The sequence below is a fragment of the Paroedura picta genome, chromosome 2, assembly GCF_049243985.1.
Source record: "Paroedura picta isolate Pp20150507F chromosome 2, Ppicta_v3.0, whole genome shotgun sequence".
NCBI classification, from domain to species: domain Eukaryota; kingdom Metazoa; phylum Chordata; class Lepidosauria; order Squamata; family Gekkonidae; genus Paroedura; species Paroedura picta.
Window position 1 is genome coordinate 133,454,032 of NC_135370.1, and position 134,488 is coordinate 133,588,519.

The 134,488-nt window shown below is 43.7% G+C and overlaps 3 protein-coding genes and 1 pseudogene across 6 annotated transcripts in view; 1 reads left to right on the forward strand and 3 right to left on the reverse strand.

Moving 5' to 3' along the window:
* Positions 1-7,978: 7,978 nt before the first annotated feature.
* On the forward strand, positions 7,979-49,554 carry RMDN3 (regulator of microtubule dynamics 3). Of its 3 annotated transcripts, none has more exons than XM_077322858.1 (13): positions 7,979-8,254; positions 9,486-9,694; positions 14,201-14,393; positions 17,188-17,334; positions 23,253-23,514; positions 24,611-24,713; positions 25,232-25,292; positions 33,463-33,538; positions 34,867-34,944; positions 37,166-37,264; positions 37,634-37,687; positions 41,475-41,555; positions 44,600-49,554. In XM_077322858.1, the coding sequence occupies exons 1-13, from the start codon at positions 8,154-8,156 to the stop codon at positions 44,651-44,653; spliced, it is 1,518 nt and encodes a 505-aa protein (XP_077178973.1). In that variant the 5' UTR covers positions 7,979-8,153; the 3' UTR covers positions 44,654-49,554. The 3 variants fall into 3 exon arrangements, with proteins under 3 accessions (XP_077178973.1, XP_077178974.1, XP_077178975.1); XM_077322859.1 differs by lacking the exon at positions 7,979-8,254 and adding an exon at positions 8,297-8,638; XM_077322860.1 differs by lacking the exon at positions 7,979-8,254 and adding an exon at positions 8,514-8,536.
* Positions 49,555-55,345: 5,791 nt separating this feature from the next.
* LOC143828799 (uromodulin-like) lies at positions 55,346-68,720 on the reverse strand. The gene is made up of 10 exons (XM_077319010.1): positions 68,639-68,720; positions 64,946-65,344; positions 64,741-64,848; positions 64,398-64,606; positions 63,881-64,029; positions 61,068-61,313; positions 60,032-60,194; positions 59,859-59,940; positions 58,626-58,661; positions 55,346-55,643 (listed from the first exon to the last, which is right to left on the reverse strand). Exons 1-10 carry the CDS (start codon positions 68,718-68,720, stop codon positions 55,573-55,575), a joined length of 1,545 nt encoding a protein of 514 aa, XP_077175125.1. The 3' UTR covers positions 55,346-55,572.
* Positions 68,721-84,518: 15,798 nt separating this feature from the next.
* LOC143830401 (cytochrome P450 1B1 pseudogene) lies at positions 84,519-86,622 on the reverse strand (annotated as a pseudogene).
* A 37,110-nt stretch (positions 86,623-123,732) lies between these two features.
* Positions 123,733-134,488, reverse strand: part of RAD51 (RAD51 recombinase) — a 16,559-nt gene continuing 5,803 nt past the window's right edge. For both annotated transcript variants that reach the window (XM_077322873.1, XM_077322872.1), the window contains exons 3-10: positions 133,759-133,896; positions 133,274-133,391; positions 131,894-131,985; positions 130,055-130,149; positions 128,126-128,239; positions 125,077-125,206; positions 124,777-124,898; positions 123,733-124,624 (exon numbers count right to left, since the gene is read on the reverse strand). In XM_077322873.1, coding sequence (XP_077178988.1) covers positions 124,501-124,624; positions 124,777-124,898; positions 125,077-125,206; positions 128,126-128,239; positions 130,055-130,149; positions 131,894-131,985; positions 133,274-133,391; positions 133,759-133,896 — 933 coding nt within the window. In that variant the 3' untranslated portion in view covers positions 123,733-124,500. The remainder of the gene's footprint in view (positions 124,625-124,776; positions 124,899-125,076; positions 125,207-128,125; positions 128,240-130,054; positions 130,150-131,893; positions 131,986-133,273; positions 133,392-133,758; positions 133,897-134,488) is intronic.

A 134,488-nucleotide genomic window follows, 5' to 3' on the forward strand; every position in this document is an offset into this window, starting at 1 on the left:
GCAATCTGCAAACATCTGGAGGACAATTTGGTGATCCAAGGAAGTCAGCATGGATTTGTCTCCAACAGGTCCTGCCAGACCAACCTGGTTTCCTTTTTTGACCAAGTAACAGGTTTGCTGGATCATGGAAATTCGGTTGATGTCATTTACTTGGATTTTAGTAAAGCTTTTGACAAGGTTCCCCATGATGTTCTGATGGATAAGTTGAAGGACTGCAATCTGGATTTTCAGATAGTTAAGTGGATAGGGAATTGGTTAGAGAACCGCACTCAAAGAGTTGTTGTCAATGGTGTTTCATCAGACTGGAGAGAGGTGAGTAGCGGGGTACCTCAGGGCTCGGTGCTCAGCCCGGTACTTTTTAACATATTTATTAATGACCTAGATGAGGGGGTGGAGGGACTACTCATCAAGTTTGCTGATGACACCAAATTGGGAGGACTGGCAAATACTCCAGAAAATAGAGACAGAGTTCAACGAGATCTGAACACAATGGAAAAATGGGCAAATGAGAACAAGATGCAGTTTAATAAAGATAAGTGTAAAGTTCTGCATCTGGGTCAGAAAAATGAAAACCATGCCTACTGGATTGGGGATACACTTCTAGGTAACACTGTGTGTGAACGAGACCTTGGGGTACTTGTGGATTGTAAACTAAACACGAGCAGGCAGTGTGATGCAGCGGTAAAAAAGGCGAATGCCATTTTGGGCTGTATCAACAGGGGCATCACATCAAAATCACAAGATGTCATAGTCCCATTGTATACGGCACTGGTCAGACCACACCTGGAGTACTGTGTACAGTTCTGGAGGCCTCACTTCAAGAAGGACGTAGATAACATTGAAAGGGTACAGAGGAGAGCGACGAAGATGATCTGGGGACAAGGGACCAAGCCCTATGAAGATAGGCTGAGGGACTTGGGAATGTTCAGCCTGGAGAAAAGGAGGTTGAGAGGGGACATGATAGCCCTCTTTAAGTATTTGAAAGGTTGTCACTTGGAGGAGGGCAGGATGATGTTTATGTTGGCTGCAGAGGAGAGGACATGCAGTAATGGGTTTAAACGTCAAGTACAACGATATAGGCTAGATATCAGGAAAAAAATTTCAGTCAGAGTAGTTCAGCAGTGGAATAGGCTGCCTAAGGAGGTGGTGAGCTCCCCCTCACTGGCAGTCTTCAAGCAAAGGTTGGATGCACACTTTTCTTGGATGCTTTAGGATGCTTAGGGCTGATCTTGCGTAGAGCAGGGGTTTGGACTAGATGGCCTGTATGGCCCCTTCCAATTCTATGATTCTATGATTTTCTTGAAGTAGCCCTTTGAAAATCTATCAAATCTACTTAAAACTTTATACTGAATAAAATGCTGCTGCATATTTATACCGTTATGCAAAGTCCCCCGCTTATACTGTAAGGTGGGAGAAAATGAATTTTTAAAATGTTTTATAATTGTAATCATATAAACTTTGAACTACTGTGTGCTTCTGCTTGGATAGGGGTTTGAAACAGGCCAACTGGGAGTTGCAGTTTTACTTCAGTCCAGTTAAAAGAGCAAGGAAGTTGAGTGTAAGAATGGCAAGGATGTTTATGCTAGGAATGACTGACCCATTGGCCAACTACAGATGATAGATTATATACCTTTCAGTTATTGTAATACAAGAGGAATGAAGGCTATCTAACTTCAACAGTGACCCACACAGAAAACCTGGAAACCTAATGTATATATTCTTCCCCACCTTGATGTTTATTTCACCATCATGATAGTGATAGGTATGCCTGACTTCAGTGTTCACATATCCTCTCACATCTACTTTGGTCCTTGCCAAGTTCTGTGAGCTATCTCACTCTGGCACATGGCAACAGCCATTCTTCCTAGTCCTGCTAACTTCTAATATCAGAGCTAAGGGTTATGTTCCTCCTATGATGAAGCACAGGGAGATAAGGTGAGGAAGTCACATATTTATTAAAATTAGAGAATGCATCCCCTGCTTTAGACACAGCTGATAAAGAACAAAAGAAACTGTTCCCTTCATATGTAGTTTGGTCCCAAGATCTTTTTCACCTAGTTTCACCTGGTAGATCTTGCCGGATGAAGAGGAATCTGGGGAAAGATCTCCTTGAGGAAGTATTTCATTTATATGTTCTCCATTTAAAAAATAAAATATGACAGAATGTGTCTTCTGAGCCTCTGAGAAGTGATTTAGCTCAGCTAGTACTAAGAACTCCAAAACTCTTGCTGTTCTTCTGTTTTATAGGGATGGCTGAATCTTAGTATACAAACTGACTCAAGATGAAAGTTTCCTAAAATGCCTCAAGTGATTAGCCACTCATAATTGTTGCTCAGAAATTTCAGCAAGCATTAGAACTAGATTTTTACATATTTGTTTTATACATATATAAAATACTTTGAATTGTGTGTCATTAAATAATATTTTGTATCTCTCTGAAATGTGTATGTCATGTACCTGCACTGATAAAACAATTATTTGTTTGTTATACTTTTGAAACTCTTTGTCCTTCATGGTTTACTCCCTCTGCATTTATTTGGGGTAAACTCTTTTGTATTTTGAGTCTTAGTAATTTTATTGTAGCTGAACATATTATCAAAAGGAAAAAAAACCCTCTGAGTGTATGAAAACCTCAATGAAGTGTACATCAGCCCCTGCCACATAAAAGGGACAGTAATTTCAAAACATAAAATTGTAGAAATATTTGGTGCACATTAAAAATAATTACATTTCCTTCCTAGTATTCTTCTTAATTACTTAAGATGACCAAATTAGTCCAGAGCATTAGGTTGTCACAGCTTATTTCTCTGATCCTGTTCCATGCAATGAAGTCATAGATTTGTTTGTATGAAGAGATACTGACTTCCCTTTTGATGCCATCAGTAAAGAATTAAAGACTTTTCCTGTGATCACGAACGAATAAAATCTAAAATAAGAAATGTCTGGATATAGATAGAGGATGGGGTGAGACCACTGAAAATCTTAATGTTTTATACTAACCCAATTACTAACATTAAATTAAGCGTTGGCAATTCTACACCAGCAGCAGTTAAGACCAGCTGACCAACCAAAACTTTCTCATCTCTAATATATCTCACTAAACAGCAGTAGAAGGCTGGTTTTCATTATAGAAGGGCATAAAAGAAAAACGGTACAATCATATTTAAGGAAGATGCAATAACTCAATTGGAGAGCATATGCTTTCCATCTGGAAGGAAAAACAGTATTGGCTAAACGGAGCATCATCCTGATTCAAAATAAGGAAGTTCCTTTTATCCAAAATCCTTATTCATAAATAGATACTGATGAACAGAAACTGATATAAAGAATATGGCCTCATTCTCTAATTTCTAAGTTGTGGGGGAGAAGAAAAATGTGGAGCTCTTGAATGGCATTAGGAAAGAAAATGTGTGCAACTCTTTTCTCATAGCCCTATCAACACATATCACTGATTACCCAACAGTAAGGAAAAACACTGTCAACTCAGACTGGCAGAGGCTCTCCAGGGCCACAAGCAGAGGTCTTTCACATCACCTACAGCCTGATCCTTTTTAACCAGAGATGCCAGGAACTGAAACCTGGGACCTTCTCTGTATGTCAAGCAGATGGTCTACCACTGAGCCACAGCTAAGCAGATGCTCTATCACTGAGTCACAGCCTCTCCCCTCTGGACAGAAAACCAGCCAGGGCCAAGTTTGGCCAGAAAACTGGGATGGGGAAAAAGATTTAAACAACCTTTCCCCTTCCTGTCATCCTTGTTTCAATCTGGTATGTAGTAGCCACTTGCATATGCATTTACGTGAAAAAATCTTTTCAAGAACCATCTTGTCTAGTTTGGCCCTTAATTGTACACAGGATGATCTTCGCGCAGCCTGTGACTCACAAATTAAGGAGAGCCACTGATGATATTTAGTGTGACAGACCCCCAAATCCTGGAGCCTGCACTGTTTAAGGCTACAATTGCATGCAAATTATGTAAGCAAATAGCTTTCTAAACATGCATTGAATTGGAAGCATATGCCTCATGTGAATACACTGAGTTGTTCATGAACATGGTAGTGTTACATCTGTAGGGTAACGCTAAAATAAACAGAATATTGTTGCCATGGCAGGTATAGTTAAAGGAGAACAGTTTAATATTGCTTTCACAAAAGCTGATATTCTATCACCCGCCAAGCATTAGACATCTGGTTCAAACTACCATCTACAGGACTGTCCAGATAGGATCTTTAATATCCGTAAAAAACAAACTTCAAGCTTCCACTGACCTCATGCTCTATTATTCCTTCCCTGATAACAAAAGGCCAACAACTAATAATTTGATGCCTTGCAGCCACGTATCTTCCTCTTTCTACTGAAGCATTGGGATTTATCACTAGACATCTGTTCCGTTCGCTTTCACATCAGCAGCATAGCCCGACAGGCCAAGAGGAGATTTCTAACAGCGCTAGAGAGCTGGAGCCCTCAGAACCTTAAGAACTGTCTTACCTCACAGTCTGATATTAGCCACATATTGTTTTCTGGAAAGAAAACACTGAGTACAAAAAGCAATGCCTGAAGTTTAAACATTGATCCAGAGGAATGGATGGGTTTAGAATTTTTCCTTTATGGGGTGTTGTCACCATTGATACAAATTAATGCCTATTTAGTGCTAATGAAATGCTAGATGGTGCATAGACCACAGAAGTGATTCACTGCAGCCTTTCCCTACCCAGAGGCACTCCAATCATTACTGGACAGGTGTGATGGGACTGGAAGAAGCAGCATGCATGGCTTCTGTAAAGAGAAGTCCAGCCTCCCTAATTGATTGTGGGGGGTTTGTTTGTTTGTTTATAAAGAGATTTATATTACCGCCACTCCCAAGAACTGGCTCATGGCGGTTTACAATATCATTATATAAACCATACAATAATAATATATCCCCATAAAATTCCATTAAACTCCATTAAAACAAGATACTAAAATTCCATACAAGTCACGGTGATATGAATATAAAATAATTTACATCCTACACAAGCCCCTTGGGTAGGACTCGGAGGGCCGATGGAAAGTTGGGACAATGTCAAGGGGGCCCATGGGATCAAGGCCAGTCTAATATCGGCCCCGGTCCTTATGGGACAGGGATGCCCGATCTATATATAACAATATGTGAGGCCAGTGGCACCCTTAAGACCAAATTTAATTTGGGGGATAAGCTTTCATGTGCACATTTCGGAAGAGATTTATGATTGCATTTCATCCTTCCTTTTGTTCCATACAATGAAACAGGTCTTCTAATTCAGGCCACTCCTAAAGGAGTAAGGCAAATTGCCACAGAGGCTATCCCTTAAGGCGTTCAAAGCCTGAATGTGAGACCGCCTACAAATTCTATATACACTGATATGTGCTCTTTGAATAGAGACAGAAAAGTACATAATAATAAACCATTGTGATCCAGATTGTTAGATGTTGGACCATGGAATTATTATTTATTATTCTTGTATGCTCTCAGGTCTAATCAAACAGAAGTCCAGTGAAACTTTGAAGACTAACAATTTTTAGTCCAGCACAAGATTTAATGAGTCAGAACTCACCTATTCAAAAGGAGGAAATTATATCCCATAATTTAATAGCGGAAATGACAGAAGGGGAGGGGGGAAGAGAAGAGTTGGAAGCAGAGAAAGGCTTGGTGTAAATCCTGTCATAAATATTTCAGGTGTGAGACTCTTTGATTTCAGGTGAGACTGGAACAGATTAGGATGGTGGATTCTCTGTGTAAGGAAATGGAACAGATGGGGATAATTCCTAAGTTTATATGTGATGCTGTTGTAAATTATTTGATTTTCTTTGGTTTTGCTTCTTTGATTCTTTTATCTTGCTGCCATATTATTTTAGGATAAAAAGTGAATGTGTGAGGAGAGACTGTTGCCTTATATTGGTCTCCCCCCACCCCCAATTCCTAGAACTATAAAGGAAGTTGCGTTCTAGGAGGAGGAAAGGAAGTGAGTGCCTGCCTGCCTGTTTCAACAAAGGGAAAGCTCTGCCTTTTGAAACAGTTTCTTAATAGAAAGTCATAACTGTGAAACTTGACCTCTGACATCTTTGTCTTGTGCGTTTTGTACACTGTAAGATGCTGAATCCATACTGAATGGTGGTTAAAAGCACACTGCAAGTTAAAAGAGCCCTAAAAGAGAATGAAAAATTGTTGTAAGCTGCCTGACAGATTTTACACGGTGCTTATAACTGTGGAAGTCCTTAGAAGAAGAAGAAGAAGAAGAAGAAGAAGAAGAAGAAGAAGAGTTGGTTCTTATATGCCGCTTTTCCCTACCCGAAGGAGGCTCAAAGCGGCTTACAGTCGCCTTCCCATTCCTCTCCCCATAACAGACACCCTGTGAGGTGGGTGAGGCTGAGAGAGCCCTGATATCACTGCCCAGTCAGAACAGTTTTATCAGTGCCGTGGCGAGCCCAAGGTCACCCAGCTGGTTGCATGTGGGGGAGCGCAGAATCGAACCCGGCATGCCAGATTAGAAGTCCGCACTCCTAACCACTACACCAAACTTAGCAGATGTCTGGAGATTGTAATTATATGGATGAATGTCAATAAAGTTAAGTTCAGTACAGACAAGAGACACTGTTGATCAGCGGCGAAGCTGCTAAATTACTGAGAAGTCACTCCTTCCTAGAGGGGGTTACACTTGTTCTGAAAAAGCAGATCCATAGTTTGGGGGTGCTGTTGGATCCTGACCTATGGCTGGAGACTCAGGTCTCCTCTGGCACACATAGTGCCTTTTATCGGCTCTGATGACTGGTTCCCCAGTTATAGTTGCTGTAATACACTGTAATGCAGTCTACATGATTCTGCCTTTGGAAACCGTTCAGAACTGTCAGTAGGTCCACAATATAGCACCCAGGCTACTGTCAGTGATTGGTTACAGGGTCTGTAACACTCAGGGGTATTGCAGGATCTCCACTGGATTCTCACTTGTTTCAAATGCTGGTTCTTATCTCTGAAGTCCTAAATGCTTGAGGCCACGGTAGTTGGCAAAGGAACTCCTCCCATACTATCCAGAGGCAGGTGGCAGCCAGAGATAAGACTTTTGCAGCAGTGTTGCCTCACTTGTGAACTTAGGCATATCCCCTCAAGGCTCACCTGCCAATCTACATTGCTGTCTTTGAGACACTAGGCCAAAATATTTCTGTCCATCCATACTTTTATTAGGAGATTTTTGAATTAATATATTTAATGAAATTCAAGATATAACAAAGGGAAAACTAATCCCCTTGGCTGCTTTTGCTCTTAATCTGTATGAAAAACAGAAGGAATGTTGTAATTACAAGACTTTGACGAATTTTATGTTGGTAGCAGCTAGAACGGTAATTGCATGTAATTGGAAAGATGCCAACAATTTCACAAATAGACAATTGACAATAGAAAATTGGTGGAACAAATTGAAACAATGTATAATATTAGAAAAAATAACTAGTTATATTAAAATTATTAGAGGGACTCAAAACAAGGAAGATTTTTTACTTTACTTAGCAGTATATGGAAAACAGTGATGTAATTATGCAATTCTATGATGGCTGTATTTTATTGTGTATGTTTTTGTTTTCCCCCTTCCTGGTGCTGGGTTTAGTGCTGCTGCTGCTTTTAATGTGTTTTATGTGACGGGTGCTTTTGTCTTGGCAAAAATTGTAATTCTTTTTTAAAGGAGGCTTTCTTTAACACCACCTTATAACATTATTTTCCCCTGAAAACTTTAAGCTGCTCAATATTCTTTACTTTTATACTCTTGCTTAGTTTTTTAAACCATGATTTTAATAAACTTTTCAACTTTTATTTTTTTATTATTATTACATTTTTTCCCTGTAAGGTGTCATGGGCAGGTTACCTTTTTTCAATAAATAAACATTTTAAGTAACTAAAACAGACTACAAGCTCTGGCCTAATTTTCTCTCAAGAAATAAACCCTAGTGAAACAGACGACGAGCCCTGCAGGGCGTTCCTGTATTCCTTCCCGAGCAAAACGGCGCGTGCTCGCTGGCTGGCCGCCCCGCTCTGACGTTTGTTGTTCTGCTTCTGATTGGCTCCTGACCACACGCCCTCAAAGGACCACACGAGGGCGAACGGCTCGCCCTTCAACCCTGACCCCGTCCGCCCGGAGTAGCGGTTTATGAACCAAGCGGGAGTTCGAAAGGGGCGGTGCCAAGCGGTACAGCAGCGCGGTTGCGTCACTATCCGTAGGCGCCGGGAGGAAGGTCATTCTCCAGCAGGGTAAGGCGAGGGCGGAAGGGAGGTGTGTGGATGGTGGTGGCCGCCGGAGGTCAGCTCCCGCGGGAAACATAACGGGGGCTCGATAGTGACGCGATAAACAGCTCTGTGGCCAGACTCGTTTCCGCGAAAGGGGCGCCCCAAGAGTTCCCCGAAACCGGCTCGCGCAGGGGCCCGCCACGTGCTGAGGGATGGCGTGAGCGAGCGACCCCCTTCCCCTCCTTTCCAGGGCCGCGTTGTCACCTGGCCGTTCATGGTCACTACTCACCTTTGGAGTGCTACCTGGTGAGGCGCGCGCATGCGCCCCGTGGAGCCCTGCCCATCTTCGGCGGAGAAGGGGAGGGCTGGGCGACCTCCGCCCGTGCAAACCCGCGGTCTCTGAGCATGGTGCGTTTGGGGCCGCTCTCCCCGAGTCTTTCCTCTTGGCCTCTGCCCGCCACCCGTAGCTGAGGTCGTTGTGCGCCAGTCTCTGCCGCTGCCTCGGCCCAAGCCCCAAGCGCTGAGTCTTTCAGCTGCCTTCCAAACTTGCCTTGGAGTTGGACGGGATTCCGTTTCTCTGAGGTTGGGTAGCCTTCTTCCTTAGTCCCTATTAAAGCAATCGGAATAATAGGGCACCGCCTCAACGCGTTGCTTTGAGGGCAGCTGGCACGCTAAGGTCCAAGTGGGCTGCTTCCTGGTATGTCAGGTTGTTTGCCCTGAGAAGAGTACAGTGCTTTGAATGTGCTCCCAAGGTTGATGATGGCATGCTATGAAACAGAAGAGTCAGTGAAGTTTCCTCACTTGTGATTACTGCCACTTTGTCCTACCTTAACCTTCGTGTTAAGTTTGGGTTGTATGGAACTCTTGAATAAATGCCATCTAGGCACTGGCTGGGCCATACTTGTCTAGCTTCGATAATGGAACTGCATCTTGTATCTCCAGGCTGCTCTATGAACCATCTATGATAGCAGCAAGTGGTGTTTCAGAATGAAATCCTGATGCTAACTGAAATAAAAAAGGGCAGGACTATCTTATTGAGTCAGTAAAACTGGAATCCCTTCCTATACATATTCCCACATCTGTTGTGCCCAACTTGAGTCTATCAGTCAAGTTACAAAATTGAAAATGTCTTCTTGGGCACTGTTTTCAGCACTAGTTTTGAATATAGCTAAAACTATTTTCAATTAGTGTTGGTTCTCTATAAGCCATGAGCTGTTTCATCAGTGTAACTGATGGCCTACTGGTTTTCTTTCAGATGTATCATGTCCAAAATGGGGCCCTCCCGTGTGGGACTTGGTGTGGTATTAGGCGCAGCAGCAGCAGGAATAGGTCTCTTCTACTTCTTTTACAAGCAAAAGAGGAAAAAGTCTTGGTGGATAAGGAGCTCCAAAGGCCCTAATGCATGGAGTCTGCAGAATTCTTCAGGCTCTCAGGAATATACAAATATACGGCCGCATAATCAAGGTAAAGTTATCATTACTATCAAGATAGTGGCTTTTTAGTTTTGCTCATTGACATCAGAATTTCAAATTAAAACTTCTTTTGTTTAATGATGGTGAAGTTATGGTCTATAGCAGTTGTGCATTCTGTTTTCGGAAACCAAATGAAGAGTTTCATTTGATCAATTGTTTTCTTTAAGTAATGCAGCTTTTAAAAATATCTACTGTGGAAGAGAATTCTTTCAATCTTACCAAGCTTAGGTATATTAAAACATTCCAGTTTCATGTACATAAATCAATAATAATGAACAACCATCTCTACCTTGCATGTTAATTGTTTCTTAGAGCTTTTACAACTACATGGAATTATGAGCTGTCTGGAGCTTCTCATAGAATCATAGAGTTGGAAGGGGTCAGACAGGCCATCTAGTCCTACCCTCTGCTCAATGCAGGATCAGTTAAAGCATCCATGATAATTATCTGTCCAGCTGCTGGTTAAAGACTGCCAGTAAGGGGAGTTCACCACCTCCTTAGGTAGTTGATTCCACGGCTAAACTACTCTGACTGTATAAAACTTTTTCCTGATATCTAACTGATACTGTTCTATTATTACCATTTATTTGATTTATCTTGGGGGTAAAATCAGTAATGCAATAAAATCTTATAACTAAAAACTGTTACAGGGCACATCCTTTTAATTTCCTGTACTGGTCCCATTTATCAGGGTGTTGTAAGGAGGTGGCCTCTAGATATTTCATACTGCCTGGCCTCAACCAAATGCTTGGCGGAAGAGCTCTGTGTCGCAGGTCCTGTGGAACTCAGTGAGCTGTGACAGAACCCGTGTCTCTTCTGGGAGCTCATTCCACCTATAGGGGCCTGGACTGTGAAGACCCTGGCCCTGGTAGAGGCCAGGCAAACTTCTCTTGGACCAGGGACCACTAGCCTGTTAGAAACAGCAGAAAGGTATATTCGGGGGTATATTCAGAGAGGCGATTCCTCCAGTATGGTCCAGACTGTGAATGACCATAAATGTCAAAAACAGCACCCTGAAGCTAATTTGGAACTTCACTGGAAGCCATTGAAGCTACCTGAGCACAGGACATATATGAGCCCTCCATGGTATTTTGGCGAGGACTCTTATCTGCTGCATTTTTTACTAGCTGTGACTTCCAGAGTAGGGGCAATGGAAGGCCTGTGTAGAACGAGTTACAGAAGTCTAGTCTAAAGGTGATAGTTGCATGGATCAATGTGGCTAAGTGATCTAGGGTCACATAGGGCACTAATAGCTCAGCCTACACAGATGGAGAAACACCTGCTGTGCTACCAGAGTGACTTGAGCCTCTCTGGAAAGGGAGGCATCAAATATCACTCCTGGATTCCTGGCTGCATGCGAACTAGGCTGAGTAGACATGCTTCCTCCACTGGTCCTTCCTACCCAGCCACAGGACCTCCGTCTTTGAGGGGTTCAGCTTCAGGCAGCTCTGCTTTAACCATTCAGTCACAGCCTCCAAACATCTGGTGAGTTTTTCGGGGAAAACGGATGGGGAGCTCAGCCAGCTGCTCATCAGGAGATAGAGCTGGGTGTCATTGGCATATTGCTGACACCAAAGCCATTTGGCTCTGTCTTTTGGGGTGTTCAGTATTCCTCCCAATTTGGTGTCAAATTTAATGAGGAGTCCCTCCACCCCCCCCCACCAGATCATTGATAAAAACATTGAAAAGTACTGGACTGCTCACCTACCTCCAATCTTATGAAATATCATTGACAGCTACGCTCATTATGATAGGTAGTTTACCAAGAAGCTTGGGGTTATGGAGTACTCTGGGATAACCAGAGTAATTGGAGTGAGTGACTAGAGATGAATTGGAGTATTGTGATGTTTTTGTGATGCCCCACAGACGTATTTTTTGTGGGGTAAAATGTTTCATCCGTTCAGACGTGGAGGTAGAGCAGAGAGAGAGCCAGTTTGGTGTAGTGGTTAGGAGTGCGGACTTGTAATCTGGCATGCCAGGTTCGATTCTGCGCTCCCCCACATGCAACCAGCTGGGTGACCTTGGGCTCGCCACGGCACTGATAAAACTGTTCTGACCGGGCAGTGATATCAGGGCTCTCTCAGCCTCACCCACCCCACAGGGTGTCTGTTGTGGGGAGAGGAATGGGAAGGCGACTGTAAGCCGCTTTGAGCCTCCTTCGGGTAGGGAAAAGCGGCATATAAGAACCAACTCTTCTTCTTCTTCTTCTTCAAGTTAAGAGTAGGCTGGCATCCAAAGTGTTAAAAGCACCTGCTTGTCTTTTTTTTGTTTAGATTCAATTCAGCTTAATCTTAGATGGTTGGGGGCATGAGAGCCACCATGTGCAGCTATTGAAGTTCCCTCCAGGCCTTTGAAGGAAGCAGCTATTAAATCTTTAAAAGCTTTCATTGTCTAAGGATGAAGCGGCCTAGCTGAAAAGAGAAGCCAGGTTGGTGTAGAGCAGTGATTTTCAACCTTCCTAATGCCACGACCCTTTAATGCAGTTCCTCATGTTGTGGTGACCCCCAACCATAAAATTATGCAAGTGTTCTTTCACAGAAATTAAACCGAAACAGACCAATGGCATGAAGATCCATTGTTCGTGATTGTATATATATTAGTTTTTTCTGGGGTTTGTCAGTTCAGTTCTGCCTCTTGTCCTACCACGTCGATCTCGCTCTTTTCTGCTGCTCCAGGCAGATGAATGATCTATCTCGATCTACCCTGCAAGGTTGCTGTGTGGAAGGCCCTCCCCCAGCCAAGCTACTTGCCCTGCTGTGACCCCTGTGAAAGGGTCGTTCAACCCCCAAAGGGGTCCCAACCCTCCGGTTGAGAACCACTGGTGTAGAGGTTAAGAGCAGTAGCCTCTAATCTGGAGAACTGGATTTAATTCTCCATTCCTCCACATGCAGCTAGCTGGAGCACCTTGTACCAGTCACAGTTCTCAGAACACTTTCAGCCCCACCTACCTCGCATGATGAATTTGCCACTGACCCATTTCATTCTGGTACAGGCTTGGGTTCAGAATTATGACCAGTTTGGTTGCTCTGGTATTTTTAAAAAACTGGACAGGAGATGGTAATTCCTATGTCCTCAATTCAAAATGTCCTCTCAATACGACCACTCCATCCTTAGCCATTACTTAGCATTGGAGGAGTAGCTTTTTAGTAGTTTTGTCTTTCTCCTCTGATTGGCCACAAAGAAGTTTCACTTGAGGAGCAGAATCAGCAGGTTAGGATTTGACCCTGTGGAGTGTTTCAGAATTCCATTCTGTCATTCACAATATTCCCTATTTTCATGAGGCCATTGAATGTGATTGTCTGGCATTTTAGAACTTGGTGTCATCACTATGCTGATGAAATATAGATCTGGATGTCATTATCGAAGTCTCCAGATGTGCTGCTCTCAACACTGAACTGGTACTTTTAAATTGTGCAGAAGTGCCTAAGTGGAAAAAAGTGGAAGCGGAATCCAGTCAGGATGGAGGTAATGCAGTTTGGGAATGATAATGCTTTGGAGAGTTCAGTTCCACTTGTGGTGGATGGAGTGGCGTTGGCTTTTGTAGAGAAGGTTCCAGCCTTGTTGTTTGAAAAGCAGCTTGGTGTTCTGGCCAAGAGTGTCTTCTGTCGGCTATACAAATTTTGAGTCCAGGAGCGCCTTTAAAACCAATTAACATTTATTCGAGGTATGAGCTCATACCTTGAATAAAACTATGTTGGTCTTAAAGGTGCTACTGGACTCAAAATTTATTCTCCTTCATACCAATATGGCTACCCCTTAATTGTTTGGTTTGTGACTGTTTAATTCAAGGTGCTAATTAATTCTCTTCATGGCTGATTGAAGCTTTCCATGGCCCAGTACTGGTTCTCCTCATATGCCCCTCTACAATCTTCAGGCTGCCACCTAGTGATTGTTCCCCTACTTAAGGTAGCTTATCTGGCACTAAAACAAAATTGTGCTTTTTCGATCGCAGTTCACTCACCCTATAGAGTGGCTTCCCTGAGGAGGTCTTGGGGGTGGCCTCTACAGAAGATTCTAGGAGATGCTGCAAACCATTTTAGGTGCTAAAAGCTTTTAATGGCATATAGGCAGATCGCAAGCGTGGGTTATTGAGTTTTACTGTAATTTGCATGCTTTAAATTTGGATTGCAAGCTATATTGAAGTAAAAGGGAAAGGAAACTTAATTATCTGGTGTTCATATGATGGGTTAATATAATACATATGACAAATAGAAGTGGAGCTATTTGTTCAAGGACTATTTAGTCAACTTCATTTATACACTTTGAAGCACCTACTTGTAAGACCTTTATTCTTCCAAGGAACACAGATTAGCACACATTGTTCCACTGTCCTGTATTTTGTTTCCTGTTTGTAACATCTAAAAGTAACACTCGAAAGCTCACTCCTTGAATAAATCTTTGTTGGTCTTAAATGTGCTATTGGACTCTGATCTAAAAGTAACGTTGCTCAAGGAAGTTGAACTGGTGTTTCTGTAATAAATTGGTTTTTTCTCTCTAGTTCCACTGAAACACGGACCCATAGAGGGTGGTGATAGCAGCCCTCACCCATCTTTTCTAACATGTGAAGAACAAGCAGAAGTGCTGAACCGACTGGACTTTGTGCTGAAAAGCCTTATAGACCTGCGAAATGAAGTTGAAGAGTTGCGGAATAGCTTGCAAAGCTTAGCTGGAGAAATTGTTGGAGAAGTGAGGTTGGTAGAAAACTATTCTTTAGCATCTGGGTGTTGCTGGAAACCTTCCTACTCAGGCATCTTTTCTTTTTGTTTTTCCTTTTGTAAGAAAACCCAGACCAAGTTTGGGTAAAGTTGATGTTTGCTTGATCTTCCAGATTAATTTCATTGAAATATGCCCATCTTCAGGCTGCAACTTTTCATGTCTAAACTCTTGAGTGCAGAAGCAATAAAAAATTTTTTTAGCCATCTGTGACATGGTAAGTAACATGCAATTCAACAAAAATTGAAGGGTTAGTTTTTATACCCCAGTTTTCACTACCTGAAGGAGTCTCAAAGCAGCTTACAATTCCCTTCCTTTCTCCACAACAGACACCCTGTTTGGTCCACAACCCCCGGTCCGGGGACTGGTACCGGTCCGCAGATCAGTCAGTACCGGGCCATGGCTCCTCCTTGTCCCCCTCCCTGGCTACTGCCTCTCTGTCGCCAGCTCACATTTGGTGCTCTCCAGTGGCCCGCATGGCGTGGCACTGAACAGCTGCTGCTGGCAGCGCCCCCCAGCGGGCGGCGGGACCATCAGAGACGCCGGCAGGAAAGCAAGTGGAGCAGAGGCTCAGGCGGCAACGTCCCTCAGCAAAAGACTATCTCCCCCCCCCCCCCCGGGCCTCAGTAAAATTGTCAAGCGTTGACCGGGCCCCGGTGATAAAAAGTTTGGGGACACCAAGCTGGCTCTCAAGAAGTAATTTGGCTTAAAGTTATATAAAACTCATTGAGCATAGACCATATTCTCCCAAACACTTGGGCTTAATAAGTGTTTAATTTGTTGCCTCTCCTTGCCTCTTCATTATGGGACAGGCATTAAAGTGCACAAATATATATATATGATTGTATTTTTTCAAAAGTATAATTCCATCAAGCGGGATCCCCAGCAGTGAAAACCCAAGTTTGGGTTGCTGAAAATATTATCCACATAGAGAGTAGAGAAATAAGCTATCCAAGTGACACTGTCATGGCATAGCATAGTGGGAGAGGCAGCCCTGTGTATACCAGTATCTGAGGACATAATGTTTAATTAGACAGAAACATAAGATCTACTCGTGTTCTGTGCATGTATTGATTCTACCTCAGAATTATCTATATTAAGTTACCTCAGAAATTTTACTCCTAATTTCGTCTGACGTTTCCCTTCTGAGTTGAATAAAATATTTTGTTAATTTGGAATATTAAAATTTCTCAAGTGCCATTTAAGTCAAATAAGTTAAAGGGGGCTACTATTCCTTCCCTCAGGTTCCTGGGCCGACCTAAAACATTATCTGGTGACAGGGTGGGGACAGACAGAATTCATCAGGAAAGAAGAAAAGAGGCAACTAAAGTAGCTCAGTCACAAAAGGGAAAGAAAACTGGAGGGGAAATCTTGCCTCTGCTGGAGGGCTGTCATAATTCTTTTTTTTAAAGCATGTTTAAATCAAATACTACTAACTAGTGTAGAAGATATTTCATGTCAGTTTCTCCTGCTGAGTTTAGAGATAAGAAATTAGAGTTGGATTTTTTGTGTTCTTGTTGAAAGAGCAAGTTACTGGAATGTTACTGTTTTTGAATGCTTGGAAAACAACACTGGTAGCTGTAACAGAAACAACCATGTGACATAATCTGATTGTCACTTCTTTGTTTCAAGAAATACTTCTGGATACTGAATGTATGTAAACCCCCCCGCCCCAAGCCAGAGCTCCAGCATTACTGGATGTACTCAACTTTGAATGCATTTTAGTCTAGATTGGTAATAGTGAAATTACTATCTTAAAGTCTCTAAAAAGCTATTGATATTTTTTATCCTGTGCATCAGTGTCTGATTATAGCCTGCTAAAAACAACTTAGTCAGTTGATTGATTCTGAAGGCAAACTCATTTGAACCAGCAACTGGTCCTTCCATCTTTCTGCCCCAGTCCTTCACATCCAAAAGAAAAAGATGTGGCAGAAGCTGGACATGTGCAGGGTCCTGCATATATATACATAAATATATTTGTAACTATTAGATGCACTTTTTGTATCACACAGTACAATAAACCTGGGCAGAAAGCTCTTTAAGTCTGTAGGTGACAGTCACATGGATGACCATTGCCAGGTGTTCAGGTGACAGATACGGTGCTAGTAGCCTTGCCTAGCGAAGGTGGTAAAACGCCTAATGGGCTACCATCATGACCATGGTCAGTGAGGCATCCAGGATCACTCAAGAAAGAAAGAAAGAAAGAAAGAAAGAAAGAAAGAAAGAAAGAAAGAAAGAAAGAAAGAAAGAAAGAAAGAAAGAAAGAAAGAAAGAAAGAAAGAAAGAAAGAAAGAAAGAAAGAAAGAGGGCAGCATTTTCTTGATCGGAGGAGGTGGTCTGTAGGATAAGGCAGGGGCTTATGGGAATTGTGGTCCATGGACATCTAGAGGGCCGCAGTGTAACTACCCCTGGGATAAGGTTAGCTATTGTGCTTGATCCATCCCAGCTGCTGCAAGGTTAATAGACAAGCAGCCCTCCTTTCTCTGCTAATAAATGGGCAGGGGTAGGGGAGGTAGGCTGCCACATTTCTGTTTTCGTGGAATACTTCCAAATAGGTAGTGAGTTGACTAGCCAGTTGATTGGTGAAAGAACTCGGATTCTTCTGTATTACACTCACGTGAATGGAATGACCATTTTGGTACACAATTAAGGCACACAATTAAAGGTACACAATTTTAGCATTTTAAGGTACACAATTAAAGCCTTTGGCAAGAAACTGTACAAAGGAATGAAATGGGGCATGCCTCTTAACCTGCCCATTTTACCTTGCAGGTCCCATCTAGAAGACAGCCAGAAGGCTGCTCGGAGGAAGCGCTTTGCGTTTCCCAGAGAAAGGAGTGATTCTGCAGGATCCAGCTCCATATATTTCACAGCCAGTTCTGGCACAGTGAATACAGATGATGGTGAAAGTGAAGGAGGGTAAGCAGTCACTAGCTTGAAGTACTAGCTTTTCAAGGTTACCCCTGTTCAAAATATATTGGGAATTTTTGCACGTGCAAAATGTAGCTGGAAAGCCTACAAATGTTGGTAACATATTCAGGCTCCTCCACATGATGTCGCTTACAGCCAGAGGCTGCCCAGTAGCTGCTCGCAATTTCACCATTTTTAACTCACGATGTGGTAAATCCAGAAAAGTGGATTTATCACCCTAAAACGTGTGAGCCACTGGACAAAGAACATATGGAGGGGGCAAGGCACGATAGACTCAGCAGCTTTGTCACACTCTTGCTCCTGCCCTCCCCCCTCCTGCCCAGCGACAGAGGCTCAACCTCCATTAAGTCTCAGTGTAGTGGTTTTTTTGTTAAGTGCCTCCTTTCTTTCCTCTCAATTGTCAGACCCCTGTCCCTTCTTCTCCTCTACCCCCCTCCCCCCGCTGGACTGCCTGCCTGCCACTCAGCCATTTCCTTCCACAGTTGCCTAGGACTCCTGCCCTCCCTTCCCGAGCACTTCTTAAGCAGGGAACTGCCTCCGTGCTGCCTCCAGACCACCAGAGTTCCTGCCTTAGGCGGTGGCAGCAGTTTGGAGGTGATAAGGAATCTACCTCCCTCACCGTGCCCTCCGCTGATTGGCCATGTTTGGGTTTTCTTTGGGTGGGGGGCTTTACCTTACATGGCAATGCATGTATAGCAATAAATACACAATACCATGAGCAAATTTCAATTTTTAAAAAAAGCTAGACCCACAAACTTCCAATTGGTTGCCACATTGATTGACGGGCCGAGGAGAGGTGAGTGAAAGAGCACGTTGCTTTCTCTTTTGCTTATTGTGCAGCATGTGAGGAGGGGAAAAGGCGATACGCCACAACAGGAAGGCTTTAAAGTGTGTGGTGGAGAAATAACAGGATTTAATATCCCGCCATTGCGGGTAGGAGGCAGCGCACGATTTGACCCTCTGTGCGGAAGTGGCCATTGTTTAGAGTAGCGATCCCCAACCTGTGGGCCGTGGATCACATGTGGTCCTTCGACTAATTGGAGGTGGGGCCCGAAGGACACCTCCCCCCCCCCCGACCCTTTACTTCATCCCCCCCCAGCCCTTTACACTTCATTGTTGTGGCGTGTCTGTATCTTATTTTTATGGGATGTTTAAACATTACCATAGCGATCAGAGAGCATTAGGGCAGTGGTTGAGAATAGAGGAGTAAACTACCCCCCCCACCGGGCCTCAGTAAAAGGCGTTGAGTGGTCCCCAGTGAGTGGTCCCTGGTGATAAAAAGGTTGGGGACCACTGGTTTAGAGTGCTTGTGTAGGATTCATTAGGAGGTCCTTTAGACACTGACACCAACTGCCTGCACAAGAAAATAGTAAAACTTGTATTCTTTGCCAGACTTTCTAGGAGGAAAATGTAGGAGAAAACACCAGCCTCTGTTTCTCAAGACAGTAGCATAGCCATCAATTTTTGCAAGTTCTGATATTTCTGTTACCTTTTTTTAAGATTATCAAATACAATTTGGAGCTGTAAAATGAACTAGAGGATAATAGTTCTGGAGGTATATATACAAATATGACAATTATTCCTTGCAACTGTGGGTGGGGAAAAGTCTAGATAAAGGCTTTTGGAAAAACAGAAACCACTTGATGGTGATCTGTGGGTTATGCATAAAATTTTTCAGTCAGCTGCGCTCTCATCTGGCTTGGTTTTGCATGCTTTGGTGCCTGTTATGTAGGTGTTTAATAGAGGATTGTCTGGGGTTGTGCATTTTTTCACATGGCCTCTGCTGGTCCCAAACTGTTGGTGGTTTCTGGCCCCAAATAAGTGCATTTGGCCTCTGCCAGAGCCAGGCCTTTTGGGCCCTGGCTCCAGCCTGGTGAAACAAGCTGCCAGCAGAGACTCAGGCCCTATCAGAACTGGCAAAGTTCCAAAAGGCTTGCCACGCTATGCTCTTCCACCAGGCATATGGCTGAGGCCAAAACAAGCAACAAAACATTGAAATGGACTACCCCCCTCTCCTCCCCCCTTCTTTCCTTCCTTCCCAGGAGAAATTGACTTAATCCCACCAATTTAATCATTGGAGCTGTAACTCCTACCTGTATTAACAGCTACTAATGTTTCATGTACTGTTCTTATGATTATGTTTTATGATTTCCTTTGTATGAATTTTATGTTGCAAGCCACGCTGAGCCTGCTCTGCAAGGAGAGCAACCTAGAAATTGTTAAATGAATAAATAAATAGAAAACCCTCCAACCCCAGGATTAAAGTAGCTGTTTTTACAAAAGCTCGATTGAAGCTGACTTGTGATGGATAGATTGCATCGTCATGTGAGAACCCTTATTATTACTTCCCAAGTAAATTGGTAGAACTGTTTTTAAGAATCAGGATAGCAAATTATGTAGTCAGCAGACACGTGCATGTGTGGTTCTCTTTTCTGCTAATGGAAGCCTGCTTCCATGAATATGAGGCCCCAGCCAAATTTGGATGTGCATGAGATTTTGCACTGGTTATCTTTTATTTTACTGAGTTCATTTGTTTTTCACTTTTAAGGGGATACTGTGCCCAAATTATTGTAGTTTTCATCTGTCTAATACTTTTAAGATGTCGTTGATAAAATAGTTCTGCGACTTTTAACATGGGGCCTTGAAAATGGTGCCTTAACATTGGTGCTTGAAAATGTCACTTGAAAGACTGGATTTTAACACCATTAAGAAGCAAGTTCATGGATGTGATGGAAGATTGGAAAAGTGTTTCATAAGTGAACATACATCATTACTTTTTTGGCAAGTTAGCAGGGGGCTGTACTTGGAAAAAATAAAGGGAGAAAATGAATTGGACCAGTTGAGACTGCACATACCAGAATCACAATTTGGAAGCATCAAGACATTTTCTGCCTAGTGCATTTATATCTCACCATCTCTCCCTCACTTAATCATCACAGCAAGTATTGTCAGGTAGGTTAGATTTGGAGAGGGACTGACTTCAAGTCACCCATTGAGCTTCCAGGACTGAGTAAGGAAATTTTAACCTTGATCTAGAATCATATAGTTGGAAGGGGCCATACAGGCCATCTAGTCCAACCTCCTGCTCAATGCAGGATAAACCTAAAGCATCCAGGATTAGTATCTGTCCAGCTGCTGCTTAAAAACTGCCAGTGAGGGGGAACTCACCACCTCCTTAGACAATCGATTCCACTGCTGAACTACTCTGACTGTGTACTCTGTGAATTCCCCCCTCCCCAATATCGTTCTTGATGTAGTTTAAACCCATTACTGTGGATCCTATCCTCTGCTGCCAACATGAATCTTTTCCTGCCCTCCTCTATGTGATAACCTTTCAAATACTTAAAGACAGCAATCATGTCCCCTCTCAACATCCTCTTCTCCAGGCTGAACATTCCCAAGTTCCTCAGCTTTTCCTCATAGGACTTGGTCTTCAGGCCCCAAATCATTCTCTTCGCTCTCCTCTGCACCCTCTCAATTTTGTCCACATCCTTCTTGAAGTGAGGTCTCCAGAACTGCGAACAGTACTCCAGAAGGGGTCTGGCCAATGTGGTATACAGTGGGACTATGGCATCTTATGATTTTGATGTGATGCTTCTGTTGATACAGCCCAAGACTGCATTCGTCTTCTTTACCACCGCATTACTCTGTCTGCTCATATTTAGCTTACAGTTCACAAGGACTCCGAGTGCATGTTCACACACACTGCTACTGTCAAATGTATCTCCCATCCAGTATGCATGCTTCTCATTTTTGTGACCCACATGTAGAACTCTACACTTCTTATTGAATTGCATCTTGTTCTCATTTGCCCACTTTTCCAGCATGTTCAGATCATGTTGAACTTTATCTCTATTTTCTGGGGTGTTTGCTACTCCTCCCAATTTGGTGTCATCCCCAAATTTAATGAGAAATCCCCCCAATCCCCTCATCCAGATCATTGATAAAAATGTTGAAAAGTACCAGATCCAGTACCAAGCCCTGTGGAACTCCTCTGCTCACCTCCCTCCATTCTGATGAAATACCGTTGACAACTACTCTTTGGGTGTGATTTTCTAGCCAGTTCCCTATCCACCTAACCATCCAAAAATCCAGTCTGCAGTCCTCCAGTTTACCCATCAGAACATCATGGGGAACCTTGTCAAAACCCTTAACTGAAATCCAGGTCAACAACATCCACTGAGTTTCCATGATCTAATAAGCCCGTCATTCAGTCGAAGAAGGAAACCAGATTGGTCTGAAAGGACCTGTTGGAGACAAATCCATGCTGGCTTCTGCAGATCAACAAATTGTCCTTCAGGTGATTGCAGATAGCCCCATTTAAAATCTGTTCCATTATCTTCCCTGCAATTGGGGAAGAATGGATGGGCATGTTAAACATTTATTGGGTGATATGACCATAAATGGCCATGTTGACCCCCCCCCCCCAATGGCTAGTGATGGGCCTGGAGGGGAGGCACCCCAGGTGGGTGTGTACACAACTATGCTTCCTAACCATATTCTGCACAATCGCTCCACTTCTGGGGTTTCTCAAAGCCTGTAGAATGTTTCAAGGGTTTATCAATGGTAAAAAAGTTGAGTGTTGGGAATGCAGCACAAGTCGTGCCTATGCCGTTGTGCTTGTTTGTCTCCCTCCTTCTATTTTGACCTAGTGAGAAGTCAGCCAGCAGGGAAGGTAACTGGAGGTCAGTAGTCAGACTTCCCTCCTTCGTGTCAGAATCAGTGTGATTAGCTGGCTGCCAATTTGGTGGTAAACATACTTTTCCTCTTGGTCTCTCTTCTTCCAGGTTCTCTGTTCTCAGTATCTCAAGGGATTGCTTAGTCTAGATTTTATCTTCTCTTGATTTATTGGGCCATAATTGCAGTCTCTCAGGATAGGTCGGTCTTTTAAAAGTACAGATAGGCTAGTGTTTTACAACTTGCCTTTTTACATGTATATTTTTTAAACAAGCAGAATGGCTATAATCACTTATCTGCTGTCTTTTATCCCTTTTTCCAGTCTTGGCATATACACAGATGTTTAATATTTATTGTCTAGACACTCCTCTGGGAGCACCAAGCAGCTTATGCTAAGGAAATTATTGAGTGTATGTCTGGAATAGACTTACATTTTTAATACGTATCTCTACAAATGGATCTTTTAAACTCAGTGGTGATGTGTCTGCGATAAAATAGCCAGACTATTCTCTGCTCTTTCTGTTCCACTTACCTTAAAGTTCAACTAAATTCTTTGACATCTGAGTCTGTTAAATTTACCCAGAGCGTGGAGACTTTTGGTTTTGACTTGGCAACTGTCAGATTCCATTACCAGAACCAGCAAAACACCTATTCCAAATTGGAATGTGGATATGTTCCTGTCTGAGAGGGACAAGCACCATGTTTGCTTGTCAGTTTGCTTTCTTGTGGTTCCCTGTGTGTTCGTATTAATTTATATTTCCTTATAAACTATGTCTAGTGTCCTCTAATTTGGCCTTGTACATGTATGCCTTATAAACTGTGAGGACCCCGGCCTTTCATGTTAACATCACAACTGCAACTCTGCGGCATAGGTGGGGCTGAGAGAGAGTGCAGAGTTTCTGACAGCAAGTGAAGGAGAGGTGTTTTGCAGCTGCTTGAGTACAAAGTCACCCAGCATGCTTCCAGGGTAGAGAGGGCTTAAGATCTGAATTTTGCCATTCCAGTCTGGAGTCAGAGGCAAAATCCCATTAGCCCTTTGTGCTGTGTGGTATATTGAAACTCGTTCTAATTTAGGAAAATGCTTGCACTAGCAGAAGCTTACAATATTTATTTGCTTTATTAGCATTCTTTTTTGAGTAGGTGAAAAGGTATTTGGCTTTTAAAATGTCGTTCTGACTGAACACTGTCATATTAACGTAATAATATTGTTGCCCTGTTCTGTGTTAAAGCTATACCACAGCCAATGCAGAGTCTGATTACGACCGGGAGTCTGATAAAGAGAGTGAAGAAGACGAAAATAGTTGTGATACAGTGAGGACTGCAAGGAGGGATTCCCTGGACCTTGTCAATGAGGATGAAGCAACATTGACCTTCGATTCTGCTGCAGAGGAAGAGCTAGGCCAGTTGCTGCAGCAGGCAGATCAGTTGCACATTGGGAGTGACCAAGAGAAGAAAGAAGGATTCCAACTGTTGCTTAACAATAAACTAGTGGTAAAGTTCATTGTAGCCAGTTCCCAGAAAATCTGATTTCTCGCTAACCAACAGGGGAGAGCAAAAAAGGATATTGTGCAAGGCCTCATCTTCACCACATTTGTTTATAAGGCTAAACATCTAATAGCAGCATAGTTTTATACCCGCATTAGAAAATGCTGACCCCCAAACTCAGGAGTTGTGGCCTAATTTAACACTCTTGAATTTTGTTTGTCTATTGCAACACTGAATATTACATTAAATATGGCTAAAAAGTGAAAACACAGATTGTTTTTACAAATCTAACCGCTGGAGATTTAACAAACACTAAAAGCTAGCTCTAGGAACACTCCTATGTTTAAAAATCATGTACTAACTTACTATTTATGGAATGCTATCAAATATTATTTAAGTGTAATATAGATAATCTGTTGCAGGAGACAAATCTATTCTCTCTTTCTGGAGAAACTAAAGCAGATAATAATGAATGTTTCTCCATTTTTAGAGCCAATGACATACTGGGACTATGTTTGGTGCAATCTGAACCATTTATACTTTTAAAAACGTTTTATGTAGCATTGTATTAAATTTACTGGGTTCTGTAACTGAATGCCTGAACAGTCACATAATTCAGTAGTCTGCGGTCTTATCTTTACTAGGCTCCTGGTGCATGATGCTGATATGCACCATCTTGTGGTGATGGCCATTGCTGGCACAATCACCATAGCACAAGCATGACCTTTACTTCTGCTTATAAAGCAAACCAGATGGGACATAGTATTGTTGAGGTGGCTGTGCCCTAAATGCTTCGCTGCTGGAGTTGAGAAAGCAGAGAATGTCTCATAAGATTATTAACAGGATAATATTTAACCGAAGCCTTGTTCTCGGAAAGATGATGCTCATTTCCTGTATTTCACATAAGTTGGTTTGCATTGTACCTTTGTTTAAAAGGATAAGATAATTATTGCACTTAAGTTATTGCACTTCTATATCACAAAGCGTTCTAATTTTAAATTAAAGTTATGCATTGTTTGTCCATTCAAGCTTACAAGGAAGTGAGATTTACGAATGCAACACTTCATGAACCCATTAACAGAAGTATTTATTCTGTTCACAGTATAGTGGCAAACATGAGTTCCTTTGGCGGCTGGCACGAGCATATAGTGACATGTATGAAATCACAGAAAATGCAGAAGAGAAGAAATCCTACGCAGCTGATGGTAAGGAGACACATTAAGACATGCGGCTGTTAGTGGTTGAACTGAGCATTTCTTTGCCTACTTTTGAAAAAAGCATAGTGTTACTGTAAGATTATTATTCTAAACAACTTTAACTATATCAGATCACTTAAACCAAATATTTTTCAGAACATTGTTTGATCATTAATAGTTGTTTTTGGTGGTTTTATATTTGAAGTGTGTTTTACTGCATAAATAATACAGTAAATAGAGATATCTGCAAACGTATTGCAAGCTTGATACTTGGCAGGAATCTTGCAAGTTGGCATCATGAGAACAGCAGACTCCAAACTTACGGGCTGTACTTGCAGGAGTGGCAGTTTATAGGGTGCACCCCTTCAGCCTGATGGTGTGTCCTCCCAGGATAAGGAGGCACTCTTCCAAAATGAATCTGTAGAACTTCATCACACGATGCTACAATTTCCATTTTGCTACTATTTGGAGGTTAACTTAAGTGTACAAAATATGCGCACAACTAAGTTAGTCTTTTCATCTTTCAGGAAAAGAGGAGGCAGAAACGGCTCTGCAGACAGGATGTCAGATTGCTGAGTGTCACCAGTGGTATGTAATAATTTGTTTTGTAAAGGAGGAAGCTACTAGTCAAACTTGAACAACAACACAAGTTCTTCAGTGTATTTGTTTAAATGGTTCTTCAGTGTATTTGTTTAAATGGTTCTCTTTACATAAATGGTACTTCAGGTGACAAGAGAGCTTTACCTTGCAGCAGGAAACACATCGCTCTATACATATTGAAGTTGAGATGGGGCGGTGGGGTGGGGGGTGAATGGTTACAACATCCCTAAAGTCCACTGAAATTGTAGGAGGCCATCCCACTGTCCAATGAAGCCTTTGTTTCTGTAAATTCTCTGGTGGATGAAAGGTTGGGTGTAAATGCAATAAAAAAGAGTAGGAAGCCTTGCTACTTCTTTAAAAGGCACAACAATCTTAATTGCAGTGCTGAATGTTATGAGGAGCCTGAGCAGAACTCTGTCAGAACATAGAAATAAGACTAAGTTGCCCAGAAAATGGGTGGAAAATGAGCGTTTGAAGAAACCAAGCACAAACAGGACTATAATAGAACTAGAAGTTGGGGGCAAAATGGGCTCTCAGAGGTGAGTTCTAACTTGCAACATGCAAGCTTATTAAAGAGTGGTTTGCAATTTGAAACCTGCAACAGAAAGTGAGGCATTGTTAACACTGGGGATAGGCTCCTCTTTATTTTTGCTTCCCAAGCTCACAAAGAACTCATATAGTTTGTCTATCTACATTCTTCTCCTTTGTAGAGTGAATTTCATGGCTAATACTAACCACATTTTGCTGGGTTTAATATCTCATCTTAATTATACTTTTAGTATATTCTAAATTTTATTTGAATTGCAGAATGTTTTGTAAGGAACTGGTTCAGAGATAGTCCAGAAATATTTTAAATTGGAATATGTATTTTCTGACAAATGAGATGGGCAGCTGTGCTCTCTCTCTCTCTCTGCATGCACACATAGATATCTATAAGTGTCTCCGACAGTATTTCATAATGTCCAAAATTAGTTGTTAATCAAGAAGGGAACATGCATGCATACAAAACTCTCTCTGCTGTGTGGGAGTTGTCTAATCTGCTTTGGCATTGTTACATAAATTCCCAAAGACCCAGTGAAAGAAAAACAGTTGAGCTTCCTTTCCACTTCAGCATGTTTGTGGCCTCTGCATTCCTGAACATCTTGTCCTGTGAATCAAATGGAGGAGTTGCATGCTTTCCTTGGCTTTGTCATTGGCTGTTGAGAAAAACATTGGAAGCACAACAAGAGCATTAAGAGGTTTCTGAGATCTCTCAGGAGAGGTAACTTTGCAGGTGCCACATTATCCATCCTTTATATGGTTAGAGTAGCTCTGAAAACATTTACTGTCATCTTATGAAGTCAAAGTATGTTATTTATTTTCTGAGACTGAACAAACAGATTAAATTATCAGATATGAAGATAGACTCCAGACCAAAGTTGAGTTCTGGCCCAAGAAGATATCTTGTTTTAAAAGTTCTGTGGTGGATGTGGGGGAGTTTCTTAATGACAAACCATCTCTGCTTATCTCTTGTTTTGAAAAACTCATGAGGTAGAACTTCATGGGGTTCACTGTGAGTGGGTTACAACTGGATGGCACATGGTGCCTTTATGTACATAAGAGATGTAAGGAATAACTCCACCCTTGAAATTGTATATGATTATTCAGGAATTATTTAATTCTGAATATAGTCTCAAAATGTTTCCACTTCTAATTTTGAATAAAATCGTCTTGCATTCCATTCACAAAAAATGCCATAGGGGAGTACTTTTCAGTTTCCCCCAAAAAATTCCAATTGAAAATAATGGGGGGAGGGTGAGAGACATTTTGTTCTCAGTTCTTCTGGGTCTTCACATTTTCATTATACTTAGAGGTCAGGGTAAGCCTTGATTCTGTACCCTTTTACCATCTTTCAGTTTCAACTGGGTGCTCTGCCAAGACAGCTAATGCCTCATGTAGCAGGATATGTCTCACTAAACAGCAACTACCATCTTACCTCCTTTTCATGGGTTCCTTTGAATTTCACAAGAGTTTTCCTTCCTCATAATATTTACTAGGCTATTTTACTGTAATGCAGTCTCTCCTTCTAAATAATTTTTCAGTTAGTGCATAAAACAAGCAGTTGTAACACTTTAAGTTTTAAAATTATATAAACCACAGTAAACAGTAATTCTGAAACAAAAGCTGATGAAATTTCCTGAATTGGATACTCCTATTCATTTTGTTATTTGCCTTTGTGGGGGAGATATTGATAATGTGGGTTGAAGAATCATTTCAGAGGGGAAGTATAACCATATCCAGTTCAATAGCTATAGATTTCTGGTTTTTGACTTCCAGTAGTAAGCATTCACAACAAATATTTAATGTGGTCAGGATTAAATTGATATTAATGAATGTAGAGAGTAAATGAGGATTAGTTAGATTCAATCTTTGTAATTTTCAATTAACTGAAACTCTTCCAAATTTTTTCAGGATAGTTGCGCTTGAATCCATCTGGTTTCCCCGTGTCTGCCTTTAGAAAGAGGGTCATATACAAGTCAAATTGCTTCCTTCAGTGATTGACCTTGAAAACAGGCAGAACTGAAATATTGAGCCTGTTTTTTGGCCAGTGTGGGAACTAATGTAGTTAAAAGGAAGAATATCATAAATCTTTTGCTTCTTGAACTAAAATTATTAGTATTTGGGCCAATGTACATGTGTATATATTAATGAAAAAAGAATTCAGTGAACAGTTACAGCTCTAAAGAAATGAAAAGTAAACTTAAAATTTGACTTAGGGTAGGGTGGTTTTTTAAACAAAAGGAAGTAAAATGCTTGTTACTGCAGGGGTTTCTAAACTGTGACAAGAGCAGTTAAGAAAACATTGTCATATGCCCACCCACGTGGTTCACAGTCACCTCATATAATGGACTTTTCTCATTTTTAGAATTATTTTTTAGATCTAGCTGTATTAAATACATAAACCTGGTGGATAGTCTTAATTTAGTTAAAAAAAAAAGGGGGGGGCACTTCCTTGTACTTAAACTGCCAGCAACTGTTACGTGAACACCAGACTGAGCCATGGCAAAATATGAGTACAAACACATTCACTTATTTTTGCATAGCTGCCCCCCCCCCCAAGGTTCCTAATGAAGTCTTAGCTGGTCATCTTAAGTTTACAAGATTCATTAAATCCCAATTTGTTTCAGGAATCACTCCATTTTTGATGGGGATGATTGGACTTTCCATTAATTGGTAGATGTCTAATAGCCACTATTTTATTGAATATAAAATAAAATAAATGCCATCAATCTTCCCTTTCTGCATATTTTACATTTTTCAAGGGGTATATTAGTTGATCAAAACACAGCTAAATATCTATGAGCCAAATGACAAGCAATAATGACTGAATGTAGTCAGGAGAGTGATGTGGGAACTTTAAATTTCTCTTACAGTTTGGAGTTCTCTCTCTGCAGTTGTTTTACATTTTTTTTAAAGATCATAGTCATAGATATACTACTTTACTTTTAGACCCCTAATATTACTATGTTTCGGTTACTGTTTTCCAGAAGCTACTGGTTCTTTCTCCTTGGGAACTGGGTAGAAATCATCTCCATCTGATAGCAAACAATATTTTCCATTGTATCTAACATACAAATCTTTGAATGTTTTGTAACGGTTCTCCCTTAAATTCAGACACTTAAAAACATTTGTGACTGTCAAGAGCTGCAGTTGTTCAGGGACTGCACATTGGAAGTATTTTTCCACTTTGCAGCTTCTAAATTTCCAGTAAAAGGTGAAGCTTAAGAGAAAATATTTTGCAGGTATGTGTCTAGATAACTGCCACCTGAGTAGGATAAATTGTTTGGATTAATTGCCCCACGTTGTAAGTAGTCCACTGGAAATAATTGTGGGGGGGGGGGGTAAGAGTAAAGATAAGCCCTAAAGTAAAATTGTCTAAGACAAAAACAAAAAAATCAGATGAAATGAAACTGCTAAACTAATTCAGTCCTGAAAATAATAAATACTTTGGGATTGGTTGGCTGCACCCCTTGTTCTCACTGCAGCTGTGTGTGTGGCCTCTTTCACTTTTCTTTCCTCGGGCAGCAAGCAAACTTGCAAAGCTCAACACAGGGAGCCAGGTGAGTGATTAGTTGCAAGAATGGCCTAAATGAATAATGAGTTTGTAAACATTGGCTAGCTTCTGGAACATCTGGTACACTGTGTCCCAGTTGTGGATATTATACTTCCTAAGAAGTACAACTCATTTATTACCAGTAGACATCATGCAGTTCATTCCCATATGGATGTAGATTTCCATCCCTTTTGTTTCCATGGTTATTAGATTGTTTTCAGTGCTGCTTCAGTTTGAACTTCTCATAGGGTTATTTTGTTAACATTCAAACCATTGTGTCTAGCCATCTTCATGTGCCCGTCTTCCGCTTGTAATTCCAGCCACTACTTGACTTCCTGTCGCATGGCAGAAAAATAGCTGCCACTGCAGCAGAGCTGACAAACAATAAGCTGCACTTGCCCAGCTTCCTGCTCTGTATTTAGCTGGTTCTGATGTAGGGCAGACTACATTTTGTGTCATGGAAGGGAGGCTGCTAGAGCAACCAAGAATAAGTGGTGAACACCTCAGAGGCTCTTGTGAATGAGGCCATTCTTTAAATGGCTAATAGAAGTCAGTCTAACCAGTGCATGGATCTCTTGTGGGGTCTTGGTACCCATAATCTCTTAAAAGTGAGAGGTTATATTGTTAAAAATGTTTAACATTTTCACTGAATATGGTAGAGGGTAGATTCAAACAACTAGTAGCTACTTGAGAGATTGCTAATAGCATCCTTTGAAGCAAGAGTTGGCTTTGGCTGCCTAATCAGCAGGCATGGGATATCTCTCTGCCATGCAGCATTGTTTTCATAGAATCATAGAATAAGAGAGTTGGAAGGGATCTCCTGGGTCATCTAGTCTAACCTCCTGCACTATGCAGGACACTCAACCCTATCACTCATCCACTCTAACCTGCCACCCCCTTGAACCTTCACAGAATCAGCCTCTCTGTCAGATGGATATCCAGCCTCTGTTTAAAAATTTCCAAAGATGGAGAACCTACCACCTCCCGAGGAAGCCTGTTCCACTGAGAAACCGCTCTGTCAGGAACTTCTTCTGGATATTTAGATGGAATTTCTTTTGCATTAAGGTCCATCCCTCTGGGGAAAGAGAGAACAACTCTGCTCCATCCTCTATATGACAGCCTTTTAAATGCTTGCTAAGATTTTGATTTTTTTTCTACCCCTCCCTCCAATTTGTAAAGGGGATTTATTTAACTTTTAGTCCTATGCTTAACTAAGAGTAATTCCCATGAAGCTGTGGGACTCACTTTTAACACACATAGGATGACACTGTTCGCATCTTCTGTGAGTTTGGGCACCTTTGAACTGGATGGTTTCTCAAGCCACCTGTCAGTGTCCTGGATGATGATGAGGGAAGAAGATAGGATAAATATTGTCAGTCGGCTTAAGATAGCTCTTAACAGGTGGTGGAGATACTTACATTCCATGTATGAGGCTGGCTCAACATACGCAGCTGAGTAAGGTGATGGAATGGAGCATACGGCTATTAAATGCTAACCCATAGAAGCCAGCTAGGTTGAGTGGTTAAGAGCGGTGGCTTCTGATCTGCAGAGCCAGGTTTGATTGTCCACTCCTCCACATGCAGCCAGCTGGGTGACCTTGGGCTAGTCAGAGAGCTGTTCTCAGAGCAGTTTCTCTCAAAACTCTCTCAACCTCACCTACCTCACAGGGTGTCTATTGTGGGAAGAGGAAGGGAAGGCGAGTGTAAGCTGCTGTGAAACTCCTTCAGGTAGTGAAAAGGTGGGGTATAAAAACCAACTGTCCCTTTTCCTTCAAAATACAATAAAATTATATCTTGCTCTTCTCCAAAGGCTCAGAGTGGGTAACAACAAAATTTAACAATGGACATCACACGGTAACAATAATATAAACAACAGTTAATATTAAAATCCTAAATATAGATTATGTTCAATTAAAACATCCTAAAAGCCGAGAATGTAGAAGTTCTAACCATCATGACTCCGGCAGTGCTGGTATTCAACTGGAAGGGAACTATTAATATAAACAAGTATTTTAAAAAGCTGAAAGCTTGCTCATTGTTTTGTGTCATAAGTCTAACGTACAAGTCCTTCCCCTCATTTCATTTACATGAGAGCTGGTTAAGGTTCAACTGTGGTAGGGAGAGAAGTGATTACTCTCACTATTAAGATGATTATAGATAAAATTGTGTCTTAATAGTTATATTATTGTGTGTTGCCGTTGGAGGTACAAGAGGCTTTCCAGTTGAGAGAAATTGTAAATATTTGTCTCGCCAAACTGTGGAAAGTACCATTGCAAAGAACTCTTCTCAATCTGTTTCTGGAAAATTCTGTAAGTAAGCTGTATAGTTGTGCTTTGGGATGTCTCCTTCAGGCTGGGAGTGGATTTTGATTATTATTTTATTTTATTTTTTTGGTATGTATAATTTCAGCTGGCCAAGTTCATGAGAATGTGTTCAGTTTTGAGACACATGGCCTTATTCCAGGATGTAAGTCATTACCATCTACAGCTTTGAGTTGTGGGATAGCAACAGGGGAGAATCAAAACAAATGGAACTTGGGAAAAAATCTCCAGTTTATTTTCCAAATAGAAGAGGTCCACTAAACCGATGGGAGAGCTGTGCCATATCAGTTTCCTCAAACCAGATTAAGCTGGCTCATTTTCTTGTCTCTGAATTTCTGCACTGCTGCTAAAGAGAGTGGAAGTTTCAGCACAGCTTGATACTTCCTGACTGCGCCGCCTACCCCCTCTGTAATAGGGGGAGAGGAAGACAGTGAAAGTTATAGCCATAATATGCGTGTTGCATTTTAAATTCACTGCACTTAGCAGGGCTTATTTTCAAGTTGTCTAGGACTTCGTGTTCTTGGAAACAATACTTGACTCCCCAAAGTTACTGCTAAGTACAAGCTTCTGATAAGCCAGTTCAATATTTCTTGTACCACCAGCACTTGCATCCGAAAGGGCTGACTCCCGATTATGGTAGGATTTACACAGTGATGGTGAATAGTGTTACGTGGAACCATTTCCTGGATTCATTTCCTGATGCCTGACTTCAAGGCAAGCAGAGCTACATTTGCTGTATTCGCAGGTTGAAGAGTTCAATGTCCATCTTACTGAAACAACTTTATAAAGCTTCTTTTCAGAATGTCATTCTAATATTTACTGATGGTTTACTATCATTGACACCAGTAATATATTTATAGAGTTCTTGGACATGATAAATTAGAATCTGATACGAACCATAGAATTTCCAAGCTTTTTGTTCTGACCTCTAACCAGTAGCTCCCCTTCTTTTTTCCCCATGGATGGGGGATCCTGTCGTTAGTCCTCATGTATGCATCAGCTGCAGATGGCAGAAAACAGACATTTAGTGGAAACCCCAGAATCTCCGTCACTGGACAACCTCAGGAACCCAGCATCCATTCTTCCTCACCACAAAATCATTAAAGAAGTGGTGTTGATCTCTTGCATTGAATGCAATTTCCATGTAAAATAGTTATGTTCTGTCACTGGGCACATTAGTGGATATGGATTTCTAGACCCTTTTCAATCAGTGTTCAAACCTGGGTTTGAGAAAGAAACAGCCTTGGTCGCCCTGACATAGCTTTTGCAGGGGAAATACACTCCTTTTTTCCCCAAAGGCTTTTGTATTTCTTGTCTAACACATGGTTAGAACAGGGCAAATTTTCTAGAGAGCAAAGCTATGTGAGAAGGTAGTTTTATATTTCCTGGCAGATCTGTAGTATCCATCTTTCCTTGACTAACAGAAATAAGTGCATAGTAAGAAGTTGAACCTGTTTACAAGAACTAAATGTTGAGATTTCTACATATATCTTTATATTGATTTATATTAGCCAAGCTTATAGCTTTTTCCTTAATCCGGTTGTGGTAAAACAAAGGTCAGTCTGGAACCTGCTTTGTTAACATTGTGTCATTTTTGTTCCATTTTCTACTGTGCTACAACTTTATGAAGCATTTGTTAACTCTGAATGAAATTGTAAGTTCAGTTTAACTTCCTTAGACCTCTGTAAGAAAATGAGAGGAACACGTGAACCTCCTTAAAACTGAACTAACTCTGTAATTTCCAGGTATGCCATTCTATGCGGTCAGTACTCAGAACATGATACTGTACAAAAACGCATTCAAGCTGGGCATGTGTTCAAGGTATGTAGCATATCATATATCTAGTTCTGAACTACCTCATAGAGTGTGACAACAAAAACCTTCCCGGGTAAAGTGAAGTCATGGGAGAGGAACAGATGGACTGGAAAGCCAAAAACCCGAAAAAGGTCCCCCCAACCCCACATTTCCTCTGATGGACGGGAATTCATGGGGGAAGGGCAGAGACCAAGTAGTAGCTACCAGTGACTTTGGGGGGGACTGGTGACTCACTGCTCATGCAGCTTAGCTACCCTTTTCCCAGGGAGAGGCTGCCAGGGGGTGGAAAAACTGGAGAGGGGTGGATAAATGTAGGTTAGTTTGTTGATGGGTGGGAAGGAGAGAAGAAAGCAGGAAAGGGGGACAAGATAGGTGGGTTGCTAAGGGAGAGAAAGAGGAAATGAGGGAAAGTACACAGGGATATGATGTGACTCTTTCCCTGTAAATCTTTGTGTGTCTAGATTTTGCTGCAAATTTACAAGTGTTGTAGGAAGGACATAAATTTATAGTATAATTTATAGTATAGCTTGGGATTCAGGTTAAGTCTGTGGCACTAAGGGAGGAGGGGCCAAGCTGGTTTGAGAAAGGCCCTATTTGCTCTGTATGCAGTATGGAATCCAATAGTGGGGCAAATAGTGTCATTTTAGTTTGGAAATATGGTGCAGGGAGGAAGGCTCTCCCTGTGCCATGGTGCTGAGCTGAATTGGGATGCAGAGTCTTTGGGAATTTTGGCTCCCCAGTACTGGGTTGAGGGAACCTCAACCAGTCTAGGGCCTGAAGCAATGTATAGTTTGCCACATCTCTGTGGAATTGTTCACACACAGAGTTCTATAGGTGCTGGTTGTCCACCATAGGATTCTCCACTCCTGGGAATTGTTAATGTGTGCAGCCAAACAACCATGTGGGCTTGAGCCCATTGCATGGGACTTCCTCAGCTGACCCACACAGTTGATGCCTTCCGTGTGGTTACTGGTTTATATTCACTGCCCAGAGGCATGGGATCATGCAATGACAAGCAACTCATTGAATGTGTGCATGTGAATATAATACAACTAGAAAGCATAAAAGGAAAATTTCTTTACACCTTAGAAGATCTTTCTAAATGCAGCTTGAGGTTAGCAGGGTAATGAAAAGGGGGCAATAGCCTGTGGGGTACATTAGGGTATTGGCAGGTACTGTATTATCTGCCTTCAGTAAATTCTATTTAGACAAATTAGAATCTTAGCAATGAGGTTTATTGTTATACCAGTGAATGGATCCCAATTTTTCTCCCAAGGCACCCTTTTGCTTTACAAATTTCACTTGCTTGACCTTTTTGCTATACATCTCTTTAGAAACATATTGACCAAGCAATTGCTCTGAAACCAGATGACCCCAAATCTTTCTATCTCCTGGGCCGATGGTGTTACCAGGTAAATGATTTGCTTTTTTATTTGTGCTGTCCACAAGACCTCATACAAATTCTATTGCCTAGATAGGAAATAACATCCCTGTTCAGTGCCTTAAAGTTCAGTGCATTATTAATTATCTAGATTCTGTAATGCAAAATTTAGCTACTGATAGTATCTTCAGAGAGTTTATTGCATTGTTTCTCTGTATTTTCTCATGCAAAATGGATGCAGCGAATGTTTGCAGTGCCATCAAATCCTCTTGTGCCATATTCAAGGATTAAAAGTTTTCTTTCTCCTATTCTTCTGTCGTGGCAACTGATGAAGCAAATTCACCCTTTGTGAGTGACGAGTTGAACCTCTGGGTTAAGAACACAATATATCAGGATCCTTCAACCATGAAGTGGAATGCTTGAAATACCATTTTGCCCAGGATGCTTTACTCACATATGGAGATTGAAAGCATTTAGTGGTCCAAAAACAGCCATCCCATCCCAGAATTTAAAGCACTGCAAGTTACTTTAACCAGTATTTAGTAGCTGTCAAAACAAGGCTTCCTCAGTAATCTATGATGATCCATGACTTAGGGGTGTGCAATTTTTTTTTGTACAGTATTTTTTGATTTGGGTCTATTGAATCTGAAAAAATGTTGGTATATCTGAGAAATCCTAGATGCTGATATTGGGAGGTGGGTAGTTCAGACACCAAATGTATACCTCCAGTTTTAAAGATGGTGATATTAAGTGGTCAGTGTTACATGCTTTACTACGTGTTGTCAGGAAAACCTGAACTAACAAGCAGAATGTCCATCTGTACTGATGGGCTTGTTTCGCAGACTACTTCTAAGATATGTTTTTTTCTAGATGCCAAATAGTTCAAGGTGGGATTATGATGTAGGTGCTGATTGCAGAGATTTATAGCTTCTGGTGCTGTCTGTTTTGAATGCTGCCTTGACAAATATTCTCTAAGATATTACCTGCAATTTGATTATCTAAAGATTGATGGTTTGTTTCAGTTACCCAGGATTTGTGCATCTTTTGTTTTGTAAATGTATGGTATATTAAGAACCATGATTTACAAATTAAGTATTCTTTTTTGCACTACACTAGCTAGAATTGTAAGAAAACTTCGCAAAGCCTGTAACTTGTTATTTAAATGTAATTTTTTTGCATCAGTAGATGGTTTTACATTTTTTGCTGCCCCTCTACTATGTGTGCCCTAGTGTACATGCTGGATTTGTAGCATGCTGTTTATAAATTATATAGTTTTTCCAAGTTATGAGAGCACCAAGATCCTGGTAGATTTGTGCTCTTGATTTACTGGCTTGGTCATTATGCAGGGCAAGGGAAATGGGCGCTGAGGGACCATGAAAGCAAAGAGCCAGTTGCAGGCTAACTCATGCTTTCCCTTTTGCCATTTTACTACTGTAATAAAAACAGTTGTTCTCTGTTCTTTTGAACACATGGATGTGATTTAAGGATATTTTGGAGCACCCCAGGGGTCCTGCTTGCAATGTGTTGTTCTAATCTCTTGCATGTGTTTTTCCCCTGCTTCTTATTCACAAACTGTTGCAGGTATTAGGACAAGCTTGCCATGTGTGATATATTTCTCAGCTAGGTAAACATTGAAAGCCAGTGCTATCTTCCTCAGTTTTGAGCATCTATAAAATACAAACATTTTGGTATGTGCTTCCGCTTTTCTTTGATGGAACGAAAGTGTTCCTGAGTTAAATTTGACTATAGATGAAATACCGTGTCAGAAGTATACAAACCAAACTGCTTAAGACCACCTCTTTATATGAAAACTAAGGTTGCTTTGAAACTTGAAGATGATGGCCTTGTTTTATTATAGGCAATGGCAGTTGCTCCTAAGGCTTTTTTAGAAAGCTGGTTCCAACCACTGAAGCTTTATGTTTTCAAATACTATAAAATCAGAGTCCAGTAGCACCTTTAAGACCAACAAAGATTTATCAAATACTGTTATTTAAGCTAACAGTTATTTGGGATCAATAGTTAATCTTCATGCACTGAGCATTCATAAAAGGAGCATTACCCCCATCGAATACTTTCTTTTTTCTGAGGAGAAAAAATCCTGCAGAATAGACCTCCATGTGCTTCACTCATTACCATAGGTTCGCGGTGCCTGCTTCTCTATGACCTCAGGAGTAGTGTTAGGCAGTTAAATATGGTGCATTAAGTGCTGATTGCTGCATTTTAGTAATTTTTATGTCACTGCTCTTATGCAGGTCTCTCACTTGGGATGGTTAGAAAGGAAAACTGCTTCTGCTTTGTATGAAGAACCTCCTACGGCAACTGTCCAAGATGCCCTGCAAAATTTCTTGAAGGTATTGCCACCTTTCCCTCGGTCCACCCTAGTCACAGTTGTGCTGTGAGAAAAGAAACCTGGGGCTTCCGTTGTTCTGAGTGTTGAGTTACTTGCAACTCAGACGTTTCCCTTTCCAGTCAGTTCCTCAAGTTCCTTTGCAATAAAACAGCTACTTTGAGGCCACCCACTGAATGTCATGGAAGGTTGAAGTATTCTTCTACAGGAATGTAGCAGAAATTCCTCTATGCATTATAGGTGCTTTTCCTCATTCAGTTAAAAAATAATACTGTCCTTAGGTATTTTATGTGGGTCTAATAAAATCTTGCATAGGCTAAATTAAACTATTCAGATTTTGAAATGTTTAGACTCTTTTTTTTTTTTTTGATAGGCTGAAAACTTGAGTGCTGGTTTTTCAAAATCGGGCAGGGTATACATTGCCAAGGTAAGTGTATGTGACTGTTTGCTAGATCACAGACTCTGTACAGTATTATGTTTGTGTATATAAGGTATTTAAACTTGGAGTACAAAATAGTACAGCTTGGTTGCAAATCCAGCTGTGGTGGTTGCAAATTGCAAATCTAGCTGTGGTTGTCAGAAATAAATAAAGCTACCTAATATTGAATGTTGACAGAGCAATCTAGCCCAATATTTCATACTCCCAATTGGTCATAATTCTGCAATATATCAGATAATGGTAACCCACAAAGTAAGATCTCAGTTTAATTGAAAAAAATAGAAATAGGATGTAGGCTTTCTGCCTGCAAAGGATGCCATGATCCCTTTTTCCATTGTAGAAAGTAACTCTCTTCAAGTATTTAAAAGGCTGCCATATAGAGAATGGAGCAGAGTTGTTCTCTCTTGCCCCGGAGGAATGGACCAGAACCAATGGGATGAAATTAATTCAAAAGAAATTGCATCTAAACATCTGGAACAAGTTCCTGACAGTTAGAGCGGTTTCTCAGTGGGACAGGCTTCCTCAGGAGGTGGTGGGTTCTCCATCTTTGGAAATTTTTAAACAGAGGCTAGATAGCCATCTGACGGAGAGGCTGATTCTGTGAAGGTTTAAGGGAGTGGCAGGTTAGAGTGGATGAGTGATAGGGTTGAGTGTCCTGCATAGTGCAGGGGGTTGGACTAGATGACCCAGGAGATCCAACTCTGTGATTCTATGATTTTAATGCAAATTGCTCAAACAAATACTTGTATGTTCAGAGAAATTTTGTAAGTATATAAATTGATTTGACAGCACTATTGCCATCTCTCCTAGAAGAGCTGTAGCTTGTTTACGTGAGTGAGTTTAAATGTCTGCAAATAAGCTTTGATCAAAGATTACCTGGGAATGTGAATTGAACCAAGAGGAGAATACAGCAAAGCCAAGCCAGTTAAAACTGATCAGGTAGCAAATCAATCAGCTAAATGACTACAAGCCTTTTCCTGTTAAAAGCAGCAATCCTAAATATATTCTCTTGAAACACTTTTAGTTAGCTGTAAAGTTATTTCCACTTGTATCTAAGATCACATATGAAATTTAGGTTGAGTGCCATTTGTATTTTTAAGAACTGTGGTTATTTACAGCTGGCTTATACAAAAGGCTTGGGAAGTGTTCTTGTTTTCATAAACAGAGTAACAATATCCCAAGTGCTGAAATTCCTGTGTGTACCATTCCTGTGACCTCCATTTGCAGACTACAGATGCTTAAAGACAAGTGGCTTTTGTTACAGCAGCCTGAGGAGGGACCAGACAAAGTGTAGCTGAACTTCCTGTGAAATTGCTCTATTCCCAAAGTCGCAAATAATTTAATTTGTATTGAGAATAGTGTGCTAGTTTAATATTCTATTATTGACTTGGGGTTTTTCTCAGGGTACCATTCTGGGTTTTTTTTTTAAATCTGTTTCTTGACTTGTCTGATGGATATTTTAGTTCCCAAAAGGTTTATTGTAGATCCTTCAGTTGAGAACTTCAGACTGTAGAACTGGAATAGATACTGCCTTCTGCCCCATGCCCCCCGCAAAGCCTTGTGCTCCGCGGGGACAAACTTACTAGTCCTACCCGGCCCCAGGGAAGCGTGCTCGGTGGAATGAGCTCCTGGGAGAGCTGCGGGATCTTTCGGGGTTCCGCAGAACCTGTAAGACGGAGCTCTTCCACCAGGTTGAGGCCAGCGTGCCAGGAAGATCTGGACCCCCTCCTAGACCATCCTATGGGCAGCTTGAGATCTGTTCCCCATGCCCACCCCTAGAGTTGTTATTAGGGGTGTATTTTAGTTGTTTTTATATCGCCGCATATGCCTTGGATGTTGGATACTGGATAGAATATTGTTGTCTGTATATTTTTAGGGGTATTTTATTGGGAATTTTTATCTGCTGTAACCCGCCACAAGCCACCCCAGGAGTGGCGGGCTAAAAATTGAAATATAAATTTAAAAATATATAAATTATATAGAGAGAGCCTGGCTGTAAACAGTGGATCATTTGGTATGTTTAGGATGGTGGCATGTGTGTCAGTCAGCAGGATTCTGGTATAAGGTGGTATCTATTTGTCCATTGTTTATTTTTACGTCCAGGAATGTATTTCTTGCAGAGATTGGTGCATTGTCACATTGATGGTGGGGTGAAAGTCATTGCCTGCTGCCAGGGCATATGTCCACACACAAAAATGTTATCAGTGTATCACAGGTATAAGTGAGGTGTGAACAGATAGGGGTTTAGGATGCGCTGCTCTAAGTCAGCCATAAATTTGTTAACATACGGTGGGGCCATGTGGGTGCCCATGGTTATACCATTACTCTGTAGGAGCAAGTTGTCACCAGATTTAAAGTGGTTATGGGTGAGAACAAAATAGTACAGCTTGGTTGCAAATCCAGCTGTGGTGTTGTCAGAAATAATATTCCTTGTGACTTGTAATCCATCTTTGTGTGGGATTTTGGGTTACACATATCCACATCCATGATGGCTAAAATAGTATACTACGGAAGGTTGTTCAAAGGTTGTATTCTAGGACTGTTGATGGCATAGCGGTAGTGGTTAAGACTGACAGCTTCAAATCTGGCAAGCAGGGTTTGATTCCCTGTTCCCTCACATGCAGCCAGCTGGGTGACCTTGGGCTCCCCACAGCATTGAGAAAGCTGTTCTGACTGAGCAGTAATATCAGGGCTCTCTCAGCCTCACCCACCCCACAGGGTGTCTGTTGTGGAGAGAGGAAAGGGAAGGCAATTGTTAGCCACTTTGAGACTCCTGGTAGAGAAAAGTGGGGTATAGAACAGAGTCCATATATCCAGATACCCTCATGGTAATAACACATATGCATCTTGATTCTAACTAGCCCTTGGTGGCAACTACCCCCCCCCCCTCACACACACACAGCTCAGCATTTTTCAACCTTTTGACAGTGGAGGAGCCCCTGAAATGTTTTCCAGGCTTCAAGGAGCCCTGGAACCAGGCAGGTTGTAATGCCAACTGACTGAGCCTCCCTACCACACCTGAAGAGGACAGGGAAGAGGGCAGTTTGGGGCAGGAATAGGTGTCCAGGCTCTCTCCCTTTTTCCTAGGCACAGTAACCACACAAGAATGCCACCCCCAGATCAATGGAAGCAGCTGGTTCCCTATTGGGAATAACTTGTGGCCAAGCCCATTAAGACAGGATATAGGGAAAAGCCTAGGAGCCGCATGATTCCTGGGAGCCCTGGTTGGGAATCCCTGGTTGACCTGTATGTAATGGTGAAGGAAAGTGAAGTGGTTAAGTGTAAGGGAAGAAGTGTGCTTTCCCATGGAAACTTATAACTTGAATAAAATGTTGTTGGTTTAAAGGTGCCACTGGACTCATGATACAAAAATCTGACATTTTTAAACTTAGCAGTCTAGTATTTTGCCCTATGCACACATTCCTATGCGTGTTACAATTTTAATGTTCATTTAATTGTTGGTGCATTAAATAGGTAATGTTTCTAACCCACAATTTCAAAATTTTCTATGCTGAAAATTTGAATGGCCCCAAACTCATTCTCTAGATCTCAAACTTTCCCAACAATACATGGTATCTACTTCAGTGGTTAACTGAACAGAGTATAAAGATATATTTCGGCTAATTGAAAGTTATACTGGATCTTCTCATATAAAAAAATAAACTCTGTTAGTGTCTGAAAGATATAAGGAACTTTTCGCTGATGGAATGATAACTCCTTCGCCAAGACATTTTAACTATTTTCTAGTGTTACTCTGGTCCTGTTTATCTTACAGTGCTACAGGGAACTGGGGGATAACTCCGCAGCTACTCACTGGTTGACTTTGGCTTCAGAGCTGCCAGTGATCACAAAAGAGGTAGGATCTTTGACAGATTATGTGCATACCTGACTTAATGCTTTCAAGTGATGATGGGCTGTGTTATAAATTTGTATATATATAAATTTGTTATAAAGTTGCATTTGCCTGCAACTGTAGATCCGTGTTGGTTTGCAGCCAGAGATCCTCGGATTCATGGGTTCTGGTGCTTCTGCATTTCCTCCTCCCCCCTCCCCCCTCCCCCCCCCGGCAGTCCTTCCCAACCACTGGAAAGCTTATTCGTGGGGGTGTCACAGAACCCATGTGGGCTAAATATACTCACAAATCAGGATGCTGCACTAGGAAGGAGGTGGAACCATCCTCTTCTGCTTCTGTCAGCACTCATGAAGGAGAGAAGGCAGGGTGATTTCATCCTCTCCCTGCTGCCACCTCCTGACATGCTTGGCTGTTGGTCCCAGAACCCTGTGAATAAGCTTTCCCATGGTTGGAAAGGGCTACTGTGCAGAGGGGTATGAGGATTCTTGTCAGCACTTTCATGATTGTCAGCCAGCTTGGTTAAGAGCGGCAGCCTCTAATCTGGAGAACTGAGTTCCTCCTCCTCCACATGCATCCAGCTGGGTGGCCTTGGGCCAGTCACAGAGCTCTCTCCGTCCCATCTGCTTCAGAAGATGTCTGCTGTGGAAAGAGAAAGGGAAGGTGATTGTTAGCCCCCTTGAGACTCCTTCAGGTAGTGAAAAGCAGGATACAAAAACCCATCTCTGTCTTTCTGCTCTGACCTAAATACATGCTTCATTATAACTGTAGTGGGCAATTCTGTAAGTCCACTTCAAAGCCATAAGGTCACAGTCAGCATTATGGCAAAACTATGAAGGGAAAAATTTTATTTTAGAAGTTGCTAGGCAAAACCTAACTACTTAATTTGTTATATCTGAATAGATAATATTTTTTTAGAATATTAAGTCACAGAGGTACTAAAGAAAGTAAATGGAGATGTATAAATTCAACACTTTCCTTAGGAATTGGCCTTTGCAGGTGTTCTGGCAGGAGCTACAGATCTTTTGAGGCTCTCTTAGACTCCTGGGTACAGCTGTGCTGAGACTGTCTCCTCTTCCCACAATCCCTGGGCAGTGGTGGCTCCTTGAAGGGAGCAACACAGCTTCCGAAGCATCGCTCTTTAGGGCTCAGTGTGTATTGCTGACAGCCTATAGCTGTAATCCTTCAGCAATGAAATTTGCAGAATCCACATAGACACCAGTGGCACTTAAGTAAACTTGGATGTGACTTATTTAGATTTGTCATTGTAAATATTCAGAAAAAAATACAGAAAGTTAACTACTCCAGTATAAGAATCTGGACTGCAGTACACACTTATTAAACAAACCCCTGGAAAAATAAATGTTTGTTTTTATTGTATGTCTACACAATATGTTCTATTTCCTCTACGCCTTTCCAAAAAGAGGCCTGAGCGCGTGTCAATTCTAAGAGTTAGGCAAAATCGCTTTTCTGCACTTCAGAATCCAGAGAGAGAGAGAAAGATTCATCAGTTTCTCAGGCACACAACTTCTGTATTCTCCCTCTGCTTTTTCCTTTGTCTTCCCTTGTCCTGGGTGTGCCTACCAGTGACTAGTTCAGTGTTCCCAAATCTATTTCTTCCTGTCTGTGGCTTAAACTAAAACGGTTGCCTCTGTTGTTGTCACTCCTCTGGAATGTCAGTGGCTTTATCTTGTTGAGCCTTCCCTTGAATTGTTTTTCCCTCTCTTCAGCAACATAAAAAAGCATTTGTTAACCTGTATTTCTCTCCCCATGTTTTGTGTTGTTCCTTGCTGTTTTGCTCCCACATTTGTAGAATCCTCCAGTCCTATAATCAGTCTGCTTTCATTTCTTTTCACACTAGCTCACCTCTAAGTCCATTCCATATACATTCTGCCATGCTTTAGCTGGAATATCCATCCCGTCGTGATTATTTATTTATTTATTTATTTATTTATTTATTTATTTATCATACTTATATACCGCCCTCCCCGGAGGCTTATGGTATTATGCAATTATCATTTTGAAACAAACAAGGATTTTCAACTAATAAATCTTAAAATAGAGCTATTCAGCTGCACTTTAACCAACAGATAAGCATCAGCAACTTCCCAATATCTGATGTTATGTAGGCCTGACATTTCTGTCACCTACAGAAAGAAATGTAGTATAGTGCTAGCAACTTCGCTGCTGCATGCTAAACTCTAGGGACAGCAGATGTCAGGCAGAAGAATTACAGATTTGAACAGGAAATGCCAGCAATCAAGCAAAGTCTAGCTTTGTCATTTGGGCAGCTCTGAAAAATTGAAAGGTTTGAGTAGGAGGGAAAATTCGTCAAAGTGCTTAAGGAGAGGGAATCACATTCATAGGAGCAATATTAGTAAGAATGAAGTAGACTTGGGGTTTTAAGGTGAAGACTTAACTTCTAGTGGGGAAATTTGTTCTGTGTTGCAGTACATATAATGTTTCTTGAGGGAAGGAAAGAGCTTACATCAAGGTGCTTTTGACTTAGCTGACCCTAGGAATTAATGACCTCCAAATATCCTATCATTAACAGTCTTGCTCAGGTCTTGCAAACTGAAGGTGGCAAAATCACTTTTTTCTTCATGCAGATAAATGAATAGGCAGAGAAGCAGATGCTATTGGAATCACTGCTAGCCACTATGACAGGGAAAACGCTCGAAGCCTCTGGCTTGGATCCTGTGCTTTGCTCTGCGCACTTTTCTCTCTGGGTTCTGTAGAACATGTGCTGGGCACTGTAGACCTGTTGGAATTGTGCAAACAAGTGCCTAGCGTGAGGGGAGCAAATTCTGTAGGACTGCCTCCACTGCACCCATAAAGAAGAATACGTGGAGCAAAAGTATAGGAGAAATTTGAGCACAGTGCTTAGAATATAAATGAGAGAGATCAGAGGAAAAAAATATTCAGGATTTATTTCCACCGAGGAGGAGTTTGTTCAGTGCCAATTCAGGACAAAAAAAGAAAATAATTTGTTCATTGTAGTTACTTTAAACCAGTTAGTCTTGAACTTCCTTCATTTTCTTTTGCTCCAGGATGCAGAAAGTAACAAAGAAATAGAAGATTTGCTGGCAGTTTCAGACCCCTAAGCAAGTTCAAAGTTCCCTTCCATCCAATATGCGTGATCAGCAAAAGCTCCAGCAGAAAAAGTTTTGCAATGGTAGCCCTGATTGAGCTTCATGAGCAAGTTGTGGAATCCACAAAGAAGAACTCCATTGCGGCTTTATCATTCCATCTTCAGATATTCATATTGGCAAGAGAGTTGTGGTCAAACAATATGTAATCCTGCTCTTCTTGCTTTCTCTTGTTGCTGAGTTAGATGGTGAGATTCCTTTTTTTAACTGTTCTCCAAGCAGAATTTACTCATTGATTAGGAGATTTTTGTGCTTGTTTGATTTTTGCATATTCAACAACCAGGAGTTTTAAATACTAACTGCACAATTTCTATAAGGGAATCAGCATACCATTATTTCATACATTAATTCTATTTTCAGAAATGATTACAAATTATTCTAGGAAAATAACGATAACAAAATATGTCAATTATTTTTCTTTGCTTTATGAGTGGGCAGATAACACCCTGGGTTTCTTGTAACTTAAATTGTGCTAGTTGACTCTTTGTACACAAAATGTGATATTATGGCTAATACCCATCTCAATGTATTTGTAAACTAAAGACTGAAATGGTAAAATATGTAATAGAAAACGGGACAAATTACACCATATTTTATCATTATGGGAATAACTTTTGGAAATGCCTGTGCTTACACTCAGCCTCCCATTGTACATAAATTGGCTTGAATGCTTCCTGCTTTCTTAGAAAATCAGTTGTTATATGCAAACCATGAACCGAGCCAGGATTTCAAGCAAGACTTGAAGATACACAATAGTTTATGACTCAGCATAATAACCCATGATGGCCTGTCACAAGAATGGAAATGATTAATTTCTGTGTTGCTTGCAGGGATGGGGAGGAGAGCTCTAGGCTTCAAAGACTTGTCCTCATAATAACAGGCCATAGTTTTCTATGCATGAATTCTAAAAAATTTCAGGCATACTGTTCTCTCTCAGAAAATACTGCAAAGCACAAGCCAATTTAACCTTTCATATATTCACCTAGCTGCTTGTGAATTTTCTTATTCCATGGAGTGCTCTGCTGGGATGATGTTTTCATAGACAAGAGTTCTCTCCTACTATGCCACCCTTTATTACAGCAACTGGAAGGATACATCTTCCAAAGTTTAAATATTGTGGAAATAGTTTGCCTGCTTTCAAATTTCTATGTTTGTTGGGAACAAGCATCACTGCCACAGATATTGATTAAAATGTTAAAGGAAAAAAGAACAGTTGACAGAATGTTTCAAGGGTAAATTTTTATACTTTAAAATATGCTGCCTCTCTGCAAATGCTTATTAGTATGGTGGAAAATACTTACTTTTGAAAGAAGACCTAGAGTTCTCATGGTTTAACAAGTTAGCAGAACCAACAGTCTTGTGTCCAAGAGCACTGTCATTCCATTTTTGTATGTCCTGTAGTTTTACTGCATAGCCTCATATCTTAAATATCATAGAATCACAGAATCATAGAGTTGGAAGGAGCCATACAGGCAATCTAGTCCAACGCAGGATCAGCCCAAAGCATCCTAAAGCATCCAAGAAAAGTGTGTATCCAACCTTTGCTTGAAGACTGCCAGTGAGGGGGAGCTCACCACCTCCTCAGTGAATTTTTCCCCCCTGATATCTAGCCTATATCATTGGATTTGTAGATCATTACCGCACCCCCCTACTTATGGTGATTACACAACCTTCACAACCATTCTAGTGTTTCTTATTCCTGTGAAATGAATGTGTTTAAAAACTTAAGTTTTCTGTAGAAGAGAAATCTATTCATTCTCCTAAAGAGAACATAATGGTAACACTTTAATATTCTGAAAATGATGGGGCCATTAAGAGTGACCATTAACCAGGGATATTTCCTATGACAGTTTCCCGTTTCTTAATCCCCTTTCCTATCAAACTTTTAGATTACCATCTCAAACACTTCCAAGTAATTCCAGTAGACTAGACATGTTAGTCTCAAAGTGACAACCCAGCTTGTGATTTTTTAGAGATAGCAAAATGTTAATTCCAGCATATGCTATTGCAGAGTAGAGACCAGCTCTTCTGATGCAATAAATGTAGACTCTTATCCAGTGAATGAATCCTCAGTATATAGATATAAAATACCTGCATGACAAGGATTCAGTTATTGCATCTGAAGAAGTGAACTATAGTCTGTGAGAATTTATACTGGAATACATTTGTGTTAGTCTCGAAAGTAATTCAGTAATACAACTTGCTTGGCACTTATAAATGCATCAGGGACTGAAATACTTGTTCTACTGTTGTAATCCACCAAAGTCTTTCCTTTTGCAAACTCTAATCCATACATTCCGTACCATTCATTTGCTTTGTTATAATATGATGCAGGAAAAATCCCAAGTGCATTTTGTCATAATGTATATATTTCCAGTTGTACCATATTGTAATGGAGTTTGCAGAGAAGTGGCTTTAAAAAAAAAACGCTTTAGATTTACTAATGTTTTCATTTGCGATTTGAAGTGGAAGCTTTAAAAAAAATGAAATATACTTTTAAGCTTCACAATTCTGGGGCATACTTATTATTTGGAAATACTGGATATTTTTCAGCTCTCATCATGGTTAAGAACTTGGTGATTGTTTAGCAATTAAAGTACTGACTAGAATTTGGCTTAGTTCCAAATAGGGTTGCGCACTCTGGTGCGCTTCGGCCACTTCGATGAGCACCGAAGCTGGAGACAGCCAGCGCTGCAGTGCAGAGGGGAGGGTTGGTGCCGGTGCATCAGCCAGTGCCCACACGCAGTCACAGCGCTCTGCGCCTGCGGGCGGGCGGCAGCTGGTGCATCAGTACCCTTCCTCTCCACAGCGCTGGCCATCTCAGGCTTTGGTGCTCGCCCAAACGCACCAGAGTGCACAACCTTAGTTAAGTGTGCAGACTCATGTCCACACATACACACATGAAAGTTTATATCCAGAATTAAACCTTGTTGATCTTGAGGGTTCCACTGGACTCATTCAACATTCCTGGTAGCATTAGTGAAACCCTCTGAGGTTCTTGCAATTATGCCTTGAAAGGGACTTTGGTTGAGGCCTGCTTTTGCCCTTTCAGCAGACCTGCCATATCTGGCAAATTTGAGCAGTTGTTCAAGTGCATCTGCAGTACCTGACCAAACTGTGGCTGTACAGTATGTTAAGAAGAAGACTTTAGACTGCTCGAAGGAGTCACAAAGTGGCTTACACTCGCCTTTCCTTCTCCCCACAACAGAAACCTTGTGAGGTAGGTGAGAGCTTCTGACAGGATGGCTCAGTCAGAACAGCAATATCAGACTGTGACAAGCCCAAGGTCACCCAGCTAGCTGCATGTGGAGGAGCGGAGAACCGAACCCAGCTCACCAGATTAGAGGCTGCCACTCAACATTATACCACAATGTTGTTGTTGCAGTAGTCAAAGAGCCACTGGAATCTATTCTAGTCCTTAGAAAGGGATTTTTAGTTTACAGAAATGTGAATGTTTTTAGCATGAGGGAAATATAATTAAATGGTTGAGAGAGCTGTGTTAATTATTAGATTGAGACCAAAATATTTTCTTCTTAAAACCTTTACATGTATTTTAAAGGCGGTGGAGAAAGTAATTGAGGTGCACTTTGGGTGTGCTCCTTTGTTCCACCATCTCTTGTTAATGGCCTTAATTGATCTAACCAATTGCCCCTTGTTCAGATTTAAGCTTTTAACTTCCCATTTATGATATTCTGAGACTGCATCAAGAAATTTGTATTGCAAAACATTTCTTGCTGGGAATGTGCTTTGGACATTTGCATTCATTTATTCTAATTATGCTTTAGCAAAGTGACTAAAATGGCACTGAATACAAGAGAGGAGGCATCCTTTGGCATCCTTCTAATATCATTCCTTGATTAAAGGGAAGATAGTATGTTCTTTAAAGGAGGCAAGCTGGAGTCTCCTAGATAAAATTTTATGTGACGTCAGTTTTGATGCCTATAGAGGAGTGAGTGGTATGTTGTTTATGACAGCGGTCGGTAATGTGTGGCTCACTGCTTGCGTTCTACATTTCTTGAGGGGGTGGGGGAATCTTCTCTCCCATAACCAGCTCAAGATTAGTCACTTAGTGGTAGCAGCTTCTAGCTATGCTGGTAACCTGTCTATGATCCTTGGGCAACAAAAATTTAGTCCAATAGCACCTTTTAAGACCAACAAAGATTTATTCAAGGCATGACCTTTTGTGGTCATGCACACTTCTTCAGACAAAGCTCACGCCTTGAATAAATCTTTGTTGGTCTAAAAGGTGCTATTGGACTAAATGTTTGTTGTGTTACTTCAGACCACCTCCTTGAATCTATGATCCTTGGGGTACATATTCTCAGTTTAAGGATTTGGGGGGAAGAGGGGTTTACCCTGAGTTTCCCCACAACCTTTTTTAGTGAATAATGTACCGAAAATGAAAATATAAACTATCTTCCAAGATGAATCAGATTTTAACTAGAAAACCTGAGATCAGTGTTATGAAGAAAAGTCAGCTTTGAACAAAGATAGCTGAGTTTGCCCCAAAAGGGGAAACTTGAGCAATCTCGGGTGAAAATACATGTTTGTTTTTAATTGCACATGTTTTGCTTGTTAACTGTGACTGTAAATGTGAAAAATCTTTTAAGAATGCACTGAAATCCTCCTAGAGGAGCGCGAGACACTGAAGAGTCACCTACGAACAAAAGGTAGCTGAAAAAAGATGTGTTGTTACTGACAGCAGGATACTTACTTCCAACGTTTGATACTAGAGACAAAGATCGTTGCATATTCTTGTAAATGGACTTCTTGGTTAAAAAAACAAACTAGTATTCTTAACCTATATCAATTATGTTAATTAAATTTTATTTGAAAATAAAAGTTTTGAACATGAACATACTGTCTAATGTTGTCCAGTATATGTATTGTCTATTGTTGTCCAGTATTGAAGAAATTCAATTATCTGCAGTCAATTTTATTGTTACAATCTCAGACCAGGTATGAATATTTACAAAATAGCTCAGCAATAAAAGAAACTCCCAACAAAATCACCTCTTAAAATACCAACAATTATCTGCAGTATCTTTATATGTGACCACTATAGCATGAAAATTCATATTGGGATGCAGCTATTTCGGTACCTCCTATATGAGAATAGCAATGTGAGTTGACTTTCATCTCTGATAAAGAACATTTAAAACCAGTGATGCAATAATTGTGAGTCTGGAAAGGGCCAATATGATGCACATTAAACCAATTCTCAGATGGAATAAAATGTGGCTGGGTTTCTTCCACAGTTATCTGTTGGATAAGCTGTCTGGTGCTAGTGGACATGGCACCAGATTTACTGGTCCAGAACCACAAAAAACAAAGAAACTCTTGGAAAGTCAGCATATCTTGCTTCTGGGGGGCTGAGTTCTGTTATTGGACTTGGGAATTTCCCCCTACAATATTTGGCAACAGCTGGCATGCCAACCAGAATAAGACTAGAGCTTCTCCATGTCTTTGTCTTCTCATAAACATTGCTGGACTTTAGTAAACATTTCCTTCATGTTACTCATCTTGTGCCAGCTACAGTTCTAAAATTGAGCTCTTCTCTCATCTCATTCAGGGAGTCTCTATATGAAAAATAAAGCCGACCTTTTCGCATGCCTAGGAATAGTTTAAATGAGCTCTTACTCTTGGGACAGAGTGAAATCATGTTTATAAGAAAGCAACAACTTAGTGATGGTCTTGTGAAGGATTGAACGAAGGCTTCAAGGGAAACCCACAAAGAGTAGTGGGGGAATGACTACAATACATGAACTATGGAATTGGAAATGAACCTGGCTTCCCACATGCCAGAAGGCCAAATATAAATTCAATCTAACCTAATGTTTCTGTCTGCCTTTTGTTTGCTGTGTAGTTAATTCTTTTCTCCTTACTCCTGAGAGCATTCCAACTAGATCAGGCCCAGTGGTCCACGTAATCCAACAACCTGCCTCACACCCAGCAGCCAGCCAGTTGATCTGGAGGTCCAATAACAGGCACAGCAGCAATTGCCTCCTAACACAGGGTAGCCGGAGGTCTGTTTAATCTCTTCTAATAAGACAGTCTGAAACACTCTTCAGGCTTTGAGAAACCCCAGAACAGGCACGATCATGCAGACTATGGTTGGGAAGCGTATCTGTGTACATGCCCACCCTCCCCCTTCCCACCCCTCCAGGCCTATCATTGGCCACTTTGGGGGGGGGGGAAGTGGAAATGAATGTATATGATCACATCACCCAATAAATTTTTAACAAATTTTAAAAATATAATTAACTCTCATCCATTCAGGAAACCCAAGGCTGTCAAGAAATCGCAGGTTTTCACAGCAAGGACTATTTTCGCCAAGAAACTGAAAGATAGAAGACTGGATATTTAAATTAAGAGAACTTGCTGAGAGGGCAAAATTAACTACCTTGCTGAAAGAAAACTCAGCAGCTCTTTTCATAAAAGATTGGAAGCCCCTACTGGAATTTTTGCGACAGATAAAAATGACTTTTTAACTGAAGGCTTTGAAAACTAAGCTTAATAAGAATATAAATGCACTAAAGAATCATGTAATATAAGAAGTTAGAGAGAAAAATAGAAATAATGATGGTTAATTCTTCTGCAGGAAACTGTGCTGTCAACATTCGTTTGCATTTTGCTTTACTTTTCTTCTCTCCCCTTTTTTATTACTCTTTTTTCCCTTTAGGACTTTGTTTCATCCTGTGTTTTATTAATGAAAATCTTTAATAAAAACATATTTTAAAAAGAAACCCCAGGTTCTCATGAAACCCCACTTGAGAAAGCTTGATCTAGTTTATAGCAGCTTATAGGACTAAGTATTGCTGGTTAAGGAGTCAGGAACTGAAACGGTGCCGTTTCCCAAGGGTAAATGCTTGGGCAGACTTTGCCTGACTGGGGAATGAAGGCAAACTGCTGCCACTTTGTGGCGTAGTGCCTCTTCTCTGGCCACAGAATGCCAAGGAGATGAAGAGAAGAGTAGGTTTTTATACGCCGCCACTCCTTCTCACTACCCAAAGGAGGCCTAAAGTTGCTTACAATCCCCTTCCTCTTCTCACAGCGATTTTCCCCCCCCAGTGATAGGAAAATAGAGACTGGCTGCTTCTATAGAATGAATGGAGGCATTCTCGCATTGCACTTTTAATCTCATTGCCTTTTACTTCTAAAAATTGATGTAAACAGCCTTGCAGGTATTTTTATGGAGAAGAGAGTTAAATATTTGTAATGAATAGATTATTATTCATATCTCCCCCCCCCCAAAACGAGGGAGCTTCACATGCACAAAATGCAGAAAACGAGCTTGTTTACAGTGCTGCTGTTCGTGACTTAAGATGTTACTTTGCAGAAATGAGAACATGTTCTGTTTGCCAAATATGTTAAGAAAATTAATGTTGGGATAGAAATGCATATTTGACTCAAACTCTCATATTGTAACTTCTAAAGTAAGTTTTCTAGAAAGCAAGATTCCAATTAAAAACTTGTAAAGCTTTTCCTGAGTTCTGAAGAGCCAACATTTTGTTTTTCCTTTCTCTTTCTGTGAAGTCTGGGGGCGGGGGGGGGGGGAGTGTTTGTTTTGCAAACCACCAGAACTCTCTTACTATAGAATGCAGCATGTGCAGACTGGAAGACTTCCTGGCTTCACTGTCCAACCCCAACTTTGTGTCAAGCACACAATGCCAAGGGTGCTGACAAATCACAGTGGCATAATTTAACAGATATGGCAGGATAGTTTTAGATCAGGGGTAGTCAAACTGCAGCCCACCAGATGTCCGTGGATCCCTGCCACTCATGGGAATTGTAGTCCACGGACATCTGGAGGGCTGCAGTTTGACTGCCTCTGTTTTAGATGGTGAACGCTTATGAACATCTTAAAGTTGCATTACCCGCAATCAGACCATTGACCCATCTGCTTCGGTACTGTACACTGACTGGCGAGGGCTTTCTGGGGCCTGGGGCCCGGAATGTTCTTCCCATGGGACCAAACCACACATTCGGATTTTCAACATGTTTGTCCTGGTTTCCGGCCTGAGTTGAATGAGCCCATGAAACATACTGCAGGGAGCTCCCTTCCCAAGGGCATGGGAGCCCTGCAGCCATTTCACGTGGCGGTTGAAGCCACTTCATCCCTTGTGCCATGGTCCCAATCTAAATCGGGGAGCCTGTGCACCCAGGAAACAAAATTTTAACAGTGTTATTTGTGTGCCTGCTTGCTTCAAAATTAGGTTGGGGAGCCCCATACAAGACATCAAAAGATCGTTTAACCAGAAATTCCAGTTCTTAAACCTGGACCTACTACAGCTTGCAGGGCATGTGCTTACTATTGAAGTACAGTCCTTATCAATGGGTTGGGTTACCCCAAAACACTCTTTTCTGCAAGGTTAGTGTCTCTACCAACCCTTCTGTTACTCTGCCTGACATTTCCTTCTCGGAAGAGGCAGCATGTGTTAATTATCTACTGATAGCATTATGGAGTCATGCATTCAGGAGAAAATTCCACTGAACATTAGATGTATAGAAAATCACTTATTTGGGGACTGAGGTGCTTCACAAGAAGTAGCTTTGTGTTTCTGTAGACCATGATTTTTCAGGTTTCATTCTCGCAATGTACCTACAGCATAATTGTTTGAGAGCTGACAGCCACAGTTTCTAGACTTTTGCCTTCAGGGCTGAGATTCTCTGCCAGACTCCAGATTCCTTGATCACAGTTTGATTTCCACAGTGTAACCCAAGAATCTTCTTTAAAGGAGGCCATTCATTGGCTTGCCTGTTAAATAAACATTCCACTTTGCTCAGCTGTGAAAAGGGCACAGATGTTCTCTCCAGTGTCAATGGGAAAAGTTGGCTCAGGGCTGCAGCCTACACAAGCACAGGGACAGCTTGACCCAAGAGAGGTATTGATGTCTCTCCCACTGACTGGGAAAGCGTGTTGGCCGGCTGATTCCAGATTGAGTCATCTGTGACTGTTTAGAGGATTGTTACTGAATTGCCGCCAGCAAACGGCAGAAGCGAGGTAGCCAGAGTGGAGTTCTCACTGGGAGCCCTACAGGAATTGTGGACTTTCACAAAGAGAAGTTGATCTCTATCATTTTCCCCTCCAAACTTTCTTAAAGGACTCTTTCATTCTATAGAGCCTTAGACACAAACCCTTAGTGCTGACTCCAAGAACGCTACTGCCCATGAAACTGAACTACTGAGGCAGCCAGCTTCCATTCATTTTTACCCCTAACGTTTTGCTTTAGCTAGGCATAATGAAAACATGGTGGTGAACATACCTTCTCAAATTCCCTTGATCACAGACAAGGCAAGCTCTTGATTGGTTCACCACAATGCTCCCTTGCAAAGTTTTTCATTAGCATAGTATCATAGCAAACAGCTTTGTGCATGCTTAGTAACTGGTCAGTACCATTTGCCATTGCTTCTGCTAGTACATAAACAAAATACTCTTATCTACTTGAGAAGAGCCCGTATCCCCTAGGTCAGTGGTCCCCAACCTTTTTATCACCGGGGACCACTCACCGGGGACCACTCAACACCTTTTATTGAGGCCCGGTGGGGGGGTAGTTTACTCCTCTACTCTCAACCACTGCCCTATTGCTCTCTGATCGCTATGGTAATGTTTAAACATCCCTTCAAAATAAGATACAGACATGCCACAACAATGAAGTGTATTGTAAAGGGCTGTGGGGGGATGAAGTAAAGGGTCGGGGGGGGGAGAAGGCGTCCTTCGGGGCCCACCTCCAATTAGTCGAAGGACCATATGTGGTCCGTAGCCCACAGGTTGGGGATCGCTACCCTAGGTCACAGTTATTTGGATCAATACACTGACCAACCTCCATATAACATGAAATTGCTCAGAGAGAGTTGCCAACTCTGGCTTGGGAAATATCTGGAGATGTCGGAGGTGCAGTTTGGGGAGGGAGGGGAAAGACCTCAGTGTGGTATAATGCCATAGACTCCACCTTCCAAAGCATCTATTTTCTCCAGGGGAACTTGGGATCAGTTTAAATTCCTGGAGATGTCCAGGACCCAGCTAGTGGGTGGCAACCATACTTGTGGTACATTCCTTCTTTGTGCCTATGCAGTTGGAGACACTGGGTAGACTCTGTTGCATGCTTTTAGTGCCTGCATAGTCAGGGACATCTATTTGAAAAGTGATTTACAAAAACAGCTAGTGGTCCATCTGTATACTTTTAGTCACCCATGGTTGTGATCTGCAGATATCTAAATCCACAGATTAGGGCTACACAGAGGCAAAATTATCTTTCTGCACACCTGCCACTGAATTATGAAACAATGCATTAGAATGTGAATGTTATCTAGAGGCCTCCAGGCACTTGTGCAGCAAAGTTGGGTCCACTGAGGAAGCATTCACAAGCAAAATGCAGGATTTGCCAGTTCTTTGTTTGGATATTAGAATTCCCAGTGGCATTCCTTTGTGCTTTTAAAGTTTGTGCTTTTAAAGCATTTGACATTGTACCGATTCTTTTTGTGTCGTCTTTACACAGTGGATTTTGTTCTAATCTGGGCCTCCACTGTCACAGCTGAGCCACCAAAGCCCGGCTGGAGTAACTGCCAGGCCTGGAACAGTAACTAGCATCTTCTGGAGAGAATCAGCAGCAGTGGAGTAAAGTGTATTGCTGGTTCCTACTGGTTTACATGTAGTAATTTCTCTCGTGAACCTTATTCCAATTTATTGACTTCTGTAAAGATGTGGGGGCCACATCTTAAGCCCTGCCAACACTGGAGGGACAGCAGAACAGTGAAACCGTTAATATTCAACTATACGTATCCATATATTTCCCCCCTTTATTTATTTTTTCTCTCTTGATGTAACCTGGAGCTCCTCTTTGTTCAACGGTGTGGATAATGGGGTTCGTCGGTCAAGCAAATGCATGGAGAGAAAAAGCCAGTGCAGTAGAAACCAGCACTGTCATCCAAGCACCTAATGAAGCTGTGGAATAGGAACAATGTCATTACATGGAAACTTTGTATGTTTAAATAGGTTTATGGAATTGATCTGTAGGATCTACTTGTTTTTTATGCACTCAGCCCTGAATAACAGCAGCCTTCTTCTGGATGATCTGCCTATATGATAGATGTGACCCAATTTGCAGTCATGTGCATCACTGGGGGCTTGGTAGGGTATCTGCCTTCCTTCCCGTATCATTTTCTCTAGTGGAAATAGCCATGGGATGCCATTTTGTCCTTTCTTAGGTGCCAAATGTCCAGGGATTGTGTGAACGAAGGCAAGTTGAGCTTTTTCTGCTAGGGAAAACTGCAAGAGATGGCATAAGCCACTCCCCCCTGCGGTGCTCATAGCCACCCCATGTGATTCAGCAGTTTGTACAGTGAATCCCTCAATAGTGTATTGGCCCAGCCGTCAGCCCCCTCCCAACCCTATCTGAATCACATATTTATTGTACACTAGCTCTCTGAGACATGTGCAAAACAAGCAGACCTTGAAGATTTCTTCCATGTTAACTCCTGGAGGGAACAACCCTTCTGTGCCCATTAATTATGGCTCCATCCTCTTTGTTGGCACCTTTGTAGCCCCAGGAAAAAGCCACCATTTTCTGGCCATTTCCTCACAGAGGCCACCTGCTTGCAAAGGTGCAGTTGGAAGTTGCACATTTCCAAGCTTCCTCATGGAAGATCCTTCCCGCATTTTCCTGCCGCCTCATTGCTGCTTTTTGCTTCCTGGTGAGTTGGCAAGGGAAAAGAACACAAACTTGTCCCCTACTCCTCGTCTTGTCAGTTGCCGCAAGCCACCAATCACAGCACAACAGGTGTTTCACAGACACAAACTGCCTTCTCCCTGAGCTCTGAAATTAACTTAAAATAAACAACGGTACGTCCACATTGCTATGTGGTAACTCCACAACACAGGAGTATTTTTCGTTAACACTTCAGCGTTACTATGAAGAAACGCCACAAAAATAAAGCATTGCCCCCACCTCTTTTTTAATCTCTTTTTATATTCGGGTAAGATTTGTGAGAGGCTGGCCATGGTAACTGGACCCCAATGAGTGATTTTGTGTGAACAGTAAGGCTTTTAATTTGGGGAATGTAGCTTTATGGTCCAGCAGCAACGCAGTTCATACCATTTAAAAAAAAATCTCACAAGCAGGAAATAGAGCGGGGAGGGCAGTTGTGAGGGCAGGACAATGCTAGGGAGACTGTTGCATGTTTCTCTTTCCGCATGGGCTTGCCCATGGTTGCTCCCCGATGTGAAGCACGATAAGGAGTGTCACATCCAGTCTTGGCAATTTCCCGCATCACAAGGCAAATTTGGCCAAAATTCACATCAGCCCCTGCACAGCCTCAGGTTGATGATGACGTCATTTGGAAGCAGCACAAAAATCCCACCAGCAACTAGAGGCTGTCCAGGGGCAAGTTCCTCATGTGGAAATGGTCTCCAGAAGTGAGAAAAAAAGATATTTATGTGAATGTTACAGGGAGCAGTTGCATGGTTGGTCTTATATTTATGTTACAGTCCAGTCCATGATATGATAAAGTCCAGTCCAATCACCTTCCATATAATGCTCACATAGGTGCACCTTCTCTTTCCCCAGTGCCCAGAGGTGTGGAGAGTCTAGGGGCCTGATGCCTCATTCTCTGCCTAAAATGAAGATGGTAGGGGCTGAAATACACCTTGTGCTGTTCACTTGGGCGAAGTAGACAGCAATCAGAGCTCTTTGTCAGTGAGATCGTTGCCTCTCACCAACAACTGTCTGCCCTGTCACAGCCACCTGAACATCCTCAAAGGAAGGGGGCAATTATGTACAATAAAGTACAGTTATAACACTAAGAAAAATGATCCACAAATGCAAATGGATTGTCTCTGAGAGAAGACATGTATTTCTTCAGGACTTCTCACTGGTGATATTTAATACCCTCCCTTCTCACAACTAATAAGAGTGAAGTAGACATCTCCTCCTTTATATCTTGTCAGACTAAAGAAAGACCTACCACCTTAAGCACACACTCAATACCCAAGGCAGAGTTAAATCTACTTGGCTTTATCTTTGCTTAGGTCTACATACACTTTAGATTTAGAGAGTAGCAATAATATTTTTATCCTGTTCGTCTTCTAAAGAATTCATGGTAGCTTAGATTGGTCTCCCCAGTCCTATTTATATCCTCACAAGAGCCATCTAGCTAGGTGGGTTAGGTTCAGGGAGCAGCTGGCCCAGAGTCACCTTGGAAGCTTAAGGATGAGTGCCTTGGGATGACTTAGATGGAGTCCAACCATCAGCCCCTCAAGCCTCCTGAGAAAGGCCCATTGGGAAGGGTGCCTCCAAGCTCCCATAGCCCAGTGGTCCCCAACCTTTTTATCACCAGGGACCGGTCAATGCTTGACAATTTTACTGAGGCCCGGGGGGGTAGTCTTTTGCCGAGGGACATCACTACCGCCTGAGCCCCTGCTCCACTTGCTTTCCCACCGGCACCCCTGACTTCTTGCCACCTGCGGGGGGGGGGGGGTGCTACCAGCAGCAGCTGCGCAGTGCCATGCCGAAAGGGAGCCCAGCCATGGCGGCCACTGGAGAGCAGAAAAGGTGAGCTGGCAGCAGAGTGGCAGGGCAGCCCCTGAGGCAGCAGCTGGGGAGGAGGACAAGGAGGAGCCGCGGCCCGGTACTGACTGATCCACAGACCGCTACCGGTCCCCGGACCAGGGGTTGGGGACCACTGCCATAGCTCATGAAGGGACAGTACTGGAAGCACAGAGACTTTAACATTTAAGCTCCCTTAATGACTTGAGGGCAGTCACTCTCTGTTAGCCTTCCCTACTTTGCAGGGTCACTGTAAGAATAAAATTAAGGTCTGAAGGCCCACAGAATGACAGCTAAAGTGTCATACAGTACCTATCTACTTCTAAGGCAGGTTGCTAAAAGTTACACATTATTAGATACAAGAAACAGATTAAAGGCCTTACCATGAGATGAGGCAGCTCCAGCAAGGTCTTTAGAACCTGTATATTGTGAGAGAAAGAGTTCTATGGAGCTATTTGGATGTAATGCACTTTCCTGCATTCATCAAATAAAACAACCATCTTTTCCTTGGCAAGCCATTCCCCGCAGTTGCATTTGTGAAAAGAAAAGGGTGTTGCTTAAAAAGACAGGTAAGAAAGCACCACCTATGGATCACCCTGAGAGGGGTGGTCACCATCTGTCAATGGGCTTTAAAAACAACCTGTTTGCTTGGCCTGTTACAACAGTTACCCCTGTGACAGCCCCTGTCTGAAGCAGTCCCCCCCTATTTCCTGCTGGAGGTGAGGGAGCCCCACTGAGGAGCAAGTAATGAAGAAGAAGAACAAGAAGTTGGTTCTTATATGCCACTTTTCTCTACCTGAAGGAGTCTCAAAGTGTCTTACAATCACCTTCCTTTCCTCTCCCCACAACAGACATCCTGTGAGGTGGGTGAGGCTGAGAGAGCCCTGATATTATTGCTCGGTCAGAACAGCTATCAGTGCTGTGGCAAGCCCAAGGTCACCCAGCTGGTTGCATGTGGGAGCACAGAGTCAAACCTGGCTTGCCAGACTAGAGGTTAACCATTACACTAAGCTGGCTCAGTGTACTTGGGTAAACACTCAGCAAAGAGACTGATGAATCTTATAGTGCAATCCTGACTTTGAAGGGTGCAGCTCTGCTCAGAGTTGTCCTGCTAACTAGACTGATCAGTCTCCTTGCCTTTGAGTATTTACCCGTCCCTTTGACACCCTAAGTTAGTTGTTTGCAGCTCTGTGTAGCGACCAAAGGAGTTCTCCCTGTAGGTCACACCACTACACACCACACTGAGAACTAACCTCCATTCCATTGTAGTATTTTTAAATACCTGAAATATTTTATGGAATGTCTGCGTAATGCGAACAAAAATGAAATTATGTTTTGTGGTTTTGAGAACGAAGCTGAGAAAATATGAAAATATAGGGAAAAAAGAATGATTATTTTTCTTGTTTGGACATAGTGTAACAGATAATAATTCATTTTATAAACATAGATAAAATTGGATGCCTCTTTATGTCTTCTCTTATTTCTCCCCCACCTCCTACTATGTAATTGTAATATCTTTTTTCTTGCCTATGTCTATTTGAATAAAAGTTTATGAGAGAGGGGGGGGGGAGAGAGCTGGCTCCCACAGTTGTGCAGTGTTCAAAAAATATTCTTACCTCTCTGGACGATAGGTCCCAAATGCAAATCATAACCTGGCTCAGCAGCAGCTGCTCGGCGACTCTCACCTCCTGAACAATACTACAGGAAAAAAGTTTCAATGGAACAGAGGCACTCGACTTCCCCACTCGCTGAGCTGCCATTTATACTTGCCGTTATCATCCAAACTTACCGGCCTGCATTGCTCTGTGCGAGTGTCACAGAGCCGACATTGGCAGTGGAGATAAACCAGGTTATGGTTTCCAACAAATCTGAATACTTGGACAGAAAACTTTGCTTGCGATGCAACTCCATTTTCTGCCACTGAAATCGTCGAATCCCTTGTATTTGGACAGCTGGAAATCAATGCAGTGTGTTAGTGGAGATCCATTTGTCTTCCTGGACAAATGAAACTGTCACTGATGCAGGTGAAATCTTTTGTTATGAAGTCTTTTCTCCTCCTTAGGCTTAGCAGCACACATGCCAAATTACAGCAAGGTTGCTTTTTTGCAGACTTTGATCTATGAGCACATGTGCATTGGTACGATGGCGGAGGGGAAGAAAATGCAAATAAATATAAGGGACTTATCCTTGTGGCAAATTGCACGTACTACCAATGACAAGGATGAGTTGCCTGGGAAGTCTGCTCATCTAGCTTAGGAGAAATTGGGTCCAAGGACACCAAGTGTCCCTCTGTAGCATTGAGCAACTCACGGTTCCTCTTCTAATTTAGGGCACATTAAAGGGAATTTGTTCAGCCCCCTGAGGAAAAATGGACTGGAACTGAGCTAATGAACTATTCAACATTATTTATGTATTTATCAAATGGCGTGTGTAGTGTAGCCAGGGAGATCCAGGGATAGTCTGGCAGCCAGACAAGGACATTCCAAGGTGATTTGCCATTTCTTGGCTCTGTGTCATGACCCCTAGTGTCCCTTGGCGGAACTTCCACCCAAATTACTGAAGGTCTCCCCTCCAAATAGTAGCCAGAGGTCAGCCTTGTTTAGCTTCCTCTGACAGGATCGGGCTTGCCTGGGCTATCCAGCTGTTCGACCATATTGCCACTAGCAGCTTGCTTTTATCTCGGAGCAACCTCTGTCTTCCCAAAGCTGCTACGAAGTGTGTCTGTGGCAAGTCCATCTTACTTAATTGTGCTCTGAGCCGGAATCAGCCTTATCCTTCCAATTAAGTTGACACATCTTCCTGACCAAGATATTTTGCCAGCCTACCTGTTCTGAATGATGAAATACTTCAGCGGATCAGTGCTGCTATTTGTGGGTGTCGCATAACAACTGTCAAGTTGCAAAACAAACCGAGACACGTCCCCATTGGTGATCATGGCACCAACATACAGGTTGGCCTCTGTCGACAGCACTGCCATGGGTCCCTCATAAGGAGAGGTGTAATTCGAATCTCTGTAGAGAGCCATTTTAACCATAAAGAGTCCTGTGCCTCCCACGCTGATGTTGATGGAGCTAGAAGGAGCAAATACAGGGTGTTAATCTTTCAAAAAGAACCTCAACTCCAGTCGGCCCATGAACACATGAGGCTGCTGTATACCAAGGCATACCTGTGGCCTTTTCCAGGGCCTCAGTCACTACTGCCATTGATTACATTTTTAAAATATATATATCTATTTATTTATAAGACAACAACAAATTTAAATGGTTCACTTTACAGCCCAGCCTCAAGTTTCCTCAGAATGCAGGTCCACTGAGCTCATCATGCTTAGAACTGCAGATGTAACGGCAACCCCCCAACTCATCAGGCAAGTCATTTGACAGTAATATACTTAAACTTGAAATGAATGGTTCATTTTCCCTGTGCTGAAAGACTTCTCAGGAGGGTTGCCAGGTCCCCCCTAGCTAGCAGCAAGGGACAAGAAGGGGTAGGCTTGCCAGATCCAAGGTGGGACATTCCTGGAGATTTGAGGATGGAGCCTGGGGAGGACTGGGACCTCAGTGGGGTACAAGGCCACAGACCCCACCCTCCAAAGCATTCATTTTCTCCAGGGGAACTGATCCCTCTAGACTGGAAATGACACCTTGAAAATCTCATCTGTACTGAAATCCCCTTCAGGGCAGGTGCATTTCAAACTCTGGAGTTCTTTTTAAAATCCTTTTTAAATTAAGGGAGGCAGGCTATGCATTTCACAATGCTTGCCAATTAATTCCACATCTTGCTTAGGCTAGAAGTCCACTTCAGTTTTTATCTTGAATGTAAAACCTCAGTCCTTCGGGGTTCAGGAAAGGCAGACCAGTCAAGCTGCTGCCTGGTTTGATGTTACCTCAGGAGTTCCTCAGAGTACAGGTGAGCTTGCACCTAGTTTTTTTCAGCAGGCTCCAAGCCTTTTTTATTATTTTATTATTATTATTATTATATTTATACCCCGCCTCCCCCCGAAGGCTCGAGGCGGCTTCCCATTGGAGTGTATGAAATTCAAATTCATAGTTGTTTTTTTTTTCTTTTTTGTCTGCATGTGGCATCGAGTTCATGGAGTAGTTCATCTGCTACTTCAGGATTTTTGATGTCAAGGAAATTTTGATACAGCCTCTTGCTGTAATTGCTCCTGCCTCAAATATATTGTTTCTAATATCCTCAAGGAATGTGCTTTTTTGGCCATAGATATAACAATTCCAGCTAATCAGCAGTAGTTATTATGTGTGGGAAGGGCCCATCTAGGGCACCTATCTAGGTCTTCACTGAAACCTTTCCAATTTGTCTCTTAAAGTTCCATTGTGGCATTTGGATTCCCAGCTCAAGGATTATCAGGTCAATGCTGACTGTGGGAAAGTCTCAAGAACACATCTGATCTCTGGTCAGATAAAATCAGGCTTGGACTCTCTATTCCATGCCACTGATCTGAAAGTGCTTCTATATTTAATGTTGAAAACAAGATACAAGGCATGTTCTTCAGTCCAGTTGGCAAGTGCCTCAGCATTCGAATAATTAACTACACATTTCCTATTTCCATGATGGCTGTTAAAAGTCACCAGCATATACAGAGGGATGAGGGTAGGTTGATGGGACATAGGCTGACCATGAAACTTCAGGAGATTTGAAAATATTAACAACACGTCCTTTCCCAACATTTTCTACAACAGTATGGATGTCATTGTGGACACTGATTAATACCAACTTTACTTTTCAATGTCGTTTCAGGCACAAGTCCCTATACCATAGATATGATGCCAATACCACCATATCCTACAATTTTTGCTCTGTGACGGGCTTGGGGTTCATTATCAAGATTGAATTTCTTGAACAAAAGCTAAATCTATTTTATTGGCCAGTAAGATCTGAAACAAGTATTGATTTATTTATATGCTCAATTTTCATTTGGCGGATTCAGATGCAGTTTCCTAGGCGCCTTTTCAAGTAGTCCTGAAAAGAATTGATTATTTGTAAAATAGATTGCATAAAACCAAATTTTAAAATCACAACTTAGGGCTGTTTTCATCAAATGCAGTCCTGTGATTTCAAAGTATTTTTAATGAAACCTATGTTATGTATGTACTTAATATTTATACTGCACATTGCCTTGAGCTCTATGTGGAAGAAAGATGCCTAACAATGGCCATAATTCTCAGAGTCAACATAAGTAAGAAGCCATTTCACAGAATATATAATACACTCGGGAGGTTGGAGATCTGGAATTATGACTGATCTCCTGACTGCACAAATTGCTTATTATTTATTTATTTAAATCATTTATTCCACTTCTGGAGAAAATGTCTGCTTTGGAATGTGAACCACATGACTCTATGCCCAACAAAGGTCCCTTCACGTCCTAAATCCCACTCTCCCAGGCTCCATCCTCAAATTTCCAGGTTTTTCTCTACCAGAATCCTGGAGCACCTGATAACCAATCAGATTTCTATCACTGGATCTCATTTACCTGCCCTGTGGTCCCACACCCATCCGCTTTTCTGCTTTCTGGATAATGTGTTGGAAATGAACATACGAGAGCTTGTCCCGTACTTGTTGTAGTAGTTCTAAATGGAAAAGTATAATTTGCTCAGAAGAATAAAGAATGGCATACCTTACAATAGGCCAGATAGCTGTTGCCAGGCTAATTTCCATATCCAATGGGTAGGAGCACTGGAAATTAATTTTGACTTCATGATCTCTAACGATAGTCCCGTTTCCCAAAAACAGTGTGTTACTATAGATAGCATGGGTGTAATTTTTCTGTGGGAGGAAAAAAGTAGATAAGCTCTTGACTTCAACAGAGTTGTTTAAGACTGAGCCAAAAGTTTATGAATTATAAGTTGGGGCAGCTTTATAACTGTTACAATATCCAGTCAGTCAGAGATCATGCAGCAAACTGGATAAAATCACACCACTCCTTTGCTAATCCCATGATGATGACAACATGTAGCATATTCAGAGGGAAGTTGGTGCTTCTAGCCTCATTCTGAACTGGCTTCATGAAGCTAGCACCTAGTCAATGAGATCTTGCCTTGAAGCATTTACGGACAGAGGCAACATGTTCACGTATGAATCTGGAAAGCACTTTCAGGTGCGGCACTAACTTTTCCGTAGAACAGAGAACCTACTGTTAACTGTGTTCCGCACTGGCCACCTTGAGTGGGGGTCACCACTGAGACCACTGTGGCGTTCTTCTGCTCTTCGAAGCCAGCACATCTGTCATCTTTCAAATACATGACCACATCCTGGAAGCCCAGGTTATTCAGGATGCACTTCTCAAGGGAAACTTTAATTTGATTTGCTCCACACTCTAGTAGAGGCTCCAAGCTAGAAATATCTTAATAAGAAAGATTATGAGGGAATAGGCGATTAGTATTTATACAGTACTTCAAAGTAGCTTGTACTTAGTGTGGTGTAGCAGTCAGAGACCTGTCAAGACCACTCCCACCCAGCAGTCCTGAATTGACATACCAGAACTATTGGAACCTTGACTGCAGACACAACTCCAGACACCATTTACCAGCTGGCATTCCTCATCGACACCACACTGGGAACACGGGCTCTCAGTGTATTTGGGATCTGGATGATTGAATGGATAAAGCATGGCATGATTAATAGGTATCTGTTACTCTCCCCACAAAATCAGCCTTCCCCAGAATAATTGCAGGCCACATACCTGTACAGTAAGTCAAGGAACATGCTGGTGTCCCTTCCAATTTGTAAACAAAATAGCCACCGACACAAGCTTTCACCTGCACAGAGGTAGACCACAGGCAGCAATTCCCATTCCAGTGGGCACAGGCAACACGAGTGACGATCCCATCATTTGTGATGGGGTGCAGTCCATTTAACCACATTGGTGCATCAGTGTTGCACTTATACATTGGCACACAGGCTTCTGGCATGCGTTCTCCTCCCTGGCCGACAAACCGATACCACCCCCTTTTATCGCTGTCACAGTTGCTTCCTGCCCCGTAGGAGGTACTTCGCCAGGGCTGATCTAAAACCGTGTAGTTTGAACAGGGGTCCAAGCAAATGCGTGAGCTGTTTCTCCACTCACAGTCTTCAGCAAAGCCTGAGGAGATGCAGAAATCTCAGCACTCTTGGTATGTCAAGATAGATATCATTTCCCAAGATGTAGTCTCTTGCCCTCACCCACCCCAAGGAGGAAGAACACACTTTTGCCTCTATTCCTGAAATGCCAGACTTATGTGACTGCCCAGCAGGGAAGGGCATGTGTCTGGGATTGATTCATTCAGAAATTGTGTGCTCACTCTCCAGGACCTGCTTGAAGCAACTCACAATAACAGAACACAAAAATGAGCTAATAAAAACTGAAAACTAGTCAAGCCCATAAAATCTGATCTGTGAAGAATTGGTTCTTATATGCCGCTTTTCTCTACCCAAAGAGTCTCAAAGCAGCTTACAGTCGCCTTCCCTTTCCTCTCCCCACAACAGACACCCTGTGAGGTAGGTGAGGCTGAGAGAGCCCTCATATCACTGCTCGGTCAGAACAATTTTATCAGTGCTGTGGTGAGCCCAAAGTCACTCAGCTCGTGGGGAAGGCGCGTGGAATCAAACCCGGCTGGTCAGATTAGAATTCTGCACTCCTAACCACTACACCAAACTGGCTCTTGGAAGGGGCCTCCAGAGTCATCTAGTCTAACCCCTGCACAGTGCAGGAAATTCACAACTATCTCCCCACCCACAGTGACCCCAATTATTATTATTTAATTTATATCCCCCCACTCCTGGTCATGTTCATGCCAGTCATGGATTCCTCTGGTCTGCAGCACTGTAGCACATTAAGATAGAAGCTCTTCTCTTTTTTTGTTCCATTTTGGCCCAGGTGGGGAGTGATCAAAGGTGGCTGGGATCAGCAGCCTCTGTATTCTGCCTTTCATAAGTGGACTTGTGATCCTTTTAGAGTGTGTGCTGGTGCCCATGCAGCTGTTCTCACCTTTGAAAAAACCTTGTGCAGGGGAAAGGAGCTCTGTAACACAATTCCACAGTGGACTGGGACATTACAGCATTTTAAAACCACTGTAAAATGGTGATAATTAATTAGTGCTAGCAGCCATTCTGCCTTCTCTTTTAACGGCTCAGCAAGGGTGGGGGATTAATTTCAGTATCTGTAGAAGGGAACCTCCCCAGCCTCTCTTCCTATATGCATAAAGCAAAACAGCCAGCCAAAAAAGTATGCCAGGCAGGCTGTATCTGTGAAGGAAAGGTGTGGCTGCATATACTTGTTAGAGTTGCCAACTCCATGTGGGGAAATTCCTTGAGATTTTGGGGATGAAGCCTTGAAAGGTAAGAGAAGGACATTAATTAGGTATAAGGCCATGGAGTCTATCCTCTCAAGTAGCCATTTTCTCCAGGGGAAGTGATCTCTGAGAGGTCTCCAGGCCCCACTTGGAGATTGGCAACTATACTGCATTCCAGCTTGAATTTCTGTGGCTATTCTTCAGTCTTCCCAAGAGCCAGCTTGGTGTAGTGATTAGGAACATGGACTTCTAGGGTTTGATCCCTTGCTTCCCCATATGCAGCCACTGGGTGACCTTGGACTCACCACAGCATTGTTAAAGGTGTTTTGACTGAGCACTAATATAAGAGCTCTCTCAGCCTCACCCACCTCACAGGGTGTCTGTTGTGGGGAGAGGAAAGGGAAGGTGGATGTAAGCCACTTTGAGTCTCCCTCTGTTAGAGAAAAGCAGCTCTTCTTCTTCTGACAGTAAATTTTGTGGTGCCAAACCAGAGCAGGTTTTAGGCTTTCTTTTTTTTAAAGTTCAGTGGGAAATGGTGTGAATCCAAGGGGCTATCCATCCAAGAAAATGCACCTTCTCCTGTGATCTCTGTTAGCAAAGCCTCATTTCATGCTCAGAGGAAGAAACAGACACTTAGGTGATAAATTGGGGGTGGGGGATTCCCATTTGGCAACCCAGGAATGTGGAAGTGGAACAATAGGGGGTGGGGTTCTTCATGCATTTACAAGACTCTATTCATCATGAGTAAAGGGGATATTTGGTTTAAAACAAAATTATTATTGTTTAACCTTCTTGGTTGAATGATCCCTTGTGGAGACTTTGCATTACATCACAGCTCAATCATAACAAAGTGAATAAATAGTGATGTATCCACCATCACTGCACTCATTTGCCCTCTCAATGAAAATTTCCTGGCCAGGGGCCTGCCTACATCAGGGCATTCATCAGTTTTAGTACTAGTATCCTGGATCCTCAATGATGATTCAAAACCAGAAGCAAGAAGTCTTTTCCTGCACCTGCTACCCTTTAGCTGCAGAACTTAAGAACCGAAGCTTAGAAGGATGCCCAGAAACTGCAGTTAGTACAAGGTGCTGCTACTGATCTTCCACTTCACTGTTCGTTTGGGGTTTCTTTGCTGGGATTGGTGGGTGGATCAGAGGCGAACTCCCAGATGACGGACACAGTTAGGACACAGGTATCTTTCCTGTGCGAGTTGGCTTCTGATTTCTCCTCTCTTCTGATTATAGTGCTTCAGCAAAGTGAGAAGGAGAAGAGATGCAGATTCCCAGATGATCCCTCCTAGCCATGAGCTGTTGGGTTCTTTGACTGCGAGTATCAAACATAATAGGCTTGGATGGAATGGTACCAGCTGATGCTTGGCATGCAGAAGGTCCCAAGTAAAAGGCTCAGGTAGTAGATGGTGAGGGTGCAAGACCACTCTGTGACACCGGGACAGATTCAGGTGGGTAGCTGTGTAGGTCTGAAACAGCAGTAGGTCTGTGTCCAGCGGCACCTTTAAGACCAACAAAGTTTAATTCAAGGTGTGAATTTTCATGTGCATGCACACTTCTTCAGACAAAGAAATGGACATCCCTTGACAGTACTGCTAATTTACTCTCTTATATGTCTAGTCTAGTGATTTCCATTTCTTTGTCTGAAGAAGTGTGCATGCACATGAAAGCTCACACCTTAAATAAAACCTTGTTGGCCTTAAACATGCCACTGGACTCACTTTGTTTTCACACCTGAATAGCCACTGCCAGTCAGAACAGAAAAAATAGACCTTGACTGACAACTTAGGTTATGGAATTTCATGAGCTCATATTCAGCTAACAATGTTGTAGGAAAGTTTGTGCCATACCAGCAAGCAGACTAGATTACCAAGGGCTGATATGAAATATTTGTATCTGGTCAAGCTTTACTGAATAAAAATGGAAAAACCACAGATGGAGAACTTAAGCATGAGTGTATTTGTTGGTTTGTTGGAACTGGGAGCGTAGGTTCTTCAGTATATATTATTTTCAATAGCACAAGAAATAGATGTGATTTTAACAGATTTGCAGCAAAGAGAAGAAGCTGATTAAAGCAGAAAATTAGCTCTTTACCTGGCATCGTGGTGGTGTACTGCGCAAAAGTGCCCCAGTTAAAGCCAAGTAACAGCAAGACCCAATGAAAGTGATGTTCCATGTTTAGAGTAAAAAATGGGCACCACCCTGTAGCAAAAAGAAGAAAAATAATTTCGAGCTGCAAAAAAGACGACAAGCAGATTTTATTGTCTTACAATTTTCCATTGTTTCTCCAAGCCCTCTTAGTATTATTTTGGTATAAAATATCCATCGAGTTGCGGCTCAAACCTTGTAGGGTTTTCAAGGTTTGCCATTGCATGACTCTCCGTTGTGAATGTCTTGGCCAATCCTGCTCAGCTTCAGAGATCTGACAAGATCCTTTGCTCTCTAGATCAGGGCATATCTACAATTAGTACTGCCAGTTTTTCACTCTGCTTGACTGCACTCAGGTGCCATTTTCATTTATTTTCAGTTTACATACATAGCATGTATATATGAGCATGTAAAACCCACCTGTTTTCTCTGCTATTTTTCCCCTTTTTATCATTTTACTAGCCCATTTCATGGCATAGCATCTTATAAGACATTTTTACATTTCATGCCATTTATACACACTTTGTTGAAATAAATTTTATTACTAAGTTTCATTACTTTGGATGAAATAGACAATTACAATTGTGACCCAAGCACCAGGCCACCATAAACTCCACAGATCTCATCAAGCCAAACAGTAGGCATAAAAATGATTGAGAGCAAGGACTCTCTCCTTTCTGCTCATCAGTTTGTTCACGTGGATTTCTGTCTGTAAAATACACTAGTAATCTACTAGCAAGCTACAAACCGGAGGTCTGAACAGAGGATTTAAAAAGATTTTAAAAAGACTTGTGAGCAGGAAATTAATTTTGCCTTTAATTAATCCTGTGCACTTTATAGACATGGGAAGAAAAAAGGAGAGAGCCTAAGGAGCTCTGGTTCATGGCCCCCACACTCACAGGTTGGCTCTTTCTAGTATTTATAGTTTGTACAGGATAGGGGAGCACAGGTCACTCTGTGTACTACTGTCTCAATAGGACTGAGTTCTTTGACTTGTATCTCTTGTGGCAAAGTATTGCCAGCTTCTTTCTTGTATCCTCTCTATATGGCTACCAGTAGCACCCATGTATGGTAGGACATAAATAGAACCCCTGGGTGCCTTACAGATGCATCACCATGGTCTTTCCTATGAACCACTGTCATGAGAAAACAAGAGCCCATTATCGGCATGTAAGTGACCCCCAGGTTCAATTCCTGATGTTTCCATATAAAGGATTTCTGGGTGCAGATGTTGAGCTCTGCCCAAGACCCTGGAAGAGCTTGTTCAAATGAACGGTGCTAAGATACAGGCCAAGGGTCTGACAGCTTTGTAGGTTCACAGAATATAAAATATATACTTCTACTTACTCAAAGCTGGAAAGAAGATAGGAGTATCTGAGACCTAGGTTCGATTTCCCCTTTATATAGACCTTTTAAGAGGAAGTTATTCTAAAAGTGTTTAATCAGCTTTATTTGTATTTCACTAAAGGAAAAGCTAACATGACTGAATGTACCTCTGTTTTCCTGGTTTTCTAGCTGCTTGAAATTGCCAAGAACACAAATATAAACATTGGAAAAAATAGAGTGACAAGGATTTCTAGTCTGAACTCCATGGGTTCTCAGGAGGGTTCCCAGTCCCCCCTGGCCACTGGCAGGAAGTGTGAGGGGTTACCAACACCTGAACTCCTGAAATGTAGAAGTGAAGCCTGGGTAGGACACAGACCTCAGTGGGGTACAATTCCACAGACTCCACCCTCCAAAGCAACATTTATTTTTTTTACCAGGGGTACTGATTTCTGTCGTCTGGTGATGAGGTGTGCTTTCAGGGGATCCCCAGGTCCCAACCAGAGGATGGCATCTCTAGTTTTCAGACTTAGCGTGTACAAAAAAAAAATCTTTGTAAAATATATAAAGTTTATTTAAATGATATTCAGAAATAGCTTTTTTTCCCCTCTAGGTAACACACCATTTTAAAATCATAAAGCAAAGAAAACCAGAAAACCTAGCTTAACTATCTAGCACATTAAAACATGCATCAGATGTCAGAAAGTCCCCAAAATCAAGTGTTCTCTACATTGCTGTGCATTGAAATAGAAGCATATTAGGCTTTAAAGGTAAAGGTATCCCCTGTGCAAGCACCAAGTCATGTCTGACCCTTGGGGTGATGCCCTCTAGCATTTTCTTGGCAGACTCAATACAGGGTGGTTTTGCCATTCCCTTCCCTGATCATTACCATTTTACCCCCCAGCAAGCTGGGTACTCATTTTACCGACCTCGGAAGGATGGAAGGCTGAGTCAACCTTGAGCCGGCTGCTGGGATCGAACTCCTAGCCTCATGGGCAGAGCTTTCAGACTCCATGTCTGCTGCCTTACCACTCTGCGCCACAATTAGGTTTTAGTCCATCAGAATTAAGCTAGCTTTTTTCTTCCAGGTCTGAACTCAATTTTATTTTTCGGCCAACTAGCATGAGCTGATGACAATCCACTCAGAATGTGTTCTTGCTGGAACCTTCTGAAAAATTACTCATCATTGGAGATTTCCTGCTCCTGTGAACATATTTCCTTTCTGCTTGCCATCAGAACAGAGTGAATCAAAATGACAGAACAGTTAGACAATTAGGTTTCTCTTTCCTCTTTCAATATGAAGTGTATTTTTCTTCTTATTTTATTCTTTTTCTTGGTGCTTTGCTTCTCTTTGCATATTTAAACTTTACCAACAGGGTTCTGGGCTCAGTATGAGTCTTCTGTCTGCAAAATAAGAAACAGATTTTTTTAATATAGGCTAAGAAGAAGAAACAGAAAATGGCAGTTCCCTTCAACACTCAGCATAACTACCCATTGGATAGGCTTACTGAAGGAGAGAGTCCAATATGGAAGGAGAGAATGAAAAGTCAGTTGCTAGAGACTGGACTGTGGAATATGACTAAGACTCCCAACTGGGAGATGACCAGCAAGTAGGACAGAGGACCTGGCGTTCTGATGAGAAGGCAAGAGGAACCCTGATCAAAGATTTGATTGATACAGACATCTTAATAGTGATTCAAATGCAAATAGAAAAGGCACTATGGTTGGAATTAGAGAGGCTATGTTAATTCCACTATGAAAAGCCACTTCTATTCACTAAAGACATTCTTTAGTATTCAATTGCCAGAGAAAGGGAACTTGTGTAACCACTTAGATTAAGTGCTGGAAAAGAAATCTCAGAATAGGATCTAATTTTAATTAGTTTGTCAAAAAGTTATGACAAAGCTATATTACAAATGGAAGGAAAGGGGAAAATGTCTCTCACAGAAGTAATCAACCAACTTGAAGGGTATATAAGTATAAACAGTTTGAGGACTGCAATAATAAAATTGAAGCAAAATATTAAATATCTTTAAATATAAGTAACAAAAGAAAGGTGATTTGTCTCTTATGTGGAAAACAAGGACACTTTTAAAAGGACGGTAATGCAGGAGTACATTTCCAAAACAGAAAATAAGGGAAAATTTTAAACAACCACCCTTGCCTGTGCTTTGTATTGATCCAAGGCGCAAGCAACCAAAAGATGGTATTTGGACAGTACATGTAAAAAACACATGTTCATACAGGGACTATTTTGAAACCCTAAATGAACAACTGAACAACAGTTAGACAATTTGTTAGGACTCTCTCTCTCTCTCTAGTCTGTATTGTTTTCTCTTCTAAATAAAACTATTTTATTCTTTCAAGCAGCATAGTGCTTTACCTCTCTTTGCATATTTAAACTCTGCCAACATAACCCAATTCAGAGAGCTGTTATGGGGGGGGGGGGAGGAAAGCCATTCACGCAACTCTGAGCTTCTTGCAAGCAGTGCAAGATTTAAAATATTATTTGATTGATTGATTTTTATACCGCCGCTCTCCAAAAGGTCTTGTGGTGGTTCACAACAATGATAAAATACAATAAAATACCATAAAAAACACCTAAATGTCCTCTTACATTATGGTTAATCAGATGGCAATCTATTCCTATAAAGAGTTCTAATCTCTCACTCCCTCCCCCTCCGTTCAGCCCATGGGTCAATTTCTCTTGCGCTGGGAGCGAGGGACCAGATATAATCATACATTGGGGGGGGGGGGGAGGATCCTCCCGTAGTAACACCGAGACTCCGCTCTGTGCTCAACCATACATCTGGTGGAAGCGCTCTGTCTTGCAGGCCCTGCAGAAAGCTGACAACTCCAGCAGGGCCCTCAGATCTTCCAGGAGCACATTAGATTAATAGGAGCAATGCCACATTTAGCATGGCTGTTATTTGAAAATAAATGACCAAATGAAATGTATAATGCCAGTCAATCTTTGTTCCAACATAAAAATGAAACTAATTCAAATGCCATTAGTTTTATGCAATTTGTTTCTGGTGCCTCGTTCAGAGAATTTAAAATAATGAGGAGAGATTAAGCTGATAGAAAAACTTCCCAGCCATCCTGTCAAACAGATTTTGCAACAAAAGGGGATACTGCAGATGTTTCTACCTATCACAATCCTGGCTCGGTAGCTTGGGGAAGGGCTTGTAAGATCAGGCAATCATCCACCCAGATTTGCTTTGCAAAATGAACAGTGTTGTGTGAAAACAGAAAATTCTACATAGCAAGTGTGTCACACAAGTTTAAATCCCTGATAGCAATGGAAAACAAGAAATAAAATAAAGTGGCAACTGAGGAACAGCGCTTTAAATACCTAAAATGTTATGTGGTTAAACTTCATGAAAGATGGTGACTGGTTCAAGGGCAACCAGCTAGCTTTATGACCGACTGGGGATTCAAACTCAGTCCCACACCCCATGACTCACCTGCATCTCAAAGAGTCCATCCGAAGGCTTGGTTGTCATGGAGTTGAAGGACAGACAGGTGGCAAAATATTTGGAGAGTTAGAAAATGGTTCCAAACAGACAAAACCAGCCCTGACAGGACTGTGACTCTTTTCCTGTATAAATTACACATGTATGTTATTTATAATTGTTTGGAATGGAAAATTGTAAGAGCTGATGGCAACATGTAATAAACCTTTGATTGACTGACTGACTGTCATTTCTGTTCCAGTAGATATCTAATACAACGTGTTGGGTACTTCTGACACGCCAACCCTCTGATTGCCACTCAGCGGAGCTGATGCACCATCGGAAAGTACTGGGGGTGGCGGCTCTGACGGGCTCTCACTAGAAGGGCCCTCTCCCGCTGAGGGCCAAGCAGAGGCTCTTCCCTGCCCCCTCCACCACAGTCCTCATGCTGACTTGCCGCCCCCATGGGCAGTGAACGCCAGCAGCCTCTACCAGCCTCCCCACCAGGCTTCCAACACAGCCACTTGTGGTTCTGGCTGGCCTCTGCGTAGGGTGAGGTGCGCTGCCAGCCTCTGCCATGGGTGCCCACTGCCACAACTTCTGAGGGGCGTGGGGGGTTGGCCTGCTGCTGGCTCCCTGCCCTGTCCTGCCCTGTGGAGCAAAAGCTGGCAGGATTGGGTGGGGGGTGCTCCCATCAGCTCCCAGACTCCCGTGGCAAGAGGTGGTTGGATGCGGGGGAGGGGGGGCTGCCAGCTTGCTTTCATAGCTCTGGCAATAGATAAATGGCATAATCTGTATTTGGGACAATATCAATAATTTTCATGTTCAAAAATAAAATAATAGATCCAATACCTTTACAATATTCATGGAAAAGGCCCTTTGCTTGAGCCACCTTCTCAACAGTGCCTCCAAAAGAGAATCCAGTAGGATTCAAAGATGCCAGTTAGCAAACAGGGCTGCAGATATATAGATATAGATAGACATATAAATTTGTTAGCATGTTTATCTGTCGAATGGACTATGTTTGAACCCTCGGTGACTCATTTGTACAGATCAGTCTTTTAAACAAAGCAACCTGATAACAGCCTTGGGATATTGGCTGGATCTGAAAGCATCAATTCAGCAGCACAAGGAAACAAACAAAGGCTGAATTGTACTGTAAGATGTGCCACTTAAGTCAAGGAGGTCCTCCAGACTCAAATGATCACACACACCCCCCAAGTGATTGCTTTTGATTTTTTTTCCCCTCACCTCTGGGGGGAAGTGGTAGAGAACATGCTTTTGCTTTTGTATGCAGAAGGGCACAAGGTTCAGTCTCCCAGAGTGAGGAGCTCCCTGCTGGAGTTCTTGTTACCAGGTGAAACAAACACAGAATGGGATGGGCTTATTTCGTTATAGGAGCAAGCTCATCTTTAGGAAGTGGAGAAAACATCCCAGAAAACTAATATGTCAGTTTTTAGGGGCTGTCCATTGTTCATCAGTTAAGAGCAAGGCCACATACCAATTACTATCTAGGATGGGAATAGGCAACCTGCGATACTGAAAGGCAGCCTTTCTCAGTGTTTTTACCATCAAGAAACCCCTGAAACATTCTTCGGGCATCAAGAAGCCCCAGAAGTGGAGCAATGATGCAGAATATAGTTGTGAAGCATAGCTGTGTGCATGTCCACCCAGGGCCCCTCCCCTTCCCACCCCCTCCAGGCCCATCATGGGCCATTTTGGGGGGGGGGGGGTTGACATGACCGTATATGGTTGTATCATCCAAAGACAGGTAACAAATTTTAAAAATATATTTAAAAACTAACTCTGAACCTTTTGGGAAACCCTTCCAGAGCCGTCAAGAAACGCTGGTTAAGAAAGCCTGCTGTAAGGACTCAACCAGATGATATGTGACTATGTGGGTCCCCTCACAATCATGAAACTTCCAGGAAATAACGTTCCCAAGTGCTGTGGTGGCAGATTCTGCTTGTGAGTGAGAATGGCACTAGGGAGGAGGGCTTCATTTCCCTCCTGTGCAATTTTCCAAAGCTGAATTGCCCTCCTGTGAGGTTCCACGTGTCTTAAATGTCTAGGTTGCCTCAGGTCCTGTCACTCTTCTGCCCTACCCTGCCCTGCCCTTGATGGGGAATGAGTGGTGATGCACCTACAGAACATGTGAAAACTATAAATTTATTATATAAATATAATAAATAAATAAACTAAAATAACACCTGAAAATAACCCTACACGCCACCAATTAAAACAATTTGGTAGGGGAAAACTATTCAGGGGAGCAAAACAGTGCCCCAAGTGAGACTGTATACCTACTCCCCACCCCAAGCTTCAGTCCTGGTGTTATGTAATTGGTAAAATGACAAACACTTTGGTTGATTGACCAACAGGACAGGTTTATCTGGGCAGCTTACACATGAAGTCCAAAAAGCTTAACACTCTGAATGATCCTTTCAACACAACAAACCTTTTTCCAAGATTCGTCTCTGTCAACATCAATGACGCATTGTTGAAAGCAGTGTGTGTGTTTTGTGATTAAGAAATTGCTCTGTCAATTTTCACATTCCCTCCTCCCACTGCAGATTCCTACCAGGCTGTTCCTGGGGGTCCACTTTCTCTTGCTCTGGCCGAGTGGGGCGGACCAGCAGACCAGGAGGGGGAGTTCAGAGTGTCCCTGAAAAAAGAGCCACTGCTCAGGCCTGGTGAGTACCAAAAAAGCCCTGCTTAAAGGGAACGAGAACCCCCTGAAAAAGCCAAATCAAGTACAACCAAGCCATTGTGCATCACTGGTTATTTTATTTTCTTAACACCTTCCTAAGTTACCCGTGATCAGACCAAAGTTATTTTCAATACCTCTCTATATTGTCTTTGCTGCTCTGGAGTAGTAGGAAACTCCTCTAAGGTTTCCCCCGGGGTTTTGTGGATTGTTTTCCCCTTTCCTTCCTGACAACTTTTTGCTTGGGTCTTTTATTTATTTATTATTTGAATTTATAAGCTGCCCCTCATGAGCCTGTCATCCCGGGACAGTATACAACACTGTGGAAAATGTTTATTAAAACCAACAAAACATATTAATAATTTAAAATTACAAAAAGCCAAAATTAAATGCCTATGACCATTTATGCACTGGAGGTTTCATGCCGGGCTGCAGGCTGGAGTTTTAGTCATGGCAGGTTGTCCCACTTCTTCCTGCACCCACATGGGAGAGCATTAGGCCTGGTGCACCTCATCCACCCCTGAATTTTGCTCCTGCACGTGAGCTGCGGCAGTGAAATTCCCAGTGTGTAAATGGTCTATGACCCAGTGTGTAAATGGTCCCAGTGTGTAAACGGTCTCTCGGGGAGGCATTATGTTTCCTTTGGGAATGAAGGAAAAATCCATGCATAATGTCACAAAATCTTTTCAGAAGATGCACAGCTGCTTTCATGAGCTGACACTCCTTTGCCAAGGTCACTGCCACTAGAAAGGTCACTTCCAAAAACAGACACTGTAGTTCAGCTGCTCTTAGAGGTTCAAATGGTGAGTGGGGCAGTGCCCTCAAGACTGCAGAGTTTCCTGGAGGAGAAATGGTGCTTCACTGGGGAAGCCAACTGGGTCAGACTCTTGATGAATCTCTTGATGTATCTGCTTGAGCTAAGACTCCAGCGCCTACTGTGGCCTAGAGTCTCATGAATCACAGTGACCTGTCCCTCTGAGTTGTTCAGTCTCAGACCTCTCTTACATCCATTGAACAAAACCTTCTGTCACCTCTGGCAGAAGTGGGTTCACCTTATGGTTTGCTGCCCACTACCTTGAAGTTTGCCATATGTGGTTGTAGCTCCATTTTGTTGCTGGTCTCCATGACTGCTACGATTTCTCTAGAGGGCCCCTGTGTTTCAGGTTTTCCCTCTCAATTTTCATGCCATCAGCCAGAGCCAATCCAAGTCTTGATAATATACTGACCCCTGAATCAGGAGATCCAGTCTGGTGGGTAAGCACCAAGGTTTCTAGGTTTTCAACTGCATGCAGTCTGAAAACTGCAGGTGTCAAGGCCAAAATGGGATGACACAGATGACCTGTGCCCTTTCTCGGAGTATGCTGCTTATCAGATGGCAGGACTTGGGTTAACACTACAGGTTTCTTGGCCAGTGATAGATCCTGGTGTCTTCCTCCACCACTAGTGGATCGTGGAATCTTGATGCGACACTCTGATTCTTACAATTGTTCACTAATGTTATCTAATGCAAATATGGCTGGCCAAAGCAGGTCACTCTTGGGAGCAAAATGTCTTGATTCAGACTCCATTCCTCAGGTGTAGGTCCTGCCTGCCTAGCCAATCCATCTCTATGCTGGCGAGCCCCGAGTTGTTCTGCCTTCAGGTCCGCATGGTTTGACTCCACCCACAGCAGCAGCTTCATTGCCTTGATGACCAAAGACTGTGATCTTGTTCTGCCCTATTGATTGACATGGGTCTTGGTAGACATGTGTTGGTATGTATGAGAATATGACAGCAACGCTGTCAACGATGTTGAAAAGCCCGCAGGGCTCTCAAGCTGTTCTTTAAGTCAGCTTCAGTTGTGCTTGGCCTCAGCTGAAGTACACCATCCCTGCAGAGCGTGGCCCCTGCTGTATGCCCCCCAGCCACTCTTGCTGGCATATGTTGTGATTATCTTCTAGGGACCTAGAAGGGACAACAGTTTCCAGGGACCACCCACCATTGCAGCTGTCTTTGAGCTTGGTGGGCCATGTAACTCCCCATGCCTCTTTAGAACTGTCACCTAATGGTAAGGTAAGAGAGTCTACTGCAAAGGCCTGGAGTGAAAGCAATCCAACAGGATCATGTCTATTGTGGAGATCAGTAGGTCCTGAATGACTGTCACATGCATGATGGTAGCTGCACTGCAGGCTAGGACTTCTCAGACCAATCTGGCAATCTTTGCTTGTCGAGAGACAAGAAGACTGTGGCTTGTGTCATGTCAATCCTGCCCCCAGGTGGATCAGGCCCTTATCAGCATCAAGTGGCCATTGGAGAAGCGTACCTGGGGGCCAGGGCATTCCAAACAGTTGATGGTATGTGCTGTGGACCGCGCTGCAGTTGCGAAATTCAAAGCCCAGATCAGAACAATGTAGCAGTACAGGAGCTGTGTACTTCCTCCTGCCTCAGTCGGGCCATGAAGGCCCCCTGGCCTTGGTGAAAACCCTGGGGGAAGATGACAGTCCAGAGAGTATTAGTATTCCTGGAATGCAAAGTGTAAGTACTTGTGTGATGCTTGGTGGACAGGGAAGTGTAAGTACGCCTCTGTAAGGTCCAGAAAGGTCAGGATATTCCGCATTGTAGGGCGCTAAAAATATGTGGAAGGAATTCCATGCTGAACTTCCATTGTTTGACTCACCAGCTGAGGTCCTTCTGAGGTCCTCTTAGGTGCCATCTCATTCTTTCTATCCATCTCATCCTTGAGGCACTGTCATCAGCCTTGGGCTGGACCCCTTCTGAATGCAACCACTGTGGTGTGGAACAGGGGCACTTTCAGGTTCTCCATGGTCTTCCTGAGCAAACAATAAATATTCATTTCCAGGGATGCAAGAACAGTGCCATCCCCCCGATGTAACCTTTTCAGATCTCAATGTCTGCTTGTAATGATGGGGAAAGGATGAGATGTTTTGAAGTTGTTAAGGAAACCAAAATATCCTTTCATCCAGATCCTTAAAGTCCAGCAGCTCAGGTCCTCTGAAAGGTCAGCAGGAGCGGAGTCCTTTGTAGTAGCCAGGACCTAGCTCAGTAAACGTGGGAAATGCTCCATGTGGAACAACATGGCAGAGAATTCCCATGGTTGGGTTTTGCCCTTGACCACCTGCCATCCCCCATGTCTGAAGTCAAATCTAAAGAGGGAGCTCTTTAGAATCTGGGACCCCGAACTCTGACTCCTGACACAGCAGATTGGCAAGTGATGCTGTGTAGCAAGGGTCAGCTTCCCCCTGCCTCCACTCCAAAGATCATTGTACAAACAGATGGCATGTTCAGACCGGTTGCCCTTTTGTTCCTTGGGGGGAGGAGGGGCTCCATAGCCTTGGGAATGCCTTCCCCCGTCTTGGGGGTCCACCCCTAGGCTCCACTATCTCCCCCCCCCAAGAGGAGGCTGAGTGGTTTGCATTGCACCTGGTGGAAAGGAGGGGGATGCCCCCCTCGTTGGCTGGAAGGACCATGCCCCCCCATATGGCTGCCACCAACAGCCTATGAAAGGTTGTGCCCTGCTGCCCTGGACATGCAGGAAGGTCCCTGGGAAGGGCTGAAGCACAGGAGAGACCATCACAATTGCTCCCTGTCCTGGAAGCTGCAGGAAAAACTGGGAGTGGGTGGGAGCGGCCATCATGATTGCTCTCTGTCCTGGAAGTGGTGCCAAAACTGGGTGGCTGGTGGGAGTGGTCATCACAATTTCTCCCTGTTCTGGGAACTGTGCAAAAAACCTGTGCACCATTGGACTTGATGACAGGTTAGGTGGCTGTAGGCGTTGCAAATCACCCGGGCAGCCAGAGGTGCAATTGCCTGGACAGAGTCTGCTCAAGCCACCATCTGTGGCGGCTCCTGTTGGAAGCTACTGCCAGCTCCATGATGGGAGAACTTGGGTGCCACCTCTATGGCGGATGCCGACTCACGAGCTGCCTTCTATCCCCACACAAACTTGACCTGGTCCCTTTCCCACCTGGCACCTTGGCACTCCCCCCACTCCTGGGGAGGTCTCAGCTTCTGCAAAGGCTCTGCCCCACAGCTAGGGATTGCCCAGGGACTGGAGCAATATCACCACTGGGGCACGCTGGCCCCTTGTGACTCCCGCAGTGCTCTGCGTTGTCCACATTCCAGTCCTGGCTGGTGGCGGAGGAACCCACCCCCAAGACCTCTGCAGAGGCTGCCAATTGCACACCTGCGTACCCCACCTTCTGATTCCCCTGCCTGGAAGCCTCGTGCAGGGAATCAGCCACCTCCTTGAGATCCCTCTTCTCGGTCTGAGGCCTCACCCCAAAAGCCTTGGGCAGGCTATCAGCTGACTCCTTGAAGTCCCTCTTCGTAGTCTTCAGGGCTGTTGCGCGGAATCTGCAAGTGGATGCTGCCCTTGGAGTTTTTGCTTCACTCATCTTGCAGTTAAATATTAGGAAAAGGTTTCTCACCAGTGGGTGAGTGGAGCTAGCCAGGAGCCTGCTACCTGAGCAGAGGGCTATTCGAAACTGGAAGGCTAGCCCATGGTGACCCATAAATGCCATTCAAAATAATTAGAATATTAACTGCCCTACCTGAGGGAGCAGAGGGAGCTGACCTAAGCATCTGAGGAAATAGAACAGATGCTCCCCTATACACACAGAGAGACTTGCTTCAGAACTGGAAGGAATATATTTTCTGTGCTGATATGTGACCATACAAAGTAGATCATGGGGAAGATGAGTCTCCACCCCACAGGCTTGTGTGTAGAACACTGGAGCTCAGACTCAGGGGTGGGAGGCTGTGCCAGATAAAATGCAGGGGAGTCTAAGGGGGTCTCTGAACCTGCCTTTGGTCCAAAGGAATCCTCCCCATGTGAAGTGACCTGCCCATCCAGCAGCTCTTCTCACCATACATGAAAAGAGGGACTGGGGTGGTACTTTACTCTCTCTCTCTTTATACTTCTTTACATCTTCATACTTCCAAAATGCTTCCAAAAAGCAGCTCCCCCCAAAACTTGGTGTGTCTTTGCAGCCCACTGGGGAGTTGAGTTTTATGGATTCAAGGTCACTGAGATAAACCTACAACCACTCTGAGACAAGGAAAATATGTGCCCATAAACTGTGCACTTGGATAGGGCAAAATTCCATTTAAGCAACAGGGCTGCAACGTCCTCATGACCAAGATGCCAAATCAGTGTTCAGCCCGTATTAAGCATTTACCAGATTCCTCAAGTATGCAGTGCTTTACCTGCACACACTTTCTAGGCAAGGGACTCTTCTGGAAGTCACAGTTGAAGAAATGAGGCTGACCACGGAAGATTTATGCACAGCAATTTGGTCAAGTCACAACTTCCTTTTGGAACCCAAGCCTTCTAGAACGGTACGTTGCACTCAGTTTTATCTCCTAGCTGTGGAACTGGTAGACCATGCACACAATTCTGATTAAAAGTTAAGGAGGGAGCATCCCATTTGGACAATTCTCCCACATACGTCCTGAGTAATATGCCGAAGAGCCTGCTACTTCCCTTCAGTGCCCATGTGGAAGCCTCCCTTGGTGTCCGTGTGTGAGGTCATCCACAGTCCTTCCCTGCAGGAATGCAACAAATTGAGCCAAGATCTTTATTCAGACAGGACACAGTCACATGTATAAAAATACTAAGTAACATTCAAGTAATGCTTATTACAAAATAACACACAGAAAAACTATGGGAAAGACACCTTAATTCACACTTCAGAATGGGAAAGTCCACAACGGGAAAGTCAAATATGTGCTGCAGTATTAAAGATAAAAATAAATCCCCAATACCAGCTTATGTGACAAGTGTAACAATTGGTGGGAAGAACAAACTGCCCTACAAGTTAACTTCTTCCAGGCTTCCCTTGTGGACGCTAGAAGGAAACGTTAAGCAAGGGCAGCTTTGCTTGTGCTCAGGCAATCTCCTATGTGACCTCAGTCTCCCCTCTGAAGACTGTTTGGTTCTTCCTTGTTCTCCCCAATACAAAGGGGGAGAAAGAGGCTTCACCTTAAAGCATAAAGGATCTGGATACAACTAGCAAGGCTTCATCCCTGTAAATGTATTAAACACCTGGTGGTGCTTGGTTCAATTTCAAGGTAGGGGACTATGGCCCAATAACAAAAAAATAAAGAGAACAGCTCCGTGCAAACCCATGCCAGAAAAAAAACAACAACAACAAGCTGACTTCCAGACAGCCTGGCTGGCTGGGAGCAGCAAGCTCACAAGGAGCTGCCAAATTCATGCATTTTACAAGCAGGCTTGCATTTTCATTTCAGCTTTAACTGAAACTGACAAAGTTGCTAACATCACGGGCTTCTGCACTTGAGGAAAGATGATTACAGAATCCGGTCGCTGCTGCTGCTGCTACTTGAGTAACAACCGACACAGCCGTGCCAAGACTTTAGCGGGGAAGAGGGCTCTCAAATGGATGAGGACTAAGGAAAAGCTTCACACTACCTTTCCCTCTCCCCCCACCCCACTAAACCACAAGTGATTCTTATCTAATGCTAACTGTGACTACCCAGGGATGGCAAGCTGGCAGAGGCTCATGGGAATTGTAGTCCATGGACCTCCGGCAAGCCAGTTTGGCTACCCCTAATCTAAGTGAACCCTGGGATTCCTCATCAGTTACAGGCAGTAGCTTAGCATGCCATGTGAATGGTGTTTATATTTTACATAATTACATTTCATTCTCTACTTCCTACATTTCATGGCCTCTTGACTTGCTGGTTTGCTTCCTGTCCCTCCTCCTCAAAAGGCTGCCCAGTGAACACCCACTGAACAAGTCCGCCAAAGCTTATGCAGGATTAAAATTTTGTTCAAGGTGACAAAAGACTCCAGTTTTCCAAGGAAAAGAGTTTCAGAAATGGGTGATTCGGGACAGAGAAGCTGTGGGGGAGAGGGCAGATTTCATCCTTTCACTGCCTGCCTCTTTCCCCGGGCAACTCCCTTCCTTCCTGCAGCATGGCAAGCAAAAGGTGGTTGCAAACATGTCTCTGAAATGGGGGGGGGGGAGCAAAAAAATCCCGGCAGACAAGGTGCGGGATGTGGGGAAAGGGTCAGCAGCACTCCTCTCCTGGAGTCCACAAAGCCTCCTCCCTGCAAACTATATCCCCCCCTCCAACTGCATCCTACTCTTTTTTCTTCTACTTTCAGCTGCCCACATGTTCTCAGTGCAGCCTGGCCCAGAGGTAGCAAGGAGGCATTTTCCTCTAGAGCAGGGGTCCTTCACTTTTTTTGTGCCCGGGACACTCTTGGCAGTGTGGCAAAGTTTACATGAAATAAAATACACATGATTACAAAGGAAACCACTTATACTGAAATACAGCAATCAAAATACTAAAAAAACCAAATCTGAAATATAGTAATGGGTGCTTCTTTATCAACGCATTAAATAAAAACAACTGTAACGTGAAATTAAAATATCTGTAATTTCTATTGATTACAAAGACACGAGCACTGTTAATATGGTTGTGATTTGTCACCTACATTCATAATTGAGCAAAATGCTGAATTTCAATTAGTGAAAATAAATGTGTGTTTTTTCTCCATTCAAGTTCAGGGACCCCCAAAATCTATCCAAGAACCTCTAGAAGGAGACCTGACTGAAAAGTGATGTTGATCGTGGCAAAAGCATTTTTCCCAGGGGACTTTTACACTCTCAGGGACGTGTGTGTGTGTGTGTGTGTGTGCATCTGGGCTGCATACCTGCTTTGTGGAAACATAGTTTCTGCCTTGCCAATGTTACAGTCAGAGTAGTTCAGCAGTAGAATTAGCTGCCCTTGGAGGTGGTGAGCAACCCCTCACTGGCACTCCTGAAGCAGCAGCTGGACGAACAATTGTCAGGGATGCTTCAGGTTGATTCTGCACTGAGCAGGGGGTTGGACTAGATGGCCTCCATGGAACCCTTCAACTCTACGATTCTATGATCATATTTAATTCAAACCCTTCAGCCTTCATACCTTGCCCTGTCTGTGCCGTACGGATAATAATGTTCCTCTTGGGTAGATAACCCCTTCCACACAGGGATAAATTAGTCATCTCTGAAGGCAGCACAGCTGCTGGGAGGTTGCTCCATGCCAGTCTCCCAGAAAGGACCAGGCAGCTGTTATTTCAGTCACAATGGTTCCAGAGTGCCTCTGCTTTAAGAAATCTGCTTGACTAGACCACTGTTACTGAGCGGCAACAGGCAGAAAGAAGTGCAGGAAGAACGGAACAGAGAAAGCATTTGATTGCAAACTTGCTACCAAAAAGAAAATAAAAAAGAGCAAAAAAAAAAAAAACCCAAACCCCAGCCTAGTCTGTTCCTGCACCTTCCACAGTAGCCTGAAAATATGCAGAAATCTGAGCCAGTGGAAGCTTCCCAGGGCTCCAATCATCATGGGCTAAAGGCTGCCGACCAAGCGGTTCCTAAAGGCACAGTAGCAGAAATGGCCACAGGATGTACAGGATGGGAAATGGTTCCCAGGGCCAGAGGCAGTTTTTCCCCCTCAGCACCCAAGCAGAATGTCTTGCGGGAAACCTCAGGAGTCAACGGGGGCGACTCCTGCTGCTGGCCCTTCCCGCCTGGGGCTTTGGAGGCGGCAGCGCCTTCTCACGGCCAGGGTGTAGGGCAGGGGCTTGAGAGCCAGCCCGTGCTCGCAGTCCGTGCTGAGCTCCTCGGTGGGATTGGCCTCCAGGTCGCACTGGTGCAGGAGGATGGCGGTGAAGAGGAACAGCTGGAGCTTGGCGAGCTGGTCCCCGATGCAGCGCCTCTTGCCCAGCGAGAAGATGAGGACCTGGCAGGCGACGTCCCGGTCGAGGGTCTCTTGGGCGGCGTCCAGGAAGCGCGCCGGGTCGAAGAGGTGCGGGTCCTTCCAGCGGCGCCCATCGTGGTTGACGGACCACTGGTTGACGAAGACCACCGTGCCCTTGGCGATGTGGAAGCCGTCCAGGAGCACGTCTGCGGTGGTGGCGTGCGGGATGGTGAGGGGCACGAAGCTGCTGTAGCGCAGCGTCTCGTAGAGGAAGGCCTCCAGGCGGGGCAAGGCGGGGCGGTCGTCGGCCGCGGGCAGCCGGCCGCGGCCCACCACTCGGTCGAGGTCGTCCTGCAGCTGCCGCCGGAGCGCCGGGTGCTTGAGGAGGAGCAGCAGCACCCAGGCCAGGGCGGTGGAGGTGGTGTCCTGGCCGGCGCCGAAGAGGTCGGTGAGGGTGCCTTCCACGTAGTCCCCCGCCAGGCCCTGCTGCTGCGCGCCGGGCCCGTGCTCCATGCGTTCCAGGATGGCGTCGCTGATGTGGCGCGGGGAGGCGCCCGGGCGGAAGGTGCGCCGGTGCTGCGCCACTTTGGCGCGCACGAAGTCGTGCAGCTCGCGGTTGAGCGCCTGGAAGTCGTGGAAGACGCTGCGCACGGGGTTGGGGAAGGCCTGCAGCCAGGGCAGCACGTCCACCAGGCTGCCCGCCGCCACCGTCTGCCCGAAGCGGTCGTTGCGGCCCAGCAGCGCCCGGAACTCGCCGTCGCCGTGGCTGTAGCGCTGGCCGAAGCAGAGGGCGCACAGCACGTTGGCGTTGGCCACCGTCAGCAGCGGCGCCGGGTCGCCGTAGGCGCCGCCCGCGCTGAGCGCCACCAGGCCGTCGATGAGCTCCTGCGCCTCGGCCGCCACGTGCTGCTCGAAGAGCCGCTTGCTGGGCGTGCTGGCCGTCGAGAAGGCGCGCAGCGTGGCCTGGGCCACCCGCCGCTGCGCCCGCCAGCGCTCCGTGTAGCGCCCGAAGGCCACGCTCTTGCCGCCCGACACCAGGCCGAAGGAGGGGAAGTCGGGCCGGCCGGCGAAGTGGCCGCTCTGCTGCACCAGCGCCTGCCGGATGGCCGCCTCGCCGTTCAGCACCACCACGGCGCGCAGGCCCAGGCGCAGCTGGAAGACGTCCCCGTAGCGCCGCGCCAGCTCGCAGAAGGTGCGGTGAGGCAGGCGGCCCAGCTGCAGCACGTTGCCCAGCAGCGGCCAGCCGACGGGGCCCGGCGGCCTCTTGCCGGGGCCCCTCGAGCCTCTGCGCGCCCACAGGCACAGCAGCAGGGCGGCGCAGGAGACCAGGAGCGCCGGCTGGACGGTGCCGGCGAGGGCCGCGGCGGGCTCCGTCTCCGCCCGGCGGGCTTCCCCCATGGGTGGCACGGAGGAAAGGGTCGGGGCGTCGTTTGCACGGGACGGACGGCCTTTACTCGAGCGGAGCCTCTGGGCGGCGAGTGAGGGGATGCTCTCCCGCCTCAACGCCTGCGAGATGCCTCCGGGCTCCGCTCTGAGGCGGCAGTCGGATGCCCGGCCCGGCTTTATAGGCGCCTGGAAAGGGGGCTGAGCTTCCCTCCTCCCTTTCTGGTGGTCCCGAAGTCCCCCCGGGCCCGCGCGCAGCCATTCCGTGCGCTCCGTCGGGAGAGAATGGAAACAGCAGATTGATCCCTCTCGCGAGGAATGTGTGCAACTTTCCAAGGCTTCCTCCTGCCAAAGACAGCCTGATCCGCACAGCGGGAGCCGAAGGAGGGGGAAGTGGGAGCGCTACTGGACGCTGCCAGGCACCTTGAGCTGCCTTGGAAGAGCCGCTGCTTGCGTGACTGCAGAGAGGGAGGCGCTGGTTCCCTTCAGGCCGCCAGGGTCAGCAGGAGTCCTCCTGCTCCATCCCACTCCGCGGGCTCTGAGCCTCTCGGGGCTTCTGTGCTTTGGCTTCATCGAGATGCTGGCCGGGAGGGGGGGGGGGGGGTTGGCGGTTTGGTTTCTTGCCGGCCAGGCTGACTCACAGGAGTAGGGAAAGTCGGCTGGGTACTTGTGTTGCGCTGCAGCCGAACATCGAGAGCAGAGTGGTGGATGAGGCCTGGAGAGAGTGGCCGGGAGAGATCACAGTCTTGGGTGGATAACTGAAGGGGGACTTAACAGGACTGGGTGGGAGGAATGGGTTTGGAAAGGATGGGGAGGTGTAGCAATCAGATGTCACAGATTGCTGTGAGGATGCAATGGAGAAGGGGAGAAAAGGGGGTAGGAATGAAGGACATCTATACATCAATAGTGAATGGTCACGCATCCAAAAGCCAACTGAATACCTTTTTCCAACTGAACAATCAGAACAATGCAACCCACTAGTGCCATAAATTGGACCGCACTCTTCAACACCCTTCGTATTTAAAGGGCAGGGGAATCTCTCTCAGACCATGGCCCTGAGGCTTTTGTCAGCGCCCTGCACAAGATGGTTTGCTGATTTGAGTGGACTCAGGACGTGATTATTATCAGCTTGCAGTCTTGAAATGTTGGGTATAAGAAGCAACAAAATCGAAGCTGTTCAATTGAAAGCCATCTCCGGTATTATTCATGTAAAGACTACTTGTTTGTGCACTCTGCCTTTTAAGGAACTTTTTGTGATGCTTTGACAGCCAAGAAACACTGGGTCATCTGTTGGCTGTTCTGGCTTTAAGGGCTAACTAGTTCTCACATGCAAATCATTGTAATGGAGCCCGAGCATCATTTGCTTAGAAGAAAGGAGGCACTTTGAAGCAAAGAGTTATGAGAAGGAGGTACTTCACCCCTCTTTATGTTGCTGCTATACAGCAACTACCCACTAAATCAGAGTTACAGAGCCCAAAAGCTTGGAATGGTTTGAAGCAGAGAAATTGTAGGTCAAAATCCTCCTTCCTTTTCCCAAAGTAATTATACTGGTTTTATTTTTTATTTTTTTATTTGGGGGGGGGGGTTCTGAGGCATAGAGGCCCATGCCTTCCCTTGATGCCATCTCCACACCACCAGCATTCAGGGTTGGGGTTTGCAGAAATAGTTCCGGCAGGGTCTGCTAATTGCAATTGCAAATCACCTGATATAAAAAGGTAAAGGTATCCCCTGTGCAAGCACCGAGTCATGTCTGACCCTTGGGGTGACGCCCTCTAGCGTTTTCATGGCAGACTCAATACGGGGTGGTTTGCCAGTGCCTGCCTTCCCCACCTGATATAGACCTCTACATTTCAGATGGTGGATGGCAGGTTCTTCCTTTGTCTTCCATGGATTCTCATGAGTTTACTGCCTTGTTGAAGTTAAACTACTATAACGCACTCTGCCCTCCAAATCATCTTGAAGACTCCAGCTTCATACAGAATGCCACAACTTGGTTGCTGTTGGGAGCTTAGCAGAGCAGTTATTACAACAGTTTTGCTGGCTGAGGCAGAGTCTCCTGCAGGTGGCGCCCTGCAAATGCGCATAATCAGTGCTGCCTGTACACATGGAGTCCCTGTTGTCCCCCCCCCCATGGCCTGCCAAATGGTGCAAAGAACCCTCCCACTCTCCTGGCTTATTGTTTGCAAAATTGAATGATTCAGGATAACGTTTTTATATAGGTAATTAGGACTGTACTATAACAGATAGTTTCAGAAAGATGCTTTGGTAATGTGATAGGGATTGTATGGAGGCATAATGTGTATTGTGTAAATAATGTGCACTGTTGATGCAAATATAAGTCTGCAAGGTTCAAAACAAAGATTTATTTATTTCATCACATTTATAGGCTGCTGCTCCTGGCCAGCTTGACAACATATCATAAAGTTAAAATGGTTAACCAAGACATAAAACATTAAAACAACGTAAGAATCCCCTCACTCGTACATCTTCCTCCCCCCCAGCTGCCAGGGCCTGGAAAAGAAGATGTTACCTAGATGGGGATCTTGGAGAACACGGGAGGAGAGGACCAAGATGTCCCCTTACTCTGGCTTTCTCTTACAAGCCCTGCGGAACTGCATTAACTCCGGCAGGGCCCGTAGGGGCCAGGGTTGAAAAGGTCCTGGCCCTGGTCGAGGCCAGGTGGCCCTCACACAAGCTGGGGATCACTAACCTTTGCAGAGTGGAGCACCGTGCAAGGGGCATAGGGAGTTAGATGGTCTAACTACACGGATGCTAACTACACTGATGTGTACTGGTCTTTGCAGAGCACTAACTTCTAGACAGAAAGGCTCCGTAGGGTAATGATGAAATACATTTGTGCCCAAGCAGTATGTACAAAGAGGAGAATTTAAGAGACTACCTAAATGAAAGTAGTGAATGTTCATCATCCAGATATTTGAGATTCTCAGTGGCAAGGTTGAATCCAGCGGCACCTTTAAGTCCAATAAAGTTTTATTCAAGATGTGAGATTTTGTGTGCATGCATACTTCTTCAGACAATGAAATGGAACTCACCAGACTACATATATAAGGAAAGAGTAAACAGCCTTATGAAAATATTTAACAAATATGCAATATCATGATGTTTAGCCACATCAAGAGCCTTGCTGATGACACCCAGCTCCTCCTCCTGATGGATGGCTGCCCTGACTCTCCCCCAGAAGCATTAGCCAGCTGCCTGGAAGCAGCGAAGGGGTGGCTCAAGCAGAGTCCTCTGAAGTTCAACCCTTCAAAGACTGAGGTCCTGTGGCTGGGGAGGAAAGGCCCAAGCAAGGAAGCGTGCCTACCCAACCTGGACAGAGTACGACTATCAGCGGCCAACTCCGCCAGGAATTTGGGAGTGATTCTTGATGCCTCCCTCTCTATGAAGGCTCAGATCATGACAGTAACCCAGCTGGCATTTTACCACCTCCGCCAAGCCAAACTACTAGTGCCCTACTTGGCCCCAGAACACCTAACCACAGTGATCCATATGACGGTCACCTCTAGATTGGACTTCTGCAATTCACTCTATGCTGGCCTGCCCTTATCCTTGATCCAGAAACTGCAACTGGTCCAGAATGCAGCTGCCAAGTGTCCTCACAGCAACATCTCAGAGGTCCCACATCCAGCCCATCCTCCAGCAGCTGTGCTGGCTTCCAGTTCAATTCCGGATCAGGCTTAAGGTTTTGGTCATCACCTTTAAGGCCATATGCAGTCTGGGCCATATGCCCAGTATACCTAAGGGGTCGCCTCTCTGCCTACACCCCTCAAAGAGCCTTACGCTCCTCCAGCTCCAACCTCCTGTTGATCCCTGGCCCCAAGGAAGCCGGCTTGACCTCAACCAGGGCCAGAGCTTTCTCCATTCTGGCCCCCACCTGGTGGAACGAGCTCCCAGAGGAGATCAGGGCCCTGACGGAGCTCAAACAATTCCACAGGGCCTGCAAAAGGGAGCTCCTCCACCAGGCATTTGATTGAGGTCGACCAGTACCACCGGTCCCAATTGCCCCCCCTCAGCCTCCCTCCTCCAACCAGCATTGCAGGCTCACCCAACCCACTGGGCCATCAGTAAGCACTGAGTTATTGTTCTCCCCAATATTCTATTGTTCATAATGTTATAGTTATTATTATGTTATTGTATATTGAGTTATTTGTACAGTTATCTCTGTTTGATGTAAACCGCCCTGAGCCTCCAGGGAGGGCAGTGTGTGTGTGTGTGTGTGTGTGTGTGTGTGTATGTATGTGTATGTATGTGTATGTATGTGTGTGTATATATATATGTGTGTGTGTGTGTGTGTGTAATAAATGAATAAATAAATAGCAAGCTGAGATTAAAGGTCAGTCCTTTGGGTTCATCTCCAGGTTGAAAACATAGTAGAGGGAATAAAAATATCAAGCTGGTAAAGATGACATTGATGTTGATGCAAAGTCCCAGAAGTTTAGAGTGTCAGTGAGAAATCATAGCTGCTGGCCCAGTGGGAGTGGGAGCATCAGCAGATCATGTTTTAGTGGAAAGGAAGACGCTGCTCTGGACAGGCTGCCTGGAGCCGAAACTTCCTTCAGCCCTGAAATAAAACGATGCTTTATTGTCTGAGATGATGCAATACCATTTAGTCCTTTATATCTTCAAACATTACCCCCTAGCATTCCTGAGAAGAAAGGTATTTCTGTCACCTAATAAATTAATAGCTTGGGCTATCAGCGTGTCACTCATAGCTTCCTTGCCAGATGGAGGCTGCCTGTTGTTGAAGCTTTCTGGTTGGGATCTGTCCAGTGGAAGCATAGTGAAGCCAAGTGGCATGCTTGCATGGATTTCTCAGAATTCCCTGCTTGTGTTGCTTTTCAAATTAACCTGCAGCCAAAAAAAAAAAAAAAACTGGTAGAAAACTAGGTCTGTCATTTCACTGGATTTTATTAGCATGGGTTTAAAAATATTTTTTCATAACTGTTAATTGACACATGCCTCTGTTCTCCCAGATATATTTCAGGGATTCTGTATTCTGTTCAAATGGGGATGTGCTGTGGGATGGATATGGAACCAATAATCAAGAATGTGTACCTAGGAAAGAATTCAAAAGAAACAAACTTTAAAGGGAGTGACAGAAAGGAAGTAGCAAATTACACCTCCTCCTCCTCCTCCTAATAATAATAAAATTTTATTTATATCCCACCCTTCCCTAGAGGCTTAGGGCAGCTAACAAAATATATAATAGCAATAAATAATACAATAATCATTAATATCATAACATTAAAATGAACATTAAAACCAGCTTATTTCAAAGCTGTCCTCTCATTTATCCTCTGGTGGGAGAGGCAGTGTAGACATAGGTTTGCAGTACTCAAGAGAGCCAGTTTGGTGTAGTAGTGCAGACCTCTAATCTGGCATGGCGGATTTGATTCTGCACTCCCCCACATGCAGCCAGCTGGGTGATCTTGGGCTTGCCATGGCACTGATAAAACTTCTAACCAAGCAGTGATATCAGGGCTCTCTCAGCCTCGCCCACTCACAGGGTGTCTGTTGTGGGGAGAGGAATGGGAAGGCGACTGTAAGCCGCTTTGAGCCTCCTTCGGGTAGAGAAAAGCAGCATATAAGAGCCAATTCTTCTTCTTCTTCTTCTTCTTCTTCTTCTTCTTCTTCTTCTTCTTCTTCTTCTTCTTCTTCTACAATTTGCAGTAGTTTGGCTGACATTTTGAGGACAGAATTTTGATAGTGTTCCTAGCCTCAACCTTAGACCTGGTGGAACAACCTTGTTTTGCAAACCCTGTGGAACTATTCTAAGTCCTGCAGGACCCTGATCTCACCAGGTAGAGCGTTCCACCAGGCAGGGGGCAGTTTGATGTCTTTGGGGCATGGGATTTTGAGCAAATTATGTTAACTAGATCTTAATCTCCTTTGGGGGATGTAAGGGAGGAGGTGGTCCCCCAGACAACAAAAGCCTTGAACCTGATATGGTCCTCAATCTGGAGCCAGTGCAGCTGGGAGAGCACAGTCTGAATATGTGCTCTCCACTGGTTCCTGGTAGCAGCCCACACTGCTGTGTTCTGGACTAGTTGAAGCTTCTGGAGCACCTTCAAGGACAGCCCTCTGTACCTCAAGTTGTTGTAGTCCAATCTGAAGATGACCATTGCATGGCTCACTGTGGCTAGGCTGGATGCTGACAAGTAAAGTCCCAGTTGCCGTGCCAGGCAGATGATAAAACTGGTGGGATACATTTGTGACCTGGGCCACCATTGATAAAGAAGAGTCCAGGCTCTTGACAGTGGCCGTGGTTGTTAAATGGGCTCTGCCGGGATGTTGATGGATGGCTGTCCATCATCAGATATGGCTGTGTCTCATCTGCACATTGATGGCAACCCAGCCTGAAACTGAACCAACTGGGCTAGGGGGCTCATGTATATGTTAAATAACATTGGGGAAACCTGCATGCCAGAGTATGTATGTATGTATGTATGTATGTATGTATGTATGTATGTATGTATGTATGTATTTATTTATTTATTTATGTATTTATTTATTTATTTATTTATTTATCAATCATGCCCTCCCCGGAGGCTCAGGGCGGTTTACATTATAACAGAGAACAATACATAAAACAGTCTGTAGAACATGTATAACTGATAACTAATAATTGTAACCAAATAACAACACAGTATAACAGTAAACAATATAGTAATACAAACAGGTCCAGGGCTTATTGATGGGATTCTGAGGGGGGGGGAGCAGGGGCCCTTGGTCGCTGATTGATTACGTCTGGTCTCGGCCAAATGCCTGGTGGAGGAGCTCCTTTTTGCAGGCCCTGCGGAACTGTTTAAGCTCCGTCAGGGCCCTAATCTCCTCTGGGAGCTCATTCCACCAGGTGGGGGCCAGGACAGAGAATGCTCTGGCCCTGGTCGAGACCAGGCGGACTTCTTTAGGGCCAGGGATCCTTAGCTGATTGGAGGCAGTAGAGCGCAGAGCTCTTTTGGGGGCATAGGCGGGGAGGCGGTCCCTCAGGTACACTGGGCCCTGACCGCGTATGGCCTTGAAGGTAATTTAGTCTGATCCGGAATTCAACTGGTAACCATTGTAGCTGATGGAGAATAGGCCGGATATGGGACCTCCACGGTGTTGCTGTGAGGATCCTGGCTGCTGCATTTTGAACTAGTTGTAGTTTCCGGGTCAGGGCTAAGGGCAGGCCTGCGTAGAGCGAGTTACAAAAGTCCAGTCTAGAGGTGACCGTCGCATGGATCACTGTGGCTAGGTGTTCCGGGGCCAGGTAGGGCGCTAGTAGTTTGGGAGATGGTAGAATGCCAGCCGCGCTACCTTTGTGATCTGGGCCTCCATTGTGAGGGAGGCGTCCAGAATCACGCCTAGGTTCCTGGCGGAGTGAGCCGTAGAGAACTGCATGCCATCCAGGGTGGGCAGGCGCGCTTCCTCGCAAGGACCCTTCCTACCTAGCCACAGGTCCTCCGTCTTTGAAGGATTGAGCTTCAGACGACTCTGCTTGAGCCATCTCGTCACTGCTTCCAGGCAGCTGGCTAATGCTTCTGGGGGAGAGTCAGGGCGGCCATCCATCAGGGTGAAGAGCTGGGTGTCATCTGCATATTGATGGCAACCCAGCCCAAACTTCCGTACCAGTTGTGCGAGAGGGCGCATGAAGATGTTGAATAGGATAGGAGAGAGGACCGCTCCTTGTGGGACTCCACAAGTAAGTTGCTGGCGGTCTGATGTTTTCTCTCCTATTGCAATCCTCTGTCCACGATCCTGGAGGAAGGAGATCAGCCATTGAAAGGCTGTCCCTCGTATTCCAGCATCGATGAGGCGGCGAGCTAAAAGCTCATGATCGACTGTGTCGAACGCTGCTGAGAGGTCTAATAATATCAGCAGTGCCGACCCGCCTCGATCCAACTGGCGACGGAGGTCGTCCGTCAGGGCGACTAGCGCTGTCTCTACCCCATGGCCAGGCCGGAAGCCTGACTGGAATGGGTCTAGGACCGAAGCTTCTTCCAGGTATTCCGTCAGTTGGTTTGCGACTGCCCTTTCTATTATCTTGCCCAGAAACGCTAAGTGCGAAACGGGCCTGTAGTTGTTAGGCTCCTGTGGGTTTAGAGATGTTTTTTTCAACAGTGGACGTACCACAGCCTCTTTCAAACCCTCCGGGAATTCTCCTGTTGTGAGAGATAGGTTGATTATCTCCCGGAGGGGGCCCTTTATCTTTATGCTAGCTGTTTTTAGGAGCCAGGATGGGCAAAGATGGGCAAGTATGTCATAGCGAAGTTCTCCCCTGACTGGAGAAACAATTGCAGCCATTTTAGGGCTGTACCTCATATCCCCAAGTTGGCTCGGCATTGGGTGAGCAGCCCATGATCAACTGTGTTGAATACTGCTGTTGGATCTAATAAATCAGCAGCACTGCCCCACCTAGTTCCAATAATGTCTATGAGGACAACCAGAACCCTGTCTACCTCAGGCCGGAAGCCAGATTGAAAAGGGTCAAGGGCTGATGTTTCATCCAGGAGGCTCTGGAGTTCTTCAGCAACTGGCTGCTTCACTGTCTTACCCACAAATGGCAGATGCGGGACTGGGTTGGAAGAATACAGATTTGTTTTTGTTTTTTCAAAAGTGGCCTAGCCACGGCCTGTTTTAGGCTCTTGTGGAAAGTTCCTGAAACTAGAGACGGGTTAATAATCTGGAGAGGAACCTGAATCTCCTCATCATCGGCTTTCACCAGCCATGAGGGACATGGGTCAAGAGGACATGTGGTGGACCGAACAGCTGCCAGAGTCCTGTCAACATCAGCCAGGAGGAGTGGGCTGAAGCTGTCCAAGACTGAACCATGAGATGGCCAAGAGGCCTCCAGTTCTCTATCCACATCAGAATTGGCGGATAGGCCATGGCAGAACAACAAGGTTTTCTCAGCAAAAAGCTAGCAAAAGCCTCACAGCTAATGTCCAATTGTAAAATCTGGGATGTAACCAGGGACATAGAATCATAGAATAATGCAGGACACTCACAACCTATTGCTCATCCACTGTAGCCTGCCACCCACTGAAGCCTTCACAGAATCAACCTCTCCGTCAGATGGCTATCCAGCCTCTGTTTAAAAATTTCCAAATATGGAGAACCCTCCACTTCCCGAGGAAGCCTGTTCCACTGAGAAACAGCTCTGTCAGGAACATCTTCTGGATGTTTAGACGGAATTTCTTTTGAAAACAGAGATCAAACTGTTTTAAGTAATTGTGCTAAGCATGAGCTAGCAGAGGCAAGAGAGACAATAGAGGCTGCAAAGTAATCACAGTAGGAAAAAAGAGAAAAGAAAGAGTTTCTTAATTGTTAACCTGTTCTAATTCTACTGTTCTCATTGATAAGGAGCATACATTTCTTCAATGTACTTTCATAGAGTGCTCTTGGGCTGTATAATGCCAGATACTAAAAGGTAAAGACATTCAGTGGTAAATATTCCCTTAAATTCAGCATTTGGGCACAAAGTTGCTAAAATTTAAATGTTTTAAAAGTCAAAAAATGCAGAACTGCTAAATTGCTTTCTGCATTAGCAAGCAGAGAATCCCAAAAGTCAGCCAAAGGCATCAAAAATTTACAAGAGGCATTACAGATCATATTACAAATTTAGGTTGGTTACAGAAGTATACAAGAGAATTTCAGAAGAAAATCAGTTTGAGTTTCCTAGATCACATCAAAGTTTTTTACTATGGGGACTATGAGAAGCTATGATTTGTTTAAAAAGGAATGGGCATGCTGCAGCATCTGTTTGGATGTGCAACCTATACTCTGGACAAGAGGCTACTATCAGGATGGAATATGGAGAAACAGAATGATTTCCAGTTGGCAAAGACATCAGACCAAGATATATTTTATCTCCCTAGCTCTTCAATCTGTATGCAGAAAATATAAGGAAAACTGGATTAGATTTAGATGAAGGTGGAGCGAAAATGGAAGGAGGAAGATTAACAATCTGAGATATGCAGATGACACCAAATGTGAAGAAGACAGTGGGGATGTCTGTAGATTATCCCTTCTTTCTTGAAGGTTGATGAAGGTTAAACCAGAAAGTTCAAAAAACAGAATTATAGCTGAAGGTTAAGAAGGCAAAAACAATGACTCCTGGGGAATTACACAACTTTAAGGCAGGCAGCAAAGGAATTGAAATCATTAAATATTTTCTATTCCTTGGCTGCATCATCCACCAAAAGGGAGACTGTAACCAAGAAATCGGAAAACAGATTGAAACTGGGACAGGCAGCCATGGTTCTTAAGCGTAAGGATTTGGTGCTGTGGACCAAGACCAAGATAATTCATACCATTAATACATCCGCTTGGTGTAGTGGTTAGGAGCAGGGACTTCTAATCTGGCAAACCAGATTAGATAAATATATAATAAATAAATAAATGAATAAACCGGGTTTGTTTCCCTGCCCTTCTACACGCAGCCATATCTGGAGAAAACTTCCATATGCCTGGGTTGACTGCTCATGTTAAAAAGCAATGTTACTGTTTTAAATATTAATGTTCATATACATGTTAAAAGGCTTCTCTAGTGCTATCAATGAGAGTTGCAATGAAACAGGGATTGGCTTGGCAAATGGAGTACTATTATTCTTGAGTATCTCTTTCATATTGAAATGTGTCCGCCATCCCATCACCCTGATGCTGCAGAAGCAAAGGGAAATAAGCAGCGGCTGGATGCTTTAGGCTGATCCTACAATGAACCGGAGGTTGGACTAGATGGTCTGTAGGGTCCCTTCCATGATTGTAGCTGACCTCAGTTCAGGAGTGCAAGGGATGGAGCTGTGATCGGGATATAGGTGCAAGGTATGTCAGATACCATATGTGCCTGGCTATGGCTGTGGGTTTGGACACAATGCACGGAAGTTGTACTGCTCATTAATTCCTACTTCCCAGTGCTGTAATAAACAGAATAAATGCTTATTGTACATGTCTGTTTCTTCTGTCAGTGGACATAGACTAGTTATTCTAACCTGTAATCCATCACCACCCACCAAGTTTTCAGTGTTATCTTCAAATGCCCTTGAGCCACATTTTTAAAAAGAAATAAAACAGCACTGCAGACAAAGCAACTTTATACAGGTTGTTCCCAGGCACATACTGAGTGGAACCCTTATGCCTGCTGGCATAAGTCCATAATGTTCCCATCTCTGATTTCTGTTTGTTGTGGACCTGGGGGAGAAATCTTAAAGTAGGGATTGATGCTCAGGATGGGGGAAACAAAATCAATAAATCCTCCTTCACTGGCTATAAGAAACAATTGCAGGCGGGGAAAAGGGTCGCTAAAATCTCAAATACTGCCCAACTGCCCTCCCAAATTCTGAACGTGCCCCCCTCAATCTGTAGATTACACCAAAGAATGCAGTATGGCACCCATTAAGAGCCTTAAAAGAAACGGATTTTGATATTAATACAATGGAACCCCAACATTTGTTGTTGTTAGGTATAACAGTTGCGTCCGACCCATCGCGACCCCATGGACAATGATCCTCCAGGCCTTCCTGTCCTCTACCATTCCCTGGAGTCCATTTAAGTTCCCACCCACTGCTTCAGTGGCTCCATCCAGCCACCTCATTCTCTGTCGTCCCCTTCTTCTTTTGCCCTCAATCACTCCCAGCATTAGGCTCTTCTCCAGGGAGTCCTTCCTTCTCATGAGGTGGCCAAAGTATTTGACATTAGGCAACCTTAATCTTAAATAATCTTTAAGTTTAATATTCCTTCTGATAGCAGAATCACACTCTTTAAAATTTCAGAATTAAAATTGGGATCCACCATAGAAAATGGCCCTTCCAGGATCCATGAGCTGCTGTTCTGCAGCCTCAATGGCTGTTGTGCTGTTTCTGGGTCCACCCCAGTCCCTGCCAAATCATACATTTGGCATACCGAACTCCAAATGATTTCTGAAATTTAATTGACCAGTGAAGAGCCCTGATTCAGAATGAAACTACAACATATGGGGAAAGAGAACCTTAGTTGATGGGTTACATCTGCACAGGTCGTATGTTTCTGCATTGGGGTTTTTCAGGTTGGAAAAACAGCATGCCCTTTTCCTTCATGCTGTGATCCATATCTGCGTTAGGCCCCCACGTACCTGTAAATTTAATTTCAGCAGGGACCTCCCAGAGATTGCTTCTTTGCAGGAGGGCTGGGTTAACTGTCATGTGTGGTTAGGCCCTTAGCTTGTCCTCTGATCTGGAAGGCGGCAAGCCCAGAGCAGAGGTTAATGCAAAGAGTGAGTAATTGGCATTGGATGTGATTGATTGCATGATATAACCATGCATGGCAAAGACACACAGCAGAATGACATAGCCCTGGCACAGGCAGACCAGGAAGAAGCCATGAGTCATGCCTCAGTCCAGAGAAGACTTTCATTTATTTCTCCCCGCACGCTAACATTGTCCACTTGCAAGCATTAATGTGTCCCAGCACACAGTTTGAGCGTTACGGATAGAGTGTATGAAATGATTCATGATGCCAGAGCTTGTATTGTGTTGCTGATTACAAGCAGATGCTACACCTTCTGCAGTCTGTTTTCAAAAAGAAGATGGAAGATGAAGGTTTGTTTATGCACTGGCTTCTTGAGAAGAAGTTGAGGACTGAGGAAACTTGTTAAGGAATCTGGGTTTGGCAGTGGTGGGGTCCTCCAGCAGAGTCATGGTTCAGGCCCCTGGCCATTGCAATCCTGAGACTGACAGCTTGCTTATAATAAAACTACCTTGATCCTCTCCTGTCTTTTTTGTTATCCAGGATCATTGCTGTCTCGGACCACAAGTGATTTAGTAGGAATGTCTTCCAGTCCTGGTTTGGTCCAGAGCTTTTAGCCGAAGACAGTCTTGCAGGTGATTTTGGAATAGCAACTTTCATTCACATTGCCAGACACAAGCGGTAATCCACTTTCTCTTCGCTACTGCTGCCGTCATTTCTAAGCAATTCCCATCACTAGCCAGTCTGGGGACGGAAAGTATAGACTTTCCACAAAAACTAGTGCTTCCCCTCATCCACCTGTGCTTTGGGCCCTCACGTTGGAGACACGGAATCTTTGTGCATCACGAAGCCAGTAGAAGTGGAAGCTTCCACTGTGCTCGTAAAGCTAGAGATGAGCAAAATCCCTGTGGAATTCAAACACTGATCTCACGTGCAAATAAATCAAAGGCCTCCAAAAGGCATGATGGAAATTTAAGGGAGGAGGGGGAGGAGGAGAAGGAGAGTAAAAAGGATTGACTTGGTTGAGGAGGACCCAATAACAGGTGACACTAATGTTCTGTGATAGGAGAAGCTATGGGGGGGGAGTTTGGATTGGGGCTGGGGGTTGTTTAGAGAGAAAACAAGCAGGAGAAATAATTGTATTTAAAATATATATATATTAATTATTTGGGGGAAATGAAAAATGATAGTTTCCTAAAGTGAAAGTCAGTTTTTACTCAGTGGCAGTTTTTTTTAAACAGCTTAAGCAATAAGATTTGGAATCAGGCATCTGAAGATTAAAAACATGAATGGTGCTTTGAGTCATTCCTTTAATGTACAGTTTCACTCTCAAGCTGACCTGCTTTATTTTTACTGCTCTCTCTCTCTCTCTCTCTGTCTTTCCAGTGTCAAGAGTGGAGAGTTTTGTTCTGGACATCTTAACCAGGTAACTTGTGTGTTTCAAGATCTGTTTTGTTCAGTTCATTTGCAAAACAGCTCTGCTCTTTCTCTCACAGGCTTGAAGGGTCAGTCTCAGTTCTTGGTGATCATAGCCGTCCAGGCAGTAGCAGCTTCCTTTGACTAAGTGAACAGCTATTAACTTGGACCAAGCCATTATGAAGAGCCCCTAGACAACCCTGACTGCTTCAGTATGTTTCCTTCATCTCACTGGCTATATGAAAGGGGGAAATAAGGGAGGATAGCAAAGATGGAAACCAACTGTCTTGCATAATTTCTTAGTTGCTGGCGTTGCTGCCTGATGACAAGAACAGGACAGATGACTGTATAGACTTTGTGTATACATTATATAATGTAGCTGAACTTTCACTCAGGGTCAAGAACGCAAGCCTGCTTTATTAGCCTGGAAATCACCATTTCCAGAACAGCAAAATCTAGTATCACAGTGCCAGTCCCTATGAATGAATGTCCTCCAGAATGTCCAATGCTCTTGAAAACTGAGGGTCATGGCTTCCTTGGTTGAAAAAGAAGAGTAGGGCTGTTTTTTTTGTGCCCCACTTTTAATACCTAAAGAGCCTCTTGTGGCGCAGAGTGGTAAGGCAGCAGTCTGAAAACTTTGCCCATGAGGCTGGGAGTTCAATCCCAGCAGCTGGCTCAAGGTTGACTCAGCCTTCCATCCTTCCGAGGTCGGTAAAATGAGTACCCAGCTTGCTGGGGGGTAAACGGTAATGACTGGGGAAGGCACTGGCAAACCACCCTGTATTGAGTCTGCCATGAAAACGCTGGAGGGCGTCACCCCAAGGGTCAGACATGACCCGGTGCTTGCACAGGGGATACCTTTACCTTTACCTTTTACCTTTAATACCTAAAGGAGTCTCAAAGCAGCTCACAGTTGCCTTCCCTTCCTCTCCCCACAACAGATACCCTGTGAGGTAGGTGATGCTGAGAGAGCTCTGAGAGAACTGTGACTGGCCCAGAGTCACCCAGCTGGCTGCATGAGGAAGAGGGGAATCAAACCCAGTTCTCCAGATTAGAAGCCACTGCTCTTAACCACTATGCCAAACTGGCTCATCATCATCTCATCTTGGATTGGGTCTTCCTTTTTTCCTGCTGCCCTTGACTTTTCCTAGCGTTATTGTCTTTTCCAGTGACTCTTGCCTTCTCATGATGTGGCAGTAGAAAGATAGCCTCAGTTTAGTCATTTTAGCTTCTAGGGAGAGTTTAGGCTTGTTTTGGTCTAGAAACCAATTTGTCGGTTCACAGTATCCATAAAGCTCTCCTCCAACACCACATTTCAAAGGAATCTACTATGCCAATGACACATCCTGACACGTAAGGATCTTTTCTAGCTCCTTAGTAGCTGCCCTTCTCAGCCTTGATCGCCTTCTGATTTCCTGGCTGCAGTCTTCCTTTCAGTTGACGATGGAGCCAAGGAATAGAAAATCTTAAACCATTTCAGTTTCTTCATCATCAACATTTTGAGTATTTCTGCCCCTTTTAAATATAGTGCAACAATTACCATTAGTAGTCGTTATATTCTGGACTCTCCACATGACGTTGCCAACATGCAGTGTCTGGGCAGTAACCGGCCAGCTACATCCTCCATTTTAAAGCGCTAGCTAAAAGGTAAAGGTATCCCCTGTGCAAGCACCGAGTCATGTCTGACCCTTGGAGTGACGCCCTCTAGCGTTTTCATGGCAGTCTCAATACGGGGTGGTTTGCCAGTGCCTTCCCCAGTCATGACCGTTTACTCCCCAGCAAGCTGGATACTCATTTTACCGACCTCGGAAGGATGGAAGGCTGAGTCAACCTTGAGCCGGCTGCTGGGATTGAACTCCCAGCCTCATGGGCAAAGCTTTCAGACGGCTGCCTTACCACTCTGCGCCAGCTGGTGAATCCCCAAAAGTGTATGCTGAATCCCAGTCAGGGTGCTGTCCAACACATATGAATTGAAACTCAAGTGGGTAGCCAGGTTGGCCTGAAGCAGTAGAACAAAGTTTGAGTTCAGGGGCACCTTTATGACCAACAAAATTTTATTCAAGGTGTGAGCTTTAGTGTGCATGCAGACTTCTCCAGACAATGAAATGGGAATTACCAGTCCATAGTTATAGGTACAGTATGAGCAGTAAATTAACATACAATATAATGAGAATGTTTAACAGATTTCAGAATCAAACAGGGATAACCAGCTTAGTTTACAAATCTGCCATTTGTTTGGGTTCAGTTCCGGGGAAAACATAATGAATGCAATAAATATGTCTAAATGGGAGAGTTATGGGCAGATGTGTCTTTAGTTGTGGAATGCTGAGAGCTGTTAGCTGAGACCTGCCCTTGTGCTCCATCTATCTCCTCTCAAGCAGGGAGGCCTTTCTACAGCATCCTTCTCTTTGAAGTAAGGTGATTTGCCATGCAAAGCCATCTCCTCTGTTCCCAGGCCCAGAGAAAGGCACATCAATATACCATTCCAAATTCTATTACATCATCAGATCTATTATTCCAAATATGAGATAAAATGATGATGGATTATGGCTGCTGTTGTCCTTTGCAAATTCTCAGGGGTTTAACTTCTGCATTGCAGGGGAAGGCAAGATGTCTTTGGACTCAGTCTGAAAAGAGCCTCCTGGCTTCTGTAGCGCAATGATGCACAGCTTGGCCTGGAAGAAAGTCTCCTTGAATTACGAGACAGGTCTGCCGCCCTTGTTTCATTGCACTTGTTCATAACAAACGTGGCAACCTGAGGGGCTATTAACTGACCAGTCTTTTGGGCTGCTCTTTGTTGACACGGCTTGCCATTGATAAAACATGGACGGTCCCTTGCAAGCCTGCGTCCAGAGGCCTCCTGGAAACTATGCTTTTGCTGCAGTCTTTTAAGAGCATTAAAAATATATATATTTGATTGACATGCTGTCAGCATTAAAGAGGCAGAGACAGTTTTCCCAGCATACCCAAAAATTCTCTTGTAGGTACTTCATTCATTCCCATGTCAGCTCTGCATGGATTGCAAAATCCCATAATAAGCATGTTTCGATTTTCCTGGAGCATGCCAGGTTAGACTGCCAGGCCTCAGGGACCCGGATGTGAGGCAGTTCTCAGGTCACTACTCAGTTTATTTGGGTCCTGCTGATCTCACATAGCATGTCCCTGCTGGATGCTGTGCAAAGCTGCCCCCAGTGTTTGAAGAGCCTGACTATGCCCTGAGGCTTCAGAGCTCTACAGGGACTTCTAGAATATTTCAGAATGAGCACTTTTTTTTTTGGGGGGGGGGTGACACTTGGCACAATGCTTGTAACTTGCATATTCTTTTTTCTTCTTCTAGCAACTGAAGTCTGCATTTTGAACCCGATCTGTGGTTGTGCTCCACTGTGCTTCTGCTGGAGGGCCTGGCAGTGTCTCTTGTGCTCTTGGCTTTTGTAGCCGTGCCAAGCTCTAGCAAAGTCTGTGTGGAGAGGGAAGGGTAGAAGTCATGTGAGTCTCACACAGACTGGAGCCTGCAACCTGCAGTTGTTGCTATCAGTTGGCCACTAGGAACAAAACCCACCTAGCTAGGAGGCCTGGGGGGGCATTTGTGGCTGCAGTTTCTAGTCCCACAATATGCTGGGAGTTGGCTGGCATTTGACTGCCTGCAGCAGTGCAGTCAAGAGGGATGCAGAAAGGCACCGTGAGGAGGAAAAGTGGTGTTTAAAAAGCAGCATCCTGAGGACAGTCAGTTCCTGTACACTTTTATTCAGCTCGACCTCATTTTTTATTTATTGTATGGTGTGTGTTTAGTGCAGCCAAGAGATTGTTTAGTGTAGCCAGGGATTGTCTGGCCATCAAGCGAGAGCTGTTCGGTGGTGGTTTAGCTCTGCATCATGACCCTCGTGTTCATTGGAGGTCTCCCATCCAAATACTAAGCAAGGCTGACTCTGCGTAGCTTCTGAGATCTGCTGAGATTGGGCTTGCTGAGGCTGTCCAGGTGGAGGCAGAGGCAGAGGGACTCTGCTATTGGGAAATCCCCCTCCCTGCCTAAGATCTGGATTTGCCAGCCTCTGCGTCCACTCTCAGGCTTGCGAGATGTGAGCCACACTTCAGCTTTTAAAGCATTAGGTTGCCAGTGAACATGACATTGAAAGTATTTTATTCTTCAGCTTTGATGCCATACTTATCCAGTATTTACACAATAAGCCATCTTGGGGGGAGCCTTTACAGGTCTTAAACATGGCACAGAAACTTTAAAACAAAATTAAATAATTTGCATAAGTGTTCCAGACTGGGGATCTATAGTTGCCCCTGGCAAACCCAGGTATGCTGATGCCCGGGAAGAACAAGACGGTGGTCCGGAAAATGCCATTTTGGGCATGCACTTCATGTGAAACAAACTGTCAACATAAAAGATGGTTCAGCCACTTCACACTTTACTGATGCAGGGAAATAACAGTGAGCATGAACATTTGCACCACCATTACACTATCATGTACAAAGGCATGCAAACATGCCTATTTTGTTATGCATGTGCAGATGGGGAAGCCATAATTGATAATGGATTTCCAAGTTGTATACCTTCTGCAAAACATATATGATTCTCAGGCATGATGCTTGATCTCCATACATTTCCCTCCCTTCCTTTCAGCGGCAACCATGTGGGATGAAGTGATCTTAGAACAAGGGGACATTTTTTAAAAGGGGAGTTGGAGAGCTCACACATGCAAGCCAGCATCCCAGTTCTGCAAGAAGAGTTCCTCTTGCTAACCATCTGTCAGTCTGCATGTAATTCAATCCATTCGTGGACACAAAGCAGTATTCTTCTTAATTATTACCAGCCCTGCTAGCAAGAGAAGGGGAAGGGGAGCAAAGGAAAGGGAATGTCTTTCGGAGTGTGGCCACCAGCTGCCTCCTGCCTTTCTCTCCAGAAGGCGTGGCTGTCCTGGAGACCCTCCTCCCTTCCTTCAAGCCTGACATCCAGAGTTGGCTGGGGAAGGGAGACTTGGCCCAGGACTGCTCCAGCTGAAACTTGCATGTGAAAAACTGGAGCTGATCCGTGATTATGGCCTCAATTTCCTCTATCTCTTGGCTTTTGCCAGGCAGTTCCAAAGTGGCTTAAGTAGGAAACAGAAAAAAGGAAATGAAGCAGGCTTACAAGAGACATACTTTTGTATAATCAGTGGGACTAGGGGTATTAAAGAACAAAAGGTCAGACAGATTATAAGAGTTCAGAGCAGAAAACCAGGGAGTTGCAATTTACAGGCCTCATGATTCATCCCTATAGCAGTGTGAATGATGCTGTCCTTTAGGGAGATCCCACAGTAGTACCATGCTGCTGTGGATCCCAGAATCTCCTGGATCCCTCCTGTCCACGTAACAACCATCAAGGAAGGGTTCATGGTGTTCTAGTATTCCCCCCCACACCTAAAAAGGCTCAGCGTGTGAATAGGACAAAAGGGTGCCTGCTTGAATCACCCGGAGGCATTTGTTCTGCTAACAGCTTTTTACAAAAACTTGTTGGCCCCACAGGAGAGCCTGGAGTGTGAGATGATTTGTGGAGTTGAGGAGTACATGGTCCTTTCTTACATCAAGATGTGAGGAAACTAAATAGGCAGATGGAAGAAAAGACATGGGAAGAACCAGAGGTGGGAATGAGCTAGATGATTTTTTTACAAATGATTTGGATGAGGAGGTAGAGGGACTATTCATTACATCTGCTGATGACACCACACTGGGAGGAATGACAAACACGCCAGAATACAGAGATAGAATTCACTGAGATCTGAACACACTGGGAAATATGGTGGATGTGAATAAGATGCCATTCAACAAGGATATGTGCAGTATCTGGGTAACAAAAATAAGAAACACACATACTGGATGGGGGACACATTTCTGGCTAGCAAGATCTTGGGGGTACAGGTGGACGATAAGCTAAATGTGAGTAGTCAGTGTGATGTAGTGGCAAAAAAAGAGACTAATGCAGTTTTGGGATGTATCAACAAAGGCATAACTTGCAAATTGTGAGATGTCATAATCCTGCTGTACACCACATTGGTCCGGCCTTACCTGGAGCACTGGGTGCAGTTCTGGAGGCCTCACTTTTGTGGACAGAATAGAACAGGTGCAGAAGAAAGTGAGAAGGATGATCTGGGACCTGGAGACCAAGCCCTATGGGGAATGGCTGAGGGACTTGGGAATGTTCAGCCTGGAGAAGACGAAATTGAGAGGGGACATGATTGTTGTCTTTAAGTATTTGAAAGGCGGTCACTTCGAGGAGGGCAGGGAAAGGTTCCTGTTGGCAGCAGGGACTAGAATGGGCTTAAATTCTGAGAGTTGAGAGATCAACTGGATATTGGGATTTTTTAAAATAGTAAGAGTAGTTCAGCAGTGGAATCAGCCCCCCCTCACTGGCAGTCTTCAAGCAGTGGCTGGACAAGCTTGTTTGGGATGCTTTGGGCTCTGAGCATTCACTAGATAGCCTCCATGGCCCCTTCCAACTCCATGACTTAAAGATAGAACAGTGCAAGCCTGTTCCTTTAATGGCAGAGAAGGCAACTGGTGTGGCTGAAACCATCTTATTTAGCTAGAATTTCAAATTCCTCTATAGGCCAGAGGACAGGTGAATTCCATTCTGCTTGTCTATCTGCTTCCTGTCTTCCATACTTTCCTTACTTGCCTTCTGACTCACTTCCTCTTCTGCCACAGAGCAATATCTTGTCAGCTGTAAAAGAACCTCCTGGAATTCTGTCAGCACTGGAGCTCGGTGAGATTGTTTTCATCCTGTGAAGATCAGGAGGAGGAAGAGGAGGAGGAATGGGCGGGAAAGAGGTTGGAGGTGGCTCATTGTGCAGGATCAAGCCGTCCCTCCTTCCTTGCTGCTGCTTTCCTACACATTCCTTCCTGGATACATTAACACTGCTGTGGCAAGATGGGTTTGGGAATCTCATATTTGCCCCTGACATGTCCTTTCAGCCTTGGAGAACAGGAAGCAGGAAGTAGATGAACACAACAGTCAAGTCTTGTTATGGCTCCTTTGTACAGAGCCTTGAGCAGCATAGTACTCACTCCTCTCCAGAGATTGTTCATCTAGCAGGACAGAGCAGAGATGTTTGTGGCTGTTTGTTTTGAAATGGTTTGCTCAACAAGGAAGTCTCCAGGGCTGCCGATCTGGCCTCTTTGCTGACACTGACCTTTAACTCCCAATAATAATGAATTTTTGAGCATTAAGTTACATCCAGGGCTTAGGAAAGGAACCTTCAAGAGGCACTCTTTTCTAGTCCAGATGGCCTTAATTTACCCTTTTCTTTTTTTCCTTTTTGGTGAGGTCTGCTTTGCTTCAAAAAAACCCCAGACCTGAACCAGTCTCAGGGGGCCAAAAATTTGATAACAAAGCACCATTCTGACCTGGGTTAATCCCCCCCACCCTAGAAGTGCCTCTTCTTTCATTAGTAACCTGCCCTGCTTGGGTCAAGCAGAACTTGTAAAATGAAAGAGTCAAACAGAGGTTAAACTGAACTGTAGGGGAAAGTAAAATGTTGCAGGCTCTCACTTCAAGCGATCCCTGGTTTTGTTAGTGCTTCAAGATAATTCGGGGGGGGGGGAGCTGTGCTCGTCTCTTATAGCAAAGGGCAACACATGTTTAGAGGTACCTTAAAGACCAACAATATTCATTCCAGCACGAGGCAGTTCCAAGGTACTGGATCAAGAAATACGGATGTGTCTGTAAGCTCTCCACCCCCCCTCCAGCTGGCAGATACATTGGAGTCTTCTTTGTTGTTGATGGACCGTACTACTGTCAATAGCAGGCATTGTCTGTTGCCATGAGTATATTCCTACTGGGAAATGTCTGCATCGTTTAACATGTCATGTTTAAATGCTTATGCTTTGTTTCAACCTTGTTTCAGATTTCAGCAATCCAAATCCTAGGATATTGTTTATTGGCTGTCCCATGCTTATTTTTATTTTCAATGATAACCATACAAAAGTGACAGAATTATCCTGAGATCCAGTGTGGTGTAGGGGTTCAGAGCAGTGGTTTCTAATCTGAAGAACTGGGTTTGATGCCCCACTCCTCCTCCATGTGCAGCCAGCTGGTGACCTTGGGCCAGACAGTTCTCTCAGAGTTCTATCAGCCCCACCTCACAGGGGTCTCTCATGGGGAGAGGAAGGGTAGGCAACTGTAAGCCACTTTGAGACTCCTTCGGGTAGTAAAAAGCAAGTTACAAAAAACCCAGGTTTCTTCACTGACCCCAAATCAGCAAGGGAGTCCTATGTACAGAAGTAGATTGTAAAGATTTAGAAAGATATCTGGTATCTGAATATTGTGATTTCGATGGCTTGTTTATGTCCTTTTATTCTTTTGTGTAGGAACTGAAACCAGTAGTGGAACATATTAATATTTCAAGGCATTTTGTTGCTGGTGTGGAAGTGATAGTTCTCTTGCAAAAGAACTTCAACAGGAGACTCCAATATGAAATTGCTGAATTAGAAGTCATTAACCAATTCCACAGGTGTATTCCCAAATTAATAGAGACTTGTGGTTTCTGATTCACTCTAAGTTTTTAATCTATTGGAGATCCCACTCCTTATGGTTGTTTACTTTGAGTGTTTTTATGTAACATCTTATTACATCTGTTTATTTTATTTTATTCTGCATTAGGTTTTAATTTACTGAACAAGTTTGTTTATTTATTACATTTACTAGCTTCAAAGCCCGTTCCTAAGGTCCCCTCCCCTGACCCCCGGCCAGGCAGCTTAAGGTGGCTTTGGGCCGCAGCTTGCAGCCGGATCAAGTGGGGCAGCCGGGGGCTGGCCAGCTCGTTAACAGGCCCAGCCTAGCAGGCCAGAATGCCCTCATTAGCAGGCCCTCCACCTTTGCCCAGGGCTTTCTCCCCTTACCTGCTTGCTGGCTCCAGGCACTGAGGCGCATCTGAGAGCAAAGAGGCTAGAGTCCAGGGAGGGAGGGTGGGAGCTGCAGGGGCAGCTCCCCCCCCCCGGCTGTTTCACAAATACATAGAGGAACCATGGATAAGGATATACCGCTCTCTCCTAAGGCTCAGGGTGGTTGGGAGCAACTCATACCCATTCTGAATGAACTGATTCCTTTTGGGACTGGATGATGTCTTGAATGAGCCCTTCCCCCTATGATGAATTCCCTTCCCTCTATTTTTATGTGGTACAGCAGCCAGATGGATTTGCACCCCTGTGCTCTGACTCATGGAAACTTACATGGGAATAATCTCCGTTAGCCTCTAAAGTGCCACTATATTTCTGTTTTATTCTGCCACTGCGGATGAACATGCCGTCTGGTCTTTTCCTACACTGTTGCCACTTCTATGTGCACCTTCAGACTCATTGAAGAATGTCTCGTTTTCTGCAATATCCAAAGTTTATGTCATATAACTGTTCATAACGTTTGCTCCCATTTATCTCACCACTCACTTGCACCTATTCCTGCAGCAATATACGCTGCCTCCTGTTGCATCCAGCATACCAGCACGTAGCCGCTGGTTTAAAAGTCTAGAAGAAAAGCACATATTACCCCACAAGGTAGCTCTTGATTTAGTGCCGAAGGAAATTGCTGGGATCTCCCCAGATTCTCCAGAAGGGTTGTGCAACTTTTAAAAATAGTATTTTTAAAGATTTGATCCTGCCCCAGTTGAGGAATAGTAGAAGGGGATGTATTTCTCTAATCTGGAGGCAGAAAGAAATCCCAGTGCAGCCAAGCACCTCCTCCAGTTCAAAGAAACGAAGCCAGGTCATATTATTGGGAAGAGACAAATACCAGCAAGCTAACACTGCCCCCCCCCCCCCCCGCAATAACAGTGTCTCAGTTAATTAAATTCAAGCGGATAGCCATGCTGGTACTATGGTTCCCCCCTGGAATTGAACCCAAATGAATGGTAACTTTATATGCTAAGCTGGTTGCTCCTGTTTGGTCCCTGAATCTGTTACACCTCTTCATTATGCTGCTTACTAATTTACTGCCAACTTGCCCCCTATGGACTGGTAATTTCCTCTGGCAAGGGATGAGATACAAATCTAATAAATAATAATTTCATTGTGTCTGAGGCATGCCCACAAAAGAATACACCTTGGATAGAACTTCGTTGGTTTTCAAGGGGCCACTGGACTCAAGCACAATTAAATTCAGCGTCCTACAAACGCTAACAGGATACGTTTGTGATTTAGGACTTTGAAGAGCAGGATCAGTGCAAGGCTTCTCAATAAATAATTTTAAAATCAAATAAAAGTATCTGAGTCTTTATTGGAAAAAATCAGAGACAAGTCAAAACGGGGTTCCAGACTTTTTACCTCCATTTTCAAACTTTTCTCGGTGACTTGCTCCTTATGATATCAGTCGACAATCTGTTCTCGTATTATAAGAGGCTCCCAGTGTTTTTCATGGAGTGTAACCTCATGCTATGTCATTTGGACAGCCTCACCCAAGAGGATGTTCTATCCACAATCCCCTCTTCCTTGAGATATATTTCCCCCCCGTACACAGATCCACCAATAACGTTTAAGACTTCTAGCTCCAATCCATTTCAAGAAGTATCATCTTTCTGTTTGTGTCTTCACACTTCTGGGTTCAGAGTTAGCCTCAAGAGCCCCAGAACATTGTTCCACCCATTGGGTCCCTCCTCTATACTAGATTCCAGCAACTGGCTTTAGCCCACAGAAGAAAACACATATAAGGGGGGGGGGTGGAATGCGTGTGGGTGACTCTGCATTGGCCCTGCATCTCTGCAGCTGGTATTCTGCTCTTCCACTCTGCTTTCACCTACTTTTAATTTCTGTGGGCATGTGAATGTTGAAGGGGGAATGCTCCAATTGTCAGGGTACATATATGTGTAGGCCACTTGGATAATAGACTGGCTTCAAGCATTCTTTCTTTACATGTATATGCCCTGGTTCTCCCTGTGGCTGAGTTGGCTGTACCACTTTAGACTAAATGCCAGGGGCTCCTCCATAAAAGCAGTTATCTGTCCATAGAAAACCAACCTTCATTGAGAAGGTTGGGTTAGAAACTTGTGTATGTTGGCACAACACAGGGACAGATTTGTTATCTCAGGGCCAGGCAGACATGATGGAAGTTGGTGTGCTGAAGGTCAATGGTACACACAGAATGGTGATTTGAATTGGGGCCCTGCAGGACACAAACCAGGTTTCAAGTTGCCCCAGAGGATGGAGAAGAGGAAGTAGAGCATTCTCACCCTGGAATCAATCTGTCAAATGTTTATTGTCTTCTCAAAGTAGCTCAGGGACCAGTACTCTCTCTCTCCATTTTATTTTCACAGCAACCCTGTGAGATGGATTATGGGTGGTGGTGGTTGTGTGTGTGTGTGTGTGTGTGTGTGTGTGTGTGTGTGTGTGAGAGAGAGAGAGAGAGAGAGAGAGAGAGAGAGAGAGAGAGACTAGTCCATCATCACACAATGAGCATCAGGGTTGAGGGAGAATTTGAACCTTGGTCTCTGAATTCCTAATTGGCCTACCAGTCTGGCTGTCAGTAGCACACCCCACCAGCAGAACCATTATGAAGCGTAGATTGTTTGGGTCAGATTAACAAGGAATGCAGGAACACAGTGGAGGGTAGGCCTCTCGTTTATTAATCCAACACTATCATGAAGATAATTTAAGAAACCCAATTCACATGAATTATGTATACATTGATTTGAACAGTCTGTACTACATGTAATTAATCCCAGACAAGTGGCATGTAACACTGCAAATAAAAAGAAGCACTGCATCTCCACTAGCAATATGCAATTCATAAACATAAACATTCTTCTCCTGAAGAAAAAAATGTAGCTAAAAATCTTTTCCTGTGTGTACAAAACCATAAAACAATGTGGTTATAACTGGCTATAACCCTCTGCATTGAACCAGCCAGGAACAAGCATATGGTGAATAAACTGAAGCTACGCCAAGTTATGTCTTTTTACAGTTCTGCTTGTATGGCTTTTATAATAGCCAGTTATTAGAATCCATTTGTGGCATCTCATGCTGTGTAAGATACAGAACACAACTTGTGCCTTACAGAAAGAAAATGTCACCCAGTGCAAGCCCTGGGAGTCACAATGTCCAGGGTTGACATTCCCAAAGATTCAGGTAAAATTAAAGTTTGCATCAGATGCTTCAGTAATTTTGCATAGCAAGGAGATTTGGGTTAACTGAGGTGCATTTTAACAGTAGTTCTGCTAAATGTGAACCATGTTGTGCAGTAGCTAAAGTACTGGTTTGGGTTAGTAAAAGAAACCTAGACTCAAATTCCTGTTCAGGGCCAAGGACATGTCACATAGTAGAGCCAAGGGTCATGTTTTCCCATAGTGGAAATAGCAAAGCATAAATCCATACACTATCCAGTGGCTTTGCAGTGGATAACATTAATGTTTAACCCATCCCCTACCAAGTATTGTAGCCCCTCCCCACCCCAAGTGCTTAGAAGTGATGAATACTGGAAGTCACATTTGTTGTGACAACACAAGACATTGCTTGACTGCTGTTAACATAACAGATTTACTGTAGTGGACAGGTTTTGTCATACTAGTGTGGAAGTGTACAAATACACATAAAATTAGAGGGTCTAGGCTTCATCAGGCAAATGCTAAACTATTTATCTGTTCTGGCAACTATTTTTCGAATTACCAAGAACCAGGTCCTCAGACCGACCTATCTCATACAGCGGTGGTTGTGAAGTTAAACGGAGGGGAGAACAAGGGAACAAGGGTCCCCCATGGCGGAAAGAGCAAAACATAAATCAATAATAATCCAGTGGCTTTCACATAACTGCTGCAGACTACAGGTTTATGGCTGATCTCCCAGAGCATCTCAGAACCAATCTGGAAACTACGGAGGCCCTTACTATATTCCCCCTTTGCCCACGATCAGGCTGCCCCCAAAGTTTTCCATCATAACCTTGACTGCCTTGCTGGAAAGCCAGGAGGGTAGGAGCCTCCTGACCTCTTCTGGGAGACTGTTCACGGGTGCAACCCCTGAAAAAGCTCAGGGCCCCACTGTTGCCAAATGTACAACATGGGGCATTTTGACAGGAAGAATGATGCTGCTGCTTGAGAACATGCAAGATGTGCTCCTTCAAGTTTGTGGGCCACTGGTCTTGAAGGGCTTTACAGGTGAGAGCACCAGCGCCTTTAATTGGCCCTGGCAGCCAGCATAGGAACTTCAGAATAGGAGTTACAGGGCCCCATCTGCCAACCCTGCGATAACAAACTGGCTGCCTAATCAACAGCTTTCTCTCGATCATCTGGGCATTCATGCCCCTTGTCTTAAAGCCTTCCGTTTATACAAAATGATTTTTTGTCTCCAGTTTCCCATGTGCAGCCTCTCATGAATCCACCCAGACATAAAGTCCAAAAAAATACGAATTCCAAAAAAAAAAGGGGGGGGGGATTTTGTATCGTTCTGCCATTTCTCCATAGCAATGCAGAAGTGTTGATATTTATTAAAAATGCATCTGTGTTGTGGCATTACCGCATAGCTACACGGAAGTGCCTTTTAAATAAATTAATTTTGGAGCGGGGGGGGGGGAGAAAGTTTCAGTCCACAAGAGAACTGCTGTGCTGTGATTGGTGGCTTGCTGTTATTGACAAGCCGAGGAGCGAGGGAAGGGGGGGAGACATTCAGCTTGTTTTCTGTTGCAGCCTCATCAGAAGGCAAAAGCCATGATGGGGGAGAGGGAAAATGTGGGCGGGGTCTCCCTGTGAGGAGGGGTGCAAACACGAAGTTTATCATCCCATGTTTGCAAGCAGAAGGCCACTTGCATTTTACCCCTCCATGCGGAAATGGTCTCTTCTCCCCTCTTTCCACCATGATCCACCTTTGTGTTTCAGCCTCCTCAGCACTGCAAATGGGTAAATACTCCCCCCCTCTGGGAGAAGTTAAGCGAGAATGTTTCAGTAAGACGGGATTTCATGTTAGCTATCCTGTGCTGCAGTTCTTACGAGACGGCGGAAGTCTTCATGTTGGGAGACGTTTTAAATGAACTGATTATAATACAGTCTGAAATTATTATGTACTTTCTCCTTTAGAGCTATATTCTATTGTACAAAAGAATAATTTATTTGAGCTTTTGGTTGCCATTCACCCAGAGAGTCTCATGGTGACTTACCGTACTTGAAATCCTGTTAGAAAACATATAAAAGCCTAACTTGATAACTAATAGAGCCAGCTTGGTAGAGTGGCTAAGAGCAGCGCCTTCTAATCTGGAGAACCGCATTTGATTTCCCGCTCTTCCATATGCAGCCAGCTGGGTGACCTTGGGCTAGTCAGAGTCCCATAAGACCAGTTCTCACAGAGTTCTTTCGTCCCCACCTACCTCACAGGGTGCCTGTCATGGGGAGAGGAAGGGAAGACGATTGTAAGCTGCTTTGGGACTCCTTTGGGTAGTTAAAAGCAGGGTATAAAAACCAACACCTCTTATAAATAACTGTAAAAGTCTGTCAAAGGACAAGGCAAGACCTCTAAATCAGGGGCTCATGGGAATTGTAGTCCATGGACATCTGGAGGGCTGCAGTTTGACTACCCCTGCAGAGTCTAAATAGTAACTTCTTTTAAAGCCTTCAGCAAGCAATGGCTGAGGCTGAGCAGGTGGAGGAAAAGCTCAGCCAAGAAGATGGCCAGGGCTCCTCAGCTCTAGTGCAGGGAGGAAGACTGCTTGATATTTCCCTTGGACCTGAAACAAAATCTACCTTAAGAATGTACTGAAAATGCTTCTAGATTCGAAGGGAGAGGAATGAAATATTTACAGAAGACTTTACTAAACCTAAACTTGTAAGTTTAGAGAGACATTTGTGTATACATGTATTGTTCTTCTACAATATAAAAAATAAGTCAAGAGACTGAGTAAACAGTAGCAGGTGCCAAACTCTCACCTGTAATGACAAAAACTCTTGTTGTTTGTCCACATGCGCGAGGCTCCTCGTCCAGACCACTTAATGACTGGCGTTTCTACTGTAGCCATCTGAGAGCATAGCAACATCTTTGAAGTATGCTCAGTGTTTTGTGCCTCCGTAAATCCTAACGATGGGGGATCCTCTGGGAGTACCCCAGCCTTATACGCTCTGGCTTTTCTAACGCAGCAAAACATAGTAAACTCAAGGGGGCCCTTTTCCTTAGAGGTCACAATGTGACTTCAGAGGAGGTTTTCTAGATGGCCTCTAGCAGTTAAAATATTCAAATATATCCTTTTATTAATAGTGCGAAAGCTCTGATCCTTTTCACCCAGCAAAGTTGTATGTTCTTTGTCTCTGGGATTCTGCAGTTCTGTCATGCTGCCAGGATCATAAATTAACTGTGTACTTGGATGGATAAGATCCCATGATTATTTTATTCCTAGCACATACAGATTTTCCACTTCATCAGTGGTCCAAAGAGCTGCTGACATTTAACAAGGTAAGAATGCTGATGGTTCAGGTGACATTTGGGGGATTTTCTTGACCTCTTTTGCTGTCAATTTATCAGCAACACTTAACAAGGCAGGCAAATCTCCTGGAAAACTCTTGAGACAGTGAATCCCCAGTAAAGAGAGATTCTTCTCCCCAGTGGCTTCCAAACTGCCAGCAGGTTTTTACACAAGACGGGAGTTAGGTTTATCCACAGTCTGTACATTTTTGTCCTTATTTTGGGTTCCATATATTCAAGATGTCCTCACCTGGAAGGCCCAGGGTAGCCTGATCTCATCAGACCTTGGAAGCTAAGCAGGGCCAGAGCTGGTGACTACCAGGAGGAGACCACCAAGAAAGTCCAGGCTTGCTGGGGAAAGGCAGGCAGTAGCACAAAGCACCTCTTGTTTGTCTCTTGCCTTTAAAATCCTATGGGGTGCCATAAGAGAGCTGTGACTTGACATCACTTTCCAGCCCCACCATATATTAAAAATAAATAGGAGAAAAACCTCCCCTTTCATCCATGGGGGTTACCATGAAAATCTGAGATTGGAACTGGGAATTCTTGGCCAGAATCCAGCTAAACAGTGCAAAGCTCATATAGATTTTAGTGGAGCAGCTAAAAAAACTCTAAGAAAGCCCTCCTTAGCACATTTTAAAGCCTTTCAGAAAACCTGTAAATTGAACATTTAGGTATTTATATATTAACTGTGAAAGGTGTAATTCTGCAGGAAGGAAGTTACTGCTGTCAGCTGGAACTTTGTAAATTATTTCTATCCATTTATCCTCCCCTTCTGCTGTGAAGCACAAGCAGGCTCAATAGTTCTTGTTATCCATTTTATCCTTACAAAGGGTGGTTCAGTACAAGGCCTCACCTCACAGTCATGCAGTGAGCTTCATTGCTGCAGGAAAACCTGAATCCAGATCTCAATTCTAATCCCACAATTACCAAGAACTAGGTAATGCACTATTAAGTAAACAAGGTGGTGGGAAGTATCTGTAGGACAGACAAAAACAATGGCAGGAGCCACTGTGGTGTAGTAGTTAAGAGTGACAGACTCTGATTTGGAGAACTGGCTTTGATTGCCCAGTCCTCCACAGGAAGCCAGCTGGGTGAACTTGGACCAGTCACAGTTCTCTCAGAGCTCTCTCAGCCTCACCCTATCCCACAGGGTGCCTATTGTGGGGAGAGGGAGGGTGACTGCAAGCCACTTTGAGATTCCTTCAGTTAGTGAGAAGAAGGGTATAAAAACCAGTTCTCCTTTTTAGATTGTGGAACTCACTGCTGGCTACTGTAATGATTGCTGCTAGCTCATATGGTGTTATAATACAATTAAACCAATTCATAAGCAGATGGGTGCATTAATGGCATTTAACCCTAATGGCTAAATATAACCTCCATTGCCCAGAGACCATTTACCTCTGAAGGGCTGCTGTGGGAGGAAACAGCAGAGGCTTTGGCCTCTGTTTCTGCTTGCAAACCACAGGCTTGACTGCTGTGAGCAGCAGAATGCTGGACTAGATGGCCTTGGTCTGATCCAGCAGGGCTCATGCTATTAAGCCCCCATATCATAGTATGCATATAACCTTTTCCTTGCGTTCATGGGTTTGTGGGCTGGGCCCAAAGTACTTGTAAGACTGAACTGCAAACGTGTGAATCTGTGTAGGACTTTTGGGGATATAGTCAGGCATGCAGCTCTGTAAGTCCCAGAAACGTGAAAGATGGACTCTAGAGCACCCTGGCTTTTCCTTTCACTGATGCACTGCCCTTTTTGTTCCTCCTCTGCATAGCTGTGAGCTTTCGAGTGCAAGCACTCTTCCTCAGACTATGAACTCCCTACGTGACAGGGAATATATGGCAAAATTTATTTATGTTACATAAAGTTTGGAGAGCAAACCACCCTCACCATGGTTTTCTGTTCCCCCAAAATCATAATTATAATTGCTAGGCCTATAACCAAGGACCTATGAGCTTTATGGCTACCTTTTATTAACTCTTAGACCCATTATGCACAGGCCAGAATGCCCGAAGTGGTGGCGACAGGGCTTCAGGGAAAATCCCCGATTATGCCCGATGTCACCGCCATCCAAAGCCCAGCCCGGCCCAGGGCCATGGAAGGCCCGCCTTATAGAAACGTGGGAACTTCCGCAGCTTCCTGGATGTTGCAGGCACCCGCAGGGGCTGCTGCGGCGGGCCGGCACTGTGCATAATAGCCAGCATGGGACTTTTGGCTCACCCAGCCCCGATCTATGGTGTCCCTGTAGGGACACCGCACGCCCCTGCAGGCTCCGCAGAGCCATGGGGCCGGCAGGGGCATCCCCCTGCACCTGCCAAAGCGTGTAAGGGGGCCCAGCCCCCCCACTCCCCCGCCCCCCCCCCACTGGCTGCTGCCACTTACCCTGCTGGCCCCGGCCCAAACCGTGTTTGTGCGCGCTACGCCAGGGCAGCCCCGCACGTCTTGCCCCCATGCGTTCAAGGGGAATGGCAGAGCATCGTGTCCCACCACAACGGCACAGTGACAGCGCGGAGTAGCTGCTGCCATGCTTAAAGGGTCCTGGTGTAGTATTAAATTAGATTAGCCGGTATTACCTTTCGGCTTTCAGCTTTCAGCTATACCTGTTTTTAGTTTCTGATATTCTAGTATTATTGTAACCTACCTCGAGTCCAGTTTCAGAGGAAGGGTAGTTAAAAAAAAACCTGTAGATAAGAATGGAATAGAATTGCAATGCTAATTTTTTTAAAAAAATCAGTATTTTAAATTTCAAATTATGACTTTGAAACATAACCTCATTTTTAAAAAAGATGCCATAAGCAATTAAGTATTAATTTCTATTGTAGTTCCAACAATGTATTGTATTGTATTGTAGTTCCAACAAATTCCAGATGTCAAAGACTATCTGCAGCTACATGTGTGCTTTTCTACACAGTCAAAGTAAATAGCACTGCAAGTCATTTTTTTGAAGACAGTATGTTATTAATTTGCCTAATACTAAGAATGGCTAGCACTGCATACAGGCATAAGAGGGTTTTGAGCAGGATGAGAACATGTATTTCATCGTCACAAGAGAGCGGGCTTCTAGAGCTTCACACTTGAAGTAGGATATTTGCAGGAGGGCTCCAGGAGATGGCTTGCAGGGCTATTTTGCAAACTCCTTCAAATGTTGTATATTTGTGTTTAATACAAGACTTTGATGCAAAGTGCTTCCAGGTTGCTATAGTCAAATTTCTGCTCTAAACTCCTTTCTCTCTGGTTATCTTCTGTGCCTTTGAAAAGGTGCCTTCTGTAGATGCCACTTTAAATCATAAGCCATGGTTGTACAAGCGCTTTGCCCGAACCCTGCCCTCGATTTTATCTTCCATGTAAAATTCAAAGAATACAAAGTGGGTTTTCTTAAGTTGGTGACTGCCTGGCCTTCCATGGCTGTAACAAAATCCTCCCAGAATGTGTTTGTGTGCTGGTGGAGAAAGAGGGAGAGCCGTCAGGATGTCTTGCCAATGAAACGGAGGAATTGAAATGAAAAAGTTCCTTCTGGCGTGCAAAATTTAGACATGATCACTGTTCTCCATAACTAGCTGTTATTTCAGGACGAGTGTGAGCCAGAGGAGTGGGGGCTTCTTGGCTGAGGAGGGCCCCCCCATTCCCAGTTCACCCTTGGGAGGGGAGTGTGTGTGAGGGGAAGATTAATCCACTGTCGGTGTGGATTAATGCTGACAGGAGGGCCTGGACCGTGACAAGATAGATGACATGGTTACACGGCACTGCGTGAGAACCCTGCCCCCTTGGAGCCAGCGCTGTTTTCATTGCGTGACTGCCTTCCTTCTCCCTTCCAGCCGGCTTCCACTGTGTGACAGGCTCTGCTTAACTCTTTGCTTTCCCTCTGCTGCAAAAGAAGGGAGGTGGCAAAAGATACTGGGAAACTGTCCCCGGGTTCTAAGAGCCACTAGGTACTTGGAACTCTAATGGCCTGTTAACAATTCCATCTGTAGGACTGACCTTGTTCTCTGTGGCCATCCTGCCCAAACAATGCAGAGGGCCTATGGGAACTGCAAACTTCCAGGGGCAGCTTTCTAGCGGTGACAGGCTCTCATCAGATCCTGAATTGCTCTGAAAACCATTATACACACATATGTGCATGGAGCTGAGGCTAAAGTCTGGACATGTGAAACCCACATTCGAATCACCACTTAGGAAAGGCACTGTCTCTCAGCACAATTTATTTTTTAAAAAAGCAGTCCTGATCAATGAAAAGACAGGCCACCAATATAACAATGTAACAATATGTATTAAGAACACAGGCCTTCAGGTTAAACCAGTGCGAGTAAAGTTTACGGTTATATTTTAATATATGTATGTCAGCATATATACACCCAATTAAACAGTTACTATATTGCTGAGAGCGGCTTAGAGCGGTTTACAGTCGTCCCCCCTTTCCTCTCCCCACAACAGACACCCTGTGGGGTGGGTGAGGCTGAGAGAGCCCTGATATTATTGATCGGTCAGAACAACTTTATCAGTGCTGTGGTGAGCCCAAGGTCACCCAGCTGGCTGCATATGGGGGAGTGGGGAATCAAACCTGGCATTCCAGATTAGAAGTCTGCACTCCTAACTACCACACCAAACTGGCTCTCAGACCACCACAGCTACCCACTTGAACCTGTGAGCATACTGGTGCTTTTACACAGCTCCCATTCTTTTAGATGGGGCTTATGCAAGATACCTTTGGGGATTGTGCCCATCCTGCCTAACGCCTCTAATGGTCTGATTGTAAAGGAGAAAAATGGGGGGAAATCTGATTTTGCCCCATCTCTGGCAGCTCAAACTCAACACCAGAGTTCTAAAGCTCTCTCTCTGTCCCATGATGCTTTCTTCCTCCCTCCCTCCTTCTCCTTATCTGAGCTGCAGGGCTTCAAGTAGTCTCTCTGCCAGACCCGGTTGCTAAATGCCCCTATTACTATCCCAACCCAATCACAGGCAAGAAAGAAACGAAAATTTAGCAGAATGCCTTAATGACACCATTTTGTATAGATATGAACAGTTAGTAAAAAAAAAAAAAAGGCTACAGAACTGCTAAAAAGCCTCTGTCCATCTATGAGACAGGATCACAAACTGACACTAGACCAAATGGCTTTGCCAGCAAATCAGGGGTCACCTGGGTTGCTTGGGCAGAGAACAGGCTCTGTGGGCCAACCAAAATGATCTGGGGTGCTTCAGAATGGAGCCTGCCTACCTCCCACCTCGCTGGGGCTCCAGTCAAGCAATATCTGTGGCAGTAAACATAATGCAATTCTCATGCAACTGATTGCAGCCCATTATTGGCAAAATTCAAAGATAGATGGCATGTTTTAGCATATCCTCTATATTTACACCAATTGTCCACATATGGAAAAAATTAACTTATGCTTCTGAAAGCTGGGCAAAGAACTAGACTTTAGTGACCACACACAGTGTAAACTCCAGCCAAGTCCTTGCCCACAAACTTGTTATAAGATGTGGGTTTTCTTTTCTAGAAATGAGAGAACAGATTTCTCAACAATGCAAGACAATCTGTTTGTTCCTCCAACTGGGAGTCTGGCTCAGTTCCTCTGGCCCTGTGGTTCATCTGCATCTCACATATATTAGGCAGCATTTTAATTTGTGTACAACATGCTAATTGCAGTCATTGGTGCTGCCAGTTCTTCAGGATATGTACAGCAGATGTGACAGACCTCCAAAGACTGGCAAGCAGGATATTCATGACTGGTAACTCAACCAATGTACTAAAACCAGCTTGGGACAGTCTAGGCAGCAGGATGCCTCCTCTCCCTTCCAGCTGTCCAATAACTCTTGGAGGGGGAAGGAGTACATGCAAAAACTCACTTGCTTCCCACCTGCTAAGTCTTTGAGAACTGCTACAGTAATACAACTTGTATCATGCCGGGTACTGTCTATAGTCTTGTTAATAAGAAGCCTTTTGAGTCACAGCTAGAGTTTCAGCCATATTGACTATCAGTCAGTAGGTTTATTCGGTCAATTGACCCATATAAACAATACAGCTGTAGAAACTGCAACAACCAATCACAGAAATTAATAAATATGATGTCATGAAAAAAGTCAAGAGTATTACTACATAAAAATATTAAGATAATAAAACAATGTTAAAAGCAATGCATTGTTGGAAACAAATATGTTATTGTGGGTGGGGGGGGGAAGGGTTATAACATGTAAAGAAGAAGGGGGAAGAAACCTCAAGGAAGTTAACTACAGGGACAAGGAATCAATACAACTTCTTGAACGGTCCATTAACACAAGTGATAAGATGGCATTTACCTATCCATTACTTTTGTTTGGACATTCTTTTCAATCTTATTCTAGTAGAAATGTAAAGGAAGTTTGCTATCATGTTAGAAGTAAGATCTTTATCCCTTAGCAAAAATTTAACTAGAGTGTCACTATTATGGGAGGACAGAGATGAATGTCTAGTGCAGTGGTCCCCAACCTTTTTATCACCGGGGACCGGTCAATGCTTGACAATTTTACTGAGGCCCGGGGGGGGGGTAGTCTTTTGCCGAGGAACGTCATTGCCGCTGCCTGAGCCCCTGCTCCACTTGCTTTCCCGCTAGTGCCCCTGACTTCCTGCCGCCCACTGGGGGGGCGCTGCCAGCAGCAGCTGTGCAGTGCCACGCCGAGGGGGAGCCCCAGCCATGGCGGCCACTGGAGAGCATCAAAGGTGAGCCCGCGGCAGAGTGGCAGGGCAGCCCCCAAGGCACCAGCCGGGGAGGAGGACGAAGAGTAGCCGTGGCCCGTTACCAACTGATCTACGGACCGGTACCGGTCACCAGCCCGGGGGTTGGGGACCACTGGTCTAGTGTAATGTGATAGTAAAGGTAGGATTAGATATTTTCGGATGCTTTCATAAAAGGACAATATAGTAAGATATGTGAAATTTTCTCAGGGGCATAAACTTAGCTCCAGGAGACGATTGAGAAACCTGCCTTCGAGGGAGGCTGAGGGGAATGAGTTACAACGTGCTCTTGAGAAGGCCCATTGGTATTTTACTATGGAGATGATTGTGAGATATGGAGCTAGAGTATTTCCTGACCATCCTTTCAGAGTACTATACATTCTAGGAAGAATTGTGAATTCCTCCTGAGAATCTATATCAAAAAGACGTTGCCGTACAACAGCTTTGGCTGTTTTAAGGCCAAGTTCTATTAGATGGTTTAAGCAGGTAATATTTAAGAATATTGTAATGGAAGTTCCAGGACTAGTATTTCCTGGGCATTGCTTTCTTTGCACAAGAGCACACTGAGATCTTACGCTATTGCTTGTAATATTTATATTTTTTTAAGGCAACAGTTCCATACAGCACATCAGAGCCCCAAGAAAAATCCCTGAAATTAGTATACATTAGTGGCTGGGTACAAGGCTGGTATTGTGTAAATGGTAAACATGCTTGGGAGTTTTACCATCTACATGTCTCATGCGGCCCTTATCTAACCATTTGGCTTGCCATAACAGTAAATCTGTAGTCATTTGTGCATTTCTCCCAGTGTGTATGATAATATATTGTGTGCATGTGGGGAATTAGCAGCAGTCTCATAGTACTCAACACACATAAGTATTCATGTTTTGTGTAATTTTTACATATTTTGAAGTGGCATAAAAACCCAGCACCCATCAGTTCTAAAAGGTTTTGTTTCTTGCAGGGAAATCAAAATCCACTATACCTACTCAAAGCTGAATAATTAAAAGTAAAGGTTAATGGAGATTTTGTCCTCTGGACAGCTTATTCCTTTCTTTCAGCCCTCTACAGATCTGTACATTTCTTTCTAGCTCACTCTTCTTTGCCCTAATGGGAGAAGTCCTCCAGATTAACTAAACATTTCAAACAATACATTAACACAGTGGTCCCCAACCCCTGGGCCGGAGACCGGTACTGGTCCGTGGATCAGTCGGTACCAGGCCACGGCTCCTCCTCGTTCTCCTCCTTGGCTGCTGCCTCAGAGGCTGCCCTGCCACTCTGCCTCCAGCTCACCTTTGGTGTTCTCCAGCGGCCACCATGGCTGGGGCTTCCCCTCAGCATGGCAGCTGCTGATTGCAGCGCCCCCCCCCCCAGCGGGCGGCGGGAAGTCAGGGGCGCTGGCAGGAAAGCAAGTGGAGCAAGGGCTCAGGAGGCGGCGACGTCCCTTGGCAAAAGACTACCCCCCCCGGGCTTCAGTAAAATTGTAGACTGGTCCCTGGTGATAAAAAGGTTGGGGACCACTGCATTAACAGACATTTGCATAACAGAAGACACAAAAATGAAATTCTTAAGCTCCAGACCACATTCCAGATCATTTATATTAGTTGTTGTCCACCTGAATCTGATGTTAACCTGTTTTGCATGTCTATTTTTGTAACAGAGACAAATATGTAAATGAATAATACAAAAAAGATAGACTTCCGCAGCAATAAGTAGGTATGATTTACTTTAATCAGTTTTATATGTTAACACAATCAAGGTGCCTTGGAAATATTTACAGGCAGAATATATGACCTAACAAATCTGTTAGAAAGACATCTACAATTTTTATCACAAGGATAATCCAATGCCTAACATTTTAGGGATGCGGCCAAGACTAAATTAATTTAGAAGATATTTTTAGAAAAATAAAAGTTTCAACTCATAATTTTATCTATGAAGTTACAATGCAAAAATTTTTCTGCTCACAGATTCAACAGAAAAGTCTCTAATGTGAACTAGAAGCTGCTTGAACTTCAGAATAAATTATTGTCAAAGCTTCTTTGCTCAGATTCTGTCAGTGTTAGAGATTTAAAACAAACAGATTTACGACAGTGCACTCTCAGCCTCCACAAAGAATTCTTCCCCCAACTTTCACCAATCCTTATCATGCCAGTCTTCCACAGTTGTTCTACAGTTCTAGGCATTCAACTGAGGTAAGGATTTCACTCTCCATGCAGCCATTGGTACTGCATACACTTGGCAACTAGGGCATTTCTCAGAGCTCTTGCCACACGACAGCATTAAGAATGAAAGGATTCAGTTCAGAAAACTATGTCAGAGAGAGGTGTGGGTGAACAGGACAAGAGGTCCAAGCTAAATATAGGAGCTCAGAAAAGGAAGATCAGATGTTCAGTCAGAGCAAAACCTGAGCAGGAGAATCATCAGAAACAAAGCTACCTTTGATAAGTCCACTCTTATTAGACGAATGCTGTGGGTCACTCAGTCTTTAGCATCTCCTACGCCATCAGCATTAATAGCAAACATAGCTTCTGCTTCAGGAAGACAAGGGGAATCATAGATTTTACATATCCTTGTTTCACCCCGACCTTTCCTCAGGTACAGTCTAATAGGAATGAAAGGACATATTAGAGCCAGAATAATCTACAGGTCAAGAACAACAGCAATCATCTGGCTCTACATCAATTATTTGCACATTCATTACCCTTCTCCCCACCCCCACTCTAAGAAAAGCAACATAAATTAAAACTGTCTTACCTGGTGGTTGAAGCATGTGCAATGATGTTTCCTCCGATAGGCTTCTTGGGATCTGCAGCAAACATTGCTGCTCCATCTACTTGGGCTACCACCTGGTTTGTGATCACAACTGCCACACCAAACTGTCACAAGAGAGACAAAATTAACTGCAACTTCTTTGTTAGAGATGGAAAGAGCCCCAGGTGGTCTGTCATCATCTACTTAGACAACATAATCACATCTATCCCTGTGACTACCTGGAGAATGCTGTAAAGGGAACTAAATAAAATAAAATTATAAAATGCAGTCAGATTAGTTTACCTCATCTGCAAGTCGAAGCAGCATGCGCAGAAACCTGGCCAAATGCATCTGTCTGGCTGACAATTCACCTCGGCCAGAATAATCTGTTCGGTAAAGGGCTGTGGCGCTGTCCACAATCAGCAAAGCATATCTGAAAAACACAACACACACACATACAGTTTCTGTCAGAATGTGCGTGCACGCAAAAACTTATACCTGGACTCAAACTTTGTTGATCTTAAAGGTGCCACTGGACTCAAACTTTGTTCTGCTACTTCAGACCCAAATGAACTATCTCTCTCTAGCTCGTGGCCTCAAACAGAACACCTTAATCATTTGTTAGAGTCAGACAAGAAATAATCTCAGGTGGTCTAGACCCAACTCTATACCAGGTAGAAACCTGCCAAGCTTTCAGCCAATGAAACCCTCATTTCCTTTTCGTACTGTCTCGATTCTACATCTATGACATTCTACTAGAAAGCCAGTTTGGTGTAGGGGTTAGGATTGTGGACTTCTAATCTGGTGAGCCAGGTTTGATTCCCCGCTCTCCCACATGCAGCCAGCTGGGTGACCTTGGGCTCGTCATGGCACTGATAAAACTGTTCTGACCAAGCAGCGATATCAGGGCTCTCTCAGCCTCACCCACCCCACAGGGTGTCTGTTGTGGGGAGAGGAATGGGAAGGCGACTGTAGGCCGCTTTGAGCCTCCTTCGGGCAGGGAAAAGCGGCATAGAAGAACCAACTCTTCTTCTTCTTCTACTATCAGATAATATGTGATAAAGTAACCCAGACCACCGATCATCCCTCATCAAAAATTTAAAGTAGTAATTTCGTGACTGGTTCAAAACTCCAGATAGTATGTAGTATCAGTTCTTGAAAACTGTACGTTTCTTCAAGTTAAAAAGATCCTGCTGTGGAAAGATTGTAGGAACTTATATTTCAAGCTTGTTAGATGCTGTGTGAGTGAAGCATATCATCCACTAGCAGACTGCCTGGTGACTCTACACAATTAGTATCTTGCTTTATCTCAGATATTGCTATTGTTAGAATTCTGGGTAAATTAGCATGTTATTTGGTGCTTATTCTCTTATATGCAAATATATGTTCTATTCTCCCCCCCCCCCAAAGATATTTTCTTTGTTGCGTGTCTGTAGACCCTTTTTACTTAACACTGGTTCACTTGGATACAATATTCTTTGAGAGATTGGCAAGATTTCTGCATTGTACAAGAAAAGGCTGCATACAACACCAAACAATTCCAGTGTGGAATCTACATATTTCTGCCTACCAGGCTATAGTGTAGGGTAGAATGGTGGCTATTATTCTGAATATGAAATTGGTTAATCTAGGCCTGGTTCATACATTCTTGAGCTGGAAATGGACTATGCACAGTGGAATGAATGCCCCTCCAGACACATAGTTTGTGAGCTAGTGCTCACATAATCATATAATTGAGAGAGGGTGAATCAGGTTATCATGAAGCACTTGGCTCACATGGGGCTTATCTTGGTGGAAAGAGGAAGGGTGCTTGTAGTGTGGTGGCCTGATTATGCCTGAGCACTCTTTCAAATGTTAAGATCATCCTAAGGATGATCAGAGCATGAAAGACACAAAGTCTTAACTATATGAGGGCATATCTGTAGCGCATCAACTATCCTTCATGTAGAATAGGATTCTGGATGTGTCCAGCAATCTGTTACAACAACCCCCAGATAAATGTACCATTTACATTTAACACCACAAAAAGGGATCCAGCTGCCATTTTATTTGATGAAAACAGGAGGGGCTCCCCTCTGACCTTCAAAAAACTTCCGCTAAGGATCATGGGACGGCATGATCAAAAGGTTTGTGGTATGAGGATTGTGATGAGACTGACTGAAAAATCTGGCTGGATCCACCCCATTGTCTTTTATTTTACACACATCCATTTGAAGAAAGGCATCAAGTCTGCTGCTGCCATTTTCCCCTTACTGAGGTGCACTTTACTGAAATATTCAGAATTTCTTATATAGTAACAGAACACTATTGCAAACTGGTAAAACTGGCTGTAGTCAGGATGAGGCATATTTCACAGACAATTATACCATCCACATGGTTCTGGTAAAACAGCCAGGGACTCTTAGGCTATTATCCTGCCATCTTCAGACTAAGTGTATAAACTGTTGCAATTGCGAAGTCATTTATTTAATTAATTAATTTTATTTATTTATATACCGTCCTCCCTGAAGGCTCAGAGCGCTTTACATATAATTGAAACTATACATGAAACTATACATATAACATTAATATTATTAATTGATAAACCGGGTGACAGTATAACATAACAGTATATCATGACATAAACAGTGGTAACTCAAACAGGTCTAGGAGTCTTAGTGGGTTTCTGAGGGGAGGGGGGGGGCAGGGGCCCTGCAGATGTTGGCTGGTTGGCCTGGCCTCAGCCAAATGCCTGGTGGAAGAGCTTCCTTTTGCAGGCCCTGCGGAACTGTTTTAGTCCCGTCAGGGCTTTGGTCTCCTCTGGGAGCTCGTTCCACCAGGTGGGGGCCAGGACAGAGAATGCTCTGGCCCTGGTAGAGGCCAGGCGAACTTCTTTTGGGCCAGGGACCAGTAGCTGGTTGGTGGCGGTGGAGCGTAAAGCTCTTTTGGGGGCATAGGCAGGGAGGCGGTCCCTCAGGTACACTGGGCCCTGACCGTGTATGGCCTTGAAGGTAATTACCAGAACCTTTAACCTGATCCAGAATTCAACTGGCAACCATTGCAACTGATGTAGTTTGGGCCGGATGTGGGATCTCCACTGTGGATCCTGGCTGCTGAATTTTGGACCAGCTGTAGTTTCCGGGTCAAGGATAAGGGCAGTCCTGCGTACAGCGAGTTACAGAAATCCAGCCTGGAGGTGACCGTGACGTGGATCACTGTGGCTAGGTGTTCTGGGGCCAAGTAGGGCGCTAGTAGCTTGGCTTGGCAGAGATGGAAGAATGCCAGCTGTGCTACCTTCGTGATCTGGGCTTTATCTTATAAAATAGGAGCACGCTTACGTTAAAGGCTGCAACCCTCTCTGAACATGCATTACCTTGATTCTGTCATCATAGCAGATGCTTGATATAGAAGCTGGGTCTGGTGGTCTGTGTTAAAACCTCGAGCATATGCCACATTATCGAGCACATCGCTGCCTGATAAGCCATACCTAGGGAAGCAAACCAAACAAAAGGCAAGTCTTTGAGAAGCATCTGGTCAGGTCTGGCACCCTGTTCCAGGCTGTTCCAGACTATTTCACATTGTCCGCCTCATCCCTCAAACAATTTTTGGTGTGCTGCTCCCTCTGCATCAAAGAGATCTTGTTAATATTGATTTGATAAACTGATGTTGAGGCTGCATTCAACAGTGTTGTGGTTTGGTCTTGGGGGGGCCAAAAATCCACTCAAGCTCTCTTTCATTTTTGTTTATCTCAGTTTTTTCAAAAAAGAAAAGAAAGAATGGAGATTGCATTTTGGGTAGTAATAGTGATATACAATCCTGTTTCATCCTTTAAGTTTACTCTTAGTGAAAGATATACACAGAAATGATCTCTGCTGCAGCTACCCTAATTTTCTGAATTTTTTAAGGGCTTAATAGGATCTCAGAGGAAACTAAATCATCTCCATAAATTAACAGTCATCAATATGTTATCTTAGCACATTAATAGTTCACCACTTTTTTTAAAAAATCAGAGTATTGAAAATAACTGACATTTCTTTAGTTACAATCAGCAGCAAGCAGATCATTTAGTTCTTTTTTATCATCATACAGTGATCCATTCCTCGATTACATCTACTGGAATGTTGCAATGCACTTTCCTTGGGGTTACCCTCAAAGTGAGTTGGAAGCTGTAACTAGACTGCTGGCTGGGGTCAGCTAATAGGAACATGGGACCTCAATATTATAGTGGTTATACTGGCTACCAATCTATGTTCAAGCCCAAAGTGTTGGCTTTGACCTTTATATCCCTACAAGGTTTGGAACTGGGATATCTTCAGGACTATCTCCAGGATTGTCTTCTCCCATACGTTCCTGCCTTGGAATTAAGACTGATGGTTCATCAATCAAAGCTCATCTGGTGAGTCCATCAAGAAAGGGCCTTTTCAGTAGCAGCCCCATAATTATGGAACAAGCTGCCCAGGGAGATGTGCCTGGTCCTTTCACTTGGAAGCAGCAGAAGACAGGTTTATTCATGATAGAACTCAGTTCATTTGTTCTGCCTGCTGGCAGTTTTAACTTACTGATTTTAAATTGGTGCTTTTTGGCATTTTATTGTTTTGTTATTATTTACACTGTAGGCCACTTTGCATTCCTGTAATGTAGAAAAGTAGTTAATAGTTTAAACCAGTCAGTAAATACATAGTTTTGGAATGAACAGGAGCAATTGTTAAAATAGTTAAAATAGTTCCATGTGCCTGAGAAAGCATAGTTTGGTGCATACATAGTGAAGCCTACTTAATTCCTTTTTTAAAAAGTAAGTGGATATGTATATACCTGTCCTTTAAAAATGGGAAAAACAAAATGTCTGTCAAAATAATGTGTCTGATTTGACCCGATTATAAAAGCCTGAAATTGAAAGTTTTGTACATCTACCCACAGAAACCTTTACATTGTTTAGCTCATAATACAGGCCCACATTGTTGTACAGAGAAAGTCTATTCCTGTAGGGATTCCACTGCCTCCTAAACTGGTCTTTGATGCACAGAGGATTTGGAGCCAGGAACACATTTTCTACGATTACAAAAGAGTAGTACAGAAGTGTGTATTTGTATAACACTGCAAGTATATATGTAACTTGTGTTATACAAATTCACATTTTATATACAAATACACACTTCTGTACTACTCTTAATTTTGACCAAAATGAACAGTAAAACGCTTTCAGTAACATGCAAGCTACCTAAACAAGTCATTTGTTTTATCATCAGTAGATGGGACTATTTTGACAAAGTTTTATGGAGAAACACAGCATACAATCACAGACCTTTCAGCTACAGCAAGCAAGCGCTCTGGACGGAAGGTGCCCTCCGTGTCAATGTACATGGCTTTCCCTTCACCACCACCTCGATCAATAGGAAGCTAAGAAATGGACAAAGAACATCAGATTGTCACAAAAGTGCTGTAAAGATAAACAGGCAATCTCAACATTGTAAAGCAAGAAATGGAATGTTTAAACATGGTAATCCTGGGAGTGAGTGAACTAAAGTGGACTAGATTAGGATATTTTCAGTTAGAAAATTACAAAGTAATCACTGTAGAAATGATGAACTCAGAAGAAATGGAGTTACTCTAATAGTGAAGTGAGATGTAGCACAGGCAGGTGGTAGCTATAATGCAAAGTCTGATTGAATAATATGTCAGACTTCATGGAAAGCCTCTAAGTATAACAAGAATCAAGTTTATGCCCAACCACAGATGCTGAAGAGGACGAAACTGAAAGCTTTTATGCAGGTATCTAGGGAGGAATTGATCACACTTCTAAAAAAAGATGAGCTGGTAATCATAAGTGACTGGATTAGAAAGGTAGAGAGTGAAGTAAAGTTAAATGCTGTTGGCAAATTTGAGCTTGGAGTGCAAAACAAAAACAACTCCTGATGAAGGTTAAAGCAGAACATGCCAAAGCAGGATTACAGCTGAACATCTAGAAGACAAAAGTAATGACTACGGGGGAATTATACAACTTTAAGGATGACAGTGAAAAACTGAAATTATACATTTTCTATTCCTTGGTTCCACCATCAACCAGAAGGGAGATGGAAACCAAGGAAGAATCAGAAGAAGACTGGAAAGGAGCCAGAAAAGATCCTTAAGTGTAGGGGTGTGTGATGGCAACCAAAGCCAAATTAATTCATGCCATGTTATTTCCCATTGCTATGTATAGGTGGGAAAGCTGGATAATGAAGAAAGCCGATAGGAAGGAAAAGGATTCATTTGACATGTGGGGTTGGAGGACTTTTACAGATAATGCCGACTAGGGTTGGGTGCTTTGGCGCCCGATGCGGCCTGTCTCTCCCAGCGCAGCCAGCACCGCACCACGGGGTGAGGCACGGGCATCAGCGGATGCACACATGCACGCAGGGAGTTCTGCGCCTGCGTGAGTGTGCCTGCCGCGCACTGACACCTGCACCCAACCCTAATGTGGACTGCCTCAAAAAAAAAAAAAAAAGAATCTAGATCAAATTAGACCTGAACTCTCTCTAGGTGCTAAAATGATCAAACTGTGGCTATTGTCCTTTGGTCACATTATGAGAAGACTCACTGGAAAAGACAAGAGTGCTAGGAAAAGTTGAAGGCAACAGGAAAAATGGAAGACCCAACAGGCGATGGATTGACTCAATTAAGGCAGCCACAGTCTTCAGTCTGCAAGACTTGAGCAAGGCTGCTCAAAGTAGGATGTTTTGGAGGTCAATTCATAGAGTTGTCATAAATCAGAAACTTGGATTTCATGACTTAAGATCTCCTAGAGGGCCCTCCTTTCTACAGCTTGGGTCATTATCCAGCAGCTGTAAAGAAGCAGGGTGAGGTATACTTTTGCACTGGGAAAGCAGTAGGGAGATTGGGGGGGGGGGGAGAGATGTATGCTAAACTCTTTCCCCACAATGTTCCAGTGCAGCCTCTCTGACCAACTGCTACTCCACCAGCCAAGGTTCTTGAGACATTTGCCTCATTATGGTGGTAAACAGGATTCCAAAACTCAAATATGTGGTGAACCTATAGCCAAGTCCTCAAAGAGTACTATAGTTCTCTTGCATCATGGGAATTATACACCACTGAACAGGAGTATTTTCTATATAAGATTTCAGTAGAAGCTTCATTTACTTACCTGACAGGTTACTGCCAGTGTGTGACACAACTGAGTCTTTCCTGTGCGGAATTCTCCAAACATCTCTGTTATTGAACCAGTTTCTATTCCTCCTTAATAAGAAATAATGATGATCAAACTCACTTCACAAATAATATCTACAACAGATATAAAAATCACTAGTGCACAAATATCAGTTCATAAGAATCCTGAGGTCATATGGGTTTCTTATTTCTCCACAATGGCTTTTGTTGTGTGATTACTTCTGGATAAGCAATTCAACAAATTCCAAGTGCAAAATACATAACAAATAGAGTTTGGAGAAATGCTCTTAGAAGGCCAATCAGTAACATCATGCAACCAATCTTTTGATCCTATTTGCCTACTAATTTATTGTATCCTACACCTTCCATAAAGTTCAGGGTCTGTAACTGGCAGGATTTTCTTTTGCCAAAGCTAATTTCTTTAGCAAAGGCCTTAAAACGGCTTTCTTCACACACCTGATAAAAATCCTTTCCTGCAGAAGAAAATGCCCTATTAGGTACTGGAAGAAAATTTACCATTATGGTAAGCAGCACTATAAATTCAAAAAGGATAAGCAAAGATCTGCTCCACAACTGGTGGGCTGCAAAAGCTCAAGAACCCTGTCTGCGTCTGCCAGATATCTATCCAAAACTAGACATTATTACAAATACTTAGTAATATTCAATATTAAATAAGTATCACTACTCAGTAGATAAGTTTGGTTACCCTGGTATGAAATGGAACACAAGCAGGTATTTTCATGAGCCAGTTAGGCAATCCCTGGTGGAATGAGCTGGCAGCTGAGACTAGGGCCCTGATGGAACAATTGCACTTCTGCAGAGCCTATAAAATGGCACTTTCCCATCAGGTCTATGGTTGAGGACAGGCTGACATAACATGGGCTTCCCTTTGCCCCTCTTAGCTTCCCCCCAGTTCTTTTTTCATGCTACTGCCATAGTCAATGGGAAGGAAAGAGAAATGATGGCTAGAAAACAGGTGGGGAGTAGGCAGTTAGCTAAATTAGTGGCCAGTTAGAGAGTTGGTTTAATTTTAAAAATTCAGTTTTTTACATTTTAATTCTAAACTGATTAACCTATGATGTCTATGTATCTTAACTAAGATGTAAACCACCTCTAGCCCATTTTGGGAGAGAGGCGGTTTAAAAATCCAGTCATCATCACCTTCCAAAGATCCAAGATCTTCCTCTCATCTACATAACTTACCCCTTAGATTCTGGTCTCAAAACAGATTCCTGCCTAATATTAGTACTATCACTCTATAAGTTTTGCATATATGCATCTTTGCACCATTGCAAATACAAACATTTAATGTACATAATGCTTCAGAAAGCAAGAAATTGTAAATAAAGATCCGTACCTTGAAGGAGCTTATCAAGTTCTTTGGAACCAGTGGTGATTTGAATGATCTCTGACCTCCGCTGATGAAACTCTGTTGCCGTGGTAAAGCCCATTGGAACCAATTTTGCTGCTTCTGCCTGAAAGTGATAGGAAGAATAAACAGCAGTGAAATGATAACAGTAGAAAAAGCTTGTTTTCTCAATAAGAGTATCTGCATCGAACAACAAAGGTGACTGTTTATTTAAACAAGGTGCAACACAACATCTAGAAGCAAAGTCACAAGGATTTTTTGTCTTTGACTTCAGAACTGATCAGTGAACCTATGGAGGTGCGCCCTTATACTCTGCAGCAGTCCCAACCATTGCTATAATACTTGGGATAAAATGTTAAAAGCCCTTCCATTTCTAAATATTTTCAAGCACAATCTTACTTGAGAAAGTACATGGAGCACAGTTTGCAAGAAACAGCCTTCTTAATGTTTTAATAGTTTAAAAATATAATTACCAAGATTTTGTCAGCTTTAGCTTCACTAATGCCTTTAATATTGAGCAATTCCTTTTTTGGTGCATAAGCAACAGCTTCAACTGTGTGAAATCCAGCTTCTTCTAATTTCTTCACATCATTTGCATTTATACTGCATTGCTATGCAAAAGAAAACATGGTTATTTAGTATGAGCTATTTTAATTATCTTACAAAATGTGTAATGTTACTATCACACTCAACCAAAAGAAAAAGGAAAAAGAAGCATAAGATTTCCTCTTACTCTGCTTGCTCAACAGCATAATACATTATGATATACAGTTTTGCTCTCCATTAAGAATTAGACTGATAATTAGTTGGAATAAATACTTCTTATTACTTAATGATGAACCAGCAACTTTTGAACACTGCTTCAATGGTTAATATTCACATTAAGCAGCAAGAACTACATTTAATATTGTCACATGACTGCACCTTTAGTGCTTTAGAGACCAGTAAAAATAGGAACAGAACTAAAAATGCCCTAAATCTCACAACCATGCCCACTATCATGGCACCATTACAACTTTTAGAATAAGGGAACTTATTTCACATAAAAATTCAGTCAGTCATTGCTATAATGCTTGAAAATGAGTGTTACATACAATTTAATTTATGGAACAGCTCTAAGCTATGGGTTTGCCTAGAACCCCGAGGAAAAGAAGAATAGAAATATACATTTTACAACATGGTCATGAAGGTGCATCATAGTTC

What these genes read in the sequence shown, in the direction of transcription:
- RMDN3 (XM_077322858.1), top strand. Translation starts at nt 8,154, where the DNA reads ATGAACCAAGCGGGAGTTCGAAAGGGGCGGTGCCAAGCGGTACAGCAG. An exon ending in ATTGCTGAGTGTCACCAGTG is followed by an intron (nt 25,293 to 33,462) that starts GTATGTAATAAT and finishes TGTAATTTCCAG; the next exon opens with GTATGCCATTCTATGCGGTC. An exon ending in TGGGCCGATGGTGTTACCAG is followed by an intron (nt 34,945 to 37,165) that starts GTAAATGATTTG and finishes GCTCTTATGCAG; the next exon opens with GTCTCTCACTTGGGATGGTT.
- LOC143828799 (XM_077319010.1), bottom strand. Translation starts at nt 68,720, where the DNA reads ATGGAACATCACTTTCATTGGGTCTTGCTGTTACTTGGCTTTAACTGG. An exon ending in GCTATCTGGCCTATTGTAAG is followed by an intron (nt 61,314 to 63,880) that starts GTATGCCATTCT and finishes TGCTCCTTCTAG; the next exon opens with CTCCATCAACATCAGCGTGG. An exon ending in TATTTCATCATTCAGAACAG is followed by an intron (nt 60,195 to 61,067) that starts GTAGGCTGGCAA and finishes ATTGATTTCCAG; the next exon opens with CTGTCCAAATACAAGGGATT.